Source organism: Dicentrarchus labrax, unplaced genomic scaffold (genome assembly GCF_905237075.1).
Source record: "Dicentrarchus labrax unplaced genomic scaffold, dlabrax2021, whole genome shotgun sequence".
Lineage (NCBI taxonomy): Eukaryota > Metazoa > Chordata > Actinopteri > Moronidae > Dicentrarchus > Dicentrarchus labrax.
This window is the reverse complement of record NW_026136719.1, coordinates 18,978,806-19,122,984: the sequence shown is the minus strand read 5'-3', so window position 1 is coordinate 19,122,984 and position 144,179 is coordinate 18,978,806. Positions and strand designations below refer to the sequence as shown.

Below are 144,179 nucleotides of genomic sequence, written 5' to 3'. Positions count from 1 at the left end.
TCAAAATAAATTAACATCATCCTCTCAAAACAATGAAAACAGCAGATTTTTTAACTTAGCTGCACATATATGCCAACAAGAAAATAAAGTTGACATGTAAAATGGAATTTCCACACCAGGGTTATTATAGTGCTACAGAACAGATCAAGTGATCACTAAATCAAAAGGTTTTGAGGTTTGGAATATGGTCATACCAAACTAACAGTACCAGTGACATAATAATAATAATAATAATAATAATAATAATAATAATAATATAAAATAAATAAATATTTAATTTTTGTAATGGTAAAAAGAGCAAGAGAGACAGAGAAATCCCCACAGACTCCCTGCAATGATGCTAACTGGCCTGTCATTGAACACAATGTTGGTCACCTTCTTCACTGGGACAGGGAGGGGTACAGTGATGGGGAGACTGGGGTGCTGCTGACTCATCTGTTGTTAAGTCTGCTAAAAGGGGCAGGGACAATGATTTAATATGAATATCTTGCTAAACGTTTCCCTGAACTGATTATATGGTGATTAAATGTAGGCTAACACTAGAATGTAGCTGGCTATCTTATTTCACTGTGGACATTATGCCAACAGGTTAATACCACTCACAGACCACAGGCTACCCAGCTTTCTTGGTGAAAACCTGGGTTACAGATTGACATCCTTTCCTTTGTCTTTCCTCTCTCTCTCTTTTCTCTCTTTCCTTTTTTGAAAACCAGATTTTGATTTACTAGGCAACATGGTGATCACTGTAGTTCTGGCGCATCTACTGACTGCAACTAAACACCGTCACTGATAAGTGCGCTAAGGCAGGACCAAACCATTTCATGCAGATACAAGGGGGTGGTCGGTCAATATGGATGTTTACTTTTTGGTCAATGGGAATATTTAACTTTTACTGCCAAAAACAAGAAAAAACAAAGAGATCATTCATTTTATTATTATATTTGAAATACATATACTGAATGATGATGGTTTAATAATTTTATATTAGTTTTTACCTATTTTTTGGGCATGGGCCCTTGGAATTGTCCTAACTTTTCCCCCCTATATGGTGCCCCTGGATCCACAACACATTACCAGCTCCTCCTGCTTCACTACTCACATGAAGTCAACCACACAGGAGGAGGGGTAGTAAAGTAGGATCAAGTTAGTTTCAGTGCATCCCCTTACTTTCTCACCCTAGAAAACACACCCATGCACTGCACACACGCACGTTTGGTGACCTGTGTGGTTGTGAGGCCCAGATCTACCTTGTCTACTCACACATTGATTAACCCTGAGAGTGTTTGGCCATTAGAGCCCGATCTGCAGCAATCAAAGCAATATGTGAACTCTGTGATTAGTGTCAAAAGTGTTACTACGCCTTTCACTCAGAAACCAGAGCTCCAGCATTCCAGTCCTGCTTCCCATATCTCTGGTATGAAATACAAATACTCTACGATGAGGGAGCGAAGCACAGGAGAGATGCAGGGTGGGGGTTATCGAGCAGCTAAATTTTTTCCATGGCAATTCGGAGAACATGTCACCCTGGTGCTCCTTCTCTCCCACCTTCTCTCTCGCTCACACACACACACACACACACAACACACAGATACACACACACACAATCAGTTATGAAAATATTTCTCCAACGTCAAATGTCTAGAGGCTACTGAGGCAACACAATTCTCTCCAGAGGGGGGCAGATCAGAGGAGAAGTCTGCACTATACCTGCTTTACTGACAGACCTCCCTGAAATCCACTGACTGCTTTTCAGCTGTAAAGGCAGCCACACTGCACGAATACAATCCAATAACCCCAGAGGGCGAAGGGCAGCAATACAACAGAGGCTTTCTCCCAGTGCAGACAGAGCCCCCAACTCTGAACATCAGCCAAAGACATAAATGCCTCCTGTATAGTTAACAGTGTCCAAAAAACCCAAAAGCCAAGGACAGGAAAAAGGGAGAGACAGTAGGGTTACAGTACAATGGCAGGGGTGATGGAAGGATGGGGAGGTAACAGGAAGTACTTTTACCACACTGCGTGGGTGATGAGGACACATGTGGTACAATGGCGTAGTGGGGATGTGTATTTACACTAGGGGTGATTTCTCTGCCCCATCCCCTCTTCTGACTCAGTGGCAATGTGCTGACTGGAAACTGCAGGAAGGTCACTTTCCATTTCATCTTGAGCAGACATATCTTTTAACTGTCTAATACATCAATTTAGAGGAGTTTCTGACCTCGAGTTGAAGATTTTACATAGAGCTGTCCCTCTGGAGACAGGACTTTCTTGTGTAGCATAATAATCTAAATTGCTAAGTCATAATTGAGATATGATATCATGTATCTCTCTCAGGGCAGGCTGGCTTGAAGGCAGAGGCTGAGCAGGAAGTTAGCGATAGGAACAAATTGTTAAGAGGAAGGAAATGTTTAAGTCCAGAGGGATGATAGCTGCTGATTCTGCCATAGCACATCTCTTAGGACAATTTAAGACACTATCAAAGTTTTGCAAATTGGCTACAATTTTGAAGTCTATTTTTTCTCTCTCTTGCCCAAAAAAATATTAACTTTCCATGAAACTTAATCCATGAAACTTTTATCATTTAGCACAGTAGACCGTTTTTCTGTACTGTCACTTTGGCAGCTACTAATCATGGCAACCTGTGATCCCTCAAAAACAGATTACATTCTTGTAAACTGTCTGGAGTGGAATACACTTTACTGTAGAAAATGAGGCTTAATTAGATGGACGGTCAAAAACCCAAGAGCCACATTACTGCCAACCAGATGCAGAATAAATTGGATTTTTTGTTGTCAGGCTGGGACATGCCCATGACTCTGAACAGGAAGTGGAATGGAATTTGCCAGTAAAAAGATTCAGATTTAGGTACTTATCGGACACTATAGCAATAACATTAACAGATACCTATGTCTGAATGAGAAAAGGCCATTCATTTAATTAATTTAAAAGATGGATGAAGCCAACTAAGTTATTCCATAAAAAGGCCTTACTTGGAATTACATTAGTCAAATCTGCTCTGTACTGTACTGTACTGTACTGCACTGAGTACTGTTGAGTCATATAACTTAGGGAAGTATAGATGTGCCCTTTTAGTGTAAAGTACTATTTCTGATCCATCCATCCACATAAGGTACTCTACCAGAGGCAGCATTAACCAGTCCACCAGCCTGTGGATCCTCACTCTTCCCGTCATACATGATACAACATACCAGCCTTATTGACAAGTTTTTGTTGCAAATGGAGCATGAAAAACGGAGTGGCCGCCCAGGCTGGATGGTGCACATGTGGGCCGCAGCCCTGCTGTGGAGAGCTGAGCCTATGGAGGTCTGGAGCTCCTCTCTCCACAGGTTTAGTCTACATGAATGAGGACTAGGCCCACATCTGGACTTGACCACCATCAACGCCATTAGCACTAACACAGTGCTGAGGCACGTGCGCTCCTGTACCCAACACGGGGTATTAGAGGACTTCACAAACTATTACAGACATGGCATGGAAAGAGGCCGTAATAAGTTTCACTGTTTTCAGGATACACAACAAACACAGCTAATATTTGTATGTAATCAGTTTCTAATGGTGTGCTGTACTCTGCATGTAAAGCATCACATGCAGGTGTTTTTCCCTTAGCTACGAGAACCTGAACATAAAAATAGAGTTCTGGCTCTGCATACCTCACTGCGTACTGCTTCATCTTTCACAGGCCAGAAATGAGTGAAAATGTGTATGTGTGCATATATGTGTGTGTTTTTTCTGTGAGTAAATGGTTGCAGCTATGATGTGAGGAGCCTCAATAAGGTGTTGGGGGGTAGTAAACAGATATGGAGCAGAGCGGACTCTTACGGTCTACCTACCAGCAGGCCATTCACAGTTCACTACACATAGTACAGTGGAGTGCTCTTTCTCTTTCTGACTTTCTGTCTCTCACACACTCTGTCTTTACCTCCTATGAATGTCTGCTGAACTTCCAAGAAGCACACTGTTTCATAGGTGAGATGCAAGTTCAGCAGAATGTGCACACAACCTTTCATATCACCAGCCGATTATGCTTTTTCTTTGGACTTGATAAGGCCTACACAACCACCTCTACAAATACACACACATCTGCCTTCTTACTCAGCCATAGCAAATGTAAAAGTCAGTTGATCACAAAGAAGAGATTGTTTTTCCACTGCATTTCTTTTCTTTTTCACTCTGTCCTTTTGTGACACACTTGGGAAAGCAGGAACATCCAAAGTCGCATGTAATGGCAAAATTCCAGTAGCCTCATTCGGATGTCCCCTCTTCCTGCTATTCTATATGTGTCACCAGGCCTTTTGGAGGGGGCTCTTATGGGAGCCTTACTGGCGAGAGATTTGTCTTCGCACACTCACGCACACTTGGTATGAACATACATGCATATACACAAGTCACACAGATGCCTGACATACGCATACACATCCAAAGAGGAATAAATGTGAAGGATCAGTTGCAGGGCCTGGGTATGACCATGAGGAATGCCAGCCAAGGGTTGTGGTCTGACACCTCTAGCTGTCTGTGTCGCTGTCAGCCATGGGAAACACTGCGACCCAGGAGAGCTCCGGCCAGAGGGTGACGTGATGGGGCAGGATGTGTTTCCAGTGGTGAGGTTCAACCATGCAAGTGGACATGCTCAGAGACCTGTGGAGGAAATTCTCAGCACCCCTTGGACTCTTCGTCTCGTGGGTGTCAGGAGCAGTGTGCCCCAGCTGGCCCACACATACATACACACACACACACACACACACACACACACACAACACACACACACACACACACACACACACACACACACACACACACACACACACACACACACACACACACACACACACACACACACAATTTAACCAAATATCAGCTCCTTAAAGCTGAAACATTACCAAAGTCATCTTTAGTTTCACCTGTTAACAGAATTTTTACCTAGAACCCCTTTTTGCTATTTGGCATGTACAGTAACATTTTAGGCTAAATACACTCTTTGACAATCCAGAGGAGCAATGAAAGGTCCCTTGGTGGCCATATGGTGGGTTAATAAGACTAGCTGGAGTGATTCATCCAGTTCTGCAGTGGAAGTTATGACTGCTCCCTGATGCTCTCTATAAATCCAAGCCTGTGATAAAAGCATCAGTCATTTACATTCAAAAGCAATCTGGAATTTTAATTGTTCCCATTGCACTGCACGCTGATTTCCTCTGACAAGAATATGAATGGTTTCTTTGCTTAATGGACTGTGACAATCCTTCAGAGTTTCACAACACGGCCACACGTTTTCAATCCCAAACTGTACTCTTCCATTCATTCTCTTCTTTCTCTCTATCTCAGTGTTTATTTCTCTCTTAACTATCCCCACTCTCTTTCCCGGCCCTGAAACCCTCTTTCTTGCCCTCTGATAGAATTAGGGAGTCCTTGAACCATGGTGATCACACTTCCTGAAGCAATTACTATTAAGCAGCGGTGGCCAGAAAGCGTAGCGTGGAGTGCGCTACAGAGGCGGGAGCCTGTTTACACGGAGCCCAGCAAGGAGTCTGGTGACACCCACACGAAGAGCAGCCAGAGGTGCTTTCCGCAGGCTGGCAGAAAGAGACTGGGGTCAGTGGGGGTGTGGGCGCAGAGGGCTTAGGGGGCACCGATCTGTTTTTACAGGATCCAAGCTGTCAGGATTTACCCACATGGTATGAAATGTTAGGAAACGTTACATTACAGACAGATGTAGCTCAGCTTCACATGGAAAATTGGAGGTCCGGTTACACACACTGTATACAGAAAGACAAGGAATGAAGGCAAGATGAAGAAAGCGGGTTGAGAAAGGGTGGGCTTCAGAGGTGTAACAAAAACCAGGGTTCCTAACATTCACAATAATTTGGAAGTTGCTTATAAAATGAAAGCATGTTTCAAAAATGACAGAATCTGAAAAACATCAGCATAAGTGACAGTGCTACTTTCTAAATTTTGACAGCACCCATTTTTGTGTCAAAGACAAACATGCCCAGAAATTCGATGTGAGTCTTTTACAGCTCAGTGGAATTTTTTTGTCGCACTATTGCTCTAATTTGAGACTTTTATAATACCAGTATATTCAGGAAAAACTTACAGATTAGGAAATATATATATATAAATCTATATATTCCTTATCCTCTCTCCTGCCAATAAAGCCACCTCCGTCACTCCATCAGCACATCATTTTATTCTACATCATTGTCTTCAGGACAATTTCAAGCTTAAACCAGCTGTTTATTTTTGGAATGGTCTGTGTTAAATCTAATTTGTGCAGGATGGGTGCTGGGAGACCCAAGAATCCCCTGCAGCCTTGGAGGAGGAAGAAGAGGAATGTGACCCTCAGAGGTCAGCGGTCCCCTCTCCCGGGTTACAGGGGCTCCTGCACAAGGGCTGGGCCAGGGTCACAGGTCAGTAGGCTTGCTCATTCAGCTCTGCCCTGGCGCCTGCCGGCACAACCCTCAATTTGTAAAGCGGCAGAGGGTGACCCCAGAGGGCCTCTCCTGGCTTCCCTGGCCAAACACAGGTCTTAAACACTACCAGCCTCCCCCTGATTCCCTTGTCTCCCCTTGACTCCCCTCCCAAAAACCAGGACCTATAGTCTAACACACATACACACACACTCAACACCAATCCATCCTTAATAAGAGGAATTACCCCAGGCAGGGGCAGAAGAGGAGGGGAGGGGGAAGCAGGTATGCCGCCATCTCCGCCTCATTACTTAGTGGATTTATGTAGGATCATATGCCCTGCGTGTAGTGGCGCACTTGGGCGCTTAACTCCTTGACCTGCACTGTAAATAAGTAAATTAATAAATACAAAGCTAGGCTGTCTGGGGATAGAGGTGGATCAGAGAAATTCAGTAAGGTTAATACAGCAGACATAATGCAGAGGTCGTCACTAGGCCCAGATCTAACCATTTTAATATTTTAATGAAAAAAAAAGTCATACATACTAAAATACTAGACGGCTACTGTCAGTGATGCCAACTTCTGCAGCTTGTGCTTTGGAAAAGGCACTGGTAACCTCCAACGTCTGACTGTCTGCTTCTGAGTGAGTTGCCAGTCAGTCTGTTTCCACTGATGAGAGAGACTGAGCTGTTTCTGATAGTGACTGTTACAGAGAGACCAATTATCCTGGCCAATGAGGACAGGCCTCTGACAGCATAATTACAGGCAGCCTTGCCTTGCAGCAACCATATGCCTGGGTATGGCTACCAGTCACCCAGCAGTTGGGAACAGGAGACTAGAGGAAGGCAGAGTCGGGACATGGAGGTGGGTCTGAAGGTGTCTTAATCCACCAGGACCCAATGTCCTGTCTTGTCCCAGACTCTGGGGCCTCTCCATGGGCTGCTGAGAGTCAGAGCTGGGGCCTGATTTGGCCCAGCTGGAGGAAGCGGGCGATCAGAGTTCAGTTGGTGCAGACAGAAGTAAAGTAAACAGCCGTGGTCACTGGGCAGGCCGTTAGCAGGCCTCGGACAGATGAGCAGGGGGCCGGGAAGACCACACACATACACATACAGCCAGACCACACAGGGGCCAGGACTCAGGGGCCTACGCACGCAAGCACACGCCCCATCAGCAGGGTTCCCCTGTGGGCAAAAGCATGCTGCAGGTCAGGGCGGAGCAACATTGAGCACAGAGGAACAACAGACTGGCACAGAGTTGGCCAGGGACCCTCTGAATGCCTGGCTGAACCTTTACATAGCCTCAGTATGAGAGAGATACTGGCAGGTCTGACCCGGTGACTGGAGACATAATCCTCCTATGGAGCAGAGCTGTAAGAGAGAGTAAACACAAACAGGAAGAGATTCATAAGTAAGCCGCTGTTCCACTGCCAAATCTTAAAGTGCATTTTAGAGAGTCTTTCCGCCTCCATGTTGGAGGCACATACTCTCTTCTGGGGGAAAAACACACGCACATTAGCTGGGAAATCACATCATGTTGATAAACCAAAAGTCAAATAAGCAATTTTCAACAAAGATTTATTTTTTGTTAGTTATTTGCTTTACCGAATGTCCCAAAAGGGAAAACAGCGACATTGTGAGACAGCTTTATCAATTATTGAGCTTTACAATGAGAGCTAATTATGTGGCATATCACATCACAGTTCAATATATTTTTAACGTTTTGGACCAAAAAACGGTTTTACAAATTTTCTGATGCTGAATGGGTACGTGTTGACATCAGTTAACCTTGTGTTTAGTATTTGGTGTAATTGAAATATCTCTACATCTCTGACTTTGTATTTGATTCACTGGAATGGTATTTCCAGAAGAATAAGACACTGTGTCAGGGGACACTAACAGGAACGATAAGAAACTGTCCCTGTGTGTTGCTTTAAAACAACACACAAACATGACCAAACATTTAGAAGTTCATAACCTGATTATAACATAAATTACAACAGACAGTGCTGCTTTTTATTTTACTTTCCCTCACAATTTTTTTAAAATCAAAAACACAGAAAAAGCTTAACTCTCTCTCTCTCTCTCTCTCTCTCTCTCTCTCTCTCTCTCTCTCTCTCTCACACACACACACACACACACACACACACACACACACAGTTAGGACTTTGGCAAACACATTAACACGCAAAGGCTAAACAAAAATAAATATATAACACACAAACACACTCACACACACACACACACACTCTCTCTTTTTCTCTCTCTTGCCACTAGTCCACATAACCATCAGTCTCTTTCTTTATCTGGACAGTGTCAGAATGACCCATGGGAGAGCCTGTGAATGTTTGTGTGTGTGTGTGTGTGTGTGTGTGTGTGTGTGTGTGTGTGTGTGTGTGTGTGTGTGTGTGTGTGTGTGTGTGCGTGCGTGTATGTGTGTGTGTATCACCCTGACATAGGGTGGAGTGAGGAGTAATGCTCTCAATCACAATTACTCCCCAATGCCACCAGTCATGCCGCCTGCCTCACATCACCTTACCACGCATGCATACACACATACGCCCAAACACACACACACACACACACACACACACACACACACACACACACACACACTGAAACACAAGGTCAGCATTTCCACTGGAAAGACATGATATACTCTGAGTTCGGCAGCGAGTCCAAGCTCACCTCCACCGAGGATCTAGTGCAGCTGTCAGAGGGATCAGGCAGAGTAGGGCTGGACTGCACCATCTGCTTGCTTACAACACACACCCTCCTGTGTATCAGTAATCCTCAGCACCCTGCCTCCCTCTTCTTTCATCGCTTATCTCCACATTTAATTCCATATTTATGATAACGTATGACAGGTAGCTTGGGCTGTGATCCCTCCTCATCTAGCCTTTATCTCATAATGGTACGAGCTGCATTCTTCCTTCTAGTGCAGGGCCTTGCAAGCCTTGATAAATTCTGATCACAGGGTGGGCAAACCTTGCTAAAAGTTTTTCTGGCTGTAAAAGTGGGCAGTTGAGAAATAAGTACGAGATTTGCTGCTAATGAAATATGCAGGCCACATGTTTGTCAGTACAGTACTTTGTGTATTGTGCATATGAATGAGAGGAGGCCCAACCAGCAGCAGTGCTGTATTGTTTTGGGATGCACTGACCTAGAGATTCAAGGTCTTTCAGAGTAAAGTCTGACTGAAATCTGTAGTTGATGCTGACTTTAGCTATTTGGTGTTATTGAGCTGAGCAGAAGCCGACAGTTTGTGTCTGGGGGGTCAAGCTCGACAATGACATAGGTATGGTTCAGTGTCTGGACAGGAGGCTGGGGTCACTGGGGTGAGAAATGGATGTGATTTGAGGTTACGGATGCATGTCTGAGGAAAAAGATTGGCCACAGTCTGTATAGGTAGAAAATTCTGTTGTGAGGCAGACAGTGATTTAAGGTTGTGATGGTGAGGTTAGGTCACATTTGTGGGGAGTCTGGGGTATCCGTGGTACTAGAGAGCGGAGGCAGAGAGTTTCAGGGGGGAGCTGGACACTTGTCTGCTGGGTAGGGAGCTGGTGAAGGTCACAGTGCAGTGAAATATGGCTGTCAGGTAGAGGGGAAGAATAACACAGACTCTGTCCTTCCTGCCTTGCCACAAGAGCGTCTGGGTCCCTGCCGGGTAACACTGTGGGGTCATGCCCTGTCCACGGGCTCAGACGAGGTTCTCACACACACAAGTATATGCAAGATAGACATTCACTGACATCAAGACATCCTATAAAAATTACTGGACAAAAAAAATTTCTGCAGGGTCTTTGCAAATAGTAAAATAAGATAAAAAAAGTCAAGAACTTTACAAGCAAGATCATAATTTAATTATATTTTTTAGAAATAATAAAATAATAATGATAATGATTATTAAAGAGACAGATAAAGCTGACAATACCTTTCTAATTGAATAGCTTGCATTTCACCAAAAGTAATTAATTTATGAAATCAATAAAGAAAAACAGACAACATAGTTTTCGTAATAATAAAAATAACTACAATGCCAATATAATTTACTTATTCTTTATTTTATGATTATTTATATTAAATTATTAATATTTTACCAATCCTCCAGGACATTTTTTAGTTTAGGTTATATGTCAACATTCTATAGTGCAGGGCAACAGTGAAAGGACTCATTCTTATATTTAATGTATTAATTATATTTAATATTTAAAATTGAGACTTGCAGAGGCCTTGGCCCAAATGCTTCAGAGGCCAGGATATTAATATAGCCTGTTTTTAGACACACTGCTGTGATCAGACTGAGCCTGACTGAAAGTTAAAAGACTTTGGCTCTGATTCCTCTATTGTTTGATCAGACAGGAGAAGTCCTCAGCTCTCTAAATTGGTCTTTAATGAGACTCGCACGTAGGCCACTTCCCTTTGACCCCCGACATCCACAAGCTTGTCTCGCGGTTCTTCCTCGGAAAAGGAGGACCAACTGGCGAGGAAACCTTGCTGAGGGAGTAGAGCTACAGCACAGGAAGGCTCAGAGAGAGAGAGAGAGAGAGAGAGAGAGAGAGAGAGGTGACTCATTTATTTTTTCGTGGGCATTTGGTCCTCAAATGCAACAACACACACATTCCGTCTTGGCTGCTGCCAAATGCTGCGTCAATTTCACAGGCCGTGCGTATCAGCGACAAAGCGTGCGTGTGCAGATGGTGACCTCTGAAAAGTCCCACAATCCTAAATGATGATATAATATAGTATTAATATCACTGCAAGGAAATTGCCTTAATTTTAATGCATATTCATAAAGACTTTGGACTAGTTAATAAAAAGTGATATGAGCCTTAACAGCATGAAAATTTTTTTTCATATTATTATTATAATTATTAACTTCTTTAAATATGTTATATAAATAAATAGACGTATAGGGCATATACAATGGTTATTATTATTAATATAAATATACATAGGCCTAATATTATATACTTTATTTAGCAATAGTATTTGCTATTGTAATGTCTTGCTTATTATGTAGCCTTACACTCTTTAAAAACGTGCTTTTATTCTCAGTGGTAAAATCCATATTCGGAGTTATGGTTTAGGTCTGTCAGACAAAGTTGGACGGATGGGCTCAAAGTGCACTCTGTGTCTGGCTTTGAGATGTGGAACTCCATCCAACTTTCACTGCTTTCCAGATGATGGCTTCTTTTTTTCTGTTATTATTGCTGTCTAACATATCCAATACCGACGACGCTTTGCACGGGTTATAACCAACACATTACGCACGAAACATTTAAGTCTGCTCTTAAAATAGCACCTGCGCGCCGTCTGTTTTTCAGCTCTGTCTAAGAAGTGAATAAACTACCAGGCTGTTGCTTGTCTGCCTGAGCCTAGAGGATATTATTTATTTATTTGTCATAAAAATATAATAAAAATAGATAGCCATCAATTTTGTAACAAACAAAAAAAAAGAATAAGAAGAATATTAGGGAGCACACAGGACTTGCATTGGTCAAATGAGGATGCAGCAGTTTGCTTTATCAAAATTATTTATTACAGTAATGTGACCACAAAAGAATACTGTATCAGTCATAAGTTACTGATGGTAAGGTCATGGTAAAATAAAACAATTTAGAGAAAGAAAAGAAAAATCTATTTGAAGTTTTACCATGAGTAGAAGTATTTTTTAAGACATTCAGACAAGCCAATATTTTGATTTTTTCTCTATATTCTAAATATCTCTGTATCAAATGCATCACAATCACACCTGGTATTACAGGTGACTTGAGGCTACTGTTAATTTTGCAAACAGAAAAAGCCCATTTTACTATATCAAAAAGAATAAAAAAAGAAATTCCATTTTGCGATTAGAAAATTTATATTTCTTTAGAAATACAAAAAAAATGCTGTCTGCTATTCGAAACTGACCACATTTTTATAGCTATGGTCTATAGTGGTAATTATATTTTTATCCTCAATAACCTAAATTGTCACATACAATCCAGTTTAATTTCTTGAAATGGTTTCATTACATTACATCACATTAATCTGGCAGATTCTGTTGTTCAAAACAATGTAAAACATTTAAATTAATCTCTATGACTGACAGTGATGGACAAAAAAAATACTAAACAACTATTTTCTGTCCACTAGCCACACACAATGACAGTGAGTGAGCAACTGAGCTTGTGTGCGGATTACTAATAGACCCCTCTAGGTGGCGTTAACATCCTTTAAGGGTCTGTGGATTATGATCTGAAGACAGACACTTCACTGAAGCAAATCATAATTACTGCTCTGTTATTTTCCTATCAAACTACATCATGAAAAAAAATCTACTTATCTTTATTTCATTTTTTTGTGTCAGTGGTGTGCACAGAATGTGTTCGCGTTTGGCGCAGGCAGCAGCTGATAAGTTGCTTATTGACAAGTTATTTTGAGCGCACAAGTGCATCATAGCACAAAAGACAACATTAATAGGAAAAAAAACTCAGAATTGAAAACAGAAGTTAGAAATGAAATAAATAAATTCTGTTAAAAAATTTGAAAAACTGAAATCTGTGATGATTAAAATAAAAGTTCTGCACAAATTAAGAGAATCTAGAACATATCTCTCTCTTTCTCTCTCTCTGTCTCTCTCACACACACAGACACACACTGACCGGGTCATCATTCAGAGACACTTTGGGGTGCCTGTTGCCCTTTCACATATTTTCACATATCTGCCGCACTAAATGCTCATAATTGATGCATCTGTCGGTCAGCTGGCAGCACATGATTGGGCTAAAACAGTCCTGCGAAGAGAGAAAACAGGGGGGCTACATGAAGTAGAGTCTCACAGACCCCTTATATCTAATGGTTTGGGGTCCCAGGGTCCCAAGCTCCATGGCTGTGTGGTCCTGAGCAGACACAGCAGGCTCAGTGAAAAGCAGCCGCCCTTTGGGACAGAAACAACATTCATTCTCTGGATCAAATAGCAGCATAACACTCTAGTCGACATCAGATCTCAGTGCAACAAAAGAACTGTTGTGTCACGCAATGTCAAACTGAGACAAGCATTTAGACAACTTACAAGGTCAGTGTCACCAGAATGTGGAAACATGTTTTTGACTTTCTATTGAAATTTGAGAAGAAAATAATAAATATTTAGATATTCTTTATATTTTTTTTTGCAATACTTAATTTTTAGAAAGGAATTTGTTAATTGCTGGTGTTTCTCTTGTGTCCAAGTTTTTCCTTCATTTATATATAGAAACAGTAATGGAATACAATCCTTAGGCATCCAGAGATGGAATAAAAGCCAAAGGGATCTGAGTGATTGCTAGTATAAAACATCTCCCAGGCCTTGTAGAGCTGTAAAGGACAAAGAGAGATAGTCGGACAGGCATGTTCTCAGGCTGCAAACGGGCGTCTGGCTGCCTTCAAGACAGCTCTTTCTCGCTCACTCTATTCCTCTCTGAGTCCTGGTCTCTTTTTTTCTCACTTTCTCTTTGTTTCTCTTTCTATCTCTCTATCCTCTTTCTTTTTGGCTCCACTTTTCACCTTAACTCTCTTTCAGCTTCTCCGTGTCTCTTTTGGTCTGTGTCTCTCATTGTACAAAGCATCCAACATTGGTCTGACAGGGCTATTTAAGGGTATGTGTGTGTGTGTGTGTGTGTGTGTGTGTGTGTGTGTGTGTGTGTGTGTGTGTGTGTGTGTGTGTGTGTGTGTGTGTGTGTTTGTGTCTGTGTGTGTATTGGCAGGGGTTAAGGCAGAAGTCTGGGGAAACAGTAACCAGAGAGTGTCCCTGAAGTGTCAGATGGGGTCACAGAGAATCGGGGGTCTTCTGTGACCCATCACGAAGCAGAGCGGTCGACAGGGAGTTCTTATCACACCACACTGTCATTCACAAATCAACTTACACACACACACAGACACACATGCATGTAAAGCAAAGACAGACTTTTCTCTGGAGTTTCTGTATAAGCAGCTGTTGGCACCACATAGAACTAGAACAAAAACTTTACTACCCAATCTTTATGTGCTACTCATCCGGTTTGCCTTTAGAAAAGACACAGACGCACAAGAACGCATAGGCGCAAACATGCATGAGTACGCATGCAAACAAACACACAGATTGACGTCATGATCTTAAATGATGGGGTGTTAAAATGATGTTGAAAGTAAAACCAAGGCTAAAATGTGTGCCGCACGTCACTTCAGTATCAAGGTAAACAGATAAAATTTCCAAAAGAGTTTCCAAATCCGAGTTTTTCTTCACATGCAAAAGCTCTCAAGAGTAAGATAAATTATGAATCATAGCACTTAAATCTAAATTTACCTAAATTCCTGTGCACTCATTACTGGCAGAAAGTGGATTAATGCTTATGTGCGTGAGCGTTCAAGTACTTTAATTCTAGTCTTCTCTTTGTTTTGTGTGCGTCTCTGCCTCTCTGGTGTGTGTGTAAGCGGTTGGGGGAGCAGCGCAGTGTGAGGAGAATTCATGTTAGTCAGCTCTCAGAGAGGTCTCAAATGTCTGTTTTCCTGACGTGTGATCCATAAATATTTGAAGTGGAAAGGGCTGCGCTGCGTTGTAGGACAAATCTAATTAACCCAGAACTTCCTAAGGGTTCCTCCGTCTGTGGGGCTGTGTGGGTGTCTTTTACATCGCCAATTCACCTCCCTAAAAGGGTCTGACTCCTCATTTAAGCCACTCAAACCTTGATACATCAATCAGTCACTTAAGTAAACGACCTCTTTTTGCTAAAGGAGTTGAGGAAGCATTATTGAGAGTAAGAAATGCAGATTTTTTCTTTCCGTGCTGTAGCTTATAATAACACTTTACAATAAGGGCCACAACATTTTCAATAATTACTAAGGAACGAATGAGAAACAAATGAGAAATGAATGAGAAACTAACTGCTAGAGAACCATTAATTAATAAGTAACTCATATTCAGATTTTTTAGAGTTGCTCATGTATAGTTAATAATTAGTTAATTAAAAAACCGCGAGGAACAAATCACAAACAACTTGATAAGTGACCATTTGTTAATACGTATTTCTCTAATGGAGGACTATATAGTAGATAATGATCAGTTACTAGAGAACAGACTGGGAGAGCCTTTATTAATGAATTATTAGGTCATTATTAGTTTAGGAATATGTATGAATTCATTATTACCTTTTGATTACTTAATATTTTGTGGCCCTTCAAGTAAAGTGGTGCCTCATACTGATTAAATGCTAAATACTGAATCATTACTTCATGAGTATCTGCCCATTAGTTTCCAAAATTACCTTTCCTCCCCTAAGTGGTGCTTCACCCTTAATGACAAATAACTAATTATTAGGCAACTTGAAATCCATCAAAACTAATGACTGATCCTTTCTTTAGTTACCATTTTACCCTTACTTTATGACTAGATTAATTCCAACATGTATTTGTTATTTTTGATAAAAATCAATAATCAATCAATCTGTCTTTAGTAAGTTGACGTCAGTAATTTTTTACCAACTACTTAATACTAACTAATTGCTGGTTTATTTGTATTTTACATACAGATAAAGTTCAGCAGCAATGAAAAGGCAACGATTTCTGTTCGTCATCCGATTGCATCTGATGTGTGGGCAGACGTTTTCCCCCAAAACAATCCCTCCTACTCCTGTGACAAATGTTCCACCTAGCTGCTGCATACATCTATAACAATGTATAAAATAATAAGAAATAATCTTCACAATACATATAAATAATGAAATAATACTTGTTTCAACAAGGTTACTCATTACTGCTATAGACTCTATATATATTATTTATAATTAAAAGCAGAGAACTTAAAATGAGGTATTCATAAAATGGATTAAAAATGGGCTAAAATAACTTCTATACTTTCCTCTGCTAAGTGTGTCGTTCTTCTCCCTCTTTGATCTGTCTCTCTGCCTCCATTATCTGTTGTCCTGTCTCCCTCCTGTTTGTGTCTGCATGTGTTCCTTGTTTCACTTGCTTAGTCCCTCCCCTTTGCTGGCTATTAGTCTGCTCTGTGTTAGCGCTTGTGCCTGATTGGTCTGTTAAATTGTCTATCAAGAGTCTAAGCTGAGCAGGTGCCGGTTATTTACATCCAGGTGAAATGAAAAATCTCATTCAATCATTCAATCTCATCATCCTTTAAGATTGCACCCTCAATTATATTCTACCCATATTTAACAATGTATGCCATGTTTCTATAAAAACAGTGTTATCATTTGTACAAAAGCACAACTTCATCAGTGATTTGAATGAAAATGGATCATATTTAAAGGAGGAAATATTGTTGGTTTTCCCTCTGATGTCCTCCGGCTACTCTGCCTCAACTCGGCTAACTGCGACTGCTGTAGCGTGCAACCGAATGGGGCTCAGCAGCCTCTCAGTGAACACAACCTCTGGGACTGACAGAGGACAGTTTGACCACAGCATTACCGAGATGATTATGGAGTTTACAGATGGACTTGTTGCTACAATAAGCTATCTGTCGCCAACAGTAATGTTAGATGCTGTTAGCTCATGCAGCTAACATTAGCAAACTTAGCCCCGGGGTGGCAGGAACCAAAATCTGCAATAAAAACAGTACTTTATTCCCTGTTGTCAAACTGTCCTCAGTTGGCACCGGATGCTCCATTCAGTTCTAGCCTGGACGCGCTTTTCAATGGGAGCTTCCGGTCCTGGCAGAGTCAGCTAATGGTCCATTTGACTGGGAGGACGTAACACACAGTGCTATTGGCTATATTGGCTGAAATACGTGGCTATGTGGAAGCAAATGGGCCTGTAGCTCTTTGATTTCCATTTCACCTGGACTTTAAGGTAATCACGCAAGTAAGTATCAGACCGGAAGCCAATTTCAGAAATAAAATATCTAAAATTGAGCATTAAACCACAATGTAAAAACAAGCAATACATATATAAAATATGCAATAAATATATATGAAATAAATAATTAAATAATGTATTAAATAATTAAAACACAACATAAAACATTAGAAATAGTACTTCCTGCTGGTGACATAAGTATAATTTGTGATAAATAAATAAGTATATATATATATAGATAGATAGATATAATCACAACTGCATGATTATTTTCAAATCATTTTGAAAGTTTATTTCTGTTGTTAATGTGGCACACCCCAAAATTGTTTCACCACTTTTGTGTTCATTTAATTTATTTAGCTGATTATTTTCTGTGATTTCTAGAGCATAATATTATTCCAAATAATGTAGGTGACAACTACGTTATTAATTTTTCATATGTATTGTGAAGATTATTTCTTATTATTTTATACATTGTTATAGATCTATGCAGCAGCTAGGTGGAACTTTTGTCACAAGAGCAGCAGGGATTGTTTTTGGGGAAACTTCCACCCACACATCAGATGCAATCAGATGAAGAACAGAAATTGTTGTCTTTTTATTGCTGCTGAACTTTATCCGTATTTTACAGGTTACAAGTAGTAGACATTACTCACTGCTCCTTGGAATTAATCTAATCATGAAGTAAGGGTAAAATGGTAACTAAAGAAAGGATCAGTCATTAGTTTTGATGGATTTCAAGTTGCCTAATAATTCATTATTTGTCATTAAGGGTGAAGTAGTTTTGGTAACTAATGGGCAGATACTCACGAAGTAATGATTCAGTATTCAGTGAGTACTCAGTATGAGGCACCACTTTACTTAAAGGGGCACCAAATATTAAGTAGTTAAAAGGTCATGATGAAGTAATGAGAAACTACTGAGTAACTAGAATGTATGATAATTAATATAAAAATGAGGGTCTACTTAATATTATGTTTCACTACTTGAGGTGCACATAAACAGCAACTAGGTAATGAGTAATGAATTAGTCGTTTTGTGCTGTTCAACGGCTGGTTCAGAGTTAATGAGGAACGACTTCTAAAGACAGTGGTCTTTGTTGATTTTTGATATTCATGAACTAATCATCAGCTAATAATTAATTAAAACAGATAATATTAAATCATTATCTACTATATAGTCCTCCATTAGGAATTATTAGGAAAGTACTTAAATGATCAATTATCAAGTAATTTCTGATTTGTTCCTTGCTGTTTTTTAAATGAACTAATCATTAACTAATCATTAGCTACTCCAAAAAATCTGAATATGAGTTACTCATTAATTAATGGTTAGTTCCTCATTTGTTCCTCAATCAACTCAAATTTTGTGGCCCTTAGTGTTGTAGGTTCAGCTGCCTAAAAGAGCAGTCTGTGTTTAAAGAGTTTTTGCCTCTGTAGTGAGACAGAAAAGAAAGAGAAAGACGTTGATATGACCAGAGACAGCCTTTTTTTCTCTCATTCTGTCCTGTTTCTCATCAGATGATCCATATAAAGTTCACATTACGACTCTTGGCATTGTCTGTTACTCCAGTCTGTGTGTTTAGTACACAACACAACTACAGTAGCCTATGATTCAGTGCATTATGCATCTCTTCCCTTTCTGTTCTCAATCTGACCCGGGCAGGAAACACAGTGCCTCTGAAATACTAAAGTGCTGCTGATTCCGAGATAGTCTGCCATCCTTTCAGCCAGATGAGGCCTCTTCTCCTTACATCCAGTGCTGGAACGCCCAATTGAAAAGACGGCTTGGGTGAGGATGTAGGGATTGAAAAGCAGTGCATGGATTTCATTCCTGAGGCCTGGGGTTGCTGATTTCATTACAGCGCACCACACTATTAGAGCCGCCTCAGTTTGCTTTGCACTCCATCTCGAGCCTCACATTTCCATAATGCAGCAGAGGATTCAGTTTCACACAAGAGGGCCACGCTCAAACCATTTCCGCCGTAAACCACTCGCTTAAGTTATTATACATTTTCACAATAAATACGAAGGGAAATGCGGCCAGCATCTCGTTAGAGGAGGTTAACCCACATGCCGTTCCTGTTGGTACAGTGTCATGTGTCGACTTACTTTGTGATAGAAAAACACTCACACCGTCCTTCTTTATTTCGTGTTACTTTCTTTTGGCTGATTTTTATCCAGCTGACGAGAGTCTGGTCTTTGGCAGCTGCATGAGTTGAAATAAGGTGAATGAAGGTACTGTAACAGGTACATCTTCAACTCTATAAAAGATCACCAAGCTTGTTAGGAGGAGTATGGCCTCATAGTTAACCAATGAGAGCTGTTTGGGTCTGCACTCTCAAGGCTGCCAGCAGTTATTAGACACACAGATGGAGGGCTAACGCCTGCTCCAGATGTTCCAGCACAAGCAGCAACAGGGAATTGGATGAGACCTTGAATTAAAAAGCATCACACACTGAACATATAGTGCACTTCCCCTGTGCCCCTTAGAAGTGATATTCCATTTCATTGCATACCACCAACAGTGGACCACTGAGGCAGGATAATGAGAAGGGCCAATTAGAAGCTGTTGGATGGGATAAGATGTTTCAGAACAATACTGCCTTTATTATGATTTCTCAGTAGCTTTAGCACAGCCAATGTGTGTGCTCATAGTTGAAGCCACCTTTGGAATACAGTCATCAATGAAATCCTTCTGCTTTTAGTATTTATTATTAACAATAAAAAAGGGGAAAATGTGATTTTGGATAAGAGGAAGCCCTCTTTGCGTGTATGCATAGCTTTGTGAATAAGGTTGTATGTGTTCCACATGCTAACCCAGAGCAGTCTGCACTGGTGGAAAGTGACTCTCAAGTACTCTTAAAGGTCCAGTGTGTAACAATTATGAGGATGTATTGACAGAAATGGAATATAATATCCATAGGTATGTTTTGTAATATAGGCATCGTGGTGTTTTTGTTACTTTAGAATGAGCTGTTTTTTCTACAAATACCGTGGGTCACCTTCCTTGGAGTCTGCCATGTTTCTACAGTAGCCCAGAAAGGAAAAACCAAACATTGGCTGTTGATTTGCATTTCTGCAAGTTTTGCAGCCACAGATGTTTCTCCTACTCACTTCAAACCTTGTTCTCATTCCTGTGTTGTCAAAAACAGACACGAGCAGTGTTTAGTTAGTTGCAATCTGCGACTTCACCGCTAGATGCCACTAAATCCTACACATTGGTCTTTTAAGCACAGTTTTAATGTACTTGTACTTTCATTGAGCATTTCCATTTTATGCTTCTACTCTTCTACATTTCAGAAGAAATTACAGTATTTTTTTACTCCACCTCATACTTACTAGTTACTTTGATTAAGAGTTTTATATAAAAAAACTGATGATCAGCTTATAAGAACTAATAAGATATGATTCTTTGCTATATATGAGACTACCAAGCACTATATAAACTAGTTCAAATTAAACATTTAACACTGTTATTAAATGAATGAACAATATGAATGACAATATTGCCAAAGCATTAAGAAATTAAAAATAAAAATAAAATAAAAACACAAACACAAATCAAAAAAATATCAGAAAACAAAAACTTTGCCCTGTCTTTGTGCCCCATGTGTCTCTTTCAACCTGAAGTCCACAGAAGGCACCTGATCTTGTGCATTCTGTTCTATACAACATACCTTTTATGCATACAATTATAGAAGTTCAAGAGCATTTATGTCTTCTTTGAGCTGTGATGCTAATGAAAGGCTACTTCATATAACAAATGAGACATTACAAAGAGTTGTTTAGTCTCAGTGGCTGTTTAGTGCAGACCACCTCAGGCCCTGAATGACAGACAGAGAGAAATTTGGTTTGGGTGAGTGTTTTCTTATGCCTGTACAGTCCCTTGTGGCAGCAATCAACCTTGTCATATAAAGTAGTCTGACAGTTTGCCTCAGTATTTATTATTAATCTCATATGTGTCTTATAGTAAGAAAAATGAATAGTATTTGTGATCATTCTGCTCTGCATTTCACCCTATTGGTGACAATATGAGCCAGAGCAACTGTATCAGTCATGATTCAGTGTTTTGATTCTGTCGCTGTATTTGCCAAACCATCGTGACACTATTAACATTTGTGGGAAGGTGAAAGATTCAATGGGGTGATATAAATTGAGTTTCCCAGCACAGACAGAAAGCCACAGCAACTGATTCATCAACTACCCCAATTAATACAGCCTCCCTTAAAAAGGGGAAAACAGTCAATCTTAAGTGGTGCTGTACTTAAGTTAATTTGTCAGATAAAATAAGATGAAAAACATCACGTATGAACCGGATGAGCTGACAACCATCAAAGAATGTCTTTGTAGATAGTATAATCATTTAAGTAGTTGTTGAAAACTATACACTATTGGATAAAAAAAACTGATTTGTGGAGTTTTAGGCCTCATAATAATAGCTCCCCTCTTCCCCCTTCTCCCTCATTTGGTCTTATCTAGGTTGTAGTGCTTGATGGTAAGACAGTGTTAGATCATGGAGGAAATAGAGAACATGCATGCCATGTCGTCAAGTCAGATAAGAGACTACTCAGAGTGTGTGTCTATGTTTAAGCACAAGTTTACGTGTGTGTGTGTGTGTGTGTGTGTGTGTGTGTGTGTGTGTGGCGTAGAAGAGTCTGGGTCTCTGATTGCCTTTGCTTGGCTTCCCACATTAAAGTGGCCTCTGCCTCAGGGAAGAGATTCCTGGCTGCATGGCAAAATGGAGAGGGGTGGGGAATACGGCAAGGAAAAGATATGGGAGAAGGGAGTAAAGTGGGAGGGTAGGGGCATTTAGGTGAAAAGGAGCTGCCAAAACAACTCCCAGGCTTCATCTGGCCTGCATCCAACTGTCCGACACACACTTGTTCACTCTCTCTCTCTCTTTCTATCTTGCAAACACACAAATACACACAGTTTCGCCCCCACCACATGTTCCTAAGTGCGGACCGCACAGGGGGTAGCCCCCTAACCTCCCTGCCCCCATATCCCGTTCCTCTCTTCCCCCTCTCAGCTTTAATTGAGAAGACAAATGGATCTTTCAGAGCCCACTACCGCGCCACCATACATCAGTCATGACAATGTTAGCTTTATAACAGCGGGCTTGCCGTGAGCCGAACCATATGTTCGGCCCGCGCCACACGCACGAGCAAACACCTCAATACCATGCTAATGGCGCCCCAGTAATTGCCTGTTGTTTTATTATTAAAGGTAATTTAGGCCCTAATGGAATTCATTCAACATTGTGCGTCTGCCCCACCCAGACGGCAAAGTGGAGAGACCACTCTTCCTGTGTCCGACTTCAAGAAACGCTTTTATCCCTCCCAAAAAAAAATATTATTCTACATGATGAAACATGGTACAGAGAGCCAGATATCACCCCCTTTTTCATGCTAGCCTCTTGCTAGCCTCTGGAAGACAATGTATTTTCCCATGGATGGTTTCTTTGATCTGTCTTACCCTCTGGTTCTCCGTTCATATTCTCAGCTAAATGGGTATCTTCTCTACTCAAAACGACAATCTTGTTTAGGTTTTTTAGAGGGAGCAATGGAATAAATGGCTATGGGAAAATATATTGGTAAACAAAAGCAAGCCTAACACCAGCTGCCATTTTTCTTGCATACCTGGCAAAGTAACTGCTACTGACAATACTAAAGACAGGACATACGACTGCATGTCAAAGAAATGTTTATTGCATCTATAATGTTACCAAACTTCACATAGCCTGTACAAAGTGAGTCAGCTGAGGCTCAAGCTAGAGTTAAAACTAAAGTTACCATGCCTCACAATAAAAGATTTCCTCTGTGTATTTCACTCCTGTATAAAATTACTAGCAAGGCAAGGTACAATGAAATCACTACTGGAATTTAGGCAGTGATGTATCACCAGGCAATATTAACCAGTTTATGTGGCTAATGTTAGGAACATTATTAGATGATTAATAGTCATAATCTCAACTTTGCATCAGTACCAATATTGTGGACTAATATCCAGTCAAATTTACAGAAACCAAACCAAATGCAACCACAAGGTGGGTACTTCAAGGGGCCTGGGAGTGTGCAAATTCCCAGGAAATATCTGTTAAAGGACAAGTGTGTAGGATTTAGTGGCATTTGGCAGTGCAGTTACAGATTGCAGCCAACTAAATACAGCTTAGCTTCCAGGCATGTAGGAGAAACTATTCAGCCCTATCTAGAACCAGTGTTTGTTTTATCTATTTTGGGCTACTGTAGAAACATGGTGGTTCAACATGGTGGACTCCATAGAAGAGGACCTGCTCACTACATAGATAAGGTATTTCTTATCATCAGGTGATTAATACACTAAAAAAACACACTTATGAATATTATATTCTATTTATATATGTTTTGCACACTAGACACTTCAAATAAAGGTAAAAAGATATGAGTAACCGCCATCAGTGATGCTTTGGGATAATTAAAAGCCAGTAACATATTACTGATTCTGCTTTAAAGCCTGATAATAATGTATTTTGACCGTATCCAAAGGATTTTAACGAAAGGTTTTTGGTCAATTTGTACATTAATATGAGAAGCACAAAACAGCATAACAGACCAGCATAAAAGGTCACAAAATAATCAGCTGAAATGACAATGTGCCTGTGCATGAAAAATGTATTTGCTTACAGATGAGTTTGTAGTTTTAATGACGGTGTCTCATGGCAGAGTCCAGAATCTACTCCAGATTAATGTGAGTGGGCAGAAACAGGCCACTGAAGGCTGATTTATTAAAGGCTACAGAGTTATGTGAATGTGATAGCTCTGAGTTACAGTATAGCTGTAAAATAATATGATGGATTGTATAACAGCAGCTCATCTTAAAGAAAAGCAGATACTCCTCAGATATGTGAGAAAATGTCACATAGACATCTACAAGCTGAAGCATGATGACTTTTTCAACTTATGTCAGTGTAAGGTCACTAATAACACGCATACATACACAGCTCTGTGTGTCCTTATCAGTTTATTTTCTTTCCATTTTTTTCCTTTATTGAGGTCTCCAATGAGTTTTCAGTTCTTTTAGCGTGATTACCACTGATGCATTCCTCACCTCATTACCCTTTCTGTACCTTTTCCATCACTTCCTAAACATTTCAAAATCTCTTTGTCAGTTTTCCAACACAGGAAGCCAGTGTGGTACCCAGGGATCATCTGAGGTTGTGTGATCATCATCGCTCTTCTTTCTGCGCCTTGCTCCCATGGTTTTTCATGCCTGGTGTCCAACATGCCTATCCTCTGACTGGACTTACTCTCATCTGGGGCCAAAAACACCAAAATAACAATCTTCCCTCCCCTCATCTGCTCGCTCTTACACTCTGGTCACTTTTCCACTGTCTTACTGCTACCCACATGTGACACATATCTCTGAGAGAGTGTGTTCTCATGGGCTGGTCACCACGACCCCACACTGCATTGTATCACATTATTTTGAGCATGATAAGAGGTGTAACCCACAGCAGTGGTAGATTATGTCTTTCTGTGTCAGTTAAAATCTCTCACTTTTTATGTTTCTCCCCCACCACTGTTTCTACCCTCTCTCTCTCTCTCTCTCTCTCTCTCTCTCTCTCTCTCTCTCTCTCTCTCTCTCTCTCTTGTTCCCAGCAGCATGTGAACATTAGCCAGGGTTTTTATCAGAGGGCTTCCAGCAGAGCTCCAGCAGGCCTTCCCTGGAGAGGAGGCTACAGGAAGTCGTAGGATGATAAAACTGGGCCATTACTGGGCCAGCACAGGACCCCAGGGTTCATTACCCCTCCTCCTCTTAATTTCACTCTGTGACTGCAGCACAACAAAATCCTGAACACACCTCAAACTTGTTATATTATCAATCTGTGCTGGCTTATCATTTCTATGTGAGTTTTGGCTTCCTGAAATTGTGCTTGTGACACTGGATAAAAAATAGCCTAATAGTCTTGATGATTTGCCATTTTCCGTTTCATTTCCTTCACTATTTGCGTCACAAAAAAATCTGACATGTGGCAAGATTCAGATGCCTGGCACCAATCTAGCAGAAGGTACTTTTCCACAATAATATAAGAGAGATGAAAAGCCTCCAGCACAAGAATCATCAAATAATTTTAGAAGAGGATAGTAGGGAGTAGAAAATGTAGTCAGATAATTTACTTTTTAACAAGAAGGAGGAACATTAAAAGTTCCTCAGCATTATTACTCAGCACTCTGCCAGCCCCTGAGAGGGGGTGCAAGGAGAACATAAGAATGAAAACAGCTGCCTCCGAAGTGACGTCACAGCCTTGAACACCGCTGATGTAGCTCCTAAGAATAGTACAGTGAAACATGGAGCTGCAGCTCTTAGAGTGTAGCGTGGGGATACAGAGAATTAATTGGCAGTGGTAGTCTTGTGAAAGTGATGACAGCTGATAGAGAGAGCAGCTGGAAATGACAGCAACACCAGAGCCCAGCACCATGTAGCACTCAGCAGCAACACTGACAGGGAGCAGCACAGAAAACACCAATGAAGGAAACGCAGGAAGCCAGAGAGAGAGAGAGAGAGAGAGAGAGAGAGAGAGAGAGAGAGAGAGAGAGAGAGAGAGAGAGAGAGAGAGAGAGACATGTTATTGATTTTTTTTTGGTTTCATTTCATTAAATGAGTTGCAGCAATTTTTACTTTTGATTTAATGTTATTTGTCTGATTTAATTTGTCATGCAGAGCCGCCACCAAGGGGGGGTCCAGGGGGATTCAAATGCTGCCCAATTGGGTGGAACTCGAACAAAAAGACTGAAATTCTTAACTAAATTCTTAAATATAACATTCCACTGAAGGCAAAGTAGATCTCAGTAGTCAAGAGTACTTTATTTTTAATTTAATTTCAGTATATCAGAATCACCCTTTTTTCTATTAAGTGCGTCTATACAATGTTTCTTGTTGCTTCTGACATTCCTCTGCCAATCCAGAGAGAGCAGCCAAATGACCCCAATGCTCCTGGGACCCCCTGTTCCCCTCCCTGTTCATACCAGCAGATCAGCCCAGCTAGTTTCCTTATCTGTTCACCACTCAATTACCCTGTGCTGCAGAGGGCATTTGAAGCCTCAAACGAGCAGCCTGGAGGTTACAGAAGGCTGAAATGGGAGGAGGCACTGGCTGTTGATGGCCTTTTAACCCTCCTTTCACAGAGATAATGAACAATGGGATGTAGTGGCTCAACGGTTGAGTGAATTACCTCCTCTAGTAATTTTATAAAAGTATTTAATATTAATAAATATTAATGTATAATCTCTATAATAGTAAAGTCGCTGATTATTTAATCTGCTGGTTCATTTCTCAATTTCATACACTGGAGAAAGCATTTAAAATCAAGGCATATTGGTGTATATTGTAATCCATTCTTTTGTTAATTCCATACTACCACAGCTTTGTCACATCTAATTTGATAGTACTGGCTTTATGGTTTTTGGCGCTGCGGAGTACTTGTATTTAACGTTAACTGTCGTAAATACCACTCACCAGAGCCGTCTCTATATACGGATACTGATCCCCTCCCCCCTGTATACCGGTACATGTTCAGTAGGATGGAAGCGTCGGACATCGAACAGGCAAAGATAGACTCCGAAGATGTCTACTGACCAGGTAACGTCTTCCATTGAGGCTGATGTACGTCACGTCGCGCCACAAAGCAATTTGTGATTCGGCGGGGCGCCATCTTCAGACTTGCATTGCTGATTCTGCCAGCGCATCCCTCTCCACTGTTGCTATCAGTATGATTCACTATACTACGAGTTTGTTTACCATCGAAATGACTTCGAAGCTGTTATATTAAGGTACAAATCTTGCATAGAATGCCTTTAAATTCTGTAGTTGGAAGTGAACATTTAACAATAAAGGGATAAAGGGATCTCATTTATTTCACATCTGACAAGAAAAAAATAAATAAATAAACAAGCAACAAGAATCGATTCAGTAAATAGGCTATTAAAGGCTATTGAATATTTCCTTGTTTTTTTATTTTTGAAATATTGGAAAATAGCATTGTCCATAGTCTGCAATTAAGAAATGCCAATTTTTTATTTTCAATATTTTAACCTGATCTCTCAGTGACATTACACTCTTCCAGCTGGATACCACCACCAATAACAATAAAAATAACTCTCTGTAGAATTTTTGATATTTATTCTGTGATAACAACAGACTCATTTCAACAGTAGTAAGTCTGGAAATACCACACGTCACCCTCCATATGTATATATGGATTATTTGAGACTTCAGTCACTTATTTGCATGTGTTCTCTGATACAAGGATGGAACAGAGAACATTGCTGAACTTTTGAAACCTTACTGAGGCCTAATCAAGATGTCTGTACGAGTCTGTGTTCTGAACAGAGATGGAAACAGAGGTGGGATTGAGCATTGAGAGAATGTGACTGTGGTGAATGGAGAGGGAAGGACAGCATGGAGAGCTACCATTTCTCTCTCACGCCTGTGTCTGCAGGATGTTTCCCTCCTTTTAAGGCATTGATGATGTTCTGCTTTATTCAGCAGTGCAGCTACAGAGAGCAATGAAGCAGGATTACAGATATCCAAGGAGTCACATCTCAATTATCATGTGGGATGCTCTTCTCCATCACTTAAATGTTCTTCCACAAACACACACAAACCCTTTCCCTTATGGTCTTTCCTGCTGTTATTTGTAATTATTGCTTCTTTTATCATTGAGTAGATTTTGATTTGATTTTTTCATTGTGATAAAGATCCAAAAGGACTTTTGATTAATTCATGATTTCCCATCCCTCTGTATACCAAACACAGAGGAAATTGCTACTGCAGCCTGGATATAATTTCCTTCTCATTCAACTTTTGTGAATCCCTTGGTGCCATTTATTGTTCACCTCTTCAACTTTGCATCTCACTCTTTGTCAGTACCATTAAACTGAGAGATCAGATTTTTCTACTCTGTCATGTTATCTATCATCCACAGATAGAGACTTATCTCTCTGTCAGCACCCGGCTGCTTCAAATAAGCTATCACACTCTCGGTGACAGGGCCTCCTCACCTGTCCACCCGTCACAGGCAAGACGCTCAGTGGTATCACTGGGTGTTTGTATGTTTATCAGTAATTACAGGGGAGGTGTTGAGACTGAAACCAGCTGCATGCGATCCAAGCTCAGCATCCAATCAGCTGACATGAGTTTGACAGGGAGTCGACGACAGCAAGTGAGTTAAGCCTCTTCAACATGTCTGCAGGTCACACTATCCAATGCAATTTTACATTAGCACTACTTAGATTGTATTCTGCCTCTTAAAGTAATAATTATTGGAACTGAAGTGATATGCACATGGGATGGTTTTTTTATATGAAGCACATGGTCAGCTGGGGCGGGAGGGATTTGATACTGTGCTCAAGGACACTAGCAGAGCAGATTATTACTGACATGAAGGTTTGCACCAGAAGCCCTTTGGTTGAAGGGTGGTCCCTCCACTCACTGCACCACTCTGCCAGCCCAAATGCCATCAATAGAGAAAGATTTAAGAAAGACTTTGTTGTATAGGTTTGTGTATACGTGTATATGTGAATGTGGGTCTCATGTGCATGTGTGCAGAGATCGGACTGCAGCAATGTTCTCCCCCTTTTCTTCATGTGTGTTCCACGTGTTCCAGCCACATTTCTGCAAATATTTATACCGGGTGTAAAACGCTCTTGATCTCTTTCCCCTGTTTACTCTCCTGTTCTTTCTCTCAGCCGACTCTCACACTGACCTTTTTTTATCCTGACTGAGAGTGACAGGAGGGAGGGGACAAAGAGTCGGGGGGCAGAAAAAGAGCAAGTGAGTGTAGAGGGAGGTCAGGGGAACAGAGAGAAAGCCTTTGGTGGAGAGTGAGAAAGACCCGAAGTGAGAGAGAAGCGAGCTTGATGGATGACTTGTCATCTTATAGAAATGAAAAACCCAATTTACCCTAGCCCTCTTTTAGCAAAAGCACACAATGCAGTCGTGCAAGGAGGCCCATTGGGCTAATTGTGGAGTAATTTGACATCTGTTGATGTCTGAAAATGTGTTAGCTACTACTGAGAGAGAGAGAGAGAGAGAGAGAGAGAGAGAGAGAGAGAGAGAGAGAGACAGAGACAGAGAGAGGGAGAGACAGAGAGAGAGAGAGAGAGAGAGAGAGAGAGAGAGACGGTGGTGTTGTAATGATCCCTGCTTGATTTCTAAATGAGGCACATGCCGCTGACCAAGCTGGGTGCACACGCCTCTGAAATGAGAACAAAAACACAGATCCGGTTACAGGACAAAGTATCACATTTGTGGTCTTTGTCATCAGCTTAGCGGCATTCACAGCAGCTTGATCAATGGGGTTTGTGTAATGATATTTAGCCTGAAACATGAAGTGATGTGCTGCTGAAACTAATTAGCTTTGCCACTGGGTGGCCTACACACACACTTACATACATGCATCTTGCTCATCTTCTTCCTCAGTGAAAACAGTGTGTAAAGTAATGCTGGCTTTTAACCATGATCTAAAATTCTAATCTAAAAATTCCTTGCTCCGATTAAGTAATGGATATTATTTTACAACAATCAACAGCTGCATGCCATAAAGGGCAACACATTCATGTAATTCATGTATTTTGGATATACCTGTCATCAGATATAAGGTTCATTTTATTAGACTAACTGTTAAATCATTAAAATCTCAGTAACAGAGAAAACATTTCTGCTGTCAAGACAGCATTAGAAAAGCTAATTCGTGGATTATTTTTCAACAATTGACATTTCAAAGCTGCTAACAGGGTGCTAACATGTCTCCAGCTGTGACGGGTCCTTCAACTCTACCTCCACATTCCTTCCAGTGTAAAAGGCTGCTGTTTTCTGCCTGTGGAAGGGAAACAGAGCTGGTAGTTGGATTCCTCTGCAGCATGTTGGCAAAAGCTGTGGAAGAGGCCTTAGGATCATTAGTGAGGCTGGCATGAGAGGTTGAAGGAGATCTGCTAACACTCTACCATTATTCAGCAAGAATGAAGACAGCTTTCGCCTGACTCTAATCACAGCGGCAGTTTTATTCTCTTTTAAATGGCAGCTGTCAAAATAATACGGAATAGTCGGACAGCTCAGGCATGTTCCAAATCTCTGCCCATAAATAAATTGCTGACCGTGGCATACTGTAGACCTCTGTGCCCTCCCTCACACCCTGTGCACGACCTTGTAACAGATCTGCCAGACTGGCCTTGCTCTCCCCTGTGCAGAGTCTTGGTGAACACCTGACTTTAAGCAAGAAGGATGTTGTAAGCAGACACAGGCGAAAGGGAAAATTGTTGGATATAAATGAAGAATCCGAGGCATGGCTAAAGGATGGAGGAAGAAAAAAAATAACAGAGAAAAGCTGTCCTCTCTGTGCACCAGTGCATGACATCACAGCACTCCCAGCTTCCATTAAGGCCTAATAAATGAAAGGCTAACGAGGCAGAGTGGGTGGGAAATATGGGTGGAGGGGGTGGGGGATGGAGTGCACTGCCACTCCAAGCCTCTGTCAACCCCATCAGGAATACTTGAAGGAGGGGTGGGAGTGGAGAGAAGTTTGTAGCAAAGCAAGGGTGGAAGGAGGCTAAAAAAACCTCTCGGCCCATTAGAGAAATCAGGCCGGGACTCTAAAAACACCCTGAGAGCAGAGAGGCCGAGTGGCCCTGGTGTAAACATACGGTGGGTGGCAGCCCCCGAGCGCTCTGACAGCCAACGGCGGCCATGATGGATCTGTGGAGTTATCTCATTTTCCACTGTTTTAATTAGAGGCCAGGCTGTGAGCCTCGGCAGCTGGCTCTGCTGTACTGACTCCTGCAGCCTGACAGAGAAAAATGTCCACCGATACTGATGCCAAGTTCAGCCTGACCAGAGAAAGAGAAAAAAAATCCTACTTCTGGGATCCATAACCTTGTTTACTGAGCAGGTTGCACTTTATTCAATATTACACATAATTTTCGTCGATTTCCTTTCATATTCAGCTACCTTTCACAATCTGTGTTTCGATTTTCTAACTCAATTCAAATGAGAGAGCGCCATGTGCATAATATGGAGGAGAGAAAAAAATCACCTATATTTACAGCTAATTAGAGCCATGCATCTTAGATGACAATGATAGAATGAGTTAAGGTATCAGGTATCCATCCACAAAATGGGTCTGGAGTAGAACTTATGGTGCACCCTGTTATTAGGTGGCACTCTCAACCCTGTAATTCAGCAGAGCACCACAGCGATGGGGAAAGAGAGGATGAGCAACAAAAGACTCAAACTACCTCACGCAGTACATATGAAGTTTATATCTGCATTAATGAAATTAGAGGTACTCTGGTATATAGGCACAATGTTTGTTTGGTAAAATGTAAAAAGAAAAGCTTAAAAATGATAAAATATTAGAAATATCAAAAGTTATTCCCTGAATTTTCAAAATAATAGAATATAGGAAAACCTGCCATTCTTTCCATAATCCTTCTGTAATTTCGGTGGATTTAGTTGGTGTAGTAATCTAGTAAATTCACCCTCCTTTTTATAGTAGTTCTGTAATTTTAACATATTTAATTGAAGGTTTATAGGAATCCAGAGAATTAAAGGCTTTGTGCGAAGAGAGCTTAGTAGTGGTCATTTTGGGGAAAACTCCTCTTCTCTAATCTAAAATCAATAAAGGCTTCAAAAACCTTTAAAAAATGAATATAAATCAGATTTTATATATCTATATCTATATATATCATTCTGTGTAAAAACTAAACCCAATTTGTGACAGATTTCTTGAGGATCATGATGTACATAGTTGTTACTGGGCTCGGAATAAAGAGATGGGCGTAATGTTGTGCTTTCTTCCTTATCTGTTCACATTAGTTCAGATGTTTTACATACATTTGGTCTTATAAAAAATTGTAGATATTTGAATTAATCTTTTTTATTTCTTAGAGCATGAGCAAAGAATTTACACAAAGACATTTCAATGTAAAATAAGGATAACAAGCCTTTTTACATCCTCCTCCGCTGACTTGTTACTTGTTGAAAAGAAGAGAGATGGAAAGAAAGTGCAAGCGTTAAAGCTGTTTTACTGAGCACTGGAAAAGAGGAAAATAAAATCATGTCATTGTTGTTTACACTGGACCCCCCAACTGATGGCCTGTGTGTGCAAGTTTGTGTGTGTTCCTCCATTTTCACTGTTTAGGCTGCGTGTTATTGTGAGTCGGCCTCAAAGGAAATTTTGAAATTCACCACCATCAGAGACCAATTTAGAGTTACTTTGCTGCCGAGTATTTTTTGTATCCTGTGTTCACACGAAAATTCGCATTGAGATTCAAACAGAGGATTTTCAAATATACTCATTTATTCAGTTTTAAGTCTACATAATAAAAACTATTAAAACAATTCATTAATATGCATTTTAGACAGCTAAGCTATGACATTTTACAGGCAAAATCTGATATTTAGACCTGTTAAAACTCCTTTTTAAAAGTAATGTGTGAATAAGATTGATGATCATTTGATGGTGTTTTAGGAACACACACACCCCATAAACACAGACATGGCATTGACACTCGCTCACAAGGAAACATACAAACCGTGCACACATGCATCCAGATAGATTGGTTTATGACCTCAGTTAGTGTACTGACGGTTTTCAGCCTCTACCATGTGTTGAACTTCCTGTTGGCACAGTTCACTAACCTGCCCCTTGATCACAATAGAATAATCAGCCTGTTTTTTTACACATGGTCAGTATCTCACTCCTACCTTGTTGTGTCTCTCAGCCTCTTCACCTTTCCATGTTTCTCTAGCGTTTCTCTCTCTCTCTCTCTCTTCTCCTCTCTGCCTGTTTAGAATGAACAGCGGCTTCCATTGTAGAATGGCAGGGTGTTATGACAGCAGGCTACTGTTAACTGTGTTTGGTTTGGGAGGACAGGGGAACACACACATACAGACGCCCTGCAATGCACACACATACACAAGGACATTGACATCTTCATCTTCAGAACTGCCATTGTACATGAGCATGCTTACACACACACACACACACACACACACACACACACACACACACACACACACACACACACCATACACACACTCATGCGTATCTAGCATCAGCTTCTCCAGATGGAGTTCATCCCCTCCCCGCCTGCAGCCATATTTTGACTGTTTACTCAGAATTTCTCTATATCTGGCCATTGTTAAGCCTGCTTGGCTCTGTGAATACATGTTTGAAGTGGGAGTATAGTATGTGCTGCATGTGCCAGTGAAGGAGCACTACAGTACGTGTGTGTGTGTGTGCGCACGTGTGCGTTCGTGCGCGGGCTTTGGGTGAAAGCAAAAGAGTTTTCAATAACCACTGGGTCATGAATGTGCAAGTGTTCGGTGTGCAAACATATCTGTGAGGCCACTAACTTGTGAACTGTGTGACCTGCGCAGGTGGGTGTTATTCTCCTAAGCGTGTCCTGCCTCCTCAAGACATTTGTTTGTACACATGATGAGTTAGTGTAAGCTGCAGCAGGATGTTTGGGACCTGAACATGTGTGAGAGTGCACATCAGTGTGTGGGTGGGTGGGTGGACAGTTGGTGTGTGTGTATGCGTTTGCACCCAGACGTTACCATGAGAGTTTGCAATGCCCTTAAAAGTCGTGTTATCCCTCTGAATTAAAGGCTTTCATTGAGAAGCTTGAAATCTGTCATTGTGTTAAATTACATGCCTCCTATAGTCGTGTAATATACAGTATACTATAGCTGCTGAAGTGAGAGGAAAATAAACACATTTGAATCTTAGAAAATAGTGGAAAAATGAAATGGTCGACAGAGCGGAGCCTCATTGCGCTATTGTCTTCCTCTTCTCCACATTCACTTTTTCCACATTTAGCATTGGCTGCTTTGATGCATGCTGAAGGAATGCGGGGTGAGTAATCACAGGGGGAGAGGGTGGAGGGAGGAGAGAGGTGGATTACGCTGATGAACTGAAGAGGTGATGGAGACAATTAAAGAGGCCACAGGGTGTGAAAAGATGGACATTTAAGAAGAAAGAAAAGGAGGCAGAAGGAGAACAGGAAAGAGAAGTAGAAAGAGAGTAAGAGGGGCCTCCCTGGTCGTCGTTACGCCGTGTGCGATCATTTGGGTTGATTTGGATTAATGCTTTAATTGGGAAACACACACAGACCGTTAACATCTGTATCCCATAGCAGTGGAGTGGCCGCCAAGACAAACCAGTGCTGCGTCACACTGACAGATTCCCTCCAGTAACAAGAGCGCTCAAGCAAAGGCTCTGTGTGAGAGAGACAGGGGTTTAATGGTAAAGTAAGGTTTAAGTCTGGGGAGCTCTAGGTCATTAAAGTGGCACTGCCAACCCAGAGCTAACATTGCACACACACACACACACACACACACACACACACACACACACACACACACACACACACACAGAGCATCTGTAGAAGAACAGAGAGCTGCAGAATTATACAAATACACAGTATTTTTCACACTGCCTATCTCTACCTCTGCATACAAAAGAAAAAAAACTCTCCACCATTTACATTTCCCTGCAATATCATTAGCTAGTTGAACTGGTAATGCCTCATAGTTTTTTTATTTTGTGATCCTAAAAGTAGCAGACTCAGTGGGAAGGTTTGCAAAATCAAAGGTGAAACTGACACAGTCAGGGTTCAAATATCTTGTGAAAAAACAGCTGCAACTCTTAATGATAGATGCTGAGAAGAAATTTGGTTCTTTAACACCAAGCTAAGCGCAGCATCCTGTCGCGGTTTCTATTTACAGTCAGTTTCAGCGGAAGAATTGCAGAAGCCTCTTTCTTCTTGTTGCCCAATATCAGTGGGAATTAGCCAAAAGTATAATAATAAAGATAAGTGGAGAAGATACAGTGGTGTGACTCACGCTTTGCTTATGTCCCTGATCCCTGCAGCCTCATGAGCTATCAAGTCAATTTGATGTATACAGCCCGGAAATCAAAGAGCTTTAGAATTTTTATAACATATGAACACCCTTCGTCCTTAGACCCTCGGTTCTGATAAGGAAAAGGTATTTCCAAAATAACCCTTCAGTGGGGTAAGGAAGGAAGAAACCTTTCATAGAGCAACAGAGGAGGTATCCCCAGATGTATGAACAATGCAGACAGAAATACAAAGAGTAAAATTACAATGACCAAACACAATGATACCTATAGGTAGCTAGATTGCAAACATATATAAAGAATTTATATGAAGAAAGTACAATTATTCTTCTTTGTCTTTTACTGTAGGTGGGTAAAAATTTTATTAAATGACATTACATGACAGTTCTGTGCTTGCCTTTTCTAAAAATGCCTAAACATCTTAAACATCTACATATATAACTTTTGTCAGTCCAAGCCTATGTGCCAGAGAGGTAAAACTGTACATGAACATAAAATTCACACACACATTCTTACAGACAATTGTGAGAAAGTGTTCGTGAAATCGTGACACACCGTCATTCATACGGCCAGGCTGCCTCAGAACAATGCAAGGCTACACACCCTGTCTGTGTGACTCTGTGACCTCTGGGACCCCTGTCCTCCTGAATGCCTCTCCTACCCAGACTGAATCCTTACTATACCACTCCAGCGTTGACCCCCATTCATTTGGACCGACCCTTCTTATCAGGTCTGCCAGTTTTAGCTGTCGCACACAGATGCGTGTAACCAGCCCTCTGCTCCCCTCTCCTCTCCTCTCTACCTCCTCCACTCCACTCTCCCTCAACCATGTAAATCTCTCTAGTTTTCTTCTCGTGCATTCACACACATCTGAAACCACATGCTGTGGGAAACCATGCTGACTCAATGTTCATGGAGAGCACAAAGAGCAGAGTCGAGTGTCAAGGCCTCAGATTCGGTGCGTGAGGCCAAGAAATCAGACCTTGCAGAGGGTGATTAATACAGCAGAAAGCCCAGGCTTAGTGAAAGGCCACAGCATCCAGAGAGCATTCCAGCCAGGCTCGGAGTGACGGTGCTCACAAACACACACACACACACACATACACACACACACGCACTGACTGCCAAGACGGCTTTCGTGACTGCTTCCTCTGGTCCCTGTACGGTTTCACATTCAACCCACTGCGTTTGATCATGCAAGCCTGCAACATACTCACATCACCATACCTAATTAACAACGAATGGTGAGGGGAGACACTTACATGCACACAAACACACAATGGCAAGTACAGTACATACCCCCTTGGCACCAAAAACACACACGCTCCTGAGCAATATGACCCCTTACTCATGTATGGATTAACAGTGGTGCCTGTCAGATACACACAGTTGCTCTTTGGCCGGGTACCACACACAGTGTACATTAGCTCAGTAGCACATGCTCTGCAGGAGAGCACAGTCTATCAGAGAAAGTGACTTAAAAATGGAAATGAAAAGGAAAACAAACACATGACATAAGAAAACTCCTTTATTCACTGTATGGGAAGACAGACAAAGCAGCAGAGGAAGATGTTTACAACACAGATAACAACTCCAAGCTCCGCTTTCATTTCAGGAAACCTGTTGCACCTAATGATTGGTTTCTATCAAAACAGCAATCTGGCTTGGAGAGGAAAATCCAAAGAGAGTGGGAGAGCTCTGACATCTTCCTGACACTTTAATGACTGCCTGTCTTCACTGCAGCATGTTGACAAGTTTCACCTCAACAGACTGTACCTCGCTCTGTCTCTGGGCCTTGGGGCTTTGGGTTTTTGGCCACCGTCATCTCACAAGTGTGAAAATTGAACATGCCATCACAAACCATCCCTGGTCAAATGGGACTTCAGAGCACCCCAGAAAATAGACGCCATTAGCTCCAGTATTTGGAGTGCCTCCTCCTCCGCCTGTGCTCTGAAAGCCACAGTCAGAAAGTGAAATGCACATGCAGCAGCTGATAGTGTCTAATTAGCTCCATTGTTAACTTAATGAAGCTATTCCTGCCTCGCTTTGATAGATTAACACAGAGGGAATGGAAACTATATACTGTTAAGACGTAGGATGATATCTGTTTTTAAGCCTCTGTGACTCTGTCCAGTTATGGGTGACCCCTCATCATTCACCAGCAGAAAAACAAAAAAGATCAGGCAGGCCCCAAGGAGTATAAACAAGGGGTGGGCCAAATTATGGGTGCCAAAATGTGGCAGAAAAAGGTGGTTTCTTTATGCCTATTTACTGTCTAAAAATACAGCAATGCCAACCCAAAGGACGGCTTGCCCACAGAGATATCATGCCAGCACCTTTTTTATAACACATCTTCTTGTGAAGTGTAATGAGCATCCTGAAACGTTCAATTACAGATTTTCTACTAACGAGGTAAACAAAGCATCAAACACAGCTCAAAACAAAGATCTTGATTTGGAGTTCGTTGTCAGGTAATTCTGGATGTCTCTGAAGTTACGGGGGTGGAAGGTGTTGACAGTGTTAGTGTTTTCCCTGAGAGAGCAGCACTGGTGTTTTCCCATATTTACGTCAGTATTTACGCATGTGTGTACAGGTCCTTTGAGAGGTTTACATATTGAGGGTAATAGGATCACTCTGGCCTCCACCAGCAGAAAAACAGGTGCTTATCTTGTCAAAGCTGTTGTGCTAAGCCAACCTTTGACCCCTGGTTAAGAGCCAATTGAGAAATTAAAACAAGAAATTTGCACGCCTCCACCCCACTCTTCGCTCCCTTCTCTCTTACGCATACACTCGCAGGCACAAAAATGCATGCATGTGGTAAAGGTCAGCCAGAGGATGAATCATTTTAGAGATATTTCCCAGTATCCTTCACTGGTGAAAGCCGTAAATGAGAATAAAATAAAAACTGAGAAACAAAAAAACTGGAATGAAGAGAGGAATATGGAGAGTGTTTTCCAAAATACTGGACACACAGAGCTGAGTTTAGGGTTTCTGGCGTAATGTGGAGGAAGGGAAGATCGAGGGGTGTGAGGGGGAGTGGAAGGGAAAACCTCACTGCTGTGTGGGGTCTGTTTCGCGTGCATTCACAACCGGGGTCTGGGTTATTGATTTTCAGGCATGAAGTAGGAATATTGGCCAGGGTTTTACTTTGCTCTGCAGAGCCTGCCAAGCTCTTTCTAGTAAGCCTCCTCCATTTACACACGTCTCTCACTGACAGAGACTGACAATGTCTTCTCATAAATATAACTGCAAACTGGAATATAGCCACATCATAACACTGAGCAACTGTGTTATTAACAACAGTGAGTCTATTTAAAAAGTTACAGCTGAAAACATAGTTTTTCATATTGTTGTGGTAGGACTGACATTTCAGGTTACTTCGAAGTTAATACAGTCTAAATTTAGTCTCATGATTTTACAGTAAGGCTGTCCAAATAAAATGTTTATTTTTACGTAATGTTGCCCTGTGCATATTATTAAAAACCCTATGTATCACATGAATTCATGTTTAATGCTGCAACCGTTTGCAACATCTCCTTCTACTTAACTGACAAGTGGACTGTTTTTCACATTGGTTTTTATTTTTACAGTTACAACTTGCACAATTACACACTGACACTGACATTCACAGTGGCAAAACTCAATTGTAGCCATTGTTGAAATAGTTTCAGTTTGTCTCTAAAAACACTAATTAATTATACAACACTAATTCTTGACAAGTACAGCCAGAACTCACATTTATCATTGGGATTATTTTTATAAGAAATAAATATTCTAAGATAACATATTTTACATATGTTTTTAATATATATATATATAATATAAAATATAACATAATCAGATTATAGTCTCCCTGTTACTCATAAATGTAATCTGAGCATATGCAAGTGACTTCATTAGCCTTTGTCATGTTCATCATCATAACCCTCACACCACACATAAAATACAAGCCTACACACAAATGCATGCCGACACGAACACTCCTTCAGATATGCATAAACATGGCTGCATAAACAAGCAGCTGAATAGATGAAGGAAGAGCTCAGGTTGACTGAAACAGACACGCAGTACTTGGAGAGAGTTACTTTAAAAAATAAAGTGAAACTCAAGCACAGAAAAACATACAATTAAGGATGCAACTTCAATTCAAAGAAACACACAAGCACCAGTGCATCAATTATAATTTATTTCATGTAGAAGAGTGCTAATGATTGTTTGGTTAATGTGAAGGCATCAATCATGTGCCACTGATGGTACAGCGGTTCACTTCATAAAAACCCTCTTACAGAGACATGAAAGTTAAACAAATGAAAGCAGTCCAGTGTTTTGCCGCTCAAAGAACGTGATGAAAAATACGTGGCCATGCGGCAGATATTGGAGGCCAGGAATAACAGCATGAGGTTTAAAAACAAAACTCTCAGATTCATGTATTAACACATCTCCTTGGCCTCGGTTACTGACTGCTATAAGTTTCCCCCAAAAAAGCCAAATTCAGAGAGAGCAACGGCCTGGCTGACATCCTGACAGCCTCAGTAGCCCTGTTGGTCAGGCCTCAGTCCAGCCCTGTGGTTCTGAGAATGATTCAACCTGTCACAATTAAGAAATAAATGACGGCTGAATTGATTTGAGGATTTGTTCATGTCTAACTCTTGGATACAAATAAAATACTAATACATAATGTTTGTCATCATGTGGAAAAAGGATGGGCAGGGTTACCACATCAGGACAGATGAGAAGTACAAAGAAACTATGGTAAATAAACTTTAAATGCTCTGCATTCTCCAGAAGTGGACATGAATATAAAGAAAAAACCCAAAGTATACATTATCTCTTTGCCAATTATGTGTCCATACCAAAATAACTCTTCTTCTTTTGTGGTTGGGTACAACAAAATGTTTAACCCTGCTTCCCGCAGAAAGACGCTGTCAAGTGTTTGGGGTTTAGTTAAACCGAGCCTGTGTGTCTCCCCAGTAATCTTCAGGCTGCAGAGGACTATGGAAGGTAAAGAGTAGCCTACCCTGCTGCAGCCCGAGGGCTCAGGGCAGATCTGGGATTGAGGTTGATAATGAGCAGGGGGATAAAGTAGAGTTATGAAGGTCTTATCACCCTGAGCCCCCAGGTCACACGGCACTGCTGGTGGCCACAGGCTCCTTAATCATTACAAAACCTCACAGCTCTAATCCGTAAACAGGTATTAGATGTATATGAAGAGATAAGTGTGCTGGAAAACTACATTTTTGGGAAACCAACAACTAGAAATATATTCTTTATAGGCTGCAGTTTTAGCGCAGCATTCCGACACATTATAGATTTTATTCATCATCATTTAACATCGGCAAATGGACTGCGCTTCCTAATGCAGCTGCGGGTAGTCTTAAGGACAGGGAGGTTTGACTCCTGGTCAGTTGAGCTTTAAAAAAAATTGCCCCTGGGTAATATCTGTGTTGGGTGCTGTCCCCAGTCAGAGTGAGCTGTGTGGGGGTCAGAAAGGGAGACAGAGATGAGTGAGTGTGGTGTGGGGTCAGCCAGACCTCAGGCTGTGATTTGTTGAAGTGCATCAGACGGGAGTCGACCAGAATCTGAATAAATCACCTCAGTGGCACCAGTGACAAAACCTTGATAATGCCCGTATTTTAAGTGCATTAGTGCGCCTCTAAACAGGAATCACTTAATGATAGCCAGTAAGTGGGTCAATTGTTTTACTGCTTTTACGTTTTTTAAGACAAGAGCTTTTATTTTTAAAGATCCCCACTAGACATGTTTTAAGACACATTAATACTCTGCTTGGAATAATAGTACAAAAATGTTCAATTAGCAGTTTGAAATCATTTGAAATCATTTCTACTTCTCCTCCCTCATTTTATGAATATGCAAATTAATATAATATCCAAAGTTTAACTACTAGACACCAGATCTCTCCCACTTCACTGACTCCTTTCTCAATATGCATATTGGAGGCTTCTAGTTTTCATATCACACTTCAGTGAGTTGCATACTGGATGATGATGGATAATGGTCACAGAATCATGCTTATACTGAGATTTAAGGTTCCCCCTTCAGCAGATGCATTTAAAAACTGCTTCCTACCATAATGATCACACATCTGTACAGTGAAGGTTTAATAACAACCAAGTGATGTAACAATAAGCAAAACGTAATTTTCGAGTGGAGTGGAACTTTAAGCCAGCCTCCTCAACAAGAAGATGCAGAGAAAATTGGAAAAGCTTCCCAGCAAACGTACAACGTTGCACAATACGAAGTTGAATTTGCGCTGGCACAGCGGGGAACAGGAGGTCAGTGTAACTTGTAGGAGTATCATGCATAATCCCGGCCAGGATGAGACAAGCCAGTATTGTCTTACAATTACTATTCTTACTCCAGGCCAACCGCAGACGCAGCAGCTGATGAAAAGATTGATTGGAGGAGGTTAAAAAGCCATTTGATACTGCTGAGTTTGATTAAATTACATGTTTTAGGATTAAAACCCTATCAGCAGCAGTGGGCCAGCAAGCAGAGAGGGTGACAAGGAACAGAGCTGCTAATCTCTATTATTCTCCTTGTGAGGTAACTTTCTATTACCCTTTGAAATAAAAAGAAAGAAATCCGTATATTTTTCACAACAAACGTCAACACAGATATTCGGGACTAGCAGCAGTAGTTCATCAGCGTTTCCATGGCAACGGTGGTGAAAACAGGAGCAGGCCTCCACTTCTTCCCTCATGTCAGTATGTATCCCATTATGGTTGTGCTGTGCGGACAGAAGAGCTCTGCCTGCTCGCCACAGCTTTATTTATTTTACTGTCTTTCATCTGCAAACCACTACCAATCTGCATCAGAGGGAAATCCACTCTGTGTATCCCATAGGTGTCATTTAGGATTGATTCCCTGGAATTAGCAGACGTCAAAGTGGAACCATGTGGCTGTCTGTCTGTCCATCTGTCTGTCCTTACCAACACCTGTGATAAGGCTCTTTTGACACTGTCTTTGGTTATCCACAGATTAATTATGGCCTCCAGGATCCACTGAGAGTTCACCTTTTGAGTATCCGTTAAATACTAAGGGCAGAAGTGATAATAAGCAAGAAGTGAAATCCACTACTATCCAAATCCGAGATAAATGCTTCAGAGGCTGCTGTGTTAATGCCAGATTAACTATTTTTCCCCTTGCTAAAACATTTTCTAATGAAGCTTATCCACTTACCTAAAAAAGACACAAGGTTTAAGATCGCTGCTGAATTGCCTTGATTCAGTTTTAATTTTTTTTCCATCTCTGTGGTACAAAACCAATAAAATGTCCAAATCCTGCCATAAGACACAGCAGCAACACTGATCAGCTCTATTTTTTCTAGATGGGAAATGTTAAAAGGAGATTTTTTTTAAGCATGCCGTAGCTCCTATGGTTCACATGACCTCTTCAGAAATACTGATAAAACAGTGTGAGTCCACTTTCAAGACAAACAGAGATAACTGGGCTCCGGCATATAAGACCATCAGACGCGGTTCATTATTGATTATCATTTTTGAGTAGTAGTGGCCACTTATTTAGATTCATAGTCAGTACGAACAGTGATCCATAACCCTTTAGTTGTTGGAGAAATCGTATAACAGAGAAGTAAACAACAGGACCACCAACAGCTCCAATATTGCTGATTTATCCTCACTGTGTTTATCATACGAGTCTCAGCACCACCACCACCACAGAAAAATGGGGAATTCATCATAAGGTCCTTAAGTGGTTCTTTACTTGAATTTGGCAAAGCGCAAGACTTTGAGGCTAAATTCAACAAAGTAGTTTCACACGTAAAAAAAGAAGAATTTGTAGGAAGAATGTTAATTACATAAAAAGAGACTTTAATTCAGTTCTTTGCCTGGCCTTTCACATATATTTAGTCTGCTTGTTTAGCATCATCTTCACTTATAATCAAAGAAACTCTATTCACAACAAAAGCTGTTGTTGACAGAGTCCAATTTAAGAGTCCTTTCATTTCTCTCTTTATTTTTTATTTTTTGTCTTCACACATTGATTTCTGACTTTTTTATTAGATTAGTAAGACTTTAACAAACATGGAAAAAGTTGGAAAAGCAAAGCAAGTATACAGAGAAAAACCTGCTCAAATAAGACCAGAAAAAATATGAATAACTCATTCCAACTTGCGTTAAGTGAAATTTATTACTGTAATTAAAATTGAAAACAAAAACTCATTCCAATATTAACAGTGTTCAAAAGACTGTAGCACCAGAACATATGAACAAACAACAACAATGTGAAAAACATTATAAATTAAGTATTTTAAAAGAAAAAAATACAAAGAGTATGCAACAGATAATGATGAAAGGGACACAGTAAAACGAAATATGGCAACAATTATGGCACAAAACATCCTCATAATTAAAATATTTGCATGGACTATGCTTTTGATGTATTTCACTTTGCCGATAGAAAATGTACAGGACACACACATTTAGCATTTAGGTAATTGTATTACTGGATATCTATTTTGTGGACAATCATTTCTCCAGTGTGTAGAAATGTGTACTACAGGTTCTCATTGATAAGTACAGTAAAATCCTCGCTGGCTAGCAGTCTGTTGAGCCTAAAGTCTACAGTTTTCACAGTAAGAAAAAAATAGCATTGCATTTTTCTACTTCTTCTACTTACTATTTAAGGATCTAACAGTTTATGCATACAGTTCCAAAAATTGGCCCTAATTGTTTTTGTCCAAGATAAAAAATAAATATACATACATACATACATACATACATACATACATACATACATATATGGCATCACTGGTGTTTTTGACTGCCTGAATTTACATTTACATTTGATTTCTACATGCAGTCACTCAAGCATTTCTTCCTTCATTTGGTTGAAAGAAAGAGAGCAAGACAGAGTTGACTGATCCAACATGAAACATCTGCCACCTGATTGATTCCTGAATCAAATTGCCCATAGCAACGGCTCGAGCTTGGGCTTTTAAAAGAGCTATTTCACTCTAATACATGGCCCATTACCAAATGGCAATTCATCACATTAACCCTACCTCTAGAGAGCTGACAGTGTCTCAGTCAGTACAGTGCCACAGTGCTCTCTGTCTCCAGTCAGGACACACTCAGCAGCATGTCCACTTTGCCATGACTGTGTTTACCTCAGGAATACACAAACGCAGCCTGCCGCAGGCTCTATTAACGAAGCGAGAGGAAACCTCTGCTGATACACAGAACATAGACTAAATGACCCTCTTATGTTATATACAGATATACTGTACTGTGTGCACGTTATTTGTCATTGTGCAGCAATTTAAAACAGTATATTATTATGTAATGGAAAAGCATAATGAAGATGCAACACTAAAGGTTGCTACTAAATGTTCCAGAGAGGACACAAATGCAACAATCAGCGCACTCTCATAAAAACACAGACAACTATATTTTAAAAATTCACAAAAATAAACACTTTCGCCAAACCTTTAATTAGCATGAAGCCGTGTGCTTTAGCTGGAATTAAGGAGCTTCAGGCCCAGCTGTGGTGAGCCTGATTACTTAATAATATGGTGATAAACACAACTATCAATCAAAGCCCCTGACAGGACTTACAATTCAGGGGAGATCAGCCAAAATAAGAGCTGCTGACTCTCTCATTGTGGCGGTGTATATGGGGGTGTGTAACAGGATATTCGCTACAGTCAGCGATGAAGTTACTTGCACCAATGTAATGATGGAAAGAAATAAAGTGTCACTTTTATTTACAGAGCACAACTGCAGTAACTACAGCTGTCTCTTGAAAACAACAGTTGTGCAATCTAAAGTCACTCAGTGTGGAGGACGACAATGACACTATGTTTGAAACACTGGTCTTAGCCACAGTAAACACACCTCACAGTACATTGAACATGAAGTCCTCCAGAGCACAATGCAATACGTGTCCAGTGTGGTTCATACAGCAGTGATATGGTAAGATCACTCATTAGCATTGATCATAAACACATCTTATGATGCAGTGAGCATATTGTCATTCTAGTATTGTATTTTTCAGGTCATAAAGTATATAGTAAACTGTAAGGCATATCAGTTATTGTCAATATAATCTCATGCACAGACTGTAGTATGATGTGTAAGCTGCTGTGTCAAGACAGTTTTAGGGATGAGTGTAAAGACTAAGCACCATGTCTAACTCCTCACTTAAAAATATAACTTGTCTGTTTTATTACAATCCAAGCCATTCGTTTTTTTTAACTAATTAAATCTTGTTCAATCATTAGAGATTGCTAACTATGCTTTTATTTTTTGGGATGTACCTGACACAATGGCAGACATAATCAAATAGGCAGATATAATATCAAACTGGCTTTTAACTATAAAAAATAAAGTGCTGTATAATAAATCTTAGGTAGGTCTAAAGGGCTTTCAGTTGTTTGATTACAAGTTTTCTTTTGCAGAAAATCATAACCAGAAATTTGAATAGTGGATGAAATTACAACTGTTAAGTTCATCTTGATATCAATACAGTATATGCAATATTATTTCTGTTGAACTCATAATAGCATATAATTACTGTTACTGATCCTTGTAACTCTAACTAACTTTTAGTGACTTTCATTTTTAAATTAAATTGAGCGATCATGCTCCCCTTGTAGCTGAGAACAAATGTTTTCTGAAAATGTTTCAAGCTGTATTACACATTGAAAACTGTTTTTGTTAGTTGAAGAAACATGTAATGCGTGGAGATACAGGTTTTCATTCTATGACTGCCTTCATAAGAAAGCTACTGGATGTGCTCAACATTCTGTATCTAATAAGACTTAAAATAAGATTCTAAAATTCAATTTACTTCAATTTATGATTTATCCCGCTTATTATATTTTTTATCTCTTAAAATAATCAGTATGGTAGCAGTGGACTAGACGCACATACAGTATATATACATGCAGTTTATCCTCATTGACTCACTACCTCTTGTTTTGGCCCTCGCCGCAATCAGAGTTACCTTCTCCTCGACTACTACTACTGCGCCGCTAATGTTGCTGGGTTCTGTTGGTCGAAGGTCTTTACAGCCGACGTGACGTGAAATAAATTCTGGCTCTGAGAGGTAAATCACTGCAGCTCTGGGGGACTGCAGCTATTCTCTCTCACCTCGCCACTTTTAGCAGACCGTGGCTGATTTCCTTCCTTGCGTGACTCTGGAGTGTAAACACACAGCCAGAGTGACTCATCACTATTTCTCACTTCCATGGTCTGATATAAACACATGAAGGGGTCAGGTGTCATTTTAGGGTGGCGAGTGGGTGGGGTGGGGGGCCAGTATGTCTCCCCATAAGACATCTTCCATTCTCCAAAGAATTCACAGCTTCCTGTGGCGAAAGCCGCACGCCTGCCCACTCCAGCCTGGTGGAAGGAGAAAGAGAAACAGTTAGAAATAGGGAGAGAGAGAGATGGACGGACAATTTGGATGATAGATTAGCTTCTCTGCCACACTGCTCTTCAGCAAAATGGAAAGAATGTAGTTGTGATGAGCCTGTATCTCTTTTCACCCCAGACAGGACAAGAAAAAGGGTGATGGTTGGAGACAAGATGGAGGGGATGAAGTTAGGTTTAATTGTGTGGCATAAATGAACTTCATTCTGTTTCTTCTGGTGGCGATTTGATTTATAAGTCATGAAACCTTGTTTATATGCGCCTGCCAACTTGTGTCTTTTGGACCGATTGGCACTTTGTTAAAATGGGATGTCTACAAAAGTCCGATCAGCACTTTGCCTTTTTGAGCCCTGCGTTATTGCAGGGTAGTCGGGGTGGAAGGGAGGGATGGCCACTTCCTTTCAGGCCCCAATCTAAAGAAGGGCCAAATACAGTCCAACATCAATCACTTTGCTCTGCACAGCTTTCCCAGTACCATTGTTATAGAGCAGACCAACGGAAAGAGGCCGGTAGCAGGTGGAAATAAAAAGCCCTTTGACAACTATAGGCTGAGATTCCTCCCAAGATCGTCACAACATTTACAGCAGCCAAAGAGAGCAACGTCTGGCTGCCAGCATCAGTCTGGACACACACACACACACACACACACACACACACACACACACACACACACACACACACACACACACACACACACACACACACACACGCACACACACACACACACACAAATATTTAGTCAGCATTCTTATGTACACTGATACATATATACATAGATGCAGCCATAGACAGCCATTACAGGTGTACAAAAATAAAATCAGAAACGCAGTCAATCATATTTTAATGTGTGTGTACACATGACGCAGGCCTGGACATACAGTATGCACATGTATGCAGAAATACAGACACAAAGAGGGACAGAAGATAACCCCTACATCTATTATCACAAACATTAAAAAAAACAGTATTTTTCATAATATTATTTGCTGGATTATTTTGTTGAAATTACATTCAAATTCTGGTTTATAGAAATCAAGTGCAATGAACATCCGTTTGCAGATGGAAACCTTATTATATTTTTATCAGGGATGTAAATTAGTATGAACAGGAGCAGATAATGTGCTCTGAACAGGTACAAACAGCATGCTAAATTTAAATTCATGCAGTAATCTGTTTGTTTTTCCTCTCAACTGATTGACACATTTTCCACAAACATCACACCACTTCATCTCACAGTTGCAAATCACGCAGAGGATTAAGATCCTTTTATTACTTCTAATCTTGGCTCATAATCATCAGGTTAAGATTATTTTGTTCAGTATTAAGTAATCCAGGTGTTTTTGTGTCTGTAAAGTCCAAACAGAAACTGCTTGCTAACCCAAGCAGCATCACCTCTCATGATGTAGATTTGACAAAAATAAACAAATAGGCTACATCCTAAAAACACAGAGTAGTTTAAATAGTTTTAAGTTTGACAGTCAACACGAGTCATCCTGATGTTGCACAGGTGTTATTTTTACCTCATGATCTGATGTGGAAGCCTGGCACCTTGTGCAAGTTGACATCAGATGGGAAACTGCAAAGTTGACGTTGGGGAAATTAAAGGTCCATGCACATTGGCTGAGAGATTCTCATTTCATTTTCTATGATTATAAACATTTTAGACCAACTTTATTTTAATCTGGGTTTCCTCCCATTATGTAAACATCTAGCTTTAAAAGAAAAAAACATGCAATATTACCCAGTGTAACTATGGTTGTATTTTCCTGCTGTTAAAGCCTCCTGTTGAATTTGAAAAAAATTATTTTCACCCAGATTATTACTCAGTTTGCACATTTCTTTTTTGAAGGTGGGGTTCTTATACAAATCATCATATTATTCACGTTTTTTTTTAGCATGCTTAAAACATTTGTTGTTTTACACATTTTATGAAGTTAAATATATGCAGACTATAAATGGCAAGAAAAAAAATGAAGCAGCATAGCACAGCTAATTTTATACAATAAATAGATACAGACACAGACAGTGAGCTTTGCACCACAACAGAAATTTTTACTTCCTCCTCTTCTTCACCTTTAGACAAGCCCTTCCTTCACAGGTTGCATTATAAAAGCAGTATTCGTTCCTCTCTTGTCTTCATTCCAGTCTGTCCCTGGCACTGCCCATTGCACCCACCACACCTCCCCCGCATCTGTACTGCTCTCTTCACTTGGGATCATAGGCTAAAACCTGGCAGGATCACTGTCACATGATGCCCATGCATGTGATGCTTCACTGGGACCCCCCTCCACTCAGGATATGCTCTCGGCCTTTTTCCCACCCTAGTGTTCCGCTGTGGAGAGCTGGGCATTACAACCGATTCCAGTTACCATCCCAAAGCATTCCTGACTGATTCCAACCACTGCTTGGCTATGGGTTCCCACAGACAATGAGGATATGCTATAATTTCAAACTGGCTGGAGCACTGGGTATCAAGTTGTGAACTACCAAAGCTGTTTATGGCAGAACAGAGGAGTTTGAGCTCCACAATAGGCAATTACCATGCCTACTCACCCCCCTCCCCTTCATTCAATTTGTGGTTTGTCTGTAGGTGGGTTCGGTTGTGCGCAGATTAAAAATAGCCAACCCTTTCCAGACAAAAACTGCGAGAGACATGGAACACACATTGCACAAATGATATCTCCCATTGTGGTGTACTGTTTGGGAATTCTTAATTGCTTTTTCCGAAGCAGCTTGCCACAGGAAAATCCCCCTTCAGAGTAAAGAAAAAAAGAGTTGGTGGGCTGTGCGTAAACACCATAGATATTATGTAAACGTGCATGTAAACACGTATGTATAAACCCATGTCGCCCCATGTGCACCCATCAAACTGCCATCAGAGCAAGTATCAAAGGAGCTAACCTGCAGCAGAGCTAGTTGTGGCCTGTGTCTGCCCTCCCTCTCTCTTTTGTGTTCTCCACTGTGGTTTCTGCTTCAACTCTTATTATTGATGTCTCTCCCTGCATCAGACAGACCATGATGGACCGGCCCTGGGAGGTGTGCATGGCTGCAGGGTGGGGCACCAAACAGGCTCCCACTCACTGTGTGGGACTGAATCTTCACAGAAAGGCCACAGTAGAGGAGCGGTAAAGCGTCTAAAGGAAAATTTGAATGTGTTCTCTCTGGACTTTTTTACAGGAATTAAGAACTGATAGCAATGCACAATATGTTTTTATCAAAATGCTGCTTTAACTCAAGATATATTCAAAAAATGAAATAATAAATACATTTAATATAGTAACTGAATCTGTATGTTTTTTGTAATTGTATGTTTATTTAATAATATGTTATCGGGGAATTCTAAAAAAAATTATGAACAGCTATCCCAAATTACTGCTTAAAACATAATGCAATTAATTTAACAGTGTCCTAGTTTAAATAAAATTAAAGATAAAATTAAACTAAAATGTCCAATCTTTTATTTATACACATTCTTCACTTGAGCAGAGTTGAAGACCACACACAAACACAAAAGTGGAACCGAGGCAAACCTAAATATTTATGGGATTACAAATTGTCGTCGTTCAATTTTTAGCTAAAATGACTCGATGTCAGTAACTTAAATTAACTCTGATTAACAAACACAATGGACAACAATGGGAATAAGCTGGACTTTATCAGTCTATCACAGACAACGTCTGCTATGTTGTACTTTTTGTTATGTGTTTCAATAAGCCAAACCCCAAGTATCCTAAAAATCCCCATTTCATTGTCAAACTTGAAAATATTCAGGAATATTGGTCAATAATTTCTAATCTATCTTCTATCTTTTAATTTTGCTGCATAAATTGAGAATGAATCCAAAGACAAACCGTCTATCAACCAGACATATAACAGTGAACCCACAGTCACATTTTTAAGTCATGCTTAACCTTGAAGTCAAAGCCTGAAGTGAGTAAAGTATGTTCATATTTTTGTTGTTTTTACTTTTTTCTTTATGCTTTGGGTGTTTTTTTTTTTTCTTGTTTTACACAGAAAACAGTTTGCCAACTTGCTGAAATACCAATTTGCTTTGAACAGGTATTTAAAATTATGGAACATTTTCCCTGCAAGTGCTAACCACATTTGGACAGTTTGGAATTTGTAAAACCTCTGGACCTGCCAAATCCTCCCCACTGCTGTCCTTCATGTCAAATTATGTGGTACTGCCTATGATCACAAAATAAACCAGAAAGAATTTTACATATGCCTTTATTCTTTTTTCATTGTCTGAAAGGCACATTTTCTTTTCAACATGCAGCTGTCAAAAACAGAACCAACTCTGCCTCTAACACGTGACAAAGTAGTGAATAGTGAAATAAGCAAATGGCAATCTGACGATGTGAGTGGGCTATCTTTAATTTGACAATATAGCACACCAGGGACTGTTGCGGGAAGTCCTGCCGAGGAGGCTGGAGTTCTCACAATAACGTTTGTACCAGTGACTCATGTATTTTGGCATGATAAGCTCCCTATCTGCAGAGCGATGGCTGTTTTTAACAAAAAATAAATACTTAGTGTCGAATGCTCCGTTATCCGAGATGCAAACGTCAGAAGACCATTTCACCTGAAGCTTAGATATTTTTATCATCTCTACTGTGGAAAATCCTAATGAGGTTCGAGACCTTTAAATTATTTTCTGCCCCAATATTCAATTAAATCATTAATATTTAAGTTAACGTAAACGTAAATATTATTTTAATTGAAGGTCTGAAAAATCCCAACATCATCGACGACTGTCAGGGATCAGGTACAGCTGGATGGACGATTGCGTGCTTTGCTGCAGGTGTGCAGCGCAGGCAGACAGGTGGGCGTATGCGTAACATGTGACACGTGCATTCTATCAACCAATGAGAAATAACAACGAGAACACAGCAAAACTTTAGTTATTACACGGACAGTGAGAAGTTTAAAATGTTACCTGTGTTAAAATATTAACACAGGTATCAAGTATTACTAATGAACATACGGTGATATGTGTGGTAAATATAAAGGCCTGCAGCAAGGCAATATATTTTTTAGAAAAAGATAATATACTAATGAAAAACTCGATTTTTATGTAACTTCCATCACTATGGCACGTTTTTATCAGCTCTATATTGTGATGCCTGTTATTTAACTTGATTGAATTTAAGAATCTTACATTGCAAGGACGTATCTAGGATTATCCTCTGCGACGAAAGATAAGAGCACTGAACTAAATGAGTCTGAGATCAGATTAAACTTCCCATCACACTCTCAACACCTGCAGCCCGACGCACGGCAAGGAAAATACGAACTGATGATATACTGAGTCAGAGAGTAGGGTCTGTAATGCCCATATAACTGCTTTAGGCTCACTGTAAAGGACACTTCAGCAGGGCGGGTGTCCATAAGCCTGTTCCCATATAGCGAACATGGGATGTGAAATTTTTTTTTGGTAGAAGTAACACTGACACAAACATGTAATTAGTCAGTCGATTCTGTAAGGGATGCTGAGCCCGGGGGACTACTTTCTTTTGCGCATTCACACACAAGAGGGCGCGGAGTAGATATCTCGCCAAGAAAATTAAAAAGTCATCGGGCGCACTTCTGCTGCAGCTGATTACTGAGAGGGTGGTGCCCATCAAATACACTTCAAATCCATGTAGAGACCCAATGCGCGCAATCAGAGGTCTGCTAGCAATCCCGTCCTTTCTCGTTCACATAAACACCACTTAAACGAAAATATACACGGCCACCTACAGCGTAGGGAAAGTGATGAAGGGGTACCCACCTCGACATTACACTGTTTTCAATTAAAGCGACAATGAGTGAAAAAGAGGCGACACTGCAGAGACAAAGAGCCAGGAAACCAATTAGGATGCATCTTAAAATCAAAAAGTCGGAGAGAGTAAAAAGTCTGGTGTGCACTTAAAATGTGTAATTCAAATCATTTTATATAATAGTTTCATCATAGACATTTTTATTTATATGATTAATGTAAATAAAAACAAGAGTAAAAAAAAAATATATAAACAGAACCTTTGTTTATTTAACAGATTTTGTAATATAACGACGAGATGCTGCAGCACAAGTTTATTTTCTAAAGCGCAAGAATATCTTCAGTAATTCTGCGTAAAGCTGACAGCATGCCACTTGTATTTGTGCAACAACGAGTTACAATATTTACAGGCTTGTCTTTTACACATTTATTCCCACATGACCTGAGAAAATAAAATAAATCAAATCAAAGAAATCTGTATGTTAGCAGAAATTCAGCTGTCAAACCATTTTCAGGCCCTCAGACTAATAGGTAAATGTTATTCTTTGTAAAATCCGCTATGTTCATGTATTTCAGCTTTTGAACTTTTATGGGATTTTGAAACTGTATGGATCTATTTATTGATTTGAAATAATGTTATCGTTTTTTAAAAGCTCCAGATGTTTAAGTTGTTTGCTCTATACTATAACAGACTGTGTGATTCCCGCATGTAGTCCTAAGTACTGCTTCAAAACCTGATTCAAGTTCAAGGCGGATGAACTTACGGCCAGTAGATCGATCACTCTGTCTCAATGTCCTCCAAACAAAGTCCCTGCGGCCTCTCGGTGACCCTCTGCGGCCCTCTTTCACCGCCGGTGAGAGAAACTGGTTTATTTCTCAAAGATAATCGTTTGTGAAGAACAATTAATTCGTACGTTGTAACACTTAATCATTCTCTGAGTCTCATTGATCTGAGCCTCATCTCCCCAAGAGTTTAATCTGTGTCCGTGGAGCCAAATCAAATTATCTTGCTGACCGCTGCAGCTGTTGGATCTAATCCGCCGGGTCTATTTGCCTAATTGGTATGAATACTCATTAATTTTATAGTTAGCCATATCGTGACTTGCTCAGATGATGTAGCACAATGTGGCCTTTAGTGCCTGGATCTGGGAGAACACAGAAAATCTAAAAGCGTCACAACTAAACTGAACTTACTGTCAATATTACAATATTATGTCTGACAATAAAGTCTAGGTTGTAGAAAAGAAAGGCCCAAATTATATATTCTAGGTCTGTGGATGAGGTAATGTGCCATCGTACAAGAGTTTAAGTTGACTAAAGTGGGACTCTAACCAGTGAGAAACCATTTTTATGTACATTTGGGCAGAGCGTTGCAACAACCCGATTTTTAAAAGGGTGCATAATTGGTTTCAGTGCACTAAATAACGGTAAGACAGTCCGGAAAGCCTGTCAGGACTGTGCACTCTGCGGTGTACCTCCACCTAAGTGGCCGAGCATTCCTGAGGATGCAGCGCTGTCAAATATTTCATGATGGGACGTCATGGAAAAGTGCATGACTTCGTCTGCGATGGAGCAACAGGGAAGCTCTGACCTATAGGGACTCCAGCCTCAGTAATGACGAACATAACCTGCCACCGACGTTGTTATAGCAGCTATTTCCTCTGAGGGAGTAAAATATTCTTAAATTGTGGATTTATTAATTTTTTTTTATTGATTTCTGATGATGTACATTATTATATTATGATGATACTTTTTTATTTCCGATTGATTACCGTAATGTCACTATTGAATATTAAACTTCCATAATATCCCCAAAAATATATATTTTGTGGCTTTTTACTGGTGAAAGAAGTAGAAGAAGAAGAATGCAATGGGGAGTAGCGCATCACCATCCAACACTGATGGGTTGAGTAAACATTTAACCACGGACTGGCTTTGGATAGACATGCAAGTTAAAAATATATATATATGTAGGCCTATATATAACAAAGAAAGAATAACATGACATGGGGCGAATGAGCGTCTGAGAAAAAAAGCGCCCTAATGGAATGAAGTCATCAGCGGTAATTAAATGCAGTGGGCAGAGAGAGGACGGGAGCGCGCCTGCCCCTGGTGCGCGCTGGGTGGTCCGCTATGCTGATAAATGTGTGGCCCTCACTCCAGGCGAGTGGCCGAGCAGGCATCGGTTAAAACAATACTTACATTCATTTATCCATGGGTTTAAATCTCCTCTGCAACAGCGAATACTAACAGTGGCACGCCGGTCACCTTTGGGTTGACAATGAAAATTTGACAATGAATTGTTTTCTCGCTTTCTCATGTGGCAAACCGCCTGGAACAACAAAAAAAAAGGTAGCGGCTCCGGGACTGGGCAGTTCCGTTATACATCAATTAAAACATTTCATAGTTCTGCTATACAAAGAAAATTCATTTAAATATGTTTCCTAAAATTAGACTTCTAAACATGCTGGAACATTTAATAGGAAAAAAAGGAGCTGTTGGTGACATTTACGCACAGGCAACAAAGTCTCCAAACAATGTCTGCTTTTTACGCACATGCAGGGCAAAAATTGCAAATATGTTCATCCACTATTTTCCCCGGTGTTATTTTCCATTGTCTCAAAACCAACAGTCGTCATAAGCATCCACGAGAAACAGTAAAGCCAGGCAGAGACCAGAAGCACAGCGAGCTCAACTAACAGAACCCACGGAGAGGCAAAAGGTTGTAGGCTGCAGCTATCGAGATCTCCAGGGAACAATAAGCAACCTACTGTCAACAGTTTTAGGTTATAGACTGATCGTCTTTCAGTAGCTCTCGCTCACAGCTGCATAAAAGGCAGTAAAATTAAGCTTCTCGACTTTGGAAACACAAAGAGATAAACAAACTGTTGCGCGTCTTCTGAGTGAATTACAATTCGGTTAAAGCAAAAACATTCTGCAGAGCTTAAGGCATAATTTAGGCTCCGTTGTTCTAATTATCCTATAAGATATTGTGTCACATAAAATAAACTCATCTTTTCCACTGTGGCACCACATTTAAGGCGGCCACAGTTCTGCTGGGGTAAAGCGTTAAATCCACTTTACCTTAATTCCTGGATCATTCGATGGTAAACTGACTGCAGGAGTCGATCTTCAAGTCCCCGTCCGAGTTTCTGTGCTCATAGTTCGGCAGAGCTTCCACCTCACTCCTCCCGCGTCCCTGCGTAAATATTATGACTGCATTACACAAACAATATTCATGTGTAAAAACGTCCAACATCACAAGACGCTGCGAACAGACGGGCCTATCGCATCAGATTGAGTATTAGCTGATCTAAAAGGGGCTTTTGCTTGATTTTTTATTTAAAGAAGGCCAGGGAAAATGTTTACATTTTGCTGTATAAACATCCTGCCCATGTTCCTGTCTATCTTTTACAGAAATCAGGAGGGTGGTTTTGAATATGAGGGGCACGTTCTCTGGTAAATGCTTTTTATATAGTAAAAATGTTTTATTAAATATTTCAGAAGTTTAATAAGAATAGAGGCATGACCTATTTGCCGTGCTGGTGCATCAGTCATGTGGTCTGGAATGGAGAGGTGCTGTTTCTTCAACAGGTTTATGATGTAAACTATCACAATATTCAGTGTTAAAAATAAGAATCAAAATAAAATAAAGTCATATTAGTTAACGAGGCAAGCAAAATATGTATCTAAAGGCCATATTCAGTGTAGTAACTATCACTATGTGGTCATGTTATATAGGTCTAGAGTATTATAAGCCATTTGAAGCCATTTCAGCATATAACAGCATATAGGTTATTACAGGCTGTATGGGAGATACATTCCCTATTTCAGTGTAAGGAAGGGGAAAAAAACATTTCGCTGAAAATGAACGCACACAGATGTGCATGCTTGCAGCCCACCACTGGAGTAGGAGGGAACTGGGCGGGTCCCAACATTAGGATGGCCAAGACATCCAGCTTCCAATGCGCTGATGGCAACAGATAAGTAAAAAGTGAGCTCCTCGGACGCACGACAACACACCAACTGAAGTGGAAAGCGGCTCCTGTTCTGCTCCTCATCCTATTCGGACATTGCGTACAAGGCGGTTCGGCTTCAGACTGCTGCAGGACTGAATCGAAAGGAAGAAGACAGTCTCGTCTTTGGCTCGTGCGTTAAGTTTGTCTCCAGTTTGCCTACTTTTTTTTTTTTTTTTTTTTTGCTTTTTTTATGTCAGCGAATTCGTATTCAGCTTTGTAGTGTTTATAGGCGGAAAGGTGGAAATCGACCTTCGTTTTGTCATCTCGAAGATTAAATTTAACTCATGACGGCAGAGGTCCAGCAGCCCCCAGCGCAGACTCCTGCTCAGAGCAGCCCGATGTCTGCTCCGGAGAAGCCGCACGGACAGACGGCGGTGATGGAAACCGCCTCCTCCACAACGAAAACCAAAAAGACAAACGCAGGGATCCGCAGACCAGAGAAACCCCCGTATTCATACATAGCTTTAATAGTCATGGCTATCCAGAGCTCTCCAACGAAGCGCCTGACTCTCAGTGAAATATACCAGTTCTTACAGAGCCGCTTCCCGTTTTTCAGGGGCTCATACCAGGGATGGAAGAACTCCGTGCGTCACAACTTGTCCCTGAACGAGTGCTTCATAAAGCTGCCCAAGGGCCTCGGCCGGCCAGGGAAGGGCCACTACTGGACTATCGACCCGGCTAGTGAGTTTATGTTCGAGGAAGGCTCCTTCAGAAGGAGACCCAGGGGTTTTAGGCGCAAATGCCAGGCGCTGAAGCCCATGTACAGCATGATGAACGGCCTGGGATTCAACCACATCCCCGAGTCCTACAACTTCCAGGGGAGCGGCGGGGGCCTATCCTGTCCGCCCAACAGCTTGTCTCTGGACAGCGGGATTGGGATGATGAATGGACACTTGGCAGGTAACATGGAGGGGATGGGTCTGTCCGGGCACACCATGTCACACTTGTCGACCAACAGTGGACATTCCTACATGGGAAGTTGTACAGGATCCACTGGGAGTGATTATCCCCACCACGACAATTCCGCCTCTCCTCTGCTCACCAGCGGGGGAGTCATGGAGCCTCACCCCGTCTACTCGAGCTCAGCCTCGGCGTGGGCTCCTGCACCCTCGGCCTCGCTCAATAACGGGGCCTCCTACATAAAGCAGCAGCCTCTGTCTCCCTGTAATCCAGGGGCAAACCCGCTGCAGCCAAGCTTGCCCACACATTCACTAGACCAATCTTACCTGCACCAGAATGGGCACAGTACTACAGATTTACAAGGTAAGCTCAATGGTAATATTTCACCTTTAACTTCATCTAAAAACTGCAGCGGATTTTGTGGAGGGAAAAAAAAGTTAAATTATAGGATGATACAGGAATACAAAGAACAAACCATTTCATTTCTACATGGTGTAAATAATATTTTCTACACAGGGTCAAGCCTGGTGGTTCACAGATGTGTGTGGTTTTATGCCAAACGTGGACCTCATGGAAATATTGAGCAGCCTCACATTACCTCATTTGAATATCGCTGTATTTATTTCTCAGTAACTAAACACAAGCGTATCTCCATTGCACATAGTGGAAGAAATCAAATCAAGGCCATTGAGGAAAATGATGCAACAAAAAAAAGAAAAAAACACGCATATTCTCCCACGCAAATTACGCTTGCTCACTGTCCTGCTGCTCTCAATTAAACAGAATACAAAATAAAGCCCAGATATAGTTTCTGGAAATGATAAAAAAAAATACAAAAAGTAAGGAGAGTCAGTTTAGAGCCGTGCCAATCACCGGGCAAGAAAAAATAAGCGCGGTTAGGACCAGCCTGCCTTGCCCTGAGGCCCCGAGTCCTCCGGGACTGGCGTGCGAGAGGGCCACTGTCAATTAGCCCTGCAAGCCCGCCTCTCCCTCCTGACAATCTTAATCGTGCTTGCTAAATGGACTGCGGGTCTATGAGGAATATACACACGCAGCCTTTTCCGAGTTAATAAAACTCCACATCCGGACTGTACAAATTAAATACATCATTTATTTCTAAAATAGGCGTATAATTATTAATTTTAGAGAAAATGTTCTATATAGGGCGTCCTTTCACAATAAAATATGGCTGGAGAGGTGTGGAAAAACACTAGTATCGGTTAGGGTCTCCCACTTAATTTAACATAGTTGTCAAGTTACTACAACAAATATTAGGCCTATTATAAATTATATTATTATTATTATTATTATTTATTTTAACGTGTTTTATTACTAATGGATCCAAAATTCCAAAGTCAAGGCTCCAATAGGAGATGTCTATTATGGATTACAGTGGTAACAATTAATTAAAAGTTAAAGCCTGAGCTTCAAACAACATTCTTAGAAACTGTCAAAGTCTCATTAAACCTCCTTGTGGCATTCCAGGTCTTCCCTGTTTTTAATCCTTCTTTAAAATCACCTTTACGCAGGTATTCCTCGGTACCATTCCCAGTCTCCAAGCATGTGTGACCGAAAGGAGTTCGTCTTCTCGTTCAACGCCATGACGTCCTCGGCGATGCACTCACCGAGCAGCGGCTCGTACTACCACCACCAACAGGTCGCCTACCAGGACATCAAGCCCTGCGTCATGTGATGCCTCCACACGGACAATCTGCAGACCAGAGGGACGGTGTCACAGACTTGAGCCACGCAGCAGAGTGAAGTGAAAGGAGAACAACCGAGTAAATAACCACTGAGAGACAGAGAAGGCCTGCCCCGGCCCTGATGAGTGCTCACTGCTTCAAGTAGACCGGACTACTTTTCTGTACTGTTTTTTTTTTTTTACACATCAGCGACAAAGACACGGAGACAGGCCAATCACAAAAGCAACCACATAATAATAATATATAATAATACAAACTTTTTCATGCCATCAACATCGACCAGCGGGGTAAAGACTGGCTGTATGAAACCCTGCTGCTGTTTGGTACTTAGTCCTGCAGAGCGGATGACTACCACTTCACACTTTTGTTCATGTTTATTCTTCTTGTTAAAGTAGGCCAATGTAAAAAATGCACACGTCTAAGTTTCTAAATTTTTACTTTTCTTTTCTTTGACAAATTAGACTGACGCTCTTTTTTTTTTATTTGGACTTTCATACCAGCGTTGAATTTCAAAATGAACAATTATGGACATTGTATATATATGTCCATATATACTGTGTAAAAATGATGAAGGCACTTTTTGAATAGCCTATAAGCGCAGCTTTTTATTTATTCTGTAGGCCTACATATTTTAATTTCAGGCGAATTGGCCAAGGAGGTATATGCTTTATTGGCAATATTTGTCAGAACGCTTGTTATTTGTTTTAAAATGAAAATTGAGGATATAATGTAAGCACTGTTATGTCGTTTGTGTTAGATATATGTAGACCATTACTTTCAGCACTGTATACTTATATATTGTTAGGAAAATTAGCAAGGGTCCATCAATGAGGGCTGATCTTTAGGCTATATTATAACAAATCATTTGTAAGAAATAAAATATATCTGTTGGGCTAGTTAAGCCTAAATCCACACAAAAAAACCAAGACATATTTCGATTTCATGACACACCCATAATTGATGGGACATTTTTTGGGACACTGCAAACATATACCTGTGTAGATCTGAAGTCGGTGAGCATTATTACACAATCAACCAAAATTAGCAGTCGCCTACACAACGAGTGAGGCAAGTTCTGCTTTTTCCTGAAATACCACAATATTGAAAAATAATTAATTAATGCATTAAACTAATAAGGAGGGTAAACTGACTTCCTGTGGGTACAACATACAATACATAATATTTGGTGATAGTGAAGCCAACAATTTAAAAGCACAGTACGCATAATATCCACACTATAGTACTACAGCAGTACGTATGGTTATAGAAATATCCAAACTGCTCCAGTGTCCTCCTGGCAGCAGCAGCAGCTCATGCGTGTTATTGCAAACTGACGTTAAATGAACAAATCTGATTTTCCACGAAACAACAACTAACTGATTATAGATTTAAATAAATGGTTTTAAAAGTCAACGGTATTATGCCCTCTATGTAAGGAGAGTGTTCGCAGCAATTAAGGCGTAACAAATAAGAGGCAGAGATCTCACCCGCGTTTGGTTACAGGGTGAAAACCTGCAGCTCCAAAAAATGCATTTTCTCCAAAAGATGTGTCTGCCGAATAACACAGGGGTCAAAGATACATAAACTTTTTGAAAACCTACACAAATAATGGACTTTAAGAAAATTAAAATCCCAAACTAACAATTTACAAAAGAGGAAAAAATGTGTCATTGGGTTTTACATTAAATGTGAGCTGATGTGCAAAAGGCAAAAGCAAAAGTTTGTCCTCTTAAAAACACTTGTTACATCCAAAATATTACAGAAAAATGTATTGCAGAGGCACAGGAATAAGATGCAATGAAAAATGCACAAATAATTAATATGTGAATGTCTTCTCACACCATGAAAATACTACAGCCACTCCTTATGTTACAAAAGGCACATGCTCTTCATCGGACTCATTATTTGTTTAGTAGCAGTTGCAAAATTCATAACTGCTAGTATTACCAGCTACTAAGAATATGAAATTCTTTTAGTTTCAGTTTCAGATAATTATGTGATGTTGAAAATAAGAACAGGTGCTACTAATGTCCAAAAACATGGTGGACAGCAATCTCCATAATGCACACCTCTCCTGAGTGAATTGTAACTTAAGATGTCTTCTAGTTCAGTTATGGTGTTGAGGCGTGTGCGCACACATAGATCTGTAATTCAGACCGTAAACACGCTGTGTTTTAATACTTGTGTAGCTTTGAAATCTCACAACATGACCACCAACTGAACCCAAGTAAAATGCCACTGAGCACAGGGATAAGAACAGCACATTAATAAACTGATGACATTTTGTGAGGTTCAGTGCTCTAGCAGGACTGAGGGAGTGAGATGGGGCTCCACAGCTGTTCCCTCGCCAGGCCTGGATGACAGCTCCATAAAAAGCCAGAGGCCTGCTCTGTGCAGACAGACATGCTGTGTGCTTGTGTCTCAATACAATAAAGACTTCAGTGAAAACAGGACACTTGTCTGGTAGTGCACACTGACACACAGAGTAATCAGTTACCAGGTAATAGTCGGTGCAGAAACACAGAACATTATCGGGCACAAGATGCAGGTTATTGGGTGCTTAAATCTGGATGAGTGGTGTATGAATCTATTTCAGTGTGGGTCAATCTCTTGTTTGCTTTGAAAACTAACCGGTATTACAACAGACAGATTTGTCTGATCTATAAGCTCTTCAAGTTTTGTAAAATATGAAGTATGAAGTATAACTTTTGTCCTTTAATTACTGTCTCTTCAGCAGAACAATCTGTTTTATTAGTGAGGATAGTTTGAGGGGTATCAGGCTTTGCCACAACTAGACTACAACAGTATGAGTTGGACTTTTTTCCAAAGTTTGCAGTTTCCAAAAAGCTAAATCAGGGTAATTTTTTAAATGCTGAAAAATGGTGTGAAGATCCCTCATATATTTGTTCAATTCAGTTTTGTTTAAAAATAATAATAATAATACACTACGCCATAACCAGTACAGTCAAACGTTTTAGTAGAGAACATTATAACATTTTACAAACAGATGCTTTAACACTGCAAGACTTTTTTCAGGCACGGTAGCAAATCTTATCCGTTAAATAGTGAGGCTGGCCTCATATCACCTGACTCAACCAGACAGAATACATGGTTTCATCAATAAGGAGGTACAATGTCTATTTTCAAAATATTCTGAAAAAAAATGAACCTAAGAAATCAAAAAGCAAAGCTCCAATGAGGTTGCACAAACCTATAAATATGTTGTTTTTAAATAAATAAATATAAATAAAATAAATCCAGATCTTAGTCAAAACACACTGATAATCAATCGCGTTAATTTTTAGAAAATACCTTCCTGGGTTATGTGCAAGGACGTATTGTGCAAATTTTCAACTGAGTCAGGATCATCACGACGTCGTCTGTATTCAAAATAGCCTAACAATTGGGAATATGTTCACGTCTTCCAAATTTGGTTGAAACTGCTCATAATTTATGTCGTATCTTTTTCACAATTTGGCAATGGAATAGACTAATAATGTTTTTAAGGGTAAATTTTTTTTTAATATTTTTTGTGAAGTGATGAAAAATGTTTTGTAAAAAAAAAAAAAAAAAAAAGGGTCTGTTTGGCCTAGGTTATGTGGATACATAAATGTTAGAGCAAGGAATTTATAATTTATATAATATTATTTATTGTTCTACTAGGCTTAATGGCTCAGGACTCATCAGGATTGTACGAGCTGATTAAATGACCACATGGTGGTGCTATCTGTAACAAAAACAGCTCTTTGGCCCATGGCCTTAGTTTTTGATGTTTTTGAGATAACTGACAAGCAGACACACAGGTCTAAAAAAATGAGTTTCTTGGTGGAGTACTGAACACTTATTTTTTAAATTTACTCAACACTTATATTTTAATAAAAGTCTACATTTTTCTCAAAGAAGTTCTCAAAAAATGCCTTCAAAGAATGAAGGCTCTCAGGACACACAGACCAGCAGGTGTGTGTGAATAAACAAGGCACATAGATGTGGTTAAGTATAGAGAAATGATATGTACAAATCACTTTTCCAGTGAAATGTTTTATGATGCTGGGATTCAGCCATTGCATATTTGCAATATTTTGTTAAGCTCATTAGCCTTAGCAGTCACTTTAGAGGTAATATATATTAAAAACAAACAAACAAAACTCTCCTTAAGGAATTTAACGTCATTTAGCGTATTGCCTGTTGCTATTACTGCTCAGTCATTTCATTGCTGTCACTCTTAGTTTCTGGTGGTGGTTTAGTTTTTGGAGCTGCTGATGGTCCTCCTGGTCTCCTATTGGAGTCTCCGGACCTCCTCCCTCCCCGCTGGCTCTTGGCCAGCTCAGCCTGCAGACTGTGACCATTCAGACTGAGATCCTGCAGAGCCTCCAAGGCCTGCTCCGCAGCCTGAGGGTCGATGTAGTCCAGGAAGGCCCTGTGTTGAGCTCCCTGCCAGGTGAGCCTCAGCGGAGCAGCCTCCCTCTCTCTGAGGGCAGTTTTCAGCTCACTAACACGCAGCCCAGCAGGGATACCCCCCAGGTAAACTGTGGTCACACTGAGAGGGAGCTTACGTTGAGACATGACTTCACTCAGAGCCTCCTCTGGGCCCTTCTCCTTCATGTTCCGTCCTCGTCTTCCCTTTCCTCTCTCATTGATTTCCCCCTCTTTACCTCCCCCGCCATCTCCCCTGCTTTCTTTCCTCACTCGAGCTGGGCGCTGTCTGGCTTTCTGTTCTGACTCTGCTCTTTTCTCCTGTTTGGATTCCCCCTCAGCATCCTGCTGCGTGTTTTGCCTTGGCCTCCGTCTGGTTTGCCTTCTGGGTTGACCACTCTGCAGACCGGGCTCTGCTGGAACAGGCACCGCCCCCAGTGTTACATCCTTTCCAGCCTGTTCCTCCAGAGCACGCAGCTTCTTCAGGATGGGGATCCTCTCCAGCTTTTCTGTGTCCAGCTGAAGACACAAAACCGGACAGGCTCAGTGAGGCTGAAAGGGGAGGGACTGTCACACACAGCAAACAAATAGTCCTGCTCTGAGCCAGTGCACCATACCTACGGATGACGAGTTCAATTAATAACAAAGTGAATGTGGACAAATTAATTAGTATTATACCATCCTGCTTACAGTCCCTGCTATAGCATTAATTATCTTTATAGGAGCAGGACATTTCACTTCCCAAGCAGTTAAAAATAAAGAATCCTCTCTTGATTTGTTGGGCCTTTAAGTGTCTTGGCAGCCTTTGATGCTGACCAGTCCTGTAAAGGATATACAGGGCTATTGTTTTTACACTGGCCTGTTTGACCCGTCATTCCCCTGCCCCTGCAGAGCCAAGCTGGCTGGGCAGAGGAGCCTTTGATGATCAGACATGGCCTTCCTGCCAGTGAGGTCACTGGGTCCTGTTTACTTACAAGTGTGTCTTAAGGAACCCAGAGGTTACACACAAACCCTCCACACGTTAAGAATAATGTCCTCATCATGTCTAATTAAAGACAAATTATCAGATGGAAAAACACACCACATCTCTCTGCCAGTGTCAGTAAATCAGGGGCAGTTTAAGGTCTCAGTTAAGACTCACATTAAAACACAGATAATGTGTTTTTTTTTTTTAATTTACAAATTTATTTAATTCTTTTGTTTTGTCTGCTGTCTTTTCCCCAATATTTGGGATCTTGTGTTTACAGCTGGTAGTTATTTGTCATTTATTTGTATACTGTACTGTATATAAAAAACTGCTTAATACAAAATCATTTTATTATTACTTATTAACAGAAATTAACTGAAAATAAGACAAAAAGACTAATACTGTGACAATTACAGCAGAAGCAGAATGAATGTCCTCTGATGAGGTGCGGTGTCATTAAAAGTCCACTAGAGGGCAGTGTCACTAAGCAGAGAGGCTAAACATTTTGTTGGGGGCTCAGGAGAGACCCTCTGTACAGTAAGTTTATACCTGTTCCAGTTAAACTGCCATAAAGATTTGTAGTCAGATTAAGTGTGCAAGAACCAGGCTACAGCTAAAATGTTACAGCACAGCTATTCCTACAGCTGTACACAGACTTTATAAATAATACACACTTTAAAAAAAAGTTATTTTATTTTACCTTAGTCCAGATGATTCCCTGTGGTTTAGGGTGCTTGCAGTCTGTTTTAATAACTCTGGTGGGTGTGAGGATGTAGTCCACAGTCACATCATGACTTTCTATTAACTCCTCTGGAATGTCCACCACCTGAAAAGACAAAATACCACAATTAGCACCCAAACAACAAGTCATTAATCATGTTTGATCAACAGGATTTTTAAAAAACAATTTTGAGATGACCCAGTGTGTAACATTTAGGAATATAATATTCATAGGTATGTTTTCATTACTGTATAATCGAATTAATATAGGAATCGTTATGTTTTCATAACCTTATGAGCTGTTTTTAATCTAATGATTTTAGCTTACCACTGGATATAGCAAGTAACCCTTGGTAAGACATAATGCTATGGTGTTAATCTAGTGAATCAAAGTGCACATAGCTTCAGTGAAAGTTCACTCACACATTCTCTGAGAACAGGATGATAGGATAGGTAAACTAACCTGGCAGTCGTGCACAACAGTAACCACCACAGTAGAGTCATTCACAGCTCCCATTGAGGCCATCATGCCATACTCCATGTCAGCAAAGCCCTCTCCTTTTCCAATCCGAAAGCCTACGTGAGAAAAGAGGAGCCATGAGAACTTTTAAAGGCAGGTTATGCATCATGTGACACAGAAAATAACTCTCAATCTCTGATGCAGCATTTTCTTACTCGGACGGTGTCACAGATCCCAGGAATAACCAGCATCTGCATCACATTCAGCATTTTAAAATATACCCCAAAAAACAGAGGATCTCAATCTAAAAACTGCACTGAATTATAACACACCGACATATACGTTGAGGGCAGCTATAACAATTCATAAAAATAACTTAATTAAATGTAAACTAGTGGGAACATGGACGAGCCCAGAGCAACAAACTCTTTATGAGAACCATGTGGCGCTGTACACTTAGAGCCATTTGGAAATGTATGCATTATGGTAAACATGTCTGTTTCACCGCAGCACTGCATCACTTATCACAGGCATTTTGAAAATGAGGATCAAAATGCATTGTGAGTGATGGGACACTTTACATGGAGGGCAGAACACAGCAGAACCCACAAAGAGCGAAATGGATCTGATTATGCACATCTGCCCCCGCTCTCATTTCTGTTCTTCATCAGATCTCCCTAACAGAGTGTCTTGGTGCCTCCGTGGGCTGGAAACCCACGCATTGATCACAACACAATATTTAATATGACCTTTGTCACATGACAAGTCATTTTAGTCTCCTGTCATTTTCCACAGTGTAATTAACAACCCTCATAGGATGTAATTTCTAAAAAGTACTGGTTTAGCAGAGTCCGTATCTAATGACAGACTTTGAGTCTTTGGTCCCGGAGTCACTTTTTGCTACACAATGTGATGTTCATTATAATGCACAATACAGTAGGATCGAGTAACTTACTGATGATTTTGTTGCTCATAGTGTCTTACCAGTTGTTTTCTAAATAAGCAAAAACACAGGCCACACACGTGACTAACTACTGTTTATTTATGGGTGAGAAGTGTGTTTTAATCTGTTTTTTGTTAGATTTGATATATCTTACTGTCCGTACAGTGAAATTGGTCCTTGGCTCACAGCACTCTTAATGTAACACTATAAAGCTACATAAATAAATAGATCCATTTTTTAGGCATATTTTATTTACCAATTAATCATCTGTTCAAGGGGAAAATTCGCAATGTTTTTGGGCCCCCAATATTTAGTTTAATTGGTATGGCAACACAGTGAATCACTGGTGGATTCGCCAACTAACAGTTACCTTTCTCTGACACCGCCACAGAGCCAACCACCACCAGGTCTACCTTCACCTTCGCATCCAGGCCAACTGGCACACTGAAATCTTTCACACCCTGAAGGAAGAAAAAATAGGAATAAGTTAAATGTTTGGAGGTTTATGAAAAATAATGAAATTCTGGGCAAAACTGAGTAAAATCAGCAAGTTGAAACCTGAGAGGAGGAGCAGATGCGTAGCTGTTCCTTGCTGGCTCCCGGGGGAGGAGTAATATTATTGAAAAGACCAGTACGAAGACGAGGAGTTGGGACCAATAAAGTTTTCTGCGCCTGTGAAGACATTTAGTGACTTAACATGATTGCAGATTAACACTGGATTGGAAGAAACGATGATGAGAATAGCAAATATATTACATAAATCAAAAAGCACTGATGTGCCTTAAAATGAAGATGTAATAAAGAAACTTATAATCTTATTTAAGAAGTTCGGGGGTCTAATAGAGGATGTGTTATCTTCTGAAATAATTTGCCTAAAATTTCTATCACAATTTCTAATTAAAATCGTAAATGTAGTCTCAGATTTACATGGTTACACAGCAGATAAAACAGTAAATGCATTTCTGTATTACAGCCTGAGGCACTCTCTCCCACTGTTCAGTGCTACCTGTAGCACTGCCAGCCGGGCACCCTCCAGGGGTTTATCAGGATCCACCTTCACCTCAGCTGTCTGGGTGAACACCTGCAGCTCAGACACCCTGGCACAGGCTGTGAAAGCACCCTGCTTGAAAGGAGAGGAAGGCATTAGGGCTGATCATTGTTTTTGGGGGGGGTTCCCCAACTTACTTCCAGAGTGACAAAGCGTGCCTGCTGCTGGGGTCTGTCTGGGTTTACTTTGACTGTCTGGCTGGACTTGAACTCCTGCAGGTCTACAAGCCTGTTGCATGCTTGAATTGCACCCTGTCCATTAAGTAAAAAGCAGCAAAAGCAAAAAAACGCACAGACAGGACAACCATTAGTCATTCAAAATCCAAGAACATCGGTCAAGAGCTGTCGTGCAAACCTGAAACGTGTGTGTAGTTTGTCATCTCTGTTAATTAGTAGAAACAGTTTAGTTTACTGTGATAATTTACATACCCGTAAATATTATATAAGGTTTATAATTATAGCTTTAATTATAAAAGTTAGCTTTTGCTTAATGGAAAATGGAAATATTAAATATTAAAGTCGATCGTCTGACTTCTGCTGATTTAAAAGTATGAATCAAGTCCTCCATTAACTGTACTTTTCTAGTTTGCCTTATTATAAATATAAATAGATCGGTGTGTCAAATGTGTGTTTTATTGTCTTGTTTGTACTCATGTCTGTCTGTGAACATGCCAGAGCCAGTAGACCACCCTGTATGAATACGACGTAATGAATGAAAAGAGCGGACAACTCAGGAACCTTACTACAATGTCGACAGTGTAAATATTCGTGTACAGTTGAACTGAGTGTTTAATGTAGGTCAACAACTACATAGCAACACTGTGCTGCTCACTCAGGTAAAATTGCTTTAACCTGCCTTGAAGTTTGGGATTCTGTTGTGAACAGGCCTTGGGAAGTTGGCCAGATTATTGTCCTCGATGTAGTCCCAAACTTTCTGACGAATGTCCCATTTCGACGCCCCTGGACAGAAAACAGAAAAAAGGGATTTGAGGCGCAGCGAGGCGCAGCGACATTAGCCAAACATTTACAAACGCACATTCATCGACATTCATTTTTAACAACAAAACAAGCGTCGCGAACATTTAACCTACCAGGTTTTATCACTATAACGGACTCCATTGTGTTATTGGTGGTGGAAATTAGTCTCTGCTTCAAAACTCGGTTACTACACGCAGTCAAATCTCACACGTGAGCTCTGTAACATAACACTAACGGAACAGCTGTTTGTCAGTGTTTATCAGTGCTACGGCGGCACAGGAAGGTCAATCTTAACCAAACGAGAAACCGGAAGCGTCACATTGTATAAGGCCTAAAACTGCCAGGGAACCAAAGTAAAGGGAAATATCTTCAACTAAACGCTGCAGTTTTCAAAATACTTGTACTTTAGGTGAGTATTTATTATATATATTGGATATAAGCACCTTTTTAAAAACAAGGCAATCCAAATTGTTTTAGATCAGACATGAAAAAGCGATAAGACAATACAAAAAGACACACATGATTATTGTGATTAAAAAAAAAAGATCCATGCGAGTAAATGTATCATCATCTTCAGGTAATTTGCTGCTAACACAATCATACTAAGGTACATTTGTGAATGCAGGACCAATTACTTGCAGCATGTTTGAACCTTGCTATTTCTACTTAAACAAAGGATTTGAATGCTTTTTCTGAAACCTGATAAATTCCCATTACCAACATAAGTCACACAGAAATTTTAAATGCACACGTTAAACACAAGCAGATGTTTTTATTTTTCAAAGCAGCTACCAATTTATGATAGTCTTTTGAAGCTGCTCTGTAACAATCATATCTGGCACTGTGCAGGTCAAACTGGTTTAAAACTAAGATTAAGTAGGCATGTGTCATGTATCATGTGCAAGGTTTTGTGTTCAATTCAGGCAGCCCCAACCAGCTAGTGATTGGGTTATAGGGGATGACATGGGAACGTTGAAGACGGTTTTATGAAGCATTCTTGAGAGGGTTAATGCAAATACTTCCGGTGCCCAACTACATATATTTGCACTGTCCAGAATGAAGATGAACTGGTGAGGAAGGGACCAATTTTAGTATCTACTGTGGAGTACAAACCAGCAGGATGATACTGTGGTTCTATGTTGGTCTTGCATGACAGCTGCTGATATTGAATGACACTATAATTGTAGGTAGGTGCAGTGGCAGACTCAGACTGTTTAAGGGACAGGGGCGAAAAAAATAGAAAGGGCACCAGTATGCAGAAAGTTGTATGGTGAAACAGCGTTGTCAGTATTAGAATTAGCATCCACCCTGTTTTTCAAACATAGGAGCACCCGAGGGGGCGGCTGCAATGAAAAGAAAGCAATTATAATATATTTGTAAATGTGTGTGCAGAAAAATCAGGCGATCAGCCTTTGAAAGACAATGTAATTGACCAAATCATGCAATAAGGTGAAGATGCTCAGCATGACTTTTGATGAAGAGAGAATTTGTGTGATATAATTACAGCCAAGTGATCTAATGTTTAGATGAAGGGCAACAGGACTGGGCTCTGAGGAGCCCCAGGGGAGAGGATACAGTCTCCATACATGGTAGCATGTAAAATGGGGTCTGAAAATGTAATAAAGAGGTGGTGCTGCGCATAAGCTTTTAAAATCTGGCCCCCAGCCATTGTGCGTCCTTTGTTATTTACTCATCATGTGAAGTTATTGTTCTTCAGGCTTGTCAGTGGCAACTTTACAGTGAAAGCAAAGAAAATGTTACAGTACAGCTGCACTTGTAGTCATTATAAATGATTTGATATTGAGGTATATCACCTCCAAGCACACAACATCAATTACCAGTATAAACATATTAATTTATTACATTTAGAAACTACATTTTAAAAATTCCTTCACCAGATGTGTTCAGTACCTCACTTGTGTGGTCCTTTTGTTTAAAAGTGTCAGTTAGACAAATGAAACTGACGGGGAAAGGAGGAGCACAGTGGTTGGAAACATAGCAATGCCACTCAAGGCCCATAACAGCTGCACAGCGCCTCTGCTGAAACTCTGTTATGTCAATACTGTTTTTTTGCTGAGTTTTTATTAGATTCAAGATAGTTTCTATTTATCAGGGTCACCAAGATCTTACATATGCACATACACACATTTCTGTCTCTTCTTGGAGCACCAGCTGCAGGCTTTTAGGTGTCATGTGCTGTTTAGTTATTGAACTGCACAGAATTATTATACGTGTCCACCCACTCTGTATATTTTCAGCCATCTTGGACTGAGGCCTTAGGCCGTATTAGCTATCCATATTTACACCACTATGTTTGTATAATCTGGACACTGCATCCCCAAAGTCCCATAAAAGAAACCAATATCTACACAGTGTACTTTGCCTCCCTGAACTCACCACATTAAACCTCTGCATATGAGACCTCATGGTGCTTGAGTCATGTTTCCTGCAACCATACTGGTCAGGACTTTGCAGTGAAACTTTAGTGGATGGTTGTGTTTGTGGCAGTTTTGAAGTAGTTGCAGATGGTCTGAAATATTTAGTTAATTACAGAACTTGGAGAACAAGAACGAGTATTTACCTAGTAGAGTGCTCGTTTACTTAATATTCTTCTATACAAGCAGCTATAAGGGAAGAGGGGAAAAAAAACATTATTCTTATTTATGAGGATTTTTGTAACAATAACACCAAATAACTGTCACACAACTGGATAAAAAAATTAATTTAACTAATTTACACAGTACAATCTAGAACTTACTAAAACATGTGATAATATTACTTTATTTGGATCGCACTTAAGACAAACTACAACAAAAAGCAGGTAGGTTTACATTTAGGTACAGTATAACAAAAAAAATGTTTTTTCAAAAAGACAACAAAGCTGAAATTGTAACATGTCTTGCTGCATATGTCACAGCAGACATTTTAACTTGCTTTAGCAGGAAAAGTACAGGTTTTAATAACATTAATGATGAAAACTGAAGCAACTAAATGCAATTTAACCATCATGAATCTTATCATTTACACCTGTGCTTTTCCTACTATGTCAAAATGTTTTGTAAAAAAGGCCTATTAGTTTAGTCCACATTTAAATTCTAAAAAGGAAAGGACAGCCTATGAAGGACAAACATTGCTATAGTGTTGTGGTTTTATTAAAAGGGAATGCAGTATTGTTCTGCAGTATTCTGTACAATATCCACTGTGACACATGGATAATGATTTACATTTACAGCCTGTACATTTACAGTAGCCTAATGATATGTATATTGTGAATTTTCTGGAACTTTAATTGAGAAAACATTTACAACAACAAGACTACAGCCATACTAGCATCTCTGTGAGGCATACATCTACCAAATTGGCTAAAAGTTGTTGACACATTAAAACCGAAAATGTTAACTTATGGTGGTGCTAAAGGAAAAGACATAGAATCACTGGATTCATGGATTCATCCTCTCGGCACAATTTATATTATATTATATATATAATTTTTTTTTTAAAAAGTATCAAAAGTCTGTAAAGCTAAGAGATCCATCATACTAGTTTGTTGAAGTAAACTGAGTCAAACTGAAAATGTTAACTGTGGATCATTCCTAATCCCATGCCAATACTTTATAATGGTCCACATACTGTACACAGCTTTGACTGTCGGCAAAAGATCCAAAAGTGATTTTGTATTGTAAATGTAAAATAACAAAATAAAAAGACAAAATTTGATAATGCATGTGTTTGTTGTCTGCTGTGACCTGTGTGACTGGTTTCTATTTGTTAATTCTGTATGGGCGACCAAACTTGTTTCCCCTCTTGTTGTTTATAAAGATTGCTGAATCTATATCTATATACTCTATAGAATATATTTCAGAGCCAATTAGTAATGTTTTCTAACTATAAAATAGCCTAAAATACTCTTTGTTTTCTTGGTCTGTGTCTTGTCATAGACTCTAACCACGGAAGCAGACGGAGGGTATGAGCCCACCCTGTTGATGCTGGTTTCTGGTGGTTTTCTGGCACAATATAATCACATGATTACCTGAAGGTGTCAGATCCCACCACTAGAGGGCAAGCTCTACCAACAGATTCCCCTCAGCAGAAAGGAGCATCACTTCCTGCTTTTCTAGGTATGGGAGGTATGTGAATCAGATTTCCATCAAGTATCACAAGTGAGACAAGTAATGTCATGACGTTTCAGAATTCCACACTGAAATGTAAGTTGATTGCCATGTATATCTTTTCATCATCTGTCTGAGCTGTGTATATTTGACATGAACTGACCCATCCTCAGGTTTAACTTTAAGTGTATCCACAAATTGTTATGCAGCAATCATGCATATACACACAGAGATAGTCATTCACACACATACACACGCACACACGCACACACACACACACACACACACACACACACACACACACACACACACACACACACACAACACACCCACACAGAGTCCCCCCCTCTCCAGTGGTCCATAAACCTCCCTGACACCCCATTCTCTCTCCGTCCGTCTGGGCAGGCTGCCAGCTCAACCCTCCCTCCCTTTCTCTTTCTCTCTCTCTCTCTCTCTCTCTCCCTCTCTCCCTCTCTCTTTCTGCCTGGATCTCTCTCTCTCTCTCTTTCTCTTTCTCTTTCTCTCTCTCTCTCTCTCTCTCTCTCTCTCTCTCTCTCTCTCTCTGTATATTCTGTACTTACCAAGCCAAGCCTCACAGTGCTGCATTTACTAAACCAAGTGGCTTAGAAATTTGCAGTGATGTCGCTGTTCCCAGACCTCCCTCTCTGTGGTGGACTCGCTCAGTGAGGCAGTGCAGCACTCAGACAAGCGCTGATGGCAGAGTGGGGCAGGTGGACTGTGAGAGAGGAGAAACCAGCATCACCTGTTTGGGAAATCTAGAACAAGGGAGGACAAAAAAAGAAGGAGGAGCAGAGTCTTCGGAGAGCTGAGGTCTCTCTGTGTCTGCCCATCCCGCCCTACTCTCTCATGTGCACACACACAGACACACACACACAGACACACTCTCCCGTTGCCTCTCCCTTCTTCCCTCCGTTTGTCTGCGATGCTGGTGTGGTGAACAGCAGGACACTCTCGGCTGAGCTGCATGGAGGCACAGGGAGGGGCAGGGAGCCCAGGTAAGAGCCATTTTCTATTCTTTCTTTTCTCTTTGCCTTTTGTCACATTACACAAGCATGGTTGTTGCAGAGTGTCTATGTCTTTTGAATGACTTGTGCTTTGAATAGCAAGTGTCTTTGTTAAAACAGCATGTTCAATGGGTTTATAATTGTATGGACACCTTCTAAATGGTAGGAATGATTCATATTTCTGAACATTTTTCTGATTGTCTAGTAAAGAGTTAGTCTCTGATTGGTTTAAATATAGCACTGCACTGGTACCTCCTATCATTTATCATTTTCCTTACCTAGGATCCAGTTGTGGTGGGTTCAATTCCACATTCAAGCTGTTTAATGTTTAATGTATTGCCGAGCAGTTCAGGTCTTTTTATATCCACACAAAGTCAACCACACAAAAGCTGGACTAATGAAATACAGTACAATAGTGGACGCATATGGCCTTTGTTTAAAGGCCACCCAGATAAGCCTGCACTGTGTGGTAGCATTGTACAGTGCCACTATTGCACTGTAGTATCTAAACATTCAAAGGGCTGATAATATAACTGTGTTTATATACAGTTGAGGTAAAGTATTTTAGGAGATCCAAGTCTTAATTGAATACACATGTAGGTGCGCTTATAACATTAGCTTTGATTTTAAAAATATTTTAAAATATATGCATCTCAAGTGAAGCAAAACAGCAGAAAAGTAGTTTATTTGTCAGTATATTACATCAGCTGCCTCTGAACTACAGTGTGCATTCAAGCAGTGTGCTTTATTACTCTATTGTACCTTGGGCTAAAACAATATCTCTGCAGCCATTTTCAGTTGCCATTTCAGCAGGTACTCAGAGTAATAGTATTTTCTTGACAAGAGATGTTTGTTTTTTTTACATACAGTATCTACTGCATGTTCATGCTGACGGCAGGAATTAAATGCCCATGACAAATTATGGTATTATTTGTTCATTATGATGAGACTGAATTAGAGGGAACATCATTATTATGATGTTTCACAGGGCAGGACCAATAGCCTCTCTGAATTAAGAAATTAGCAGGTGATTATACATTACCAGCCCTGCTTGTGAGGATTAGAATTAATATTGGTAGAGAGTGCACTAAAACACTATAAAGTAATTGCTCATTGCAGAGTGTATTGTAAAATCAAAAAGCATTACTATGAAGTTCAGAAGATATAGAGTCTCAGCAAGCAAAATGACCTGGCGAAAAAGGTGTTTGGGTGTTAACTCCTCCTGCCTGTGTTACAAACAACAATTGATTTATTGAACCAAGACACTGGGTTTGATTCAACTTTTGGCAAACGTACAGTATATCATTCTCCTCCTCCCTCTCTCGTTCTCTCTCCATCTGTCTGCCTGTCTGCCTCGGGTTAGCTGATTCACAGACAGTCACGGTTGGCAGCTCGAGATAGGGTCAGCCACAGCCTGAAAAGACCATATTTCTGATGGCTGACTGCCTTTTACCAGCAGTAACTTATATTCTTGTTATTTACTCTGGTTTCTTCACAGCCGGTCTGGCAGGTGGTGGCTAGATCAGGCCATCTGTGTAAACATGTCCTCTTTTACACACGGATAAAACTGTGACTTTCTTGAGAGCTCCTGTTTTTCTGTCACCGATTAACATCCTGACTGAGAGCCGGATCATCTTCTACCAAAATCCACAACATTGGGGCACAAAACATGAGAATACCGTATAGTTAGGACAGCAAGTGTAGCTACACAGGTGGTCCTGAGATATTAATCCTGGATTTCTGTCTTGGACAGAACGTGTATCTCTGGTCTAAAACAACAGTGACAGAAGATGGTTTTAGGGTTTTGGATAAGATTGGAACTTGAATAAACTGGCTCAAAGCAAAGGTCAGTAGTGTTTGCTGAAGAAGGTGATGGTAAAGGAAACCAAAGCTGCTGGTAGTTACTCTAAACATTGAACAAACATTTCATTATAACAGCAGAGGTAAGACTATAGTCTTCTACAGTTTGTGTGGCTCCTCGCTGGGGAAAACAATCAATAGCAGAGCAGTGGGCACTTGGCTTCTCGGGGTGAAAACAGAATCCGTCATTTTCTGTCTTAACTCCAACACACTTTTCGATCTGAAATTCAACTGTCTAGGAACATACTGCATCAGCCATCTGGGCAGGCCCATCAGGAAGCTGCTGTACTCCCACAGACTTTCCATCCATTCTGCACGTTATCATATAAAAAGCCATACTGCTGTCATTTTTGCTAAATGTTGCTCCATATACGCAGATGAGTCTTTCTTCTGTTTAATTTCCCTTTAAATGTCAATTGTTTTGATATAGTAAAATGTACTTTGTTGATAAATCTGCTATATGATTTTTTCCAGCATGCTTGATTTGTAGTGAGAGGTTAACTTTCAACCTCCTGCAGTTCGGAAATTGAAGTTACAATTATGGTTTTCTGTATTCTTTCAGTTAGTTAAGTGCATAGCACTTCTGTAGTCGTGTCCTCACCTCACTCAGCCTCATCACACGCTCCACTGTGTTTTCAGCTGTGTTGAACAGGTGAACAGAGTTTGTGCATGCTCTTGCATTTGAAGGTATGCTATTTTAAGTACCCTCTATTTTCAGACTTTGTTAATAGCCCGTATGAACTTGTTTTTCTATTTTGAATGGATGTCTGAGAGGCTAACAATGATGTGACTGTTGAATTTAGATGTCTGCCCACAGCCAAGTTAACCATTCTCCTTTCAAAGAATCGCATGTTTACTAAACTTTAACACTGTCTACACATATGCACACATAGATGTAAAGAGAAATTGATACAGGATTGATAAAAGGCACTTTCAGATCTTTAAATTAAGATATTTGATAATTGAGTTGGAAAAAACAATGGAGCGAACATTGACTTCTTTAAGTACTTGGGATCTCTTAAGTGATCTCTTCCCCTCTACAACTCCAAGATGTGTCTTTGACAGCAAATTTTTGATGCAGTGGGTGCAATCTGAGATCTCCAGTAAGTAAAGTATAAAAAATCTAAAAATCCCCCTTATTTTTTATTTTTTTTCTTTGCTCCCTCTCCCTCTCTGTTTCTATGTCTGTGTGTGCCAATAGAGCCCAATAAAGACATCCAGAAGCTGCTGAAGCCCTCCAGCTCATGTGACCTCTCCAAGGAGTTGTTCCAGCACCCAGCAGGGGGGGAGGAGGAGGAGGGTGGCCTGTCTGGGCACACTGCTAGCCTGCTGCACATCACTGAGAAGAGACGTGAGTACCTGCGGAAAGGGGTGAAGAGAGGGTGATATTAAGAATATAAAACAGTGATGAATATTTATTGCTGGTTAAGAGGTCTTACGGGGTAATTATGGGTGGAAAATGCCTCAAGTGAGATACCTGATCAATGGCAAGTGTCTCCAACAGAGATGGAGATTAGGAATGTTAAATGAGTAAGAGAGAGGATATCCTGCTTCTGTTAAAGAGTGTCTTATCATTGACAGTCACCGCTAGATCCATCTAAAGTAAAATATAGTAACACATAATGAATCTCAAAGGCCTGTGGAGCACTAATGCATTAGTTACACACACAACATTTCTCACATCAACAATTCTGGACTATCTACATCCTTATCCAGGAGAGTCTAGGTTGATCCCCTCTGATCTTGAATGATCACTGCCTATTTTAGGTATTCTGGTCCCACATTCTCAAAGACCACTGCAGCTTAGCCTTGGTTGAAAGGATTCATTGTGCATCAGTCCCATACAGAGGCTTCCCCTGTATGTGCCTCATTCAGAGCCCAGGGCACAGAACCACAAAGGGCTACTGGGGCTACATGAGTGACAAGGCAACCTTTATCTGCTTCACTAAGTCAACACTTTTTCAGAGAGACCGCTCATCCAGAGGCTAATGTTTATGTCTCTGTGATTTACTGTGACTCACCAGCTAGCCGTGTCACCTGGCAGGTCAGCTAAAAGTATCTGGCTATACTGTAAAGGAAAGGGAAAGAAAGGAAAGATCGCTGCTGCTTCAAATATTCACACAAAATGCTCTTCAGATCACAGAAAACATCTCATTACGGTACATTCATTCTGCCAGTTCCACCTACTGGGTACTGCCAATGTGCCCTTGAGCAAGGCACCTAACCCTTAACTGCTCCTGGTCGTCGCTATGTGGCAGCCCATCACTCCCATCTTCTTGTTCATGTTCTTCTTCTTCTTCTTCTTCTTCTTCTTCTTTTTCCCAGAAAAAAGCAAGTTGTTTTGTGGCAACTAAATGTAAAACAAAAACATGTAGTGCAGGTAGATCCACAATTACATACAAACCCATATAAAACTGCAATGCGGATATTAAGTTCCCTGCTGTTATTGTTGGGTGGTGTGCATTAATTAAAAATTTACGGTGACTGCTGTTCAGTAGTCTGAGAGCAAAAAAAAAGTGTTTATCTGTTATTGTTGATCTCTAATAGTAGAGACCAGGAGTCAAAGGGAAGAACAGATGAATGTAGGATTCAAAACATTGAGCACAGCCTAAGTTAAATAATGTCACACAGCTCTTTTCCAGTCAATTATGCCTTTTTCATCAAAGATTATAATTTGGCAAAGCTAATTTGGCTTCATCAGGGTGGTAAATAAAGCATGATGTACCAGAGAAGAGCTGTGTGACATGTTTTAATTTTGATGGACTTGCATTGAAGCACACGCTGGTCTTCTCTTCGCTGTGTGTGCAGTCTCAAAGTTAGAAATGACAGCTCATTTACCTGTCAGCTGTTGATTATCAAACATTGCAACACAAAATAACTGGACCCTGTAACTGTCAAATGGACGAGTGCTTGTATGCTCAGTCACTGTAAGGAAAAAAAAACAGAATATATTGTTAGGAGAAAATACTTTTTCAATTACTATTCAGTACTATTTCAATACCGTAGCCTTTTCTCAATAGTCCTCACTCCATCAGAGCCCAGACATCATTACAAGCTACTCAGGCTGGACTGATGACTGTAGAGCCCCGATGAGCCAATAGAGAGAGAAGGGGATTACACAGATCCAGCATGCAGGCGCATCCCCTCGGCTCCCTCTTCCCTTCTCCCAAATATGAACTCCTCCCTCTCACCCATCCTCCCTATTCTTTGTTCCTTCAGTTCAAGCTTATCTTTACCTTTCTACGTGCAGAGAGAAGAAAGGGGAAAATAACATTTATACGGAACCTCAAATTGAAAGCATGCAAACAATAATTTTTCTTAGTGTGATATTTTGGTTTTTAAAAAATCATATTACTTTTCAGTGAATTGAGGGAACCTTTATTTTACACACATTAGCTACAGAGTCATGAAAATAAAGTGTGAGATTAAGGGGTTGCTGGAAAAATAAAAAATACATCAAAAAGAAGTAGAAATGGATCTGAACGCACACATTTGACTTTTTATGGGCCATCAGGCTGTATGCTTGCTGTAAGAAGTGTTTTTTTTTTACATCATCCATTTGCGTAAGACAGAGTCCTCAGTGTTGGCGTTTTTTTTGTCTCAGCGTGAATTCTCTATTGTCAGTCCTCCCCACTGCCGCCTCAGAGCTCCCCTGATTGGCTTTTGAGATGGAGGCAGTTGTGTCAGTGTGTCTGCCTCGGAGAGAAAACGTACTGATCAATTATTCAAAGAGAAAGGGTGTGGGAGAGGGAAAAAGAGATGGGGGAGAGGTGGTTTAAAAAAACAAGCACAGCAGAATGGGAATAACCTTGTAACCAATTGAAAGTAATGGCAAATAATGCAGGGAGTGTTTTGTTTTACATAATGCCTTCATTCCTCTTTATCTACTTCCTCTCTCTTACCATCTCCTTTTCCTGTTTTACGTCTAGCTTTTTACCTTCATCTCTCTCTCTTCTCCCATCATCCTGACTCTCCCTCTGTTCTCCTCATTTCCTCCTCCGCAATTTCAAACCTCGCTGTTTCACTGCCTCCAGTTTCTTCGCTCTTCCTGAAAAGGGGGACAAAAAGACGGATAGCTCTAAGCAGGCATCTTCCAGCCTGAGGGAAAAGTTAAATCTATTCACAAACACAGTCAAGAAGCAACCTGAAGTGTTGAGGAATATTAAATTAAAAAGAAAGAGTAGTTCCGTATGGTTCTTCTCAGCCAATTATTGCATATTATGGTGTTTCTCCACTGAATATAACCAACCACTATCAGACCGCAGACAAAGAAAAAATGCTTGGTTGTGAAATCGTCTGACTGTTGACTGCTGACTGCTTCCATTGCTGCTGCTTTAATTATTTGCGGTGCAGTGGTTAATGGTGTGATAATTGAAACTGCTCAGCATAACCCTTTAATAAAGTGACATGTAGCTCTAGAGCGTTCAAATGGATAAAATATTCTTTTACATTACATCATTATTGATTTGCTTTTAATATGTCCTCAGATGTCAAACATCAAAGTGTGATGTTTAATGTGAGATTCAATGATGTAATGGTATTTTCAATTCAAATTCATTCCTCTTTTTCTTGCATCTTTCTCTTCTCTTAGTCTTCCCTTATCTTTATTGTCATTCTCTGTCTCCGTTGCTCTCTTTTTGTAGACATTAAAATTGCTAATATTGTTTCCTGTGGAGCATTTTTATGCTGGCCACATGGTCACGGGCTTTGTTAATATTCATGCATGTCATATCAACCTGGGCCATGTCAGCATGTGACCCAGTCCTGGTTATGAACGCGACAGTAAAACTGGACCGAATTTGAGGAGAGCAGAAGGTTTGGGGTGAAATAGATGACAAGTGATGCAGGTCTTTGATTGTCTTTAATTAAAGATGTCTCAGTTGTCTTATTTCTATTCTCCCATAGTCACTGCTTTTTTATTCCACGTGTCTCCTGGCATTTCTGGTGTTGAGCGTCTTTAATGTATTTGAAAGATTGCACAAGGACCAGCCACTGTTTTAGCATGATGATCAGTCTTCTTTAAATCAATATGTGTTCTATCAGGAGGACGATGCAGGGAATTAAATGTAGCAGCAGACAAAGAGCAGCAGGAGAGTGGGTTCTGCTTCTTAAGCCTGAAGCATTGTTTTCAACAGCCTGTAAAACAGCAGGAAAACACTATGGGTTAATAACAGCGTTCAACCTGTCACGTAACCCATCGTTTTCTCCACAAAGTCCCAGCCACATACAACCAGTGAAGTGTTTCATTCAGACGTTGCATGGCAGACAGGCATCCACTGATTCATAAGGCAATACAAACACACCTCCATCTGCCTGAGTGCAGTCCCCAAACATCTTTCTCACTATAATGGTAGATTAGTTCAGCTTTGTTACACAGAACTGGGTCATAGCTCTGGGTGATGCTGACAACAAGCTGATGACAAGCAGATGTTCTTGGACCTTTGGTCAACGTTATGTATGTATTACAGAGTCTTTGAATAAATTTTACTTTATCTATATTCAAAATTCAAAAGGGCAGCCTGATTGGAATGCTGAGCCTGGCACATCGTTGCACACCACATGTGAATGTGACCCTGTCGTGTGCAGCAGTAGTGACTCCTGCCTGCCGAGGAATCAGAGGCTCATGCAGAAATTAACAGGTGCAACACACCCAGGAGAAAGATGGAGAATGTGTTAAAGAAGTGGCTATTTTCATATCCGCTGACCTTATCTCTTGTTTCAATTCTTCAGTCACTCTTTGTGTTAACACACAGCTGTCACGCTGACACAGAGACAGTCACTGACTACAGTGGCGAGCACAGAAGCAGATTAAAGAAAACTACTGTGTCTGAAATATTTCTGAAGTAGAGAGCCTTTAACTTTACAAGAGATATACAGATATATATCAAAAGTGGATTAAATAGTAAAAATGTTCTTTGTTGAAATCGATTTTACAATAGTACTGCAAGAGCCAGCTATTGATCTGATTATGAGAACAATAGAGATTCAAGAGGGGCATTACTGTACATGATGGGCTGTGGAGTTCTGTGTTACGAATATTTGCAGGTCCATTTCCCCAACTTCTCTTTAAAGAACCACTTTTCTTCTGCACTGTCAGCAAAAATGAGTGTATCACTTTAATCTCCCTGTTCTTTCTCTGCCTTGTAGAACCCCTGAGTAGTGTGTCTTCCTTGGAGGTGCACTTTGACCTCCTGGATCTGACTGAGCTGACTGATATGTCTGACCAGGAACTGGCTGAGGTTTTTGCTGACTCTGATGAGGAGAACCACAACGAGTCCCCAGCAGGTAATGTCACTTGAAATTTAAATGCATATGTTTTTACATTAAAATAAAGGGAAGGGGAACATCTTTCATTGTAAAAACAATACATAGATTAACTCAAGGTTTGTGCAGAAAATAGATTATCCTCACAGCACATCCTCACTGAATTTGGACCAAGACTGCAAGTTCAAGCTATAAGTCACAAAGATGTAAACAATGTGTATACTGGTACGCGTAGACCACATGCACTAAACATTTTAAGTGTGTTGTTGAGGTGTGCAGACAGAGCTGCTGACCTATGCCCTATGTACAGATGTTAATTGCAAGTGTTAACACAAATTATTAGAAAGAACTTTCTGTACTTGCAAGATATTTTCTTTGCACCCTTTGCTCTGTAGCTTCATTAAAGCTTAGTTGGGTCACTGTGTTAGACATACAGTACAGTTTGATTGTTGAGGGAAGCATTTCCCAAATGAATTTTCCTCCCTGCAGTCCTTTACCTCAGAAAATTCATATCTTGTAGAGTTGAGAGTTTTGTATCATTACGGCCCAGCAGGGTCCTAAAAAGGCCTGCTGAGCCATAATGATTTGAAATGTCATGTGACTCCTTCAGGGACTCATCAAAAACATATTTCACAGTGTCATGGATAAACTGCCCTTACGCTAAGCTTTTCATATAGTTTCGCACTGTTTGATTCTTACGAGAAACAATATAAATCAGATTCTATGAAGTAATAACACTAAGAATCACAATTAGATTCTGTACTTCTAGAAAGCAGGAATGGAAACAATGTTGTTTTGAGCTGGGACTACATCACACCTGTCATATATGAGCCATATTAATCAAATTCAGTAGATGGGCCTCATGCACATATGCATATTAAAGAGGAGAGAGAGTTCACCCTGCACGTGTGTCACAGCAGCAGGTACAGGATAAAGACTAGCACATCTTTCTCCCGCTTTGCAAAAGGAAGCACAAAATCTTTCCCATGTTTTATTTATGACCCGTGAGCCTCAGCCTGCATGCGGACAGTGAACTCTCTCTTCCTCCGACACGCCTGCCTCTCAGCATGCACACAAGATTTCATGCCAGCTCAAGATTCAAAGGGCCACTGACACAGTTTAGACAATGTCTTACTTCTTAAGTATTGTATATTCTGTACATGTATTGTGCTAGTCAAGAAGTTCAATACATCACATTTGATGTGTGTAAAAATGTCAGACTTTCAATTGTGATACTGTCCTCAAGTATGGGTGTAGCCAGTTCGTTTGGATCAAAACAGATATTCATCATTCTGGTGACATGGTCTTGATGGTCACATGGAGAGAACCAAATGGTGGAGGTGGAGCACATGTGCCTGCAGAGATCTTAACTCTGGATTGTTTGATTCCGCTGTTTGAATCCACTGGAACACAAAACAGATGGACAACATAGATTCAGACATACTTCTCACTCTAGTTGAGTCATCTTACAACTTTATAAATCAGGGTTTCCCTCATATTTTCTCTGAATGTTGCTATCACTCTTAGTTTCTCATAGATTTCTTGTTATAGCATCTCCTCCCTCTTTAACAACATTGTTCTCTCGCTTCCTTCTCTTTGCTGTTTATAACTAATCTTCCATATCATGGCACAGCTTGTTAAGTTTGAGTTATGGTCCCCAGTGGGCCATCTGTGCTATATGCTGCTGTATGCAGCGCCACAGTCAATTATTTAAATTAAGGATGTTATATAGCGCTTAGTGCAGAGGCGCATCTTATGTGCTAGAAAGAGCAATTTTATTTGTTTCTTAGTAAAACCTTGTGCATCATTGAGTGTAGAGTCCTCTGTGCTCAAGTAAAATGTTTTACTAAAACTGTATTCCAGTTTATTATATATATATATTGTGATTTAATTACAGCTCAACCATTTTATTCCTTGTTGCTGTTAGTGTTACAACAACTGTAGTGTAAGATGAGGGGTGTTTTCCAAGATTATGGAGTTAATATACTCAACTACAAAAGATCAAAGCAACAGATTTTCTTAAACCTGCAATAAACAAACAACCCCTTTCACATTGTTTTCACATTGACATTTGATACATTGCTATTAAAATATAGATTCTAAATTATTTTAAATGCATGTAAAACAAAATAAAGTGTGACTCTGCAGCACTGAAGTTTGTTAACTTGAGATTTTAATGTCTTAAATGAAACCCTTGCAGGTGGTTGTCTAGGGTACACAGTGTCTTAAAGGAACATAGCCATTTTTATGTGTCTTAAAAAGTAACATCCAGGGTTTCATAACATAATTTCATTTATGAATTGATGACTTTATAAACAATGGGATGACACAATTAATCCAACAGTAATTTAAATTTGATGCATGATTAAATATCACTAGTATTTGATTGACTTCAGTTTAGTTTGATTAATGAGAATATTTCACAGCTTCACAAATGCAAATTTGTAACTAATTGAATGCACTTATCTCATCTTTGGAGCCAAACTTAAGCCTCGAACAACAAGAAGTCTGTTCTTTATACTAATGTATGACATATATATGAACCTCCCTTTAACACATGTTCCCACAGCCAAGTAGACTAAACAGTTTTAGCTTGTCCACCCTTTTCAGCTTTCCTCTCCAAACACCACCATACCAAGCTTCTTCAGCCTCTTGTTAGCCACAGGCCACAGCTGCTTGTCAGTAGCCAGGTGCAGGAGATGCAACAGCCAAGAGGCCTCTAGTCCAAGACATCACATCCGCTGCTCTGCTTTCAGCTATACAAGATGAAGTCCTGCTGTCAGGAGATGTACAGCTGTATACCTGTTATGATGTAAAATGTTTTGATTTACACAGCCTCAGATTTGTGAGGAAAAACAAAATCCCAACTGTAATTCAATATTTGCATACTCAGATGATTGTTCTGTTTTCACTGTTAATTAATGCAGGCGACAACCTCACAATTAGCACTGTGTGTCATTCACCCTTGTATTTTTATCTGCATCAGTCATGAATAAAAATAAATCGGCCATCTGAAAATGCAGAAAACATCTCTCCCTTGTTGAAAGTCTTTAAGCTTTCAACACAAGATGTATCATTTTGTGCAGTGCTTTTCTTTAACTTGCTTCCAAAAATGTCTTGCTTCCTCTACCTGTGAGCTGTTTTTGTCTCAGACACAGTCCTACTTTCCTTAACCTCCCGTCTCTTACCTTGTCTTCATCCTTCATTCCCAATCTCTCTCACATGTCTGCCACAGATTTGGCTTGTACAGAGGAGGGATCACCATCCCTGATAGATGCAGCTACTAAGACTGCTCTAGATTATTTTGAGAGTCTGCAGGCAAATGATCATGACATAATCATTTGTAAATATATATATATATATTTACAATTTAATCGTTTTATATATATATATATATATAAAACAAAAAATCTGATATATCGTGCAGGATTTACAAGAGGATGCTAATGCCTGATTTGCTCATTTGTTTTCCACCATACAGAGTAGTTGCCCTGCCACATCTGACCATTTTGTCGCTTGAAAAATCACTCAATCACTGTCATTTTTATTCATTATGCAACAGTATATTAAATAATATAAGAGAGCAATTCTGTATTTGACACATGAACAAAGATATTCTATTGTCGCATACATATGTTGTGCTGCAGACAATGGTGAAGGTTTTGTGTGTGTGGGAAAGGATTAATCCAAACAGTGACTTACTGCACGAATCTGCAGCTGGACCAGCTGTCCTGTTTCGTCTGGATTCCCTAAAACCTCCCTCATTACTCAGCCATGTAATTTCATGCAAGACAGTTTTTGATAAGTCTTGAACAACCCTGCTAAAACTGTAATAGTAAGATATGGCAAACAGAATTGTGACAAAGGCAGTATAATGGAATGCAATTAGGTTTATTCCATACTACCAATGGTAGTATTCATCCATAAAGTCATCAGTGAGAACAGGGTGGGGGAGAAACAAAGAAGGATTGTAATTGGATTAGTTTGTGTCAAAGTTTGCATTGCAAATCTGGTGGTATTGAGCTGTGCTGTGTGGGCATTAGACTCTATGGGAATCTGCTGAGTGTGTGGTGGGCATGTAGGAGTTGAGGGAGAGGTTAAAGGAGAGGAGAAGAGATGAGAGGAGAGGGTGAAGATGGGTGAGTGGGTTCATGCTAAATGTAGGCTCCTGAATAATTCACTGTTTTCTGCTGGAAACAAGCAGACCTTGAAAGCCATTTAAACAGTTATCATAATCTGAGTAACTACACTAGCGCATTATTTATAGATGCTCATGTGTTGTTTGTTTTGTTTACACTGCTGTCTTTCTTTTTCCAATTTTCCAATTATCCATTCCCATGTTCCTCTCTTTCACTTTGAGCTACATGGAAGTTCATTCAAAACTAGTGATCAGTTGTACTTCATAGCTAGAATCCAGAGAGCCAGGAACATGCAGTAATTACTGTTTCATCTAACGTCTCTTTCTAGGGCAGCCCCAGAGGCACAGAAACAGAAAAGGTTGACTTTGTCCAGTAGGTTTACTTTTTGTTTTTCTCTCAAATGAGCTTGATGAACCATAAAGTTTACCTACATCTATGGAAAACTACCACAGGCATAGCTTTGGCCTCCTGTTCTTTGTCATTTGCAGACTATAACCTATTGTGTTTCTGTCTGGTTGATTTTTATTTATTTTTTTACAGTCATGTCATATGAGTTGTGTTTTAGAGCTGGTATTTGATTTAAGGATTTGGCCGGGTACTTCTTCGGTAGACTTGTAAAGGGGTGAAGTGATGCAGAAAATAGGGAACAGAAACAGAAATTCCTCGATCAATCATAGTTTGTTTACTACACAGCACATCGTGTATCATTCTCAAATACATCTCTGACAGTCTATGAAGGGTGCAGTAGAGGACAAAAAGATCTCACTGGAAACACAACTCTATAATGGACACAAGCAAAAATATATCAGTAATTAAGATGCAGCCTGTTGAATTGTTTTTTCCAAAAGTTAGTATTTTTCTTTACAATCTGCAATCAGATATAAAACACCTGCAGTGATGTCACTGCTTGCAGAAGTGAAGCATGTTGTAAAGTTTCAGCCCATAGAGAAGCAGTGCAGCAGCAGCTTTTTGTCTTGTGTCATTCAGTGGCGATTTATCCTTTAGAAGCATGAGAGCACATTTTATAGACCCTCTGTAGAAGCTCCTTTGAATGTAAAAGGTCAGACTCCAGTTCAACTCACTGCCTTTGGGGTCACTCCTGGCTTTTAAAGGCAATAAAGATTATTATCTTTTTATCAGCAAAATACTTTCCCAGGTCACACACACTGATTGGGCAGTGCAGGGATTAGTTGTTGGGTGTCATGGGATGGGCATTGTCACAAGTTGTGCACATGTGTTCATGTACAAACACATACATACACAAATTTGGTGAGCTGCAGAAGTTGTTTTCCCTGTGCGTTCACAGGTTTTCCGTTGGAGAGAGAAAGTGCAGCAACATGCTGACTGAAGAATGGCTGCAAGCCAGCAGCACAGAAGGAATACAGTACATTGTCCCATAGCTCAGGCTGCTCTATGAGTGTGACATTAAGAGAGCAAGAGTGAGAAAAAGTGGAACAGCTATGTATGTTGTAGGGAGGTATGTGATCATTTTACCTCTCAGCTGTCCAAACATTCCTCTCTGTGTGTTCTTCAGTTGTTTTCCTTTCTGTCTTTTAATTAGAGAGGACAAAAACAGGAACAACAACAACAGAAATCTGAATAATACACACAAGGACTGGGAAAATGACACGCCTCACACACCCTCACACATTAAACAGTGTGTGCACATGGCAGACACATACTTATATAACTGCCTAAACACAACAGGCAGTCATCAGCAGGTGTTCATGAGGCTTCCTGCAGCACACTCCTTCATCCTGCTGAGGAGGTTGTTGTCCTTCTCATTAAAATCCAGTGGAGACGCCATCAATCTTCTGAGATCAATATGTCTTTTCCGCCTCCCCCTGTTTCTCTCTCTCTGTCTCTCAGTCTCTAATGTGTGTGAGGGTATGGATGTGGCTTTAGGGAGATATATAAACCAGGTTCTGAGTATGACCTTCACTTAAGGGACCTAACATTAGACTGATATGGGCAGTGTGAGTGTCATTTACTGTGCTGCTTTTGTTGTCCTTATGGTAGGCTGGATATCTCCACCAAGTGGTGTAAAGTGGAATTGGAAAACAATCTTTGCATGCCTAATATAAAAATATTTAAAAAGTTGGTATAAAATGGCCAGGCTATTGTGAGTTGCAGATTATTTATGGTATTTATATATTTACTAGTTTATACAAAAAGAAAGCAGCTAAAAATGGCAGATAACAGTCTCTTACCCTATCTTGTCTATTTTTTACATTCTATAAGAATACCTAAAAATGTAATCTGTGTGCTTCCAGTAATCTTGAATGACCAACAATCTGTGACCTGTCTAGAAATGGCTGGTATGTATCTGAGTGTGCAGCCATACCAAAGTATTTTAATGGCTGTAACTGTATCTTGTAAGGCCTCTGTTGCATTTCAACAGAACAGCTCAAGAAAAATGCTTAAAGCAGGTGTAGAAGTATGTATAGATGTCAGTAAACAATAAGACAATTGTATTTTCAAGCTTAAGTTGGGCAAAACATGACAGGTGTGTAGAGCGATTTCCTTGTGTCATGTTTCCCATATACATCTGTATTTATTAATAATAATGATAATAATGATAATAATGATAATAATAATAATAATAATACATTTTATTTGTAAAGCACTTTTCTAGATACTCAAAGACACTTTACATAAAAACATAAAAACAGCAAAACAACATCAAATAGTAAAACACTAAAAACACATCAGTCTGAGCTAAACATTAAATGTGTTGTTTCAAGTTACGTCTGAAACTTTTCCCACATGTTTTACATGAATATGGCTTCTCACCTGTGTGGGTTCTCTGGTGTAAAATCAATTCTGACTTGTACTTAAAATATTTCCCACAGGTGTCACATTGTATAAGCCTTTTACCTGTGCTAGTATTACGTTGAAAGTTACGGTTGGATACTTTGTTATTGTGACTTTTGCTTTTCTGATGTATTTTCTGTTTTTTTCTCTACATTTCCAGTTGATCCTGAGTCCTCATGCATGCCCTCTTTCTGATCTCGGCTCTCAGCTACATGAGGGTTGTTATAGAGGAGCTGGTGGTCACTCTCTGGTTCTGGTTCTGGTTCAATGTGGTCACTTCCCTCATTAGGAGGAATCAACATAAAGGTTTAAGTCTCCAGCTACAGTTCAAGCTGCTCTTCCTCCTGACTGCTGCAGAGTTCCTCTTGTTCCTCTTTAATCTGTGGAGGATCTGGGTCCTCTTGGTCCCCTTTAATCTGTGGACGATCTGGGTCCTCTTGATCCACACTGGAGTTCTTCCTGCCAACTGGATTCCTGTTGGTAACAAGTCATTTTGTGTTTGATTCTCAGGTTCCCACCAGCCTGTGCTGCCCAGAGGTGGGTACATGCGCTCTCCCTCGTGGACACGCTGCAGCAAAGTTGAGCCCCCACGAGAGAGAAAGCACCACAGTGACTCGGACACCCCGGAGCCTTTAATGAAGCTGGAGAGACCGAAGTAGCCATGATGTCTGATGTGAAACAGCCAGACCGCAGAGAGAGAGAAAACCCAGAGGCAGACAGACAGAGCCAGAGCGGGAACACAACGAGGACCAAGAGGCCCCCCCATCTGCCACTGTGCACTCACATACGGTTTCATGGTGCTGAACAGACGAGTTCAGGTTGAACTCTGGACAACATGCTCTGTGCTCTAACTAAAGATTTGGAGATGTGCAATACACACACTCTCCTTCTCTTTCCCTCTCCTCTCTCTCTCTCTCTCTCTCTCTCTCTCTCTCTCACACACACACACAAACGCACACAATCATTGTGTTTTTCCTGCAAGAGGTTCTTTTATGCACTCTGGACTGCCAGATGATTTTAGGCTTTGTTTTTGAATGACAGACAGGGTATGAGGTCATCAGAATAATAACAGCACCTCCATCCTTACAGCCTCTCAGGGCGGGGAACATCCTGGACAGCGAGATTCGTTCCTAAATTGTGTCCACAGCGTGTGGCCAGACCTTCCGTGTGAAGTCCAGACACTGGGATTCACATTGAATTACAAGGATGTTATTTGAAACATAATTCTGTTCATAGAGCTGTTCAAAATAAAATATATTACGCTGAGGCTTAATGTGTTGGCTTGAAAATGTGACAGGGTTTTTTTTTTCTGTTGCCTGCAATTAAGGCAACTTAATCAGTGAAAGTGGACGAAAGTAAGGCCACACTCTTTATATCCATCACACCTTCTCCATCTTAATGAAGAATGTGTGTTGTTATTATAATTGCCTGAAAATGAAAATTTTTGCACTTCTCTCACTGAACTGTATTTACCCCCCTCCCCCCGAATTATTGGCATTTGGTGCAGATGACATGAAAGATAAACAAACCAAGTAGCGAGCTACATGCGAAAAACTTTTCCTTAAGTTAATACTTTTGTTAAAGATTTGTTTCAATAAATGTTTTACAATTATCTTTTTTTTTTAATGATGGCTGCCAGAATCGCTGCTGCTAAGGTAATTCGAGTTGGTTCTTTAAAATTGGTTGTCAGATTCCATTAACAGAGATGCATTAGCCTACTTGATGGGGAATACTTGAAGCAGTTAGCAATGAACGGAGAATTGCACCACAGTCAGGTGGACTTCAATAAGCTTTGCATGAATGCCAAAAATACAACAAAGTGCCAACAATTTTATAATCATCTTTTAAAAGATGAATTTAACTGAAGATGCAATATTTCACATCTTTCTACACAAAGGTTATGGCAGATTACTTGATTTATTTATCTCATGTTTGGCTTGTCTGTACCAGGAGTGCCAATAATTCTGAGTGCTGTGACATCATGGATCAAAAGTGACACTGGGATAATAGAAGAATAAATAAAAGTCTTGAAAAAAGCAGTGTGTTTGTGTCATTTATTAACTCCACTTCAGAAAAACAGCCTAAATCTGTTCGATGTGGCGAGCGAGCAAACGTTTTAAGTGTGATGCTATATATTTACACCATTGTATACAAATCTATGGTCTTCCTTATATTTGGCTGAATAGGGGGGGACAAGCTGATGAAATGACTTTACAGCAGCAGAGTGATAGTGGGTTGAGAATTTATTTTGTGTCCACTGTACCTACTGTTATCACTGAAAACTAGGGCTAAAAAAAGTGTGCATTTCTGAAAGGAAAGCTCAACCTCTGACTAGTATATGAAATGTCCTTCAGATACTTCAGCTACAATTATGGCTTTTTGAATGTGTTATTTGACATGATGGAATAAACAAAAAATGGACACTAACAATTTAATTCTAACATTAAACAAGAAATCTAACAAGAAATTATATGTGCTGGTAAAACCAAGTAAATACAAATACAGACTGCTGGGGTATAAATAAAGGTTTAATAATACCAAAATTGCCTCACACTTTAGATGTCTCATTGGTCTTGACATCTCAATGTAAAATCAATAATCCTCACTGACAAGTATTAAGAAATCATCATCAAACAAAAACAAGAACAGTGCATTTTCAAACAGGCACAAAACACACAATATCTTTATATACAACCTTTTTTGAAAATCTGGATTTCAAAACTGGACAAAAATGTTCCAGTGTCATACTGGTCAGGTTCTTTTGCCATCCAATGGAAAACCTGATTCAAATCTAAAAATGGGCCACACTGCTCACACTGCAAGGCATTATAGTTCAAGTACATTTTTATATCAAACCTGGTCACTCATGTCAGGTGCTACTGGATTAACCATTAAGACACTATTTATTTATGGTGACAGTGTGTTACCTGTCTGTTGGACCCGATCCCAACTAGGCTGCTTAAAGTCGTACCCTTAATTGGCACTTCTTTCCTGGATATGATTAATCTTTCTTTATTATCAGGATATGTACCACAGTCCTTTAAAGTAGCTGTAATTAAACCCCTTCTTAAAAAGCCCACTCTTGACCCAGGGGTTTTAGCCAATTATAGACCGATTTCTAACCTCCCCTTCCTCTCTAAGAGTCTGGAGAAAGTAGTCGCCAAAGAGTTGTGTGACTTTTTACATAACAATAGTTTATTTGAGGATTTTCAGTCAGGATTTAAGTTCACAGAGACAGCTCTGGTTAAAGTTAATAATGACCTTTTGATTTCTTCAGACAATGGACTTGTCTCTGTACTCTCAGTTAACTCCCACATAAAGCAGACCTCTAGGACTGCCTTCTTTCATTTACGTAATATTACAAAAATTAGACACATCCTATCACAGACAGATGCAGAAAAACTAATCCATGCCTCCCTGTAAAATGTAGAATTGAATTTAAAATCCTCCTCCTCACCTATAAAGCTCTTCATGGTCAGGCCCCTTCATATCTTAAAGAGCTCATAGTACCCTATTACCCCACTAGAACCTTACGTTCTCTGAATGCTGAGCTACTTGTGGTTCCTATAGTCTCTAAAAGTAGAACAGGAGCCAGAGCCTTCAGTTACCAAGCTCCTCTCCTGAACCATCCCTTAGTTATGCTGCTATAGGCCTAGACTATCAGGGGATTTCCCATGGTGCACTGAGCTCCTCTCTCTCTCTCTCTCTCTCTCTCTGCACTCATTCATGTCCCATTAATGCATGTTACTAACTTCACTTCTTCCCCAGAGTTCTTGTGCTTTCTCGTCTCGCAGGTTCTTATTGATCCTGGTGGAGCCTCCTCCCATGGTCCTGCTAGACTGCCATTGCCAATACTGTTGTTGCTGTCTGTCTCTGTCTGTCTCTCTCTCTCCCCAACTGGTCGAGACAGACGACCACCCACCTACAGCCGAAGGATCTGTCCTAGGTTTCTGCCTTTTAACAGGCAGTTTTTCCTTGCCCTTGTCACCAAGTGCTTGCTCATGGTGGTACTGTTGGGTCTCTGTAAATAATGTTATAAAGAGTTCGGTCTAGACCTGCTCTATTTGAAAAGTGTCCTGAGTAACTTCTGTTATGAATTGGCGCTATACAAATAAAATTGAATTGAATTGAACTAACCAGCCCTTCTAGGAGAGGTTCGTTCTCAAATACATGAAATGAGAATGCTACATGAATATTTATCTAGCTTAGCTCACAGTTAGGGAAAACATTCAAAAATAACAATTTGTTGTTAATAAATGTTGGAGGAACGTTACGCTGATATGCTGAACCCTCACTCATTTGTGTTATCATCAACTACAGTAAAGCACCAAGTCATTTCATATGATCAACAACAAACAACCAGACCGTGTTGGTATTGTGACCTATTAATTGTTCAGAGGATGTCATTTTAAAAGGCAGCTAATACATACAGACACTTTGAGGTAGTGTGCGTGAAGGCTTACAAATTAGTTTGAGAGCAAACATTTCAGCAGTGTGTGGTATTTGTTAGCTTATATTTGATTCTTACTCAGCTCAGTTGTTCATAAGTAACCATCCACCTAGAGTAATAGATGTCTACATCAATGCCTACTCGTATTACAATGGGACACTGAGGAGGAGAACACAACCTACAGTACGTGTGATCCAGTAACATTTGAATTATTGGTAAGAAAATGTACAAACACTGTTTTCTAACAGATGCCTTTACTGATATATTAATGAGAATTAGGTCAAGGAAGGTTGAAGTCTGCTGGAAGACAGGTGGGGTGATAAAGTATCAATATACACTACTCACAAAAAGTTAGGGATATTCCACTTTCGGGTGAAATTTATAGAAAATGTAAAAAGTTGATGCTACAGTGATATTTTATCATGAAAGTAGGGCATTTAAGTAGAAGGTCAAATTAAGATCACCTGGAAAGGTTATAGTGCATTTTATGTACATTCTGAAATTTCATCCAAAAGCCGAATATCCCTAACTTTTTGTGAGTAGTATATTTAAGCTGACACACTACATCTCTGTAGAATTGTCTGAAGAACAATTAAAAAAAAAAAGTACAGTGAAAGTACCTTTGAATTCTGAGAAACAAGAGAAGAATCTTGGTTTCCTACTCAGGGAAAACACATTTTAAATATTTAGCTATCAACATAATAAAGTGCTGGTTGCTGAGACTGGAAGCATTCTTTTATGGAAATCTCCACCACAGACTAAAAATCAGCATCTTTATGCTGTAATTGAACAAGGCAGTATGAGGGCAATGAGCCTCAGAATACAATTTAATTCATATGATACCATGACAGTACTAGAACAGTGTGTAACTGGCCAGTACACACCTAATTAATGTCAGGTCATCAATTTTAATTTTTTTCATTTGTAACTTGAGCTCAGTTACTTTCCTGACCGAGACAATAGATTATTATGTAGGACTCCATCAGAGTGTGGGTGGAAGTGTAAAAGGCATCTCCAGTGAAATGTAAGTCACACACTGCCCTCTTCACAGAAGCCTTGACTTTAAACAGCCCTAACATTAAAATCACGAGTATTTTTTGGAATTTCTGTTGGAGTATAAAAACTACAATAACAAATTGCAAATTACATAACCACGGCCATTTAAGACCTGTGCAACTAATCACCATTCCTCCTTTCTGTAGCTGTTTATGAGAGTGCTGGCACGCTGCAGGTCTGGTCCAGGTGGTGCTGCACTTGAGAAATCTTTGCCTGAATCCAGTGGAACATTTACCTTGGGGCTGCATGTCCACCTACAGATAAAGGGCCGGTTTCTTTTGCCTATTCTGTGGGTGTTTTTCATCCCCTTTGTTCTTGTTCCAGTCTTTTAGCCCTTCGGGCAGAGAGGTATCCTCCTCAAATTCCCCCAGCCCGTCAACAAAATCATCATAGGATGACTTCTCATGAAAGGGACGAGTTCCCAGCAGCTCCACCATGTCAGCTTTGTCTAGAATCTCCTTTTCTAGAAGACGTTTTGCCACCTGCAACACATGACCAATAATAGTAAACGGCAAGCATTTTACTGATAACGGCTAACTCCATCATCAATTAATATGCAAGTGGTGACTTCAAGAACAGATTTTCTTTCAGACTCAAAACACTTGAACTCATTATCTTGAAAGTGAAAATAGTTCTCACCTTCTCCACCAATTCTTTCTTATCGTTGACAAGCTCAAGTGTTCGCTGGAAGGCAGCATCTATAAGCAAGCGCACCTCCTGGTCTATAAGCTGGGCTGTAGTTTCACTGTAGGGTTTCTCAGTTACTATGTCACCCTGCCCAGGGAGGTCAAAGGACACCTGACCCACCGCCTCGTTCATTCCAAACTGTACAACCTAAAATATGAAGAGACACTGTAAGTCAGATAAACAATGTTGCTTCACTTCAAACCAACTGCTTCTCACTTCTCAAGTGACTTCTAATTGTCAAAGATGTGGTGATTACCTGTGCGTAGGCAGACTGTGTGACTTTCCTGAGGTCATCCTGGGCCCCAGTGGTGATTCGGCGAAAGAAAATCTGCTCAGCCACTCGACCCCCCAACATCATGCACATTCTGTCGAACAGCTGCTCACGGGTAAACAGGTACTGTTCCTTAGGCAGATACTGCGCATATCCCAAACCTTTACCTCTGGGAACAATGGACACCTGAGGGAGAACAGTATAATCTAATTAATCTAATCTAATTTGGTATACTCCTAAATTGACTGTGAAAGAAGATTACACAATGGCTGCAAAAGAATTCATATCAGATGTAGATGGAGAAAAGAGGTTGTCTGACTACCTTAAGTAGGGGGTCTGCATGTTCTAGGAACCAGCCAGCCACAGCGTGTCCGGCCTCATGATACGCCACAGTGGTCTTCTCAGGAAGCTGCAGTACCTGAGTCTTTTTCTCCAGACCTGAGAACAAGGAGGATGTTAATGTCTAACCAAACTGCACTGTGTGTGTTTTGTACTAGCCATAAGTTATTTTAGAATCAACTTAATTTGTCATATACAATCATACACAGTACAATGTATAGTGAAACTATTCCTAAGTACAAGGAGCAGTGGGCAGCCAGCACAGCATCAACTCCTGATCTGATCTTCCATCATGGGCACTGACCGTCAGGGCTGATGTGCCCTTCAAGCATACAATAGATACAGTTGATGGGATGGTGTCTTTGGGTTCGTGCATGAGCCAAAGACTTTACATCTGAGTAATGTGTCAAATCACATTGTAAGTACAGTAGAATCAAATCCTTTCCGGGAAGTCTCAATGAGATATATTATTATTATATTACTGAAATGCATAGAAAGTCTAACCACTTTAATACCATTGCTTTTACTACTAACTAATTTCATTAAGGTATATAACTCGTACCCAGTAGTCATTCTCTGAGTATTGTCATAATATTAAATGCATAAATGTGGCTGTTAACTCACCTCCAATAACTCTCTCCACTGCCTGCTCAAAGTGATTGGTGCTGACATGTTGGTTGAGGTGGCGTGCAGCTATTAGAGCAGCCTCATTACACACATTAGCAATATCAGCCCCTGAAACACACACGGCGATACAACAACCAAGTTACACTGTGGTGTGATAAAGAAACAATACAGCAACAGATACAGAAAAACCAACTGTATCATCCTTTTAGACCAATCCAAAAACGGAGCTGTGCGCACACACGCAAACAGGAATATATATTTCTTGTTCTTACCAGTAAAACCTGGGGTTAGTGCAGCTAGCTTTCTGGCTAAGGCCTCTACTTCTATACTGGAGTCCAGCTTCAGAGGTCTTAAATGCACCTTAAAGATGGATGCCCTGCCTTTAATATCTGGTGGGCCTGTAGAAAGAAAGAAAACAAACATATCATGAATTTTGTGTTTCAGGACTCTTTTTTAGAACAAAATAACGATAAGCAGTGAAACAAATCTAATTAAAATAAGAGTTGCTGTAGATGTAACATCATCACACTTATAAACTGCTACAGGAAACACAAGTGTCACATTTATAAACCTTACAGACATACAGCTCATTTTCAACCAACTCACAGCTATAAACACCAAGGTTGCCTGTGTACTTTGGATTACTTCAAGTCAAACTATCAGCATAAAAGGAAGAGAGGAGGGTCAGCTATAGCTAGAAAGTCACATTAGAAAGATTGGTGCCAACAACTGTAGCATGTGTGCATCAAAGTCAGCAGTATTGAAAGACAAATCCTATGACAGCGATGCGTTTCCATGAAGCTTCCCACACAGCACAGTTCTCTTACATGAGTCTTTGAGCAATTATTACACTTGTGGCTTGGCGTGCAGGTTAAACCACAATAAGAACTAATAACCACACTTTATTTTGTTTAAAATGAGGGGCATAATAATGTAACAAGTTATTTAACTAAATACTGATCAAACATGAATTAGTAATGTGATTGTTCAAGCAACCTTTATCTGACCAATAGTGTTTACATGTAACAACAGAAATGAAAGAGGAAAGGGGACAGAGAAACTCAACAACACAGAGAGGATTGGTGTGTCCCATCCCTCACGTTGGCCTCCAGTTATCTAATCCTTCTTTTATAGAAAGCCCGCTCTCTCATTCTGACCCAGTTTTCTTTGTCAGAGAAAAAAAACTGCCCTGCCCACCATTGTCCAGCACTGCTGGTGTAAAGCAAATTAGATCTTGGCAGCCAGAAAAAGATCAACAATTTTAACCATAAAGATAAAAGCGCACAGTGTGCAACACACGCTTTTAATGATATAAGAAGTGAGCAGGTGCAAAAGAAGAACAGAAGCAAATCTAATATGCTTGAAGATAATTTGTATAGAAATCATACAGTAGGTACAAGATCAGTGTCAGTGAGGTCAAGCATAGCACCTGCATCTGAAGCAGGCAAAAAAACCCTAACAAAGTTAAATCTGGGTCTGCATGCACATTAGAGCCACTGAACTGCATTTGTTGAAGTGTGCCTGGTGTGCCGTCATAGACCACTGACCAGGTCTTGTAATTATTAGATCACTCTTCACTTATGTGGTTTAATGCAGGGACAAGAGAGCAAGTAGGTCACTTATTTAAGGAAACCGACAAATGGCAAACATCAAATGATAAAAGGACACAAACAATTGTATTTTAATAAATGTAGAAATGACAATAGATTTATTGAATGCTGAAAAAAAACTAGACAACTTTTACAACAAGTTACAATGGATGATGTAATAAAATAAATGTCATGAAGTGAAACCAGTTCTCAGGCATCCAGATGACAGCAGGGACAGCTAGAACACAACAGAGGAAGACAAGTGCTTTACCTACCTATGTATATATGTCGATCAAAACGACCAGGCCTCATCAAAGCTGGATCCAGGATATCAGCTCGATTGGTGCCAGCTAAAACAACCACGTTAGTACTACTGTTGAACCCTGTGATAACAAAAACAAATAGCATAGAAAGATCTTGTGAAATATTGCGACAGGAATGGGAGAAAAACACTGAACACAAGAAATGACGTAAATGCATACCATCCATTTCCACAAGCAACTGGTTGAGGGTGTTTTCCTGCTCGCTCTCGTTGCCAAAGTTCCCTCTGCCTCTCTTCCTGCCCACTGCATCGATCTCGTCGATGAAAAGGATGCAGGGGGCATTTTTTCGAGCTGTGGCAAACATATCTCTTATCTAATATATGAGAAAAAGAAATTACAATTCAGCATAACTTCAAACACAGAGGACAAAGTAAAGCTAGAGTGTCTTCTATATCTGTATCTTCCTGTGTATTTTTGTGTTTAAAGATGAGCATGAACTGCATGTGACCCATCATTCAGCTTCCAGACTCCTCAAGAGGCATTTAGCTCAGTACTAACCCTTGCTGGGCCCACGCCAACAAACATTTCTTGGAATTCTGAGCCATTGACGGTGATGAAGGGGACGTTGGCCTCTCCAGCAGTGGCTTTAGCTAGCAACGTCTTTCCAGTACCAGGTGGACCCGATAAGACTGCACCCTGAAAACAAAGGAGTTACTTAATGATCAATCCACACTGACATTGTCCCATCACCCTCACCCCCTCACTCTATGTCACAATCCTTTGTGATATATAATGTGACACACCTTTGGGATCTTGGCTCCTAGGTCCTGGTACTGCCGTGGGTTCTTCAAGAAGTTGACAAACTCCAAAATCTCCAGTTTGGCCTCCTCACAGCCTGCAACGTCCTTGAATCGCACGCTGATGCTGTCTTTTATTATCTTGGCTTTGGATTCACTCATGCTAAAGGGGTTTCCTCGCCCCCTACCTCCACGACCTCCAGCCATTGGTCCCTGACGTGTGGCAAACATTAAAAAGCCAACCAGCATTAAGGTTGGGAGAATGCTGTAAAGAAATGTTCTGTGGGGAAAGAGGCAGATGAACATGAACACATTTTATACGCATAAAAGTCATTTCAATATGAAAGTTCCAGGTGCTCATTAGATTAAATTCTCACCCATCGCTTTCACTGCTGTAGAATACAGGTACTTTCTTTCTGGACTCCTGATCCATTTCCTGCTGGGCCATCTCCAGATTATGCTCAAATGAGTCAACACTGCCAATGTTGAACCACAAATAGTTCTGAAACATACAGACAACAAAAAAGATGCAGTATAAAGTATATATGCTTATATTATTTAAACTTCAAAGAAAAACTGGGACACTTTTTAAAGAACAAATAACAAGAAAGAGATCAATTCTTCTACTTACAAATGAAAATATGTAATAAATCGCACCATAGCTCATTTCAGTGTACTCGCTTGCTGCTACAGTCTTACTTAGTCGGACCAGCAGCTTATGGTGGCTAAGTTTAGTACTTTGGAGCATCAAGGTTCAACTTGACCTTGGACGTTGTAGTTTGACCAAATTATTTTAACTCAAAATCCACTTACTAGCACAGGATTTTGACGGATTTTGCTCATTTGTGAATTACAATTAGAAGTACAGAGGAAGAAGAAGAATTTACCATTATTCCGTGTTTGCCACTTGTCACACTCACGGTAATCTCCATTCAGCAAAAGTTACATAGGCTTACTTCAATCTATAGGCTTCTAATCTATCAATGAGTGTGTGTATGTGTGTGTGTGTGCATTCATTAATTTTCAGGCCAACAGGTTTTTAGGAAGACCATGAACTCAGTAAAACTAAATCCTGACTAGAAACTAACTGAACTGAAAAGCAAGAGGACATAACAGAATTTTCATGCAACTAACCACTTCTGATGTGTTCACTCCATGGGCAGGAATCACTTTGACATACTGTTTATTGACCACCTCCAGGTGATCTACCTGTATTGAGAGAACAAAACACAATTTGTTCACATGACTGCAAACACAAAAATAAAGATAAAAGACACACACACACACACACACACACACACACACACACACACACACATCAACACCAAAACCAAAACACGTTCTTCCTCTTACCAAGCCTCTGCTCAAGTAGTGATGCACAAAGTCCTTCCAGGAGATCTGCACCCCTGTCTCTCGGAAATAAAAGTATAAAAAAGCTGAGGTCATGCCTGCCGCACCAATTGCAAAGTTCCGAACTACTTTTTCATCCCAGGGAAATTCATCCTGTTAAATAAAAGAAATGTTGTATGAGAGAGGAGATCAACTGATTAAAGGCCAAGCTGTGTCACTGAAAAACAAGCCACTCTTCTCACCCTGTGGCTGCAGTATTCTGCCTCCCAGAGCGGCTGGGAGCACCCTTTTAACAGTAGAGTGGGACTAGTACGGCATGTTTTTCAGGAAAATGTTTGTTGTTTGAAAGCTTATATTAATTTTTTAACATAAATGCATAACACAACACAAAATTTTGATAGGAATTCATTAAATCTCAAGACTAAAGAAATGTGAATGAAATGTGCAACATTTTACAGTGGAAAGACAACTATATCATCAATAACTATATAGTTCTATAAGAATATTATTACAGAGCTGAATATTAATTTATGTGACAAAAAGATGTTAAATTATGAAGAACTTTAACTTGCACTTACGAGTAAAAGAAGTAAAAAATTAAGCTTACATTTTACTTTCAAAGATCTCAGATTCCAGCATTTTAGAAAATATATTCCACATGATGTTGTTTCTGTATTGTGCATCTAATGAGATGCATTAACAACCTGAATAAAAGAGTTACACCTCACCTGAAAGCGTGTCCACCAGTGTGATTCGCCCTTTTTTCCTCCTCTTCGTCCTTCGTCCCCATCGTCATTTGGGATTTGAGATTCTTGCTCGTTGGTATTTTCATCTAAAGGACAACATAAAATCACTCTGATGAACTGAGAAAAGAGGACGTACCAATGCCGTTTGTGAAGATGACTCAAACCCTCCTCACCTTCAGCTGATTTGTTGGTGCCAGTGCTTTCTTCACTCTTTGGGAAAAACTTTTCAAAACCTAAACGGAAGATTTAAATTGAAACAAATGAATTAAGTGCAAATGGCTCAGACTGACCCCAAAAGATTTAGCTTGTTGTGCTCACTTATTTAGCTACATTAGTATAACAGAATTAGGGGGTACATTACCTCTTGGTGGTTTGTTTGAGCTATGTAACCGAGTGAGTTGGAAACTGTGTTGATATAATCCTCCACATCTCCTCTGGATCAGTGATGTCTTCTGAAATGTGAAAGAAAGGTAGTGTTGAATATGTTAAATATACATATACAGCAACAAGGAGCTGTATTCAACATGTTATATGGAATAGACTTTGTTGCACCCAATGCAAAATGGTAAACAGGCAATACATAATGAAACATGATAATCCACAGTAACAGGGCATCTGCAGCTATGAATGAGTCATGCAGACTAATTTCCATGTTAATATGAGAAATCTGTCCGCTACATGTTTTTTTCCCCCAAACAATGTTATTTACAGGATTACTGAAATCTCATTATGACCTATAAGGATACTGGACTGTGTAACAGTTAACCTAATTTCATTAAGTCATTACAACACTGTTTCAGATAACCCACTTATACTTGATACTGAACAGCCGCTTTAAAGCTCACATGGTGTTTACTACCGTATCTGTCACTGGTGCATAACAAACACAGATTAATTTATTATTAAAGGTTACAGACACTAATAATACGATTATTAATACTTGAGAATATTGAAAATCTGACGCTGTTATATATTTTTTTACATGCATACATACAAACATTTTGTTTGCACATAAATATATATCTGAGTAAAGATATGTTGTTGAGTTTAATAAAATATGATAACAAATAATAAATAATTCCTGAGTTTCTTTTTAATTATTATCTATGAATAAAAACATATAATAAAACTAAATTAAACTTAAATTGAGGAAAATAAGCCGGATAAGCATTACAATGCTGGCAATACAATATTATATTTGACTGCCAGTTTCTGCTCATATGTGTGTACATACACACCAATATTGGTATTGATAATAACCCAATATGTGCTGCTAATATCAGCCTGCCAGTGTGTCAGCTGGGCTCTATTTACAATGCAAAGTTCACCAGAGAGAAAAGAAATCCTACAAAATTTGTACATTTCATGTGTGAATAAATACTTAAATTGGAAGTGTCACCCCCTAATGGAAATTATGCCACCCACAGTATCTCAACTACATTTTCACAAGTGGTTGATCTGGCAATGACAAGGCAAAGTAAGTCCACTGAAGGAAGTTATCTCATCCCAGCCAGTGAACATCTATCGCTTGTTATTCCGAAGTTAAAATATGCAGCCTACCATTCAAACATACTTTTAAGTGCCAACTCTCGCACACAAAAGTTTGATTTCTATCCAACAAGTTATGTGCATGCTTTGACCTATTTTAAGACCTATATGCAACTGAATGAACACACCACCAACTGAGTCGCGCCCCCTCCAAACAAAACATTATGAAACAGAGAGAAACCCGACTTCTAAACTGGACATTATCAAACGGACATCTCCTGAGGATACAAACAACAGCAGAGACACATAAACAGTGCTGCAGTTTGTTTGTTTGGAGGTTATTTTGGGTCTGCAGGCTGCACTAAGGAACACCGTGTTCTTTTCCACGACAGACCCCAAATACAGTCGCAACACGGGCTCCAACTCCTGCAAAACACCGTCGTTCAACACATCTGCGAGAAGCTTTCGTACAATAACAAGTTTGCACTCGTGTAGTTTGAGAGGACCGCAGCGAGTCTGCACATAGGAACAGACAACAAGAACAAAAACAATGTCACCGTACCGACGCCAGTGCGCCGCTGTGGCGAAAAGTAGCTGAAACAGTGGACAAATCTCGGCTCCACGTCCGGACCGACCGGACCCGGTTCCGAAAGGGCCCGAGACTCACAGAGAGAAGCCCCATCGTGTCAGCTTTCTGTCGGCTTGGCTCTGAACTGGTCTCCGGGCCATGAAGAAGCACCGCGCTCAGCCGATGCCAGATTCATTTTTCCCAGGGTGGCAAAGTCATGTCCCCGCCCATCTCTGGCTCTGATTGGTTAGGACTTGTTGCCTCACCGGTGTGATTGGTTAGGTTCAGGCATGAGGCGTGAGCGTGGTGAGGGTTGAATGTCAGGGTATCTCAGAGTAGGACGGGACATGACTTCACCATCCTGGGAAAGAAAACATAAAAAAGAGATTTCAGATTGGACATTTTAGCCATGAATTTTGTCTCTATTAATTTTGATCTTAAATCTCAAAGTAAAGCTAAAGCATTTGGCATAAGGAAGGTGTATGGTGTAGAAAATTGTCTGGGAATTTAATTCTGGGTTGTTGTTTTGTTGTTATGTTGAGTTGACTCAATGATACAAACATATTATTGGTGAGCTCACTGTTTGTACTCATGCATGTTTGCGACCAGACCAACTGCTTACCAATATATTTTGTACAAAAATTATTACTACTTAATAGTTAGATTGGTTATAATATTTTGGTATTACATAGGAGATACTGTACTTATACTTCTATTTGAGAGTAATAGCATTTTTGGGCTTCTTTTGTTGACAATAACTTAATATAACAGGTACATGGATGGATAACCAAACGGGTCTACCAGGCAGAGATGCAGGGGCCTAAAGGGGTCAGGTCAGGTGAGGGAGGGAGCCCCTGAGGCAGTCTGTGTTTAAAAACACAGCTCATTTGTCCTGACAGTCAAATGGCTTAGCCAAAACAAGAATGGTATAGTCACTGAGTATGTGTAGATACTGAGCGTCATCAGATATTTCTGCTGCTATTCAGAAAAAACGGCAGTTTTACACTGTTTTTGTGCTAATGGGTGTAAAATATTGCATTCATCACTGAATAGGTAAAAGTTGTACTTAACTTGAACACAACACTGCAGCTTTAATGCATTTCATTACTTTATTCATGCAGTACTCCAACATGTTCTCCAACAGGGCATGGCTTTCACCAACACCACGTATGTCCATTAGTTTGAAAAAACAAAAACAAATACAGTACATCATGCTGAAAGATAACACAGCCATAACTCATTATTTTAAAACAAATACTTTAGGTCAACATTTACACTTTAAGGTGTCACTTAACAACTTCGTCATCTCTGGACAAAATGTGTTATAGGTACTTTAAGACTGAAAACATTAACATGTATTAAGACGTTTGGATAACTGCTGTATGTTACCTGACAATCTTAGGCACACAATGTTCATGAGTATTCACATCTATTTGCTATACACTGCACTAGACTGAACCAGATTAAACACAGATCAAACAGTGTACATTGAGTTCACAGTTTTGAGTACAAGGAAAGCACATTTAACTCCCATATGCCTTTTTTTATTTTTAAAGTTAAATTCAATTCTTCTTAAAAGAAAATGTATTGGTGACGCATGCTTTGATTATGTATCTATTGCTAATATGTTTTTATATTTCAAATTATGGTTCTAATGATTATATATACACCTTTCTTGTCTAACATCTGCAAGCCATGTTTTTTTTTTCCAGTATCCAGGGTGGCTAATTGATCAATCAAACTTGAAGCAGGCCTATACTGTAGAGTGAGGTGTAAATAGATTGGTCAAAAGAAATATTGCTTTAAAGGCCTGTAAATATTTTTAAGATCCTATGAAATGTTAAGCAGATCAAAAAATTATGACTCTGAAAGGAAAACAGGTAAACAGTGTTGGAACTGATGAAGGAATATGTGTAAAAAGAGAGAAAGAGAGTTACAGTGATGTTATGATCACATAGTCTAACAGATTTACTTCATTACTTATTGTAAACTAAATAAACACTATGCATCATACTAATTGGTGCTTGGAAACGACAGCTCAGTGCAATGTCACTCATTTAACTTTAGAGCATGTTTACTGGTTTTTGTTTTTAAAATAAAAACATACAATTTGAAGCTGAAAGGCAAATCTCCGGTTAATATATTTTTTGTGATTTTGTCTTTGGAAGCTGGAGTTATAATCGTATCATATATGGCAACCTTAAACTTTAGTATTCAGCAATGTTGGCAGTATAGCTTAATGCAGTCGAAGCTTGTAATAGTTAATACCGTATACAACTCCTGCATGCATAATCACCTATTGATAAGTTGGCTTTTTTTCTATAGGGCATTTATTTTGTACATTTATACAAGCAGACACACGCACAAATGTGAATCACTCACACAGACACACATACACAGTGCTCAGTACATCCAATTTCAGTATGGATTAAAAAGTTGGATAAAAATATATATATTAATTTCCAGATGGGTTTCTAAATACCCTGCTTCATTATGTAGTGCACATGAAGATAAAGACACTTCAGTAAACATATGCACAAAACAAACCAAGGACAAAGACGAGAAGCTAGTCTTCTATCAGACTGTCTTGACTGAATAGAGCACAACGCGAGAAAAAGTGCAACTTCCAGTCACATCAGGTGGTCCTCTCCAGAGTTATGCATCTTTCACATCATCGTCTTGCTTGCGCTCGGTCATTCGAGCACATCGTGGACAAGTTGTGGAGTTGTCGTAGTAACAATCTCTAAAGAGACGCATGAACAACAACAATTTGTGTTACATAATACATCATGTTAACGGTGTCCATTTGGGTAACGTGTTGTTTTTCATTTTGAAGGGATAGTTCAGTGTTTGGCCAACTGTTCTGTTTAACTCTGTATCTGGCAAACTCATTAATGCCTTTATTATTTCTCTGTATGCAGTTTGAAGGTATCTTAACCGATGATCTTAGACTAAATTAGCCCAATAACTGGACGTCTTTTAAGTACTGAGGCTTTAATATTTTGTACCTGTTACCACAAAGCTATACTTTTTCACTTTTACTTTTCACAAATGTACATTTAAACTCCTCAAAATCACAAAATGTGCTGCATTTTTGACCGGTTGGTTGTAACTAACCTGTGGAAGACAGCAGAGCACTCGTGGCAGACAGAGGTGTGACTGTCAAAAGGGAACAGGATGTCTCCTTCCTTACACAGCTCACACACAAATCCTTTGGCCTGACAACGCTACACACAGACACACAGACACGTGAAATGAGACAGAACGTCAGGGTTTCAGTGTGGTATTAAGTTTTTGCAATCAGTGTGTATTGCCTCATAGTGGATAGTAAAGGATTAAGTTATGTGTGATGCATACGGAGGCAATAAGCTTACAAACAAAAAGAAAACAGTATTGTTCTTTGTGCTTTGTGCATGAGCTCACCTCACAGTCCAGTTTGATGTGCTTAGCAAATGTGGTGTGAATCTCTGTGAGGGAACAGCTGAGTCTGCCACTAGAGATATCAATCAAATCCTGTAGTGAGTACATGTCATCATTCTCCACAAAGTGCTGGCGATCTTGTAGCTGGAGGCACAGAGCGAAAGAAAACTATTTATGAAAATGTGCATCATCATAAAACATGCAATCCACGTACCATAAGACCCAACCCTGCTGAAAATATACTACATAATTTAATGAGATCATACCAGCCAACACAATATGCACCAAAACATTTGTGAACATATACTACATGTTTTTTTTGGTCTGTTTGAAAGCCTTTTTAACATTTTCACAAATATCCATGCACACAGTTTTGAAACATTAGGAGGACAAATTGTAGAAACTATTTGCACGGACTAGCCAAAAACAGCCAAGTCAGCAGTATTTATACAAACATCACATACATTGTCTCAATTTTACAACCTTTCCAGATGTAACCCGGACTCTCCACTTCCACCACCTGGTGGTGCTGTTGTAACATGTTATTTATTGATCACATATCATTGCATGATGCCAATATATGCAATGCTTTAACTGCACCATAAAAAATCTAATTTAGTTTGTGAACAGATGCTGACCTGTAGTAACAGGCGAGCCTCCATGGCCTCCTTGCAGGTAATAAAATAGGGTTTCATCAACAGAATATCTTGACGTAGTTTCTGTAAAAGAAAAACACACACACACACACACACACACACACACACACACATAAACACCCACATTACTGTCAGTCTCATTTAATGCACAGCACTGCAGATGATTTCCAATTGCAATGCATGTGCTGGCAGTACTCTATGCAAAAACTGTTTGATTTTCAGATGATAGCACCTAATGCTAAAACATAGTAACAAAGTTTTACAACACACTGGGTGACCAAACAACTGTAACAGTATCTATAATAAAGATGTCGAGGTAACATTTTTGAGAGGGGATTCCAGGTTGAAACTGAGAACACAGCTGTCAAAGATAATCAGAACTGTGGATTTCGTTTTATCTACACGGAGAACTTAACTCTTAACTTCAAACTCCACAATTTCTTGAAGGGCCTTTACTGGTGAACTAAGCTACCCACCCTGATCTCGACCAGTTCCTCCACAAAGTTGAATAGCAGCGGGTTGATTTCTTTCAGCTTCAGCACAGGTCGCGGGATCATCAGGGCCAGGTAGCGCATTGAGGAGCGACAAACCTGAAAAAGAGACAAAGTGAGAACACAGACTGACAAAATATGCCATACTCTTGCATGCTCTTTTCATACTAACACAGTGACAGCGGGTTAAACCTGCTTTGGTGAACAGCCTGAATAGGTCAATGCGAATCATCTGACCTGGATTCACGACACTCCTCCTGACCTGAGATGAACTTGAAAGTGGTCAGATGCTGACTGGCTTTCATAAACAGGCATTTCTATCAGAGATGGGAATTTAATTTGAGGTTATTGATGTTGCTGACTCCCCTTGAGAAATGTTCTTACAATTCAAAAAAAGCTCCTCTAGAGCCACATAGTAAGACTTTCTCACAGGCTGTGTGGCACCCCAAAATTGACTCAGACATCGGCAGAGAGCCCGCTTAAGGTTATTTGATGCTTCTGTAATATAACGGTGTGCACGTCTGATATTTAGCAGTAACATTTATAATAGTACAGCTGAAGATGTGATCTCCTGCTTGCAAGAGGTATAACTTGACAAGAAGTCTCATAGACTGATATATTAAAGATTTAGGGATATATATATTATTACAGATTTTTTACATGTCGAGTGTATTTTGTTGTGGCTGTTGAGGGTACCTTGCGTGGTTCAAACTCCCAGTTGTGGATGACACGAGCTGGGACGATGGCAGTGTCATTCCAGTGGCATGTGCTGCAGTAATACTGGCCTGTGTAGTCGCACTGTCTGGCTTCACTCGGCACGCCCCCTACAAGATAAATATGGCACAGTACAGCCAAACTATCAGAACAGAAGAATGTTAGAAATGGTTATGGTATTGATATGATGATTGATATGGATATGTAGTAGATAAATAATGTTCCAGGTCAAATATGTGCACGCTCAATTTTTGTAGCACAGTAATTTCAAGTCAGCAATTTCTGGATGGCTGTAAAGTAACCTTATTCATAACTGTGCGCATGTCAACTTCAAATCAGCTTACATATTTCAACTTGCCAAACATTAACCTACACAGTAAATTTGTACTTACTCAGTGAAATGGGTGTGCGACATTCTGCACAGCGGTAGTCCTGCCGGTCCAGTCCTATTTCAGGGCAGATGCTGAGCTCGTATTCCGACTGGTGGCTGACCTTTGATCTGACACAGGGCTTCGTGATCATGTTCATACACTTACTATGGCAACGATAATAGCAACCTGAAACCAGAAAGGGATAATTACACGGCATGACAAATAATTTTTTTGTGCATTGGCAGTGGGTTTGGTATGAATGACGGATTCAAAGAGCTGTACAGATGCTTCCACTTAGGGATACTCTCAAATGAAAATTGTGAAAATATTTGGTGTAGCTGAACAGTCTCAGAATTGTAACCAGCAATCAGATATCGGTCAGATAAAATTACCATCTCTGACAGTCAGTCAGACAGTAGAATATTTTAACAGGACAGTGTGCATGTGGCTTTAAGAGAACAAGTGAGACAGCAGGATTGCACATGAATATTTGGGGAAGTACTATACTGAGAGCCTGTTCAGGAAGCTTTGAGAGCACAAACATATATAAGCAGATAGAGCTGCTATGCTCTTGCATGGAGATCTGAATTTTGAACAATCTGTGTGCCTTTAAAACATCCCAATCCATGCATGTTTTACACTTTGGGTACTAAAATGTCTCCCCACTGCTATATGAGACTGATACACATTAGACTGATACACTGTATAGTGTGGCTCACCTGTGCAGGTATACCAAGTCTGGATAAGGCCCCAGATGATAGTGCTACACTTGTCACAGGTCTGTTTGACACTCTTGCTCTTTTCCTTGGAAAAACGGTGCTCCAGTAGGATTCTCAGATTAGGCTCATCCTCCTCAGGGTCCTTTAATGGACAAAGTGTCAAAACATAAATCACCAAGACTGCCTGAACCCTCTATAAAAGAGTGAATGTGGATGCTAAGAAGCAAGCTAAGTCACTGAATATTTTAACTGAAGTGGAGCCTAATTCATGAAAATGTCTGTTACCGTGACTTAACATGGTAAGGTAACATTTGTTTGGTTAGTTTACAGTAATCAGCCTGAAACATTGCCAGCATGCCACCTAGACAGCTTTATCACCAGAGTGATAGCAGATGATTTTTAAAGGACTTGCCCCTAAAGAAAAACCTCTACTGGGGCCACAAAATCCCCAACGCTAGTGGAAGTAAATCAATACACAAAAAAACATTTCTGCAAAATGCATTCAAATTAGTTTATTTGATAGTCCTGCAAGACACTAGACTATAAGTAATATTGTACAGAAACTCTGCCATTAGAAAACATGAGGAGCTCCACAGACTTGTTTGTGACCTTATCAGTCTTTAAGAATGTCTGCAATGCTTGCTATCATTTATCTCTTGCAGAGCGATGGCTAAAAGGCTGAAAGTGATACAATGAAAGCCTTTATTTGAAATGTGTTGTTAACACACAACAGGCCCAGCAGGGTTTCTTACAATCTTCTCAATTACCTCTCTGACACTGATCTCCACCCATAACTCCTCAGTTACTGACCAACTACAACATCATGTACTTTCCCCTCCAAAACGACTGCACTCATTAAGTTATTCTAACCACTAAATTCTATGTTTTCCAAATGCATTTAAATGCAGAATTTGTTTCAGAAAATGCCTCTGCAGAAATAGAGTGAAATGGCGTTCTTTGGCATAGAATAATTTTTTTACCTGCAAAGATTTGTATACAGCGATGCATTCAACAAAATCTAATTAAAATGAGTCAGTTTTAATTTTCTTTGAAGCTTTACTGATTGTCTCACTGAGCAAGCACTAACAGCATTGATATCATGTTATACACTTCTCCATTCACTCCTCAGTTCCAACCTTAAGCTCTTGCAGTTTGAGACGCAGGTGGATAAGTTTCACCACAGTGTCCTTCTGTCTCTCCGAGTGTTCTGGCAGCTCCAAGATCAGCTTTTTACACTCCTCTATGGCCAGTTTGAGCTGTTCAATGTCGGACGCCACAAACGAACCCTGTAGAAGGTGAGCAAAGGCATATCTCAGCATAGAGTAAATAGAATGGGAAGTTCGGTATTCAAAGCACTCCCAGTTTGACAATATGAAACAGTTTCATTTCATGCGATACCTTATTCAAGTTGAGGTAAACAGCAGGAACAATGCTTAACTTACCATAGGCCTCGAGAAGTGGTCCTCAGCTAGACCAAGGTCCATGGTACGATCTGAACTGTGGGTTCTGGTCCCAGAGAACAGCTCAGACCTTGCTTCTAAAAAGAGGGCAATGTGGCATAAAGCACTGTTATTCTTGTTAGCATACGCACTATGGTCTGGTAAGTGCACTCAATCATGCCAGCTAATTTCACACACATGACTGTGGTCACTCAAGACAATCCCTACACTCAGACTCAGCACTCGAGAAGTCAAGAAGAGGGACAAAAGCTCAAAGTGGACAACTGAAGAAATCACGGGTAATTGTCTTAGCCGTTCTGGTAATGTGTAACCAAGACAGACCCCTATTGTGCTATTAAAACTGCTGCTCACCAAGCTGATTGAACTTTGAAATGCTGTGACTTTACATAATCATTCACATGAGAGGAGAGCTTATGCTTGAGGGCAGCGGAACAAGCTGAAACCCATCTGATTGTCACTTTACAGTGTATAGACCTGTTCTATTTGAAAAGTGTGCTGAAATAACTTCTGTTATGATCTGGCACTATACAAATAAAATTGTATTGAACTTGATAAAGTTTTTATGGCAAGCTGGTTAGCAAACAAGTGCCTATCAACACATACAGCAGACACATAGCAACATTAGCATTCATCTGCACACGTGTTTATGTCTACCTGACAAATAGCTCTGTTTTGGTGCAACTTGAACTTGTGGGACAAGCGTCTTAAATTAGAAATGAATATATGATAAGATAACACATAACTGGGAATAACTAAGGAACAATTGACAATATTTTTCGTATTTTACTAAGAGGACAACGTCACATGTACAGCTTAATGCAAATCAATAAAATAAACTTAAAATAAATACTACTTTAGTACAATGTACTCTTTGTTAAATCTGTGTAATATGCATTCTTCATTCAATTTGAGATACAATTTTTGGTAAGTAATTTTTCATTTCGTCTATATGAAAAATATTTTAAGGGAAAAATGAGACAACAAAATTAAAAATGGCAATGCAATATACAGCACATGGCCAACCCAAGTCTGTATGTCGAACACAATACGTGTCAAATTAATACTTAAAAGACAGTCTGATCATACCTACTAGGTATCGACAGTGTATATTGAAACCATCAAGTGTGATGACTGACATTTTGATCTGAAAAATTCAAGAACAAAAAAATTGCAAAATCTAGCAAAATTGAACTGAGGAAAGATAAACTAAAAACTAAGCAACTAAAAATGAGGGAGGAAAATAACATTTGAAATGTAAGTAAGTAAACCACACGAATCACATATTTTAACAAACTTGCTCTCCATCATACTGAAAAAGTGCAGACAAACGCGGTTGTTACCTGCATACACGTCAGAACAGAACATGTTGAATAAATTCAGCTTCTCAGAGCCAGAGAGGATAATGAAGCAGAAAAAAGGTGCTACCACTGAGATCAGCTCAACCAGTGTGTCAGGCTTGTCTAATTCCCAAATCCTAGAATACAGAAGTGTTACTAAAGTACTGCTTACACTTATGCTTTTCATTTCCCCTGGTTCAGCCCAAGTTTTCAACTTCCTTTTCCATATGCTTAGAGTTACTGGCAACAGTCCAGTGTGCTTCTTCTATGTATTAGGATCTGTTCTAGACTCGATGAAAGTGGTTTAACCTGTGTGAATATTTGAGGGAAATTATTTCTCAAAGTCATTTTCAGAAAGGATTTACTGTCCCTAAACACTGAGTGAGCCACAGCAACATGATATGATCTAAGCAGCTAGTATACGTCTGCAAATAAGTGACATTTAGAAAAGCAGAAACCATGACCTCTGAAACTCCTCCAACTGCAGCACCCCTCTGTTTAGTAAGGGAAATGTCAAGAAATCCATAAATTTACAAATTACTACACCCCCTTTCCACCCATAGATCAATAAAATATTTTATCTTTATCCTAATGTTCATACAGCAGACAGCATGCTCAAGGGGAGCTGAGTATTTTATCATCCTCATGACAGACCACACATTATTTTTTACATTACAATGGCCAATACAATCCCAAATGTCTTTTCACAGTCTACCAAACCAGACATCTTGTAACAGTGTAACAGAATATTGAAACGATGGCAGGATGTCCTCCAAAGTAGACTAGACATAGTTTCTTTGCCAAAGTGTAAATTTGCATCATCAAGATAGGAGCTTAAAGCCATTAACTCCTCATGCTCACAATTTTATCGGCTGCACTTATACACACGTCACCATTCAGTTTCTGCACGAAACTAAATGATGTTGAACGATGTTGTTGTGCACGAGTCTGTGTACTTTTAGCAGGTCCCTTTAGTGCAATGTAGCACATCACATATAAGGTCCAGTTGCAGTCTAGACTAATAATGCACATAAGGGGCGGCGAAGTGAAGTATGTGTTGCTCGGTCACCAGAATAAATTTGTATTTATTTTTCCACATGGGTCATTGTAGTGCTGATGGTGCAGGTTGACAATTAACAAAACTGTCCAAAGAATGAGGTCCAATAAATGATGTCCATATAACTTTATATTTGTTTGCCTCTTGGTCAGTAATAAGTGTAGAGAAACAGATTTGACCCTAATGCAACAATATTTTCTTTAACTCACTACAGGTGTAACAGTGACCTTAAAGGGCATATTGTACACTTGAGATGGTTGTGTCGTGATTTGCCTGTGAAGAACTTTACCGTGCTGTGGGGGCGTCTTGCCTCCTTGGGGACCATCTTCTTCGTCTCCACGGTTAAAGGGATTGAGGCGGGTTTGGCGGAAAAGTGCAAGTCTCTCATCATACTCCATTTCATCGGCTACATCTAAGGATGACAAAAATGTGTTACAGTCACACCAGTTAATTTCCCTTCTCTCGTGTTTATGAATTATAGCAGGAAGGACGTTCACAGGCATCTTTCAATGGAAGCTAGGTAACTAATGTGGGTTGTTGCTTATTGTGCAGTGCGTTGCTGTTCAGATCCCAATTCAATTGTGCTGCTGTTAACCCGTTAATACCTATTTCAACCTGGTTATAATACAGACTGTTAAAACTTTGCGGTTCCCCATCATAAGAGTTATTTTCTCTGTCTTTATAAGGCTACTCCAGAGCCACAGAAAACATCATACAACAGTTTTCATAGAGTAGTATTCCCTTTAACTAGTAAATTGATTTTGACACTGACAGCTCTCTTTTTTGCAAATGCTCAAATTGAATAATTTATTGCCATGTCAAGTAATTTACAAACTGGTCCACATCTCTTTTATAAACAAAAATAGCATGACAAAACCATGGACTGTTTCTCATAACCACAATCAAGAATGAAGGTTTCTTAGAGTTATCAATGACAAGTGGTCTTCAATTGACCTGAAGTAATTAAATGACATCAGGAAACCTCAACATAAGTGAATATCTCACATTAAACTTTGAGTTCTTGAGTATGACTTCCCAAAGGGATGCAGTGCATGAAATAAATAATAAAAAAACATGTAATTTAAATTATGCTAGTGTTTTTTGTGTCAATTAAAATGACATAGCAATTAAAACCACAGCCCTCCTATGAAAATCAATGTGCTCTATTCAGATGGACAATAACAACACTGTTCCTAAGCAGTCTGCAACGCTGGTTAACAGGAAGTCGTCTCCAAAATAATGATCCAAGGACAGACATTTAAGCCACTGTTAATCAAACTCTTACCACACATTTCATCACAGAGCTCAGCACACGGAGTCGAGCAAAAACGAAACACTGCACCGCCTGAGAAGCGTTGTAAACACAGACTGAAGCCTCACCTCAACTACAGCCAGTGTGAGCTGCTGCTGACAGTCCTCCTCTATAAAGCGGTAACCTTTATAGGCTGTTATGCTTCGAGTATTACTGCTAAACATGTACGATATTGAATATAATTAACCACAACTATGCTACCAGTCTAAAAAAAAGGGCACACCAACACCGATACACAGATGTCAACAGCCAGCTAACGCTAGCGAGCTGGCTAGCTTTAAAAACCATCCAATCATCTGTTCTGATGCTAATGTTAGCTAATGTTAGCAGGTCGGAAGCTTACCCCGTTGTTGACCTTTCTTATCGTCAAGGAGATGTACTGTTGTAAGATATGTTTTATGGTTGACTCGAGTGGATAGTATGAACAGTTCTCCCCGTGTTGTTTTGTCTCTGTCATCAGCAACATCACAAGCCAACAAGCGGCAGGTCATACAGCGTTGAAAGGCTGGTTTCCTGTAAGGATTTTCAAAATAAAACTTGACTTGACTACCATAAATAATAATTGTGTGATTAATATGAGGAATGATTTTGAGAAGTTATCTGTACATAATAATAAAAACGTCTCTCGTCTCAATGTGGCATTTAACGCTATATTAGCTTATTTGGAAGTCATGTTTGATGCTTTTACTTTTAAAATAATGGTAACTTACGTTGGGTTTCGTTTTTCTTTCAAATGTTCCTCAGAGATGAAGATCACCTTCAAAGTGTGGGCTGCATATCACGGTAGAACTTTTATTTCATTGCATCTGGTTCCCAGAACACTAATAACTTTTTAGAGATTACACTGATGATGAAATGATGATGATCAGGGTATTTACAGTGTATCACATTTTCAGGTATAGTCTATCAAGAAAGTCAGTCAAGCTACAGAGTTATAGTAAAAAAAAAAACACAAAAAAAAAACACACTTACAATACAAATGCCCTTTAGTGTTGCAGTTTTTGTCTGAAATAAGGTAAGGAAGCATTAGTTCCAAGTGAAACTACAAAAAACTGTGGATTTCTGGTCTTAATTAGGGACAAAGCAGGTTTGATGCTGCTTAGTTTATATAAAGACATGACCATATAAAGAATTATCAAGTGATTGCTGTCTGTTTAAAACCATACATTCTGCTCCTCCTGTTGTCAGAGATTCTGGGAATTTCATGCATATTACATTTAAATCTGTAAGTCTAAATATCCTGGTCAGCAGCTGACATTCTTTTTCCTTTTTCATGCTGGAGGCTGTGATCATGTGGGGTTTACATTGGAGCTTATTTGGAGCATTACACAGAGCATAAAGAGAGAGAGCGATAAGGCAACTAAAGATCAATGGATCAATGTAAAGCCAAGCAATTCAAGAGAAATCTTTGCTAAAGGGCAACCTTTGAGACAACATGTTGTACACAGATGGAGAGGCAGTCAACTTGTTACTTGTATAAAGGCAACAGTAAGTGAAGACTTCTATGGAAGCAGCCTTATCAGAATCTGCATAATAGAAACATTCACCGTCACTCTTGGTGACTAGCATTTGTTCGTTTCAGTATTCAGGATTTTCAATTTTCATTAAATTCTACACTTTTTAATATATAATATTTTATTTGTGTCATTCGCTGAGGGTGACATTGATTTCTGGTCATATGGATGACTTTAAATGATTATAGCTTGAGTGTGTTTGTTGTTTAGACGGCAGCTGTGGAGTTTTTTCCTAGCTGTGAACAGAGCCGCTTTGTGCAGCTAAATGAAAGAAGAAGTCATAACCCTAACAGTAAACAGGCTGCTCCCTGCAAATAATACAGTCACACTTTGGTCATTCTTTGAACTAATTAGCAATAATTATGGTCAAGTGGCATGTCTATGTCATGTCTGTGTCTACTTCCTTATTAATGTTTTATTTACTTCATTGGCAATGATGGAAAGTCTATAAGAGCACAAGACATTTCTGTTTTTGGCTTTAAGGGGTTAATTGTTTCTCTAAAGCCAGGGCATCATGTGATCAATTAGCCAACTGTCTCTACTGCATGCCCTGTTGTGAGGAGAAACCCTGACTTATTAGGGTTGTTTAAATGAAGTAATTAAATAAAAGTAATCGGTGTGAAAATAATTTGAATTATAAATTGTACTCAAAGAAAAATAATGTAATAATGAGATTTATTCAACATTTATGGATTAATTCATTCAATTTTATTCTTGACCAATGTCGCCTGGGTTTGGCTCCAGCCACACGAGACCCTCCAAAGGATAAGTGGTTATAGATAATGGATGGATGTATGGATAGATGGCAATTTATTTCTAAATGTATTTGGGATTTAGATTTATTATTAATTCAGTTCAAATTCATTTGTTTATTTCATTAATTTATTGATTTACAATATTGAGGTCAGGTTTGGTCTTCAAACAAAGTCAGCACAGATCTCAAGAACATGGACTGCATCTTTAATTTAAATCATAATGCATTCAAACATATTATACATATATTAATATTAATAACAAACAATGCACTTATAATTTTATGTCCTATATTATTATCCCCTTTAAAAATGCTTTTTAAAAGGCTTTCTTAAATACATGCTGGTCAGAGTGGCAGATTAGAAAGATCACCAATTATCACTATATATCATTATGAAGGGTTTTTTATTCATTTTTTATTTACCTCATAATCTTATAAAACAACAAGCACTATACCAAAAAGTTCAAAATATAGGATTATGGTAATAAACCAAACAATGGTATGTTTGTTTTAAACCATCGGTACACAAATTTAAAGTAAAAGTAAAGTTAAAAAAATCAAAAGAAGTTAAGAACATTTTTTTAAAATATATTGAAAATGTACATGTTCACATTTTCTCACTCTTGCTCTTTCTCAACTGTGAGTTGACATTTTATTTATTTATTTTCCCAATGATGCAGATGTGGGCGAACTATAATAAACCCAGTAATTTATGGAATGATTTAAAACAATTAAGATTTTTAATTTCTTCCTTGAGGACAGGATGAGGATTTATATTTGTTCCAGTTGGAAATCCCCTTCCTTTCAATGATGTTATTTACAGCACAGTTACAGAACTTGATCATGAGTTTAAAAACAGAGCATTTCAAAAACGTCTCTGTGGTGTTTTATATCAATGGTCCTTCTGTCTGCTGAAAAAAAAAATATGACAGAAATAAAGTGTTCATGTTGCTCTTAAATGTTAAAGGGTGAGCAGTTAAGTTTACATGTCATCTGTCTTCTTATTATCAGATTATCAGCAGATATTGCAGAGATACTTGTAAAGGTGTCATGAATAGAGACTTTAATACCTGTAATCATATAATGGTGCTAACTGCAGAGCCATTTGCACACTCTTATCTTGTTAAGAAACACATGAATGAAGCCTTGGTTTGGATATTTGGTCTCCAAATAGCTAGAATAACCTGCTAACTAAGCATATATAACAAGAGGAAAGATAAATATATCACAGGGGTGATCAATAATAACTGTCATTCATTTAGCACAAGCTCTTCTTGTTTTGGCCTCTTTTCTTTGAGACTAATAAATAACGTGTAAACAATTTCAAGGATTACATACACACATTCCTTCTATAACTGTACAACTTGTTATTTTTTATACCCAGAGCATTTACAATTGTTGAGCCAGGTTTAGTTTATTGGATATAACCAAGTACTGAGTGCCACAGTGCTATTACCTTAGACAACCATTCTGTACATTCACAATCTTCTGTAACAACTCCCACACAAAAAAGAAGTTAAACATAAAGTTATGAAACAAAAATACTGCTAAAACTACAAAAAAGAAAAAGTAAAGTAAGTGATCATTCTAAATCAATTGAAAAATGACACTGAAAATTACCAAGGACTGAATTCAGTGATAACAGTGGGGACTGTGTAAATGATATATTATTCAGCAGCAAATACTCTGGCAAGCATTATTCAAGTACTACAGTGTACAACAATCTACATTATTCTCAGTATTAACATGCACATTTCACATTACATCACATTTCCATCATTTAACCAGTAAAGTTTAATTGTTTTTATCTCAGACAGCCTGGTGTGGGGATCTGTGAGTCTTTTTCACTCAGTTTGGAAACAATTGTGCCAAAGCACCTATGCCCCAGGACTGTGTAATGGGAGAAACAAATTTACACTTTATGGCTCAAATACAGTAATATAACTGCCTTTCACTTAGAGTTCAAAATGTAGGTCCTATTTACATCATATCCTTAGGATCAATAAAGAATAGGATATCAAAAGAATAAGTAAAATAAAGATTAAACATGTTAGCTTCTTAATTTTCTTAAGGGGTCTTTTGGTGGTTCCATATATTTCCCTGGCTTTCACTTCTGCGCCAGTTACAAAGACAAAAAAAAACATCGGTCTAATAGCGATGTTAAAATAAAATATATATTTTACAAAAACATCCCCTGAGGCCATCAGACCTACATGACTGAAATCAGCCTCAAACCCCGTTTGCATATTTCAGAGAACCGCACAAACGTCCAGAAATAGGCGTTAACTTCGATATGCTTTCTTTCATAAACCCTCTTATGCCCTAGGCATCAGGCCTACAACCAAACGAGGCCGTTCATGTGATTTAGCCCATCCTTTTTTTCCTTCAGTCATCCGGACATTTATTTTGGGGGAGTAATCCTCACGCAAAGCCACCAAATAGACTCCAACAAGCGTTTTAAGACGCTTCGTATCATTTTAACGCTTTTCTTTCATCTGGCCTCGTTCCTGCTCTTTTTCAATACCACGCTTCATCAACTTATCCAGACCAATTTATTGCTAAATTCAATACATTTCATAATTTCATAATAAATAGTAGCTTAAGTAAATATTATTCTCATTAGAATTTATGCATCTCTTTTTCGGATGATGCGATGCGCAAATGAGGCAATTCTTTTGAAACAGTAGGAAACAGACGGCGTTCAAATGAATGAAAGGGCCCGGACAGGACAAACATCAAACACCAGACCTCACGTGGTAATAAGGCTACTTCTCTAGGCTATAACACATCACAATGTCTTTAAAGCTTGTTTTATCAAACTTCGTCGAGTTCTATTAAATGTAGTTCCCTAAGAAAAACATTCAGCTTCTGGCCTAATGCAGAGACATTTAGTCATTTATGAGCAGATTCACCAAGTCTTTATAATGTCTCATTGGCAGTGTGTCCATAAGCTAAGTTATATAGGCCATACATGCAAACACACTACATTACACCAACATTATTTAATGAAATAGAGATATAATTTAACAGTTTTCCAGTGCAGATTTTCAGTTTCTTTTCTTGATTTCTTAAAAGGTAACTTTAGAGTTAAGACAGGTCACATATTTAGACAAACAAAGGCACTTTTATATACAAGAAAACCCAAGTTTATTTACAAAGGGAAAGACTTTAAATATTTGTATTTGTTTTAACAAAGTTGGTTGGTTAGTTGAGTCCAGTGACCTTCTGACTCTTTCGTCCATGAGTTCCAATCTAATGATTGTTAGTTGAGAGTCATTACTGGATTACATGTCCAGATGTTTGGCAGTGCGTGAACCTGTGCACTGAGTGGCGTAACGCAACACTAAGTAAAACCGAAGCCGATGAGATGTACCAAAATCTTGATCAGAGACAGTCTTTGTTGTAAGCCTATAAAAAGGGCATCATCTGCCAGTTCAAGCATGCATTAGCCACGGCTTGGGCTACTTCAGCCTCTGACACAATGTTGATTCTCGAAGAAGAGGTAGCCGACATTGTTGATAACCTGATGCTTTCGATTTCATCCTAAATGTACACTGTCACACGCCGAAGCACCAAGAACACAGGACCAGCTCCTGCAGGGTTTTACGCAGCTCCTGGCTCCGGTAGGCGTAGATGAGCGGATCGATGAGAGAGTTACAGATGATGAGGATGAGGAAGAGGTTAAAGTTTCTGAAGAAACAGTTGCAGAAGGGGCTGGTGGGGCAGGTGAGGATGAGGATGAGGTGGAGGAAGAAGGGCCCCCAGCAAAGAATGAAGACCCCGAGCAGGATGGTGAGGGTAATCGCCCCTTTCATGCTCGTGGATTGGCGCCTGCTTTTGTGGAAAGCCATAATGCGCCGGGAGTGCACGTGCGCCAGGAGGAACATGTGCAGGTACAGCACGGCGTTAAACACCAGGGTGGTGCAGAAGAAGGTCACGAGGCACACGATGACGGCGTTGTCGGTGTGGTACACGATGAAGAGGATGCTGGAGGTGATGCTGGTCAGCCACACCACCACGATGATGGTGACGGCGCGCTGCGTGGTCATGATGCTGTGATAACGCAGCGCGTAAAAGATGGTGATGTAGCGGTCCGCGGCGATGGTGCACAGAAAGGAGAGCGAGGACACCACGGAGCTGCAGATCATCACGTCGATGACGTTGTCCAGGTGGCGGAGCATGCCAGGGTGCACGTCCATCAGGCCGTGGTCGTTGAGAAGCATAAACATGGTCTCCACCACGTTACTGACGCTGACCAGCATGTCGGACACGGCCAGACAGCAGATAAAGTAGTACATGGGCGAGTGCAGGTTGCGGTTCTTGTAGATAGCCAGAACCACCAGGATGTTCTCCACCAGGCTGATGAGCCCCAGCGCCAGGAAGAGCTCCTGGGGGATGCGGATCTGCACGCAGCCCAGAGAGTTTCGCTCTCCGGTGGTCAGGTTGGTTTCGTTCTCCTCCATAAAGTCATTTAGCGGGCCGAAATCCACGTGGAGGATGGAGGGGTTGTGCAGGGACCTGTTGCTCATTTCCATGTCTGACTTTTGTATGATTGCTGATCCTTTTAATACAAATAACAGCTTAATGGAAAATTGGGAGGAAAAAAATCAAGCGACTTGTCCGAGAAGTTATTCTGTTGTTGAACCCCTCAAGGTATCCAAATACTGTCAAATATCCACAAGCCGTCCACCTAACAACACTTTAATTTGTCACTTTAACGACATTTTACTATATATTTCATCCATAAGTAAATAAAAAGTTGTCGGCAGCTAAATGAACGCACCGCAGCAGGTCGTAGAATTTGCGCGTCTGTCCGTCTGAAGAGTGCGTCTCCCCGCCGAAAGTCTCTTCTTTCCTATGGATGCAACTTGCCCAGCACTGAGATCCTTAAAACGTTCTTCTCCATCAAAACATTGCGCCCTCAATTCATAGTTCACTTCACACTCATTGTGCTCCCGACCCACCCATTCACTAAACTCCCTTTATCAGTTCAGACTGATCTGACGAACATGCTGATAGTGAACAAAGTGTCTTCGGATACCTCGGGAGTTGGAGACTGTGACGTGCTTGAGCATTTCTCAAAGTGATGCTGGATCCTGAAGGACTTCGGGCGACTCCTCCTCTCACGCAAACGTCAGCTGGGCTGCGATCCTGTTTGGAATGACACGCGCGTAATGATGGAAGATGGAGAAGAAAGCAGGGCAGTGATGCTTTTGTTCAGCGTTGTTCAGCCCAAGTAATTCCTCTGTTACACGTGTGTTCGAGTAAATGCTGCACCGTTTCCTATTATTCTTTTTACAAATATGATTTAATTTGAATAGTAATGCTAGGAATGGATGCTCCCTCTACCTCCTACCGTGCGCCACAATGGCACCGCTTCACCTGACAGCCACCTCGGAGCTAGTTGCTTATCGGCTTTCTGTACACATGTTTCTGTTCCTGAGGTTTAAAAAGCACCGGTATATGCAGTTACTTTACCTTTTGAATCCAATCTAGAAGTTAAATCACTATTAAAATGATAGGCTTACAAGTGCAGTGGAGAAGACGAAGGAGATTGTTGTGGACTTCAGGAGAGTGCACACCCAGCATGCTCCACTCACTATCGACGGTGCTGCAGTGGAGAGGGTGAGCAGCACCAAGTTCCTGGGTGTGCACATCTCTGAAGACCTGTCCTGGAACCACAACACTGCATCACTGGCCGAAAAAGCCCAACAGCGCCTGTACTTCCTCCGCAAACTGAGAAGAGCAGGAGCCCCGCCTCCCATCATGCACACCTTCTACAGAGGCACCATCGAGAGCATCCTGACAAGCTGCATCACCGTGTGCCTGCACCAGCAGGCTCAAGGGCAGTTTCTTTCAGCAGGTGTGTTCTTTTCACACACTCTGAACTCAGGGACTGCACATTCCACTTTCCCCTGCTTATTTGCACTACACCGTACTACCCCACCTTAACTGTGCACTTGATTGTTGACTGTTTATTTGTATGTCTTTTCTATTACCTAATATTTCTTATTTCCTATTATTTAGTATATTGCCTGTTTGCACCGTGGGTCCGAGAGGAGTGAAATTTCATCTGTGCTGTATGTTGCACATGTATAGCATATTTGACAGTAAAGCTGACTTTGACTTTGACTTTGACTTTAATACAAAGCTCACAATATTGGTAATATTAAGCTAATGTGAAGCTTCAGCAGGTCATTAGAGACATTAATGACCTTGTACTTGACCTTGAACACAGTCACTTTGAAAGATATGCAGTTGATCTGCCCAACTCAGACTGCTGAAGTCACATAGTACCTTTGGCTGAATTGTGGAATGCATTTTTGCACAGACCAAGGGATGTGAATATGTCCTCCATCGCTTACACTGAAATTGCTTTAAGAGGGGATTTCTCTGTGGCCAGCGTGAACACGGGCATGAATCGATATGAAGCAATCCTTTAATTAAGAAATTAGATTTGCGTTTGATGCCTTCAGTTTCTTGACCTTGCTGACCTTCTGTCCGTTATGATTTAAACAGACTTGAGGAGTCAACTGGGTCAAATTCTGCAGTAAATATTGTTGTTCTGAAGTCATGCTGACATTTAAGTCATTAACAACAAACTCGTGTCTGTGAGTTGAAGGGAGAAAGCCTCAGCTGAACAAAGCAAAGCAAACATACATGAAAAATCCTTCAAAATGTGTGACGTATGCAGTGTTATTAACCCATAGAGGAAATGTATGTGGAACGACCCATAAGGCTTCTTACAAAAGCTGTCTTTTACTTACCATAAATAGGAATATATTGGTGTAAATATAAAATAATATTTGGGTATACAGTGCGAAGATATACCGTCAAACTACAGACATCACAGTGGAATCTGAGCAGCCAACATGTTTTTTGCAGCTTAAATATGTCCAAGTGTCTAGTCATAAACTAAAATGGATTGAAAAGTCATCCTAAGTAAATATTCCCATTATTTTAACATAAGCAGCCATGTTTTTCTGAAATGAATGCTGATGTAACAATAAGATTTAATGCCAAGACAGTATGGCAATCTACTTAAGAGTTTCAGTTCAGGTTTGAGGAAAAAGGACATCCAGTGTAAGGTGCAAGATTTCTATTGGAGAGTGTTGAAGGTGTTATTATATCTACAGATATTATTTATAAACAGATATTATAGTTAGTGTCCTATATTTACTGACAATTATTTGCCCTAAAAAAAAGATCTTTAAAAACTGGCCTTTTCGATTTACTGCCTATAATTAGAAATGTAATTAGTGAGTGTTCAGTCAGGGTTTTTTATTTTTAAAGTATGTTGCGCCATTAACAAAACGTAGGCCTCCATAAAATAATCTGCAGATTGAAAATCATCATAAACTGCAGCCCTACACACATTTGAACGTGAACGAATCAAATTTGCAGTAGTTTTTGGAGAAGTGAGAGTTATTGTTACTGATTTTCGGCTACTGTGATTTTCATTATTTATGCAGTTATAACAAATTGTGCAGCAGTGGTGGCAACATTGGAGTCACATCAGACGACCTCTGAGCCTCACACAGCTCCTTCTGAGGCACTGATATGAAAGCCTTTCTATACTGCCGATTGATCACATGAAAAGTTTCAACAGCCTTAACCATAGCTCCAGGTGAACTGGGAACAATGACATCATTTGACTTTGCAGCACAATCACACTGTGTTATCATGCGGCTCACTGAGTAACAGAGTTAGTGTATGGATGGCTTCAGTATGTATAGAGGGTGATTTGTTCAGTGTCTCCACAGTTTATATCCTGGGAAGCCTTTAGGTCGAATATTTTCTATCTTTAACGAAAATCTGGAGCACTAATTGTGGCTAAAAAGTAAAAAGATACACAAAAGAGATTCATGATTTTATTTTATTTTTTAAAAGAGCTCCAACTGGTATCCTTGTGTGACATCTTTTTGTGTAAAGGGTTTGATAGGAAGACAAAATAAGCACATCATGAGACAGATTCTTGCTTCTGCCAGATGAAAACGATGTAAGGGCTTCGGCCAAGACGGCATCTAATTCTGACAAAAAAACAGCAACACAAGAGTGAGAGACTGGGAAATGGTGAAACATAAGAGATGTAGGTTACAAGTGATATATATTGTTGGTGTGTTGCCACAAGTATAGTTACAGCTTCAGATTCCAAGTGGGAATCAGCAATATTGAGTGAGGTCATGAGTGCAAAGGAAATATTAAAGTCAATTTAGGAAAAACATAAAATATCTGCCATACTACTGTACTGAATATATCTTGATGAAGAGCAGCAGACTACTGGAAAAAATCAGTAAGCCAAAAATAATCAAATATTGGAAAGCCAACTCAAATTAAGATGTGGGAAACTGTTCCAAACACAGGGGCCGGAAGGAAGAGAGCATAAGAAAACAGGATAACAGCAGACACCCTGCAGTAATGATTTACACAAGAATAAAAAAACATGAACTAGAAGCCCCAAAAAATGTGACCAGATTCTCAGACCGCAGTTTTGTAATGACCATGTGACAAATGTGAGAAAAATATCAATTTAACCAGCAAATTTTTCTTTTTTCCCAGCATTGTGACAGTTTGGATTTAGTAAACAATGAAATAAGCAGGAGACAGGACTAAACAAATTAACAAATGCAGTCACAACAGAATCAGCCCTAACAGGATCTCACTAAGATCCCATCAGAAATGAATTTGAAGCAACTTTTCTGAAAAACTGTAATGCTATTTGTGGTGCTGTTTGTAGTACGAAGATCAGTCATATTATTTTATGTGTTTGTTTCCTCCTTTCTTGGGAGTCAGTTGCCATGTTTTGGAACTTTTTAGCAAGCGATTTGGTAGGAAAGCACAGAAGGCTGAGGGGTGGGTACACACAGCTGTAATTCACAGAAGAGCTTTGTGTATATTGACTTTTTAATTGATGTGTTTTACTACATATTTTGTTTTACATCAGATTAACTCTTTACAAGATGATTATGGTGACAGTGTCCCTTCAGAAATGATTCTCTGAAAAATGTTACGAAATTTCTCCTAATTGTTTGGGTGGGTTTATCTCAGTAGTCCGTTTCCTAGAAATGAAAGATCTAAATGGTGGGGTATGACTTGCTGAATATTCCCAACATGAACACCCAATTGAATTGATATCCCATTAGCAAATACACACCAAACAGATTTAAAACTATTGCCTGGCTCACAATTTAACCATGAAATATTCCACGTTCAGATAAAACAAGCGTGTTACACATGATTAATTAGCCTACAGTTTTTACAGATACTGAAAGTTAAAATGGGCTTTGATGTGTTGAACTGCTTTTCCAACGATGCACTTTAATGTAAGTGATATGAGCTGTTCAATAAGAATAAAAAGTCTGATTCTGTGGCAAAGAAAAAAAAATTCAAGTGCTGCAAAGCCAAACGTTGAATCCATGATACAGAACATCCACTCAACATGAGGACTGTTTCAACTTTGTTCTTATTTCATAAAGCAGTGTTTGTGAACATTAAAAACTCTAAACCACAGGAGGAAGTACTATTCAGTTGTCCCACTCCATCTCCTTTTAATTATTATAAACACAATTAAATATTTTCATTTTTCTTAATGTTATGACATTTATTAAGTTTATTTGTCTATTTGATTCCTCTTCATCCTCACACTTGAAAATTCCACCTCTGTCTCCCTCCTCCTCAGTCAGTCCCATTCCTCCTCATCTCTGTAGGGGTTGTCCTCTCTCGGCGGCTCTTGAAACCTGATGTTTGCCAGCATGTCCCTCATCGCCACCATTAGACGATTCACTTCCTGGTTAAGCTCCTGACCGGCTCGAGCCACTTCCATGTCATCCTCCTGCCTCAGTCCACCCTTAACAAGAAAAGAGACAGTATACAGATATCTGGAATCAAAGTACTTTCTACCTTAGTCCATTGTATCTTATCTTTTCTTATATTTCTTATATTTTATCATTTGTCAAGAGTATTTTAAGAAAATCCTGCTATAGTTACCACTAGTTCAACAATCTCACCCCACTGGAAGCAATTGATTTGTCTTGTTATTTTTTTTTTTTTATAAGCTATTTTATTTCCAATTCATCCTATCATTTTATTTTGTCTGATTTTCCTGGTTCAACAATGTAAAGCATTTTGTAAAATTGTTTTGAAAGTCCTGTATATTTTAAGTTTACTGTTATTGTTATTATAAATTATGAACTTATATTTTTTAAAAAACAATGCACCCTCAACCAGGGTAATCTAGGGTTGTGTTATATATGTTTTCAGATTTGTAACTCTATTTCTGTAAAGAAGAAAAGAAAAAGAACTCGGCAGCACATCTTACTTACTCTTAACTATATTTCTTTTATCCATATTGTATCTCTTCCTCTCCATAAGTGGATAACATGATCAGGATGGATATAACTGTCCTGATGGAAACATGCCCTGGGCCCATCTGTTAACATTAAGCATGTATAGCTGACCCACAAGATGTTCAATGTGTGGCTGTACCTGATATGTATCTTAAAGTGGCTGTAGTGCACACTGGCAGTGGACTAAAAGACCAACAATGAGAAACTAAACTCTGTAACTTCACATATTAAAGTCTCTGTATACAAAAACAGAGAAATATGCATACACAAACGTTACGTAACATTTATGATCACCTGGGTACACATTGTTTTATGTTGAAGACGCGGTCTTAAAATTTGGACATAAACCAGACTCGTTCTAGCAACAATAAAATCCAGCACTAAGTAGCATTTAAGCCTTTACATTATTCAGTACACATTATGGGCCATTTACAGACTGTTATGATGTTACAGGAATCTTTCACATTATTCTGATGGCAAGTTTTTGTTTGTAGAAAATAAAACAAACCCAGTGGAAACGGATTTGTTGCTTTCAGCCCGTTCCTCTAATACCCCTAGAAAACGCCAATATGATGCACATTGCTGTGTGGGACAGTGCCTTTTTTGTTGCTACTACTAGGGGATCAGAAAATTCCAAATTATACACACATTATTGACACACATTCAAAAAATATATATTTTCCCAAAAGACTGGATCATTCAGGTTGAAATACAGAGTATATAAACCTTATTAATATACAACTGTGGTCAGCCAACAACAACTATGGTTATGTATGGTGCTACTGCAGTGCTGTCTACTGAGCTGAGCAGCTCTGAGTTGAAATGTTTACATAAAAAGGCCACAAGTGGGTTAACAGTATGTGGGACTGTCCTGTACACTGCAAAACGTTCCATAAAGTGTTAACTGGCCATAATGTATGTACGTTAAATGAACATATGAGGTTCCATTAGACTGAAAATGACAATTCTAGATCTCGCTGTCCTACATCAAAATGTGTTTGTCGCCATATGGTCTCGGCCAAACTAAAGTCCATTCTGAGTGAACAAGGGGTAGGCAAATAATGTGGAGTAAATGAGCGGTAAGAGCAAACACTCATTTGTTGCTGAGGACAATATGCACTAAGGATTACATGGCAGTTTGATTTATGTAACATAACTAATTGGTTAATAGAGTGAATTTCTGCTATTAAAAATAAAAAAAATGCTAGACAGCTTTAGATTAACATCCACTTCTTTGAGAAAAAGAGCTTAAATTATCCACTTCTTTCTTTCACATCAAACACTCAAACACAAAGCACTGTACAAAGAGTCAAGAGTCTGTGAGAGTAGACATCAGAAGCCACAGATTCTTATGCCAGTCTTCTGCACTCAATTTTTCTTTGAATAGAATATAGGCAGCAGGTGCATGGTTTTGGAAGTCAAAGAATTCAGACCAATTCAGACATCAAAATGAGGGCCAGCTATTGTCGGAATGAACGGTTTGATCAATGATTAAATAAATGTAAATAGTGTTCAACTAACACTCCACTAACATTCCAAATATTTTGTTCCTCTAAATACAGCTAACATTCAAGAGTGGCATGAAAATGTAAAATGAATTATAATATAAATTATATATCAACAAACTTGACTATTAGGAAAGAGACTGCAAAGGCAAGGCCACAAACACCAAAGAACAAAACAGTAACAACATTCATGAAGTTGACATACCGGGAAATGGTGGACAGACTGTTAACTGTAACAAGGTCATATGCTTTCTTTGATATTTTTCAGTTGTCATCCCCTTAGGGTAGCCATGGGTGTTTAGAGGAAATATTCCATCAGTTAAGGATTTTGTTCAGATGGTTTCCCAGATTTCTTCTTTCTTTTACCAGTTCAGACGCTTCCACCAGCCCTGGAGGTTCAGGCCACTAAATGGGTGTATCTGTGTGTTATTTTAATACTCGTTAAATAGAAAACACAATATTAAACACAATTTACATTGCGCTTGTTTTTGATTTTGGAAAGTAAACTCAATAAAATAGATCAGAGCATTAAGAGGATAATTTATGATTTTAGGTCAGTTCGTAGTGAATTATTCACAGGCTCTGTGAGTTTACACAATTTGTTACAAATGAGCTTGATTTGAATGTGGGACTGTTGATCACATGATTTTCCAACATCCACACTTTGGGTTCTTTGTTAGTTTTATAGGAAGTTTTTTATTTAACACCTACAGCAGCAGGATGTGTCCTCAGACGACAGAATGCCTACAGTTCATTCTTCAGATTGAGGAGGGACTCAAATTCACAAATTATAACCGAGATGTACAGCATAAAAAAAAACATGTGAATTTAATTTTAGGTTGCAATTGCCATTTGAGTGTTTAAAACAGTTGGATTTAATTTTTTTAATTCCTGGAAGACAACCATAATGTAAATCCTTCCATAAAACGAACTCATAACTCTGTTTTCCCCACATACAAACCCTAATCATTATTCAAGACCTATTTCCTACTGGACCTAACTTGCCTGATCCAACTCACCTGAAGGTTGAAGTTTGGCAGCAACGACCGGAAAAACAGTGACAACGTGCTCTCATTGGATGCACCAACATGCTGCCTATATGCAGACACAAACACACACACACACACACAGAAGTCTCATTAAAGTGTAAATGCAAATTGACAAAGCCTGGTGGTTTGTGCACAGGTATGTGGGTCCTCCAATACCTCTCTGGTCGGGTATACGACATCACTGAGTCCAGTGGAGGCAGAGGGTCAAAGCCCATCACAGGCTGACTGGTCACCTCCTAAAGATGTCAAACAAATGAACAGGATTAGCGTCGTTTCCTCAGGGATGCAGTTCAGAGATACAGGAACACTCCAGAGGTGATCAGCATTATATTGATACTTTAAAGCCAGATGTGGAAACAATTTATCGGGCCAAGTTTCTCTAGCTTTGTTGTCCCAACAATCATACGTACACTTGTAAACACAGATTATAGGATAATCTGAAAGTCTGTGAGTTACCACTGGTTGTACATTGGTAATATATTGTTACACTTCTTCTTGGTGTTCCTTTTGTTGTGTTGCCTTGGGTGACCATAATTATGATTCAGAAAGAAAAAACACAACAAATTTATCAGAGAAAACATGTCTTTTTCCATATTGGATTGAACAGTTTGATACATCAAATGCTTTGTTGTATTTTTGTTTGTTGGCTTTGTGTTAATGGTATAAATGAATTCATAAAAAAACCAAAAAGCTATATATGGTTACATCTATGGGAAATTAAATATGGGCATGTGTAATCTCAAATTTGATCCACAGACTGGTAGTGTAAAATCTGAGTTATAAATCAGAGAGCATTGGCGCATGCAGATAAAGACCATCTCAGACTGGGACCTCGGGGATCGAGAGACCACATGTTTCTTGTAGTGTGATTATAAATTCTTTCCTTGCTTGTGAACATACTTAAAATTTGGATAGCATATTTGAATTCTGATCCTACTGATTTTACCTCTCACCCTTAGTGTCTATTGGGGAGTGGATTGAGGACTGAATACAGTGAATTGTGTTAAAGTGTGGTTGTTTCTCACTAGAGGCAGGCTTGATGTGGCTTCTTTGATTTCAGAGAGGAGAACGTGGCGATGGATGTTCCTTGGTGCACTCTGATACCTCTGCTTTCTCCTAAAACAGAGCGAAGAATAAATGCTAACATATGGAGCATAACTGCACAGAAATGTAGGCAGCAGAGTAACTATTGATATCTTACTTATTTTGGCAGTCCTCCACCTGAGGGTCTTTGGCATCAACTCGACGAAGCACCTCTTTCACAGACTCTTCCAGCCACAGCATTACTGCTGCCTCCCTCCACAGGCTGCAAGTCCTCCCCACATACAGTGAAGTAAGTTCAGCCAGGGCTGGGGGCTGCCTAGAGACATAAAGCAGGATGAAATTTCAAAGTGGGAAGAGGAAAAAAACAATACAATAGACAATAATATAATGTATTAGTTATAATAAATGGCAATACAGTATAAATTAAACCATGCTATATTAATATCACAGTTACATTTCATGGAGGTAATTGCTGGATTTGCAACACTCCACAAATGGAGAATACATTACCCTATCTGACTCTTTGGGCCAAAGAAGGCATGTGCAGTGACTGTGGAATCTGGCTGCACAGTACACAGATCCAGTAGAGGCATCAAGACTGCAGAAAACACATTTACAGCAAAATATATGTGAAAATACACATGTACAACTTCTTTGATGTGAATGGCAAGTGATACTTACTATACTGACTGAAGCGATCATGTCTAAATATTTATATAATGGTAGTGGTTCATTTCAAACCTCCAGGGAACATGATGAGAGAGTCTTGCAGCATCAGGTCAGCTTTGTGTCTTTCTTTGTTACTTTCTTCAGGATCCATATCTTCCTGCTGACTGAGATGGAAATGGCAAAGTGCAGTGGAGAATGCAAAATTTGGCAGCTGGGACAGATTCCTGTGCACCTGAAACGTAAACAAACCATTACTGTATCTCACTGAAAAGGTAACACTGGAACACTAACACACACACACACACACACAAACACAAACAAACACACACAGACAGAGGGTCCAAAATTAACACAAGCCAAGCAACCAATGAAGCAAAATTAAAAATAAAGTGGGGTCACCGGTGGCCGGTAAATAATTTGGAATAACAGTGCATTCACAGGTTTACATTGATGTGTTTTTAGATGCACTGGCTGAGACTAATATAAAGCTCAAAACGTTCTACTTTTAATTACTGTTTTTAGTCAAATATTGCATGATGCAGCTGACTGCTTGACTGCTAAACTTTCTCAGTTTAGCCAAAAAAGTTCATTTTGGACCCTGTCTGCAAATGGTAGCACACTTTACCTCCCAGTCCTGATATAACTGGAGGAGAGACTGGTACTCTCTGGAACGCAGCGTCAGGAAATCAATGAGCAGGAGCATGCAAAGTGGGTCAGAGTCTGGGTCCAAACTGAAAAGAGACCACAAGCAAATGATTACTACAAGCACCAAAACACAGACCAACCAAATATCTGAATCCAAGTTCAATTAAGAGTCTCATCCCACACTCCAGAAAATCTTGGTCACTGCTGTTCTGTCCATGAAACACACTGCTGGTTATAGCTGAGATTTAGCTTAAATTCAAATATTCCCACTTTTGTGTGTGTGTTTGAAAGGGGAGGGTGAAGTGCGGGAGTTGCATTCTACAACTACACCGTTAGAAGCCACTAAATCCTACACACTGGTCCTTTAAGTAACCATGGTGTCTTTCGCAACTGACAACGAAATAAGTGAATTAATAATGATTTTGTCAGTTATTGCTCGAAAAAACACAACAGGCGAATAAAAATACGATTGTTTCTTTTCTCTAAAACAGTGGATTTCAGTGTTAATCATATTATATGCGGGTTCAAAGAGTGCATTTTAAGATTATGTTATCAATCACGTTGGCATTTTAAGTTAACTGTGATTTAATAAGTGCTGGTTGGAGGAGGACAGCTGTCAGCTTTTATTCCCATACTGCTGCTTTACAAAAGGACCAGAACATAGCTGTCAGGAAGCCAGAGTTAGATGAAAATTATAGATAAGCATTGACCATTATATGGATAGGCTGTAAAACTAAAGCTATGGCAGACTGATGGCTGCAGTGCATGGGAATAGCCCTCAAAGTGTGCATAAAGCCTTACATAAGTAGTGTCTGTACAAGCATGATACAGGAGGTTTTATGTTATGTAATGAGGTTTAAAACACTTACAGTGACTGTTTTGTGGTTTTTATTAGCAATTTATATTTATTTATATTAACATGTGTTTCACTATGTCAGTGTTATAAAGTTTAATAAAAAAAACAACAACTTCATCATCAATAAAACAGCACACATTGGGGATGTGTATGCCTGAAACACATACTCAATAGTTTTTCACCTTGAAATAAGTTTAAGGTGTACATCATCACTCTGCACAGATAAAAGGTGATATAACCATAACCTACAACAGCCAAATTGTTACTTGACTACCCTCTGTTCCTGAACAGGATTACCACTGGCAGAACACAAACCAAATAGCTGAGTTAAGTTTCTTTGAAGACTATCTCCCAAGTCTGATGACTGCTGTTGGTGATTATTTTATTCAAGGAAATAAGAGTTCTTTTTGTTTAGCTGACAAGCCATGTGATCATATGCAATTCTTTCCTATGAGATGTCTAAACTGCCACCTTCCTTCTCTTTGTAGAAATAGAGAGGGTCAGAGATAATTGGAAACAAAGTAGACAAGTTAGTCATAAAGAGGCCGTGGCCATAATGACTGTAACTGAGGTAAAAGTTAAGTTATTGGGCAGCATTTAAATTGAGAAGCTTGCATCCTTATCTCTCTCATTTTACATTTTCCCTTTAACTCAATATACACTACTCACAAAAAGTTAGGGATATTCCACTTCGGGTGAAATTTATGGAAAATGTAAAAAGTTGATGCTACAGTGATATTATATCATGAAAGTAGGGCATTTAAGTAGAAGGTCAACTTAAGATCACCTGGAAAGGTTATAGTGCATTTTATGTACATTCTGAAATTTCACCCGAAAGCCAAATATCCCTAACTTTTTGTGAGTAGTGTATCTTATCTTTTCCCGCTGCTTGAGCTTTTCCCCTCGTACCTCAGGATCAGTTTGCAGTACTCCAAAGCCGTCCGTGGGCATCCTCTCTTCTCCAGGAACATCATGTGTTTATAAAGAGCCAAATAAAATGCCCTGCAAACAGAGATAATTGAATCATTGAATTGTTGAGTCCTGTAAACTCAAATTAACGGTCCAGTGTGTAACACTTCGGAGAATGTATTGGCCGAAATGGAATATAATATTCATTCGTATGTTTTCATAAGTGTCAAATCATCTGAAAATAGGAACTGTTGTGTTTTTGTTATATTAGAATGAACTGCTTTTATCTACAGCGGGTCCTCTTCCACAGAGGCTCCCATATTTCTACAGAAGCCCAGAATGTACAAACCAAGAACTGACTCTAGATAGGGCTACCATAGTTTCTCCTACACGTTAGGAAGGCTTAGCTATATTCAAACCATTGCAATAAACAACCTCGCCACTAAATGCCACTTAATCCCACACACTGGTCCATTAAGTTACAAATAATAATCTGGGGGGACCCAGCCTCACAAAAGCAACATGTCTGACAAAAGCAAAAAAATAGGGAAAAACCAACCTGTTCTCTGGTCTCAGATAATCAAGTCTGCAAGTACCTGAGGTCAGACTGAATAAAGGGTGAAAAGCGCACTCAAAGCTGTACAAGGCCCTCTCTGAAAAAAACAAAAAGGGAATTTATACATTTTCACAGAAGTATCAGCAAGCTGGGTATGTCACAGTATAAAGAAAGCACTACTAAACACAGGGTTGTGCCAGTTATGTTCTTTTTACAGGTCACTTCACCAGCAGGGCTTTCAAAAACACCCAAACTGAAAACCACTGTCTTTATTTCTCTGCCTTATGTTAAAGTTCATCCGATGTTATTAAATTAGCCAGGGTATAAGACAAATGCCCTTTGTTGAATGATCCCTCTGGCCTTCTTCTACATAAACTATTTTAGCTATCCGGTCAAGGGGAGGGCCCGTGATAATAAACCTAGTATTGTGCTTTTCATGGACCATGAACTTTGATTTTTTTTTTTCAAACAATGGCTGTTTTGTTGATTTGAAATCTACAAAATCACACTGACACTCAGCACAAAAATAACCACAATTATTTCGCTTGATAATCTGACAAAAATTAGTAAGCAGCATCTTTGGCATCTTATATCAATATTTTGAATAGTTCTAACAAGTAAAGACTGTAAGTGAGACATTTTTATTTATTTTTATCTATTTTTCAGATAATGTCAGAATATTTTTCAGATAATTGTAAGAATGTCGCTTCACAAGAATCTTTAAAGAGTTCACATAACCGGCACCTGAGAACTTTGATCATTATTGCTAGAGGGAAGTGTTTGCCATTGTGGTATTGCTTACCCACCGACAAGAAAAAAAACAGGATAAAAATGGAAATGTTTGGTACTTGATTTTGTATGATACCATGTAGTGCAATAAAAACATTGATATGGTCAAAATGCATTTATAACAGGAATAACTGTTGTAACAGAAAAATACTTTTTTTTAAATTGTAAGGGCAAAGGGAATGATTTGTCATGCCCTTAATGAAAGAGTATCCTTGTTGGGAGAAATTAAGAGATAAATTAAAAATGACAAATGTACAGCACGTCCCCTGGTAGTTATAATGACAACAGTTCATGTTTCTGCAAAAATCTGGTGTCAAAAAAAGTACAAAATTAGAACAGAAGGTGCGTTTGTAGTAAGCAGGCTCTGTTTATGCAAGAAAAAACTCATTTAGCATTCAACGCAGACCAATAACTTCTGGGTTAATACTTGATAACAGCTTAAAAATATAGGAAGAAATCATTACACACTCAATGGAACAAATAATACTGTTTTTTTTTAAATTTTAAGTTACATTAATCTGTTGGACTTACAAATGATTCTGGTCAAACATAGTGGATCCCTGGGTATGACTCTAAAACACTGCTTATTAATTTGATACCTGGGTCATTGCTGGGCCCTAAACTCATTTATAGTCTTGTCTTTGATTTAGAATTTATATGTATATAGGATGGGTCAAATGCAGGGGACAAGTTTATTTTCATGTATGTAAAATGCTGTAAATGCTGTATATACTGTGAAAATGACAATAAAAAGACTTTATCTTTTATATAATTAATGGAAGGAGCCTATAATTCTCACCTATGAGGTCCCTGGCCATCTCCTGATCCTCCTGTATGCGGCAGACATCAGAGAGCTGCAGCAAGGAATCAATGTGGTAGGGGTTAAGCTGTAGCAGGGCCTGGGGAGAAAAAGATGAGATGGACAAAGACATTAAGTCAGAAGAACAGAAGAAAATGTAATAAAGTTGTATGTTTATGAACGAGGATATTTTAATTGCATCTGTCCATTGTTTATACTGATGATGCTTCCACAGTGTAATTTCATGCCCATTCAGGATAACACTAATTTTATGGATCCATGAAAACATCAGTACTGAGGATGCCTGATATGAGAAATTGAAGTGCACAGCAGAGATTAACTTCTTTTTACCACAATGTTGTTGGGATCCATGGACTCGACAGCATCCAGGAACTTGAACTGTACTTGCTGGTAGTCCCGACTGTGCTCAAAGGTGAAGTACTGAATGCCATCTTTTGACTGCAGTAAGGTCATCGAGATTCCTGTAGAGATGTTAAGCAGATTTAAGAACAACACCACATGACACCACAGGCTGATGCAAAGTGAAGATATATTAAATCATTATATTTATATTAAATATGAATATATATATATATATAATTGAATACATTTAATATTAAACACTAATAGAATTGAATAATCAAGAGTACATGATGAGATGAGCCCAGCAAAAGTGCAAAAGTGTTTTATTAACATAAAAAAGTTATAATCACAAAACTAATGATTCCAGCTGTAACTTTGTTTACTTGCACTTTAACATTACTTTTAAAATTAATAAAATGATTGCCTACTTATTATAAATAAATAAAAAACATGATTTATTGAAGCTTTTGCTGCCCATGATTATTTGTTTGCTGTTTGAATTTTGTGTCTACACTGTCTGTACTAAAATAACTGTAAATCATGGTCAACAGAAAAAAACAACAGTATTAATCACAGAGAGACCCTAACGCAAGAAATCCTAGATTTTAGCGGTGATGTTATGAGTGGTAACTTCCATATTGCATAGTTTGGGCCTCAACCTTATTATAAAGGACTATTCCTGCATAATTGTCAAAGTGAGCAAATATCTGAAGTATGTACAGAGCTGTTCATAAGCACCGGCTGCCTGCCAAACAGCCAACTACTCATGCTCTACATGAATGTGAGTTTGTGTGTGTGTGTGTGTGTGTGTGTGTGTGTGTGTGTGTGTGTGTGTGGGTACATGCTCAGCTGAGGGGGTTTGTCCAGCCGAGTAGAGAGCGGAGACAAATAAAATGATGACGAAACGCATTAAGAGTTGCATTGATTGCACAAAATGGGATACCTCGCAAAACGCTGTAGCCAGCAACTTGACGATTGAGCACTAAGCATCAAAAAGTCCACCAAAAGCGCTGCATTTCCCATACACACACCACACAGACGTTTATGAGCTTAATGAATTAGCTAATTAATGACTTTATTTACACTGCAGTTTTTACAACAGAGCCGTCTCTAAGATGCATTGCAAACAACAACAACAAGTAACAGGCCTGTCATTTGAGAAAAATTTAGGCAACGTTTCAGCCTTATATATATATTATTATATGTAACTAATGTCAGATGCCCTAAATTATGCTTTAAAAATAAAATATGGTGTGATGTAAACTGCCTGTAATTTATATGCTAAAGTATATATATTTTGCCACACTTTATTAGTTTACATTAATGGTCATCCTGTAACCTGTGAGTCATTTTCTTCTGCTTTGTGTGTAACAAAGTGAATGTTCATTCTTAAATTATATCTTTATATATCATTTTGTCTTTTCTCATATCAATAGAGAAGAAAAGGGAGAGGAGAGATACCAACCAAAAGGAAATTTCAGTGTAGTGGAAATCAACAGACTCTGACGGGCTTCTTAAAGAAGAAAACTGCTGGTCAGTTGTTCAAGATTAATTAATTAATTAATATCAGAGTTTATGATTAAATAGTTGTCTTAGAATGTTCTAGAGGCCCCCCAAATTTTTATCTGCTATCCTTATAGAAAGCCGAGGATGTACTACGCGTACTGAAAGGGCAGGGTTTGTCACTTTAATAGCTACAAACATTTGTGGGAAAAATAATCAAATTTAACCATGGCATGAAAGGAAAGATTACACAATGCATCAAAGGTGACTTTCAGTATGAACACAATGAGGCAGTCTTTCTGATGACGTCAGTATTACAAAAACAACATTCAGACGATTTTATGCTGGCTAAATATAAGAATATATATTGCTACTAAGGTAGTTCAAGACTCTCACCACTAATCAATCGTTGGTTGTGCTTCCTTCAGACTACAAGGTGCATAACTATCTAAAAGTGCTGTGGGCTGTTTATGTACTTGTCAATTTTAATTATGTATAATAAAAACAGAACAAATAAAGACCTCTAAATTGCTATAATTTGCTGTACGATGGTTTAAACTAAGACTCTAATATAATAACTTAATATCCTTAAATAAATAAGCCCATATAGATAGTTAGATGGAAAGTGGTCTGAAAAGAGATAGAATCTGAAATTGTCATAATTACAATTTTGTGCGTCTGTTTTTGCATATAAATCTTCGACCACTGGGCCACCATGACGCCCATTTTTAACTGCATTAAACTACTATTTGTGCAAGCGCTTGGAATATAAACAAAGGACAGTCATTAAAATTGCCAGATTGCTTATTTGAAATTATACATTTAAAAAAAAAAATGTTGTTTTAAAAATGTCCCGATTATGAGTTATTAATGCGGCAAGTCCGAATCTGGGAATATATTGCCAACTGCCATTGAGGCGCATGCGCACTTCTTTTCTCATAATTATGACTTTTTATCTCATAATTTCGACTTATTATCTCATAATTTCGACTTACTTTGAAGATATTTTTATTATCAAGACTAAGTTTTATTTGTCTTTTTTTATAATTCAGATGACTGAAAGGAAAAGCCTACCTGGGCGGCTAAAGCGGGGCCAGCTGTCCTTGGGACTGGTCATCCAGGTGCTACGGTGAAACTGTCGGTTTCTCTGACGAGGTCTGTCAAAAGAAAACAGGGGAAAAAAGGGAAATGAGCACACGGATATAATCTACATACAGTGGCAAGAAAAAGTATGTGAACCTTTTGGAATTTTATGGTTTTCTGAATAAATTTGTCATAAAATGTCATCTGATCCTCATCCAAGTCAAGGGTATTGACAAATAAAATGTGTCTAAAATAATATTTTTTTGATCTTTCATGTCTTTATTGAGAACAACCAAAAAAACCTCATAGTGCTTGTGGAAAAAGTATGTGAACCCTGGAGTTAATGACCTCAAAAAAGCTAACTGAAGTCAGGTTTTAGCACACCTGGAGTCTCGTTAAGATAATAAGTTTGGAGGTGTGGACTACAGCTACATTGACTCATAAAAACCCCTCAAATGTTTGGAGTTTGCGCTGCACAAGAAGAACATGCTTATGTGAGCCATACCTCACACTTTAGAAATTCACCAGTCAACAGTTAGGCAAACAATCTACAAATGGAGACACTTTGGGACTGTTGCTACTCTACCAAGAAGTGGGCGCCCAGTCAAAATGACACCAAGAGCACAACGAAGACTCATCAATGAGGTAAAGAAACAACCCCGAATGACAGCCAAAGATTTGAAGGCATCATTGGAACTTGCTAACATCTCTGTTCATGAGTCTACAATACGTAAAACACTGAACAAGCAGGGTATCCACGGCAGGACACCACGAAGGAAGCCACTGATTACTAAAAAGAACATTGCTGCACGCCTGAAGTTTGCAAAAGAGCACATTGACACTCCACAGCGGTATTGGCAAAATGTTTTGTGGACTGATGAAACTAAGATTTAACTATTTGGAAAAAACACACAGCACTACATCTGGCGTAGAAAGGGCACGGCATATCATCATGAAAACATCATCCCAACCGTAAAGTATGGTGGAGGAAACCTCATGATTTGGGCCTGCTTTGCTGCATCAGGGCCTGGCCAGTGTGGAATCATTGAGGGGAAGATGAATTCCCAATTATATCAGACAATTCTTCAGGATAATGTGAGAATGTCTGTACATCAGCTGAAACTGTATAGAAGGTGGGTGATGAAACAGGACAACGACCCAAAACACCGGAGCAAGTCCACAACAGAATGGCTTCAGAAAAACAAAATCCTCCTTTTGGAGTGGCCAAGTCAGAGCCCAGACCTCAACCCAATAGAGATGCTATGGATTGACTTGAAGAGGGCCATACACATGAGACGTCCACAGAATATGACAGAGCTAAAGCAGTTCTGCCAGGAAGAATGGGCTAAAATTCCTCCTCAACGATGTGCAGGTCTGATCCACAGCTACAGGAAGCGCCTGGTTGAGGTTATTGCTGCCAAAGGGGGGGTCAACCAGTTATTAATTCTAAGGGTTCACTTACATTTTGAATGTTGAATGAGTGTTCAATAAAGACATGAAAGATCAGAATTTTTTTTGTGTTATTATTTTTAGACGCATTATGTTTGTCAATATCCTTGACTTAGATGAAGATCAGATCACATTTTATGACAAATTTATTCAGATAACCATGAAATTCCAAAAGGTTCACATACTTTTTCTTGCCACTGTATATTGAGGGTGTAGGCCACTTCCAAACCAGGTTGCAAATATTTTCCTTTTCTTTTTACCTTTGGTCCCCTTGAACAGCTCGAGCCCCAAAATATCGTTTCAGCTCCGTCTCTGGGTTGAGATTCCTAATGAATTGAAAGGGAAAAAATAACATTCAACTCTTGACAGGCGACAATGTGGGCCAGGACAAGATTCTACAACACAAATGAAACTAATCAAAGCATGATTCTGATATTGTTTTCCATTTTATTTATATAGCACCAATTCATAACAATCTGCATGGTTGCATCTCTGAAGACAGCAGCCTTCATGACATTACATGCTTTGCTACCAACAGAGATGCATTTATCAGCTAATTGAAATGACTTGGTTCGACATTGATGGTTGTGTGGCCAGATGTGCAACATGTTAAAAAAAAAAAAAGCTTTAACCAGTGTTGATTCACTGCAATGTACAGTATCCCCTGAGATGGACAGCCTCCAGATAGTTTGCTCTTCCTGTGTAAGCCAAGCGCCACCACATGGAGTGAATTATGAATCACAGAAATGTATGAATGTAAACGATGCTACTCAGTCAGCCACTGATCAAGTCAATTCAGCTGTCAAGTCAAGAGCTGTTTCAGCATTACTACTCCAATAAACATATGTATAAGTGTGTTATTTTGAAGCCTAAATTTATTTAACACAATAACTATTTGAATAATATAGTAAACTAGAACCCAGAGTCTTGTGTGCATGTAGATGTACAAATAAAATAATAATAAATAAATACTTCACCACCAAGTCAAGTCTGGGAAGTTAAAGAAAGGTATCGCCTCACCTGTGCTCCACATGTAACACTGATCTTCTGTCAGAGCCTCCACAATCCTCATTTTGCAAACTCAGACCATTGGACTGCTCCAGGTTCTCCAGCAGTAAATCAATGTTATCATCTGGTACAGCCTCCTGGAAGTCATTAAAAAAACCCACAGTGAATAAACCACATTTAATTGTTTGCTTTTAGCCTAAAAGTCAACAATTTAGTGCATTGTGTGTGCAGTACTTCTTTCTAGCTCTGAAGAGTGTTTGTAAGATACTTTTGAATATGAATAATTAAAGAGTACATATGACTCATTATATTATAGTTTTACAACTGTCATGCCAGAGCAGATAAAGATTCCCTTCTCAACACATTTACCTGCCCATCGTCTGACGTCACTTTTGTCTTCTTCTTTTTCTTCTTCTTTTTAACTCTATCTCCAGAAGATGAAGACTGAAGAAAGAAAAGAGAGGTGACAGCTTAATATATGCAAAGATGTACACTTAGATCAGCAGAACATTTAGGTCAAATCAGAGGAACACAAAAAGACACATGGCTTTATATTTACCTTTGTAGATCCTTCCTCTTGCTTCTGCTCCGGTTTCTCAGTGTCTCTGTTATCATCATTCGCCAGGCCACTTGTTTTATTTCCATCTGGTTTCTCTGCCTCTTCATCAGGTGAGATTTTCTCTGCCTCATTGTCTGCATCACCAATCTAGTAAAAATGTGAAATTGGCAAGCAAGTGTTAAATAATGCAGTGCTAAACATGAGTAAAAACCCCATATCTAGATAGAAAAAAGCCTCCAACATCAAGACAACAACATATGTTCCTTAAATATTTCCATGGTTGAAATACTCTCTGTTGTGAACTATAGCTTGTGGATCGTTTGTGGCGTGAATAAAAAGTAAGTGTAGACCAATATTGTGGTTGGTGTAGCTCACTTTATATAAAGTGAGCTACATTCTTCTTCAATCTTTATTAAAAGGCAAGGCCAGTATGAATCCACTATCAACTTTATTATCTGCTTTAATAGCTGTGAACATTCACATCCACATCTGTTTGATCAACAATGAATAGATAAATACTTTACCACAAAGTAAACAAACACTGTAACTGTAGGGGTAAGTTGCATCAGGCGCAAATTAAAGTCTAATGTTAGCTTTGTTGTCAGTGTTCAGGAAGGTGAAATAGACCAATCCCAATCATTTTCTAGTGTGACAGACAAACTGTTAGCTAACCTTAAACTACAATTGAATACAGCTGTGAGTTTGGTTAAATAAGACGAGCTAACGCCACACGGTTAGCATGTGTTAGCAAGGTCTATCAACAGTGAGCTCTAACATTCACATTTGCTTGGAGGAAACACAAACTCATGTTATGTTACAAGAAACACCCACGCTGCGGAATTACACCGTCACCTTACCAATTCATAAATGTTGCTGAAGTTTTTCTGAGCCTTGTTTTTCTTTGCTTTTCGGCCACTGCCTTTCCTTTCAGACAGGGGAGAAACATTAGCCGAGTCCAGCTGCTCCTCTTCGGCCGCAGCTTGCTCCTCCGGGCTCTCAGCCAAAGTTAGATCTCCCAGATCCAGGGCCTCCTGACCCCGCTGTTTCCCCTTGAGTCTTCGCAGAGCCCGGGTAGACATTGTCCGCTACTCGTGGGACACATACACTTCAATATTGGCGATTAAAATAGTTTTCAGTTAGCTGACAGACACAACAAACCAATGCAATGAGGGTGAATCCTAATGGTTTCTCTTTCTTCTTCTTCTACCTGTCGAAACGTTTCCGAGTGTGCTAGCGCCCTCCACAGGATAGACGGAGAATTACACCAACTACAACTATTAGTTCCTATCAATGTCGATTCTTTTACAGGGGCCAATTATATTAATCAAATCACTGTAAATGTTAGCCAAGTATCTAAGTTTTAACTATTTGATTATAATAATTATCTGTCTAAACTTAACTATGTGTCTGTCTGTCTGTCTGTCTGTCTGTCTGTCTGTAACAATAAAACAAACAGTATGTAAATCAGAACAGGAGAAACAAGTAATACATAAGGCAGCTAAACAGACTATTCAAGGATAAAGATTTAAAGTGTGACTTGACTTGTAATATGCAGATTTGTAAATACACAATGTAGGCAGCTGATACATACATTAGACACCATACATTGAAAACAGTTGGCATGAGCAGTGCCAAGACAATAGTATCCATGTTCATAATGTCTTGGCATGTAGGAACAAATTGCCTTTCAGTCGGTGGTTCTTCCTCGCCAGACAAAATACAAAAAGAAGAAATTACCAACATTTGACAATCTCCTACAGGTCTCAGGACTGCGAAGTTTGCATTCAGTCTTCTTATTCTGCCAAGCGATACAATATCCATCCTTTTACATTTGAATTACAACAAAAATAAGTTGGACATGTGTTTGTTGATATGTTTCTACAAGATTCCTTTTATATTTTAAAGTCATTCTAAATAAGCTATTCCCTTGATATTTACCTTGTGGAAATTTGTATTAGACTATATATTTTGTTCATTTATTTTAAAGTTAAAATTTGTAATTACTTTGAAACAGCCTCAGAGTATAAAATGTCTGTTTGTAGTTCTCTCCTGTAGCAGGAGGTGGCAGCATTAATCCAAAATTGCCTGAACAAGACAGACAAGTTTTTAAAATAACTTGAATTGGTACGTATTGGTATGAGCTCAGCACTACAGGCTGACACACTCAATTGTCATTAATTATTAACCAAATCTTATTGAGTTGGTTATAGGTAAAACTAATTTAAAAAATGTACACAAGACACAGGACTTTAACTAAGAACTATTTATTAGAGGCATTAAAATATATTGATGATACTCTAAATCCATCCAAGTACTGTACATTGGTTGTGTCTCACATTTCACAGCC

General features: G+C 39.5%; 7 protein-coding genes and 1 long non-coding RNA gene across 13 annotated transcripts; 2 read left to right on the top strand and 6 right to left on the bottom strand.

Annotated features, from left to right (window-relative positions):
• Positions 1-43,278: 43,278 nt before the first annotated feature.
• LOC127352293 (uncharacterized) lies at positions 43,279-55,606 on the bottom strand. The gene is made up of 2 exons (XR_007881066.1): positions 55,388-55,606; positions 43,279-46,512 (listed from the first exon to the last, which is right to left on the bottom strand). It is a non-coding gene; the product is annotated as an uncharacterized LOC127352293 (long non-coding RNA).
• Positions 55,607-56,290: 684 nt separating this feature from the next.
• foxf1 (forkhead box F1) lies at positions 56,291-59,658 on the top strand. The gene is made up of 2 exons (XM_051380521.1): positions 56,291-57,585; positions 58,752-59,658. Exons 1-2 carry the CDS (start codon positions 56,607-56,609, stop codon positions 58,913-58,915), a joined length of 1,143 nt encoding a protein of 380 aa, XP_051236481.1. The 5' UTR covers positions 56,291-56,606; the 3' UTR covers positions 58,916-59,658.
• Positions 59,659-61,885: 2,227 nt separating this feature from the next.
• Positions 61,886-73,276, bottom strand: mthfsd (methenyltetrahydrofolate synthetase domain containing). 3 transcript variants are annotated; one of them, XM_051380499.1, is made up of 8 exons: positions 73,144-73,276; positions 68,332-68,435; positions 67,614-67,727; positions 66,987-67,100; positions 66,799-66,889; positions 65,489-65,601; positions 65,006-65,131; positions 61,886-63,857 (listed from the first exon to the last, which is right to left on the bottom strand). In XM_051380499.1, exons 1-8 carry the CDS (start codon positions 73,166-73,168, stop codon positions 63,117-63,119), a joined length of 1,428 nt encoding a protein of 475 aa, XP_051236459.1. In that variant the 5' UTR covers positions 73,169-73,276; the 3' UTR covers positions 61,886-63,116. The 3 variants fall into 3 exon arrangements, with proteins under 3 accessions (XP_051236459.1, XP_051236458.1, XP_051236457.1); XM_051380498.1 differs by lacking the exon at positions 73,144-73,276 and adding an exon at positions 68,567-68,737; XM_051380497.1 differs by lacking the exons at positions 67,614-67,727; positions 73,144-73,276 and adding exons at positions 67,435-67,548; positions 68,567-68,737.
• Positions 73,277-73,373: 97 nt separating this feature from the next.
• On the top strand, positions 73,374-90,700 carry dbndd1 (dysbindin domain containing 1). 2 transcript variants are annotated; one of them, XM_051380549.1, is made up of 4 exons: positions 73,374-73,578; positions 76,649-76,798; positions 81,595-81,732; positions 89,175-90,700. In XM_051380549.1, the coding sequence occupies exons 1-4, from the start codon at positions 73,548-73,550 to the stop codon at positions 89,321-89,323; spliced, it is 468 nt and encodes a 155-aa protein (XP_051236509.1). In that variant the 5' UTR covers positions 73,374-73,547; the 3' UTR covers positions 89,324-90,700. The 2 variants fall into 2 exon arrangements, with proteins under 2 accessions (XP_051236509.1, XP_051236510.1); XM_051380550.1 differs by lacking the exon at positions 89,175-90,700 and adding an exon at positions 84,322-84,729.
• Positions 90,701-91,174: 474 nt separating this feature from the next.
• LOC127352238 (AFG3-like protein 1) lies at positions 91,175-103,130 on the bottom strand. Its single transcript, XM_051380471.1, has 17 exons — positions 102,890-103,130; positions 101,201-101,291; positions 101,013-101,072; positions 100,822-100,925; positions 100,097-100,246; positions 99,878-99,952; positions 99,121-99,245; positions 98,750-99,023; positions 98,505-98,642; positions 98,166-98,319; positions 97,959-98,066; positions 96,367-96,492; positions 96,092-96,202; positions 95,451-95,566; positions 95,114-95,314; positions 94,810-95,004; positions 91,175-94,652 (listed from the first exon to the last, which is right to left on the bottom strand). Exons 1-17 carry the CDS (start codon positions 103,007-103,009, stop codon positions 94,425-94,427), a joined length of 2,376 nt encoding a protein of 791 aa, XP_051236431.1. The 5' UTR covers positions 103,010-103,130; the 3' UTR covers positions 91,175-94,424.
• Positions 103,131-103,985: 855 nt separating this feature from the next.
• def8 (differentially expressed in FDCP 8 homolog) lies at positions 103,986-114,931 on the bottom strand. 2 transcript variants are annotated; one of them, XM_051380493.1, is made up of 12 exons: positions 114,776-114,931; positions 113,410-113,532; positions 110,709-110,803; positions 110,403-110,552; positions 109,267-109,408; positions 108,569-108,733; positions 108,159-108,286; positions 107,448-107,561; positions 106,954-107,034; positions 106,319-106,459; positions 106,013-106,122; positions 103,986-105,638 (listed from the first exon to the last, which is right to left on the bottom strand). In XM_051380493.1, exons 1-12 carry the CDS (start codon positions 114,921-114,923, stop codon positions 105,551-105,553), a joined length of 1,485 nt encoding a protein of 494 aa, XP_051236453.1. In that variant the 5' UTR covers positions 114,924-114,931; the 3' UTR covers positions 103,986-105,550. The 2 variants fall into 2 exon arrangements, with proteins under 2 accessions (XP_051236453.1, XP_051236454.1); XM_051380494.1 differs by lacking the exons at positions 113,410-113,532; positions 114,776-114,931 and adding an exon at positions 112,067-113,388.
• A 1,869-nt stretch (positions 114,932-116,800) lies between these two features.
• mc1r (melanocortin 1 receptor) lies at positions 116,801-122,527 on the bottom strand. Its single transcript, XM_051380532.1, has one exon. It carries the CDS (start codon positions 121,233-121,235, stop codon positions 120,258-120,260), a length of 978 nt encoding a protein of 325 aa, XP_051236492.1. The 5' UTR covers positions 121,236-122,527; the 3' UTR covers positions 116,801-120,257.
• A 2,031-nt stretch (positions 122,528-124,558) lies between these two features.
• tcf25 (transcription factor 25 (basic helix-loop-helix)) lies at positions 124,559-143,035 on the bottom strand. Of its 2 annotated transcripts, XR_007881062.1 has the most exons (19): positions 142,690-143,035; positions 141,833-141,979; positions 141,643-141,717; positions 141,286-141,410; positions 140,526-140,591; positions 138,808-138,890; positions 136,219-136,349; positions 135,868-135,967; positions 134,283-134,376; positions 133,724-133,816; positions 131,939-132,044; positions 131,386-131,545; positions 131,155-131,242; positions 130,802-130,960; positions 130,626-130,716; positions 129,757-129,836; positions 129,571-129,646; positions 128,757-128,956; positions 126,408-126,547 (listed from the first exon to the last, which is right to left on the bottom strand). XR_007881062.1 is itself a non-coding variant. In XM_051380476.1 (18 exons), the coding sequence occupies exons 1-18, from the start codon at positions 142,909-142,911 to the stop codon at positions 126,380-126,382; spliced, it is 2,064 nt and encodes a 687-aa protein (XP_051236436.1). In that variant the 5' UTR covers positions 142,912-143,033; the 3' UTR covers positions 124,559-126,379. The 2 variants fall into 2 exon arrangements, 1 of the variants encoding a protein (XP_051236436.1); XM_051380476.1 differs by lacking the exon at positions 128,757-128,956 and having other exon boundaries at positions 124,559-126,547; positions 142,690-143,033.
• Between the last annotated feature and the right edge of the window lie 1,144 nt (positions 143,036-144,179).

Bases quoted from the DNA above. Each gene is read 5' to 3' on its own strand.
- foxf1 (XM_051380521.1), top strand. From the start codon at position 56,607: ATGACGGCAGAGGTCCAGCAGCCCCCAGCGCAGACTCCTGCTCAGAGC. The intron at 57,586-58,751 runs GTAAGCTCAATG...ACCTTTACGCAG, and splicing joins CAGTACTACAGATTTACAAG to GTATTCCTCGGTACCATTCC.
- mthfsd (XM_051380498.1), bottom strand. From the start codon at position 68,594: ATGGAGTCCGTTATAGTGATAAAACCTG. The intron at 68,436-68,566 runs GTAGGTTAAATG...TTTTCTGTCCAG, and splicing joins CGTTATAGTGATAAAACCTG to GGGCGTCGAAATGGGACATT. The intron at 67,728-68,331 runs GCAGGTTAAAGC...CTTAATGGACAG, and splicing joins ACAGAATCCCAAACTTCAAG to GGTGCAATTCAAGCATGCAA.
- dbndd1 (XM_051380549.1), top strand. From the start codon at position 73,548: ATGGAGGCACAGGGAGGGGCAGGGAGCCCAG. The intron at 73,579-76,648 runs GTAAGAGCCATT...GTGTGCCAATAG, and splicing joins GGGAGGGGCAGGGAGCCCAG to AGCCCAATAAAGACATCCAG. The intron at 76,799-81,594 runs GTGAGTACCTGC...TCTGCCTTGTAG, and splicing joins GCACATCACTGAGAAGAGAC to AACCCCTGAGTAGTGTGTCT.
- LOC127352238 (XM_051380471.1), bottom strand. From the start codon at position 103,009: ATGGGGCTTCTCTCTGTGAGTCTCGGGCCCTTTCGGAACCGGGTCCGG. The intron at 98,643-98,749 runs GTGTGTCACATT...CTTTGTTTTCAG, and splicing joins TAGGAGCCAAGATCCCAAAG to GGTGCAGTCTTATCGGGTCC. The intron at 95,005-95,113 runs GTAATCACCACA...TTCATATTTTAG, and splicing joins CACAGTCTGCCTACGCACAG to GTTGTACAGTTTGGAATGAA.
- def8 (XM_051380493.1), bottom strand. From the start codon at position 114,923: ATGACCTGCCGCTTGTTGGCTTGTGATGTTGCTGATGACAGAGACAAA. The intron at 110,553-110,708 runs GTAAGTTAAGCA...CACCTTCTACAG, and splicing joins ACCACTTCTCGAGGCCTATG to GGTTCGTTTGTGGCGTCCGA. The intron at 108,734-109,266 runs GTGAGCCACACT...TTCTGGTTTCAG, and splicing joins GACTTGGTATACCTGCACAG to GTTGCTATTATCGTTGCCAT.
- mc1r (XM_051380532.1), bottom strand. From the start codon at position 121,235: ATGGAAATGAGCAACAGGTCCCTGCACAACCCCTCCATCCTCCACGTG.
- tcf25 (XM_051380476.1), bottom strand. From the start codon at position 142,911: ATGTCTACCCGGGCTCTGCGAAGACTCAAGGGGAAACAGCGGGGTCAG. The intron at 129,837-130,625 runs GTGAGAAACAAC...TGACATCTTTAG, and splicing joins CCACATCAAGCCTGCCTCTA to GAGGTGACCAGTCAGCCTGT. The intron at 129,647-129,756 runs GTATTGGAGGAC...GTCTGCATATAG, and splicing joins TCGTATACCCGACCAGAGAG to GCAGCATGTTGGTGCATCCA.